At 39.2% G+C, this 144,179-nt stretch overlaps 2 protein-coding genes across 3 annotated transcripts; one reads left to right on the top strand and one right to left on the bottom strand.

Annotated features, from left to right (window-relative positions):
• Nucleotides 1–15,015: 15,015 nt before the first annotated feature.
• On the bottom strand, nt 15,016–50,341 carry gabra6b (gamma-aminobutyric acid type A receptor subunit alpha6b). Its single transcript, XM_042498959.2, has 10 exons — nt 49,927–50,341; nt 49,650–49,774; nt 49,111–49,178; nt 47,809–48,029; nt 47,132–47,214; nt 45,767–45,910; nt 45,385–45,537; nt 38,683–38,957; nt 25,817–26,073; nt 15,016–17,283 (listed from the first exon to the last, which is right to left on the bottom strand). The coding sequence occupies exons 1-10, from the start codon at nt 50,013–50,015 to the stop codon at nt 17,271–17,273; spliced, it is 1,428 nt and encodes a 475-aa protein (XP_042354893.1). The 5' UTR covers nt 50,016–50,341; the 3' UTR covers nt 15,016–17,270.
• Nucleotides 50,342–69,036: 18,695 nt separating this feature from the next.
• Nucleotides 69,037–143,616, top strand: gabrb2b (gamma-aminobutyric acid type A receptor subunit beta2b). Of its 2 annotated transcripts, XM_042499199.2 has the most exons (10): nt 69,037–69,442; nt 69,589–69,686; nt 70,345–70,412; nt 104,294–104,514; nt 117,246–117,328; nt 130,331–130,468; nt 133,455–133,607; nt 136,454–136,698; nt 137,381–137,521; nt 138,512–143,616. In XM_042499199.2, the coding sequence occupies exons 1-10, from the start codon at nt 69,360–69,362 to the stop codon at nt 138,857–138,859; spliced, it is 1,578 nt and encodes a 525-aa protein (XP_042355133.1). In that variant the 5' UTR covers nt 69,037–69,359; the 3' UTR covers nt 138,860–143,616. The 2 variants fall into 2 exon arrangements, with proteins under 2 accessions (XP_042355133.1, XP_087944686.1); XM_088088560.1 differs by lacking the exons at nt 69,037–69,442; nt 69,589–69,686; nt 70,345–70,412 and adding an exon at nt 76,011–76,926.
• Nucleotides 143,617–144,179: the final 563 nt, after the last annotated feature.

Genomic DNA, 144,179 nt, shown 5'->3' with positions numbered 1-144,179 from the left:
TTTTATTTTTACAAATGCATTTTAAACTCTGTCCCCCATTGCACATTGAAAAAATTCATAGGTTTTTGTAGATGCGTATTGCTGGTATGACTTCAGAAGTTGAACTATAACTATATTTATTGTCATGGCTGGTGTGTGTGAGGCAACAAAGGAAGAATCTGTAGACAGTCAGACAGCAGACAGTCCAGAGAGGTCATAGGCTCTGTTACAGGTGGATAGAAAACAGAGGTATAAAACAACAATGCAGCACAGGAACTTTGTCCAGAAACAAAGTACAAGGGGAGATGAACTGGTATATGTGCGACTGGGCTGATTTGGGATGAAGGGAAGCAGGAGAGGAGGAAGGTCAGGCAACTGCAAGGCTAATGGAAAGTGGGAACAGGTGAGGAGATGGCGGGGAAGGTCAGGTGAGTGGGACTGGAGGGAAAGGCGCTACTACAGGACAGGAGAGATTGACTGGAGTCAGTGTCACTGGGCCCAACATGTTCTCATCCCAAGTCGTCACATGGTTCTGCTTTGCAGTGGACATCCGTGTCTACATACTACAGTCTACATCTTCCTCATGTCTGCTCTTTACGTTCTAGAATACCGCTACAAGGATGTCAACAAATGCGCATGGTGGGATGACATGGCACATGTTTATGTTTAGACAACACACTAACATGGCTACCAACACTGGGACATCGACAAACACTCATGCTGCCACAAATGGTTAGGATTAGGCAACGGCATGAACGGTTTCACTTTCAGACAGGAAGCAAACACTGGACTCCCACATGAAAGTCCGGGGTTGTTGGACCCCACCTGCCCTGTAGGCACCCTCACTCTCCCCATGTTATGTTGTTACTGGCAGAGTTTTAATCCGACACCATACTGTGGTGGTGTATCATGCTGGTGTTACATGTGCCTTCTGGCATCATATAATAACGACACCAAAGGTTCTTTCTCAACTAATGCCGTTCATGGGAGCATCAGTAAAGACGCGAAAGGTGCCTTTTTGCATTGGGATCATACACTCTAAGCACTGTCAAAGCGACGGTAATTGACAAATTCAGAGTAAGAATAGTCTTGTGGGTCCGTTCCATTTCAGTGTGCTAATGCACAACTTAACACGTAACAGCGTAGACGGGGAAAACTGTTTAAATGGGTGTCAGCCAGTAATTGGTGACAAAACAAACAACAATATTGGGCTACAAAATAAAGCTGTGATACACAGGATTGGTGACCTTCATGACCTGTGGCACAAAAGACCCTCCCTGCTGTCCTTCAATAAAACTGAAAAATCTAATGCCTCCACTTTGTCTGACCTTTACTAACACAAAAACAGAAGCATTTTTCGTCTGTAAATAATAATCATCAGTGCAATGCATGTTGAGGAGATATGTCTTCTTTTGTGAAAACATCCTTCAGAATTGGGTTCCAGTGAAACTGCAGAGCACAGGATGTTACTGCTTGAGTGCACAGATCCTGTATGACTATAACAACAGCAGCTGGTACGAGGTATGGGAGAACCGGCTCAAAGTTAGCCGAGGAACAGATGGACCAGCTGGTCTCTTCTGGTGGGTTACCATGGTAATGTGGATTTGACCTTATTTGTGTCTAATATTTCTACCCCCCCACCTATCATACCAAATCTTTTCTTTAATTATGAAGGCATACTGTACATGTTAAATATACATGTGTATTCACATGGATATCCTTTTTAAAACACAGTTAACTTAGCCATCAACAAAAAAAAAAAACACTTAAACCCGTTTTGCCCACACACATATGCACACACCTATTTCCAGCAGGATCAGCCAGCACCCGCTGTGCAGAGAGTCACTGTTGCCTCTTCTCGTTCAACATGCTTTCTAAACCCAGGGGAGGTCTCCTGTGTTCCTCATTAGCATAGGTTCTGTCCACAGCATGAGGCCTGTCATCAATCTTCCACTTAAGATATGCAAACTTGGTGCAAAAAGGAAGAGGAGAAAAAAAAGAGGACTGTAGGTCTATTTTACAGTAGAGTCTAATGCTGGTTGGCAGAGTAGATCTGTGTTCTGTGGTACTGAATTCCCATCATTTAGTCATATTTCAGTGTTTATTTTTAACGTCCTCTTTATCGTTCATGTCCATGGAGTTTATGGCTACCTGTAAAGAAATGATTGAGCTGTTTGCAGTGATTGGTTACACTGTCACCTCTTTCCAAGCAGCTACAGTATTTATGGCTAAAAATGCATGCTGATGCTTCATAAAGTCATAAAGAGAGTCATTAAAGGGATGGCTCAGCTCTTTAGAAGTGGGGTTGTATGAGGTACTTAATGATAGTCACTGTATTACATACGGTAGATGTCAATTGGCACGCCCTGAGTTTGGAGAAGCAGACTGGAGTCCGACATGTAAGCTTGGCAATGTACTGCTGTGGAGTAGTCGCACCTGGAAGAAAAAAAGTTTATGTATATGTTATATTTGGAATATTTTCACCGCTTTACCTTGTAATCAGGTAGTGATTTCCCATTGAGAAATTAAGCTGTTATTTTGCTTTCTTTAAAACCAAACTCCATCAAGATAAACAGTGACACCTTGATCAGTTATTTTGTTTGGATATTTGTACGACTTAAGCATTTAAAAGGCTTAGTCCAGATTCAACAAAGTCACACAAAACATGCACTAACTAACTGATAGAGGCTTCGATTGACCAGCAGCTCCTGTGTTTAGCAAGCCAAAATTACTGTTTTTCTCAATGGACTCTGGTGACTTTATCAATAGGGAGATGAAGCTGCTATTGGCATCTGACATAAAAGTTAAGCTGTGGAAAATATCGTCAATATAGTGGACAATTAAACTGTTGTTGATTTTTTTTTTAGTTTTTTTAAGCAGGACTTTTTCAATGACATGGCTTAGCATCTGTGTTGGACTCCTGCCTTCTCCTCCAAACCAGGGGCATGCCAGCAAGCATCTACTGTATGCAATACACTGACTATGAATACCTACCTCACACAACCACACTTCGAAAAGCCTAAACTATCCCTTTAAGAACTATTATTTATGCACACAAATGGTTTCAGTGTCCATTACAGGCTGTGATTTAAACTGATGAAGTAAATGTATTTAAAGAAACTGTTCAACTGTTGTACAAGAAACATTCAGCCATCTTAAATCTGAGCTTCTTAACTTTGTTTACATTCATCCTTTACTGGCTAATGAGCACTCTCTCTCGTTGCTCCTCTCAACATGCCTTTTTTATGGCCTATACCAAAATGCCAAAAACATATTCGATACTAAATGCATTGATTTCAGTAAGGGGCTCTAACAGCAAAGAGGGCAGGTTTTCCTGCCAATAAAACACTTTTTCTCTCCTGAGTGCATGGAGCCAGGAAGCCAGTTGATGTATAGAGATGCTTTAATGCAAAAATCATGGTGCCTAATATACTGTTCAGGGCTATAAATTGCTTATACAGCTGTTTATATACTGTAACTGTTGGCCAGGTTAGAGGATGTGTGTATGTATCAATTTATCTTTGCTATTTATTTTCTTTTTTTTCATGGTGTGCATGTTACTATGCTGGTGTAAAAGCTTGATTCTTGCTTCATGTTTTGTGGATTAATGGCAGAGTGCATCCACGGTGCTATATATCTACATTATAATCTAGATGTTGAGGTCACACCAAGCTGCTTAATAGCACGGGTTCTTCTGTAAGTACAGATTGGCTTTTCCCATCACCCCCCCTCTCTGTCAGTCACTCTCTCTCTCCCCTTCTGTAATCCTCACAATGAATGTCTTTTGCCTAAACTGCAGTGTCAGTAGTTAACACTATACTTCAGACTATGAATGGATGTGATCCTGCTCATGGACAGTGACAGACATAAAACATATGTCACTGACAGCGGAGCAAACAGTAGTACAGTTTAGTTATATAGTAGGTTTCTCAGTAATGTTTGAATGCAGTACAGCCATTAAAAAGAGTTTGACATATAGGCCATAAATACAAGCAGTGCACAAATTAAAAAGGACACCATGCCATCTCGTACAATAGCCTTCAAAACCAGCAGATTATTATGATTAATTTTTACTATACCAGTGTACGCCCAGTGTATATATATCCATATGATTACTGCCCTCCTTTATGAATTTATTTGAAAATATGACTAATATCCAACAAATAGCTTCCACTACAATGTTCTTAACCATAATCAATAAATAACAGTTTATTAGTGCAATTACTTTTTAAAGAAAAAACCACAATTACTATTTTAAATAGATATAACCTACAATTCCTGGTTAAAATATTTTGAATAACACTTAACTTGAGTTAACATGGTAAATAAAATGTAATAAGTGGAAGACAAACATTTAATCATAATAATACAATAATAGTACTCGTGCTACAGATTTTGATGATCGATAGAAGTAAGCAGGGTTAAATGATCCTCAGCACTTCTGTGATTTTCCTATTAAGAGGCAGACAAGGGCACTCGTCAGTCATCAATGCTGTTTTGGGTTGCATTAGACACATCATCAATATGATCCATCAAGCTGCTTGAAATTCTCCCCTTTGTCCTTTTAATCTGACCCTGTTCACACATACCTACCACAGACTGTTTAATAATAGAGCTACCATGACGTCACCCTTTGGCTGGTGGACTGCCGTTTTGAAGCCTTGAGTCGTCATTTCAGCCATCATTCACAAACAGCCTGTCACTCAAGCGGCCCTGTCCATAAATATGTGTAACTTCATAAAATTTTGAAAAGAGTGAGTTATGTAACAATTCACCCCTGTAGAGTTGTCATCTATGTTTAAATTGGCTACAGACACCAAAACCGTTTTTATTACCTGGATGTAACATGTTTATTTCTGCTGTGAAGTTGGGCATTTTAAAGTGGGGGTCTTTGGGGATTGACTCGCTGCTGGAGTCAGCCTCAAGTGGCCAGTTGAGGAACTGCAGTTTTTTGGCACTTATGCATTAGCTTCAGTTTTCAGCCTCAGAGGTAGCCACTTGGTAAGTATTCAAACTACTAACATGTAGCACATTCGAGATATATCTAGCAGGAAAACCTTTGACTGTGGCAATCAACTTCTCCTCAGTTTTGCTTTGCATGGTTTAACTGGAGTAGAAAACAACTGTGTGTCCGTTTCAGTGGGCGAAGCAAAGTTTTCACTGTTGCAAGTTTGAGGATGCTCAACTTCACAAAGTTATGCTACTCTGCTCAGTTCATTCCATTTAACAAACTCTTTTCAATTTAATTTAGTCATGCCTTTTAAATCTCCTATTGCATCCATGTTTTTTTTTTATTCCCGCTTGCACCTGCATTTCATTTAAAATGTAATTTCCAGGCATCACATGTGGATTGTGGACTGAAAAAACAAGCAAGGCATCTCAGTTTTGTTTTTAATCCAGTCTCATATGTGGTGAAGTACAAGCACAACATCTGTAATGCCTTGTTTAAATGAGATGGTTTTGATTACAGTTCAGTTGGCTCGTCGCCCGGGCCACAGAATCGCATTTATTAATTTCTCCTCACTGGTCATACAAACCGCAGCAACTTCATTATTAAAGTGTACCCTTCAACTCAGATAAATTTGTTATACTCTGTAATCAAAATGCTATTTTGTTTCCCTGATGTACACAGGCTATTTGTAATACTTTCGGTTCAATTAATTGACACAGGAACTTGCTAATGATATTCACGAGTGAGATATTCGTGTCTTAGAGTGAAATGTATGAAACATAAAACTGTAGCGCATGGCTTAATCTGTGAAGAGGGTGAGAAACACTGCAAAGAGCCAAAATAACAAGTCTGAATGTGGCACACAGTGAGAGCTATTGAGTGTCTGAGAAATATGGTGAGGACGTGAGCAACACAAATAAAGAAACAGATGTGTACTCATGAGTAATTTGTCGGAAGAGAGTGCAGGCCTGATGCAGAAGCCGACCTTTAACCTGCCAGCGTGGGAGAACTAGCCGTTAGTACCCCGCCATCTTCTCGACAAGCTCCAACTGACCTCTTGCAATAGGAAAAACTTGGTTGCTATGGTATCAAGAGGAACTTTAATGATATGCTGTTGCTATGTAGGGACTTTATGCAATTTGAATTCATGCATGCCTACATTGGCAGTAGGTTATTTTTACTGCCAGAAGTGATTAGATCAATGTTTTGTTTTACATGGTGCCCAGGTCTTGGTACATGTTGCTTTCCATTTTGTATTCATAATGCACAGAATAACATTTAGCCATGAGTATACAATGATTGAGCCAATGAATTTAGAAAAATATATATTCATTGCACACATTTTCATTTAACCTGAAATTTGAAGGTTTTTGCACTCTTACCAGAAGCAGAGAGCATTCAGTTTTACTAGTCTTAAACACACCACTTTTTTTTCTTAGTCATAACAGAGACGAATCAGTGCACGAAGACATCACACACAATGCTAGAAACGGTAAAACGCTCTTTAAAGTAGTCCAGTGAAGATAAACGTCATCATCATCATCATCATCATCATCATCATCATCATAGGCGTTTCTTATACTGTAACTTCAAAACATGTAGTCAGAGGCAGTCTTGAAACTGCATGCAAGATGGACAAGAGAGATGTTGGTGTTTTTTCTTTTTCCTTTGACACTTAAGATCGACTTAAGTTCATTCATCATCTGAGCCTCCTCCCATTAGGCCTCACAAAACCTCAATTTCTTTTAAAGAAAATCATGCATTAAGGCCCAAGCCCTCTATTTTGTATTTCCCTCTGTTAACACATTAAGATTCAGTTTAACTTTTTATAATTTCATTTTGATATTCTAGTTAATGATTTAGGTAGGCAATTATTGTATTATATTATTTTGTGAGCAGTCAAGATGATTTATTATTGGACAATGGGCCCCTAGGCACAGATTTGCAAAAGGCCCCACCACCTCTCATACATAAGTACAAGACATACATATACTTTGTGGTGATTTTGCCTTTTTTTTTTTTGCATTTTTTGGGGTTGTAGCCTGGCACTATGGGTCTTTGACCCCTTTCAGTAATCCATCCTTGCATGTAGCCACTTTCAGTTTTGTCTGAAAACATGCATTTAGGCCAAAACATTTACCTTTGATTCTCTGGGTGTTTGCCTTTAAAGAAGACAGTGGCAACAAGCAAAACTCTAGAGATGCATTAAATCCCAGTGATTGTGTTTTAACTTTCTTGTTTGAGCTTTCTAAGGATTTTAGTCTATCTGAATTTGAATTTTGAAACAAAATTTAACCAGATGATCAAATAAAGCTACAGGGTGTGCCCCAATGGTGTTCAAAGAGAACAACGTAAAACTGTTCTCACTGTAATCCTTTCAGAGACTCTGTTTTTGATCTTACATTAAAATGCCCATTGAAGCTCCTCATCTGCCCAGTGCGGTGTTTCCGTTCTAGGAGCGTGTGGAGCGCTGGAGTATATCGAAGCAGGTCGTTCGTCACTGATTCTGCGGTTATTTTTAACCGTCCCCCGTGTGCAGGTCTAATCAGAACAGGATGTTCCTCATCAAATTAACCAGGAATATATTTTCATGAAATGACACTGGGTCTGCACATATACCCTACCATGATGTAGCAGACTAAGGTCAATTACACAGAAGGGTTAGTGAGGCTAAATACGGAGCAGGGTTGAGTATTGCAATTTCTCCACTAATGTCTCCAAATCAGAGGAGGTTAAGCTTATTAGTTACTTTGTAATGGGGCAAAAACCCACAGACAAAGTCATATTTGAAATTAATGAAAAGTATATGCTCAGGTCTTTTTTTCATGGCTTCTCATTTTAATTGAAACCGAAGAAAATGCTAATTTGATCGCTGCCCTTTTCAATAGTCCAAATAAATTCAATGAAAGAAGGTTTGCTTTAGACTAAAGTCTTAAAGGTAGCTGTTGTTTGTAACTTATATGTCTTTTTTATGACTGTAAAGCTGTAATGTTTTATCATACAGTTAAACTTAATATTTAAAATGATTCATGTGAATGGGAGTACAGTATATCAATTCGGTGGTAGAATCAGGGAAAGCCTGATTTCTTGCTTCAATCTAAGTTTGACTTTTAAACACAGCTTTGCAGACAGATAATGGAAACTTTTTGCCTAGTTGATTTTTTGTGATTCAGTAGTTATTGCTAGACAATATACAACATATATTTAGTACAACATAAGATAATACAATATCAGAGGCACATCGTCAGGAGGGGTAAACCAGTCAAATGTTTGGGGCCTCCCAAAAAAAGCATAAAGCATTTTTTCTAATTTGTGTATTTATGAAGGGACAGCATACATTAATCCACAATTAAACAAATGTAAATGCACCTGAGTTAGCTAAAGAGCTAGTTTTCATCAGTAGTCCCCGGCCTGATGTTCAAAGGCATCCTAAATAATAAAAATTAAAAGTAGAAAAAATACAATTTGATGATACGATACAATGCACAATGATTAGGACAAACAGCACTCACATAAAAATGCAAATAGCATAGCACTATACAGTGCACTGCCGCTGACCCAAATCCCCCCAAGTGGGGCTCCTAAAGAGAGAGTGAGACCATGACGACCGGAACATAGTGTAACGTTACTGTTGAAAGGCAGTGTGTGTACAGTTTAGTGTATTTGTCGATGAATAAATGCTCTTCAGCTCCTCAAGATCCAAGCTAAATTTCCCTGTCTTGCTTATCACCTTGCGGGTAAAGTTGGCCTCCCAGAGGACCCTGACCTGGATGGGCTTCTTTGCCAGGGGCCCCCGGGAGTCTAGGATTGCCACTGTACAAAATTTAGTTTTAATGTCCATCTTCTCTTGAGGCTCCTCCACACTCTGCTCCTCTAATTTTGAGAGTGGAGGCTTAAGTGTGTGATCAAGTCACTTGTGCTCACTTGGATATTTCATTTGTTGCTAACAAAGTTTGCACCTTACCAGGATTGGCATGAATTCTGACATAACTCTGTCACGGCGATAAGCTGTTCTGCTTTTTTTAGCATGAAATGTTCATGAAAGATCAGCTTACCATCATCACTGCGTTTAACATCTGTAGTACAAAGTATATATGACAGTTGCAGGAATGAATTTTGCCAAACCACACACAAAATATGGTGTATGAATAATTTTTGTCATGTTATGTCACTTTTACTTCCTATATTTTACAACACCCAGTGTAATCACATTTAGCAGAAGCCCTCCGTGCTGGTGTGTGAGCAGTGTTTTCCTTTTACAGTACCCTGAGATCAGTCAAATTTCCATGTTTGTGAAGTGAACAGGTAAAAAAAAACCGAAATGACACATCAATTATGTTGTCATCCGCCTAAAGAGCAAACTCTGCCTGTTCAAAATTATTTTGCAACAAGTTGACAGTTAGATAGTCACTCCAGCTGTGATCAGCCTCTTCAGAGCTCATTTACATTTCAAACAGTGACACATTGCACAGTATCACTAAACACTGAGGATTCTCTCCTCAGGTCGATAAAAAATAGACTTAATATGGAGCCTTACAACACCATATTGTTTTATATATTCAGCAGCTGAAATGTGATATGCCTGACTATAAATGCTCCACATCTAGTGAAACCTCCTAAGCATTGTTTCATGCACCGTACTGCCACTAAGCAGCGAATGGAATTGGAGATCCGTGTGCATGACACCACATTACATCCTTCAGAGGAAAAGGAGATGGAACCAAATGAAATGAGATTCAGCCGGCACCTCCACACAAAACACCACCACTAGTGTGTCTTTCACACAGAGAGAGACAGAAAGAGAGAGTCGGAGTATGTTTCCCATCTGTGTGACACTCAGCGTTCCGGGTTATTGCCTGGTTTGCGTCGCTGTGTTTCTCCTCGAGCAGCAGCTTGGCATGTCAGGCACGAGAGAGCTGGAGTTCTGCTTTTGTGCTCCTTTGATTTATTCATCTTTTTTTCTCTTCAATCCCTCGATCCCTATTTCTCTTTCTACTTATTTTATCCCGCTCCTTCTCTCCGCTCTCCACTTCTCCCTTTATTCCTGACTCTCCTCTCACCTCTCCATCTTCCCTCTGTGCCCCCTCCCTCTGTCCCACCTTCTGTCTCTCTATCTTCTTCTCTCCTGGGTTGACAGTGTGGAAAGCTGATGAATCAGACTGCATGTGACAGTCTGGCATTTGAGTGAATCTGATGTGGTTAATACGGTGCCTGCTGACAGCGCTGTGGAAATCGTTCACAGTGGAGGAGCACTGAGACACAGCTACACTTTGGCCCAGCTGCCCCTCGCTCACTCCCAGCTAGTGTGTCTGTGTAGGGGGAGCATGTGTTTTCATGCATGTGTGTGTGTGTGTGTGTGTGTGTGTGTGTGTGTGTGTGTGTGTGTGTGTGTGTGTGTGTGTGTGTGTATGTGAGTGAGTGAGTGTATAAATAATTTTTTTCTCAATGGTCAAAGGTCAGCAAAATAAACAGCCTTCCTCTTCCTCTGCCCACATGTATCATTCTCTCTTGAACAGCTATTCCTTCAAGAGTTCACATCACCATGACAGTGGAAGCCAATGAGCTCCACTGGATGAATTAAAGTGATACTCACATCCACCTGTCGTCATGGTTTTGGGCTTACAGGAAACAAAAGTAGGTGCTCATAAAACTCATTTTACATAATGGCTCACTGTGGAAAAGAGTGTTTCTTAACAATGGCTGAACTCTGGTTAAACTTTGTTTGATACAGGAGATAATGTGCAAAGCTTTGCATGCAAAAAAAAACCTCAAACACTTTCGTCTTCCGTATTGAAGCTCGTCTCTGCACCTTAAATTGATTGACAGACTGAGACTGAGTGACTGAAAAATGAGCATTACATTGATGGTTTGACACTTTTTTTCTGTTCTTGCTTTAGGTGTACAATACAAGAATTTGTCTTTTTTTATTTAATAGCTGGATAATTTTTAATTCCATTATCTAAATTATATGAAAAACAAATAACAATGGCAAAATAGTGATTCTTTAAATATAGTTGTTCAGGAGCTGTCCCCTGAAGACAGGTGTAGATTTCAGATCATGCGTAAAAATTTACCAGAATGCAGGAAATTAAGTGTTTGTACTTAAAATTTTATGCTGGAAAACCGACAAACCCCCATGTTGAAATGAAACTTACACCCTAGCATAAAGCAAGAACCTCAAAAACCCTATAAGACCCTTTGAACTTTACCTTATAAATTCTTATGTAATCAGATAAACACATAGACAGAGGTCCGACATACTGAATAGATTTAAACTTCAATGATCTGTAAATCCTGAGGCCACAGGTAACACAATATAACTTGGATATTTTTTTTCTTTTTTTTAACTATATTTTTGGGGCTTTTTTTATTTGATTGTGGCTAAAAAGGGAGAGAAATGAGAAATAACAAGTAAAAAAGGCTCCCTGCTGGACTTTAGGTCCCCTCTGAGACAAATCTGTATAGTAATCATACAAAAAAAAAAGTTCCTATGAGTTATCAGCTATAGGCTGCGGCCTCAGCAGCGGTCCAGGTCCAATTCCACCCTGTTGCCTTTTGCTGAATGTCCCCCCTCTCTCTCCCACCTTTCCATTCTATGCTGTCCACTTCATAAATGCCAAAAATGCACCTAAAAATAATCTGAAAAAATGTTCTTGATATATTACGCAGCTGTGCAACTTTTTATTAATGTTGCTTTGTTAGTGTTTGTCACTTTCTGCATTATAAATGAATCTTTGTGCTGTGATTCTGCACATATTTGTGCATCCATGAGCATCTGTGTGCACCCTCGCATATGCACACACACCGAGATATTTCCACATGTCAGTCTATGTGTGCGTGCGGTTACTGTGTGCACTCAAACTGTGATTTTCTCTGTGCGTGTGTAAAAAACATATGGTGAGTCAGTGTGTAGGAGTCGAGCGCCACTGTGTCTGTGGGAGGAGGGAGAGTGGATAGGTGGTGAGGGAGAGGAGAGAGGATTCAGGTTGTGCACCAATAGGTGGCACTCTACCCTTTTGTGATTGGCTACGGTGACCCAGACTAAGACAGGTCTAGAAGCACATGCGTTTGCATATGAACAGAACAGGAAGTTGCATGATAAAAACTTGCCTTTTTTTGTCCTTGGGCCTCTGGTTATTTCTGTCTGCCAGCTACTTTTATTGGAGGAATGAAAGCAGAGTGAGAGGAGAGTGTGTCAGGGGGTAGGGGTGGAGGTTACAGTAATTTGGGTGGCTGAATGCAGAGTTAACACTGCTTGGGTTACAGCCTCACTTTCCTATAGGGCTACATGCACTGTACAGTATGTCTGCACATATTTATATATAGCTGCATAAACTTGATTGTGTGCATGTGTTTGCGGTTTCAAAGTATCTCTGAATGCACTCAGTGTCATTAGCTGTATAGTTAACTGTAGTGTAACCCATTCACATAGTAGAACATATTGAAACTGAGTTATATAAATGGGTGAGTCACAGACTAAAACCACATCCCTACAGTTCTCTCACGACATCTCATATAACATCATTACTATGATCATCGGCAGTGGTAAAGGAGTCACGTTTACAATACAGTAGCATTCATGTGTGAAATGAGAATTTTCATCTTCATACTGTGTGATTAACAGTAAAATCTAAGTTGTTAGATTCAATCATTGTGATCTTCTACATGAGGAGGGACTGTAATAAGGATCCTGAAATCTATTTTTTGGCATCTGTTTGGACGAAAACAGTCCCTTTCATGTCATATAGTGGAAAATCATGGCAATAACGATAAGAAAATGCCCCACTAAGAAGGGCTACCTAGATTGCATCTTCACAGTCTTACAACAAAGATTGTATTTGCAAAATCCCACAATAAGCAGAGCCTCAAAGGCTTCTTTAAAAGACTGCATCTCTCACTGGACAGTGGCATTTTTATACAAAATGGAAAAGAGAAATATTTTTATATGTTTATATACATAATCTGGCTTTATTGAACATAGTAATATACAGTCCTGTGGGAAAAGAGAGTAGGGGTTCATTTATTAACAGGGGACAAGAGACCTGAATAGGCAAATACTGTTTTGCAATAAAAACAGGCCGCCCTGATGACAATAATAAAAACTAATGGAGAGCAATGTGTACAAGGAGCAAATGCTGACTGAACTAAATTGCTAAAAATACAAAAGTTGGTGGTCTGTTATTCAAACCAGTACAAATGGTCAATGCAGTGCAGCTGATCATCAAGCAGGGTCAGAATACAAATAGCAACCTACAGAAATACTTAATCATATTCACAAAATATACACATAAAATAACAATGTAGAGCATTCATTGTCTTCTAAATTGTGTCTAGGCAAATGACAGTGTAAAAATGAGAAAAAAAAGCAATAACATTGGCTAAATGAAAGAATCAATTAAGTCCATGCCTGTGGAATGAAACAATATGACTAAAGGGCAGTTCATGGCTGCAGTCACCATAGCGATAGATTTCTATATTCTATGGAGGTCACAACCTTCTACATTCAACAACCCTAACAAGCACATAGAGGGTCGGAGGTCATGCAAGTGTGGTTCTCTCGGTGGTGCGCTGGAGCTGAGCAGCTAGGCTGGGGGTCAGAGGGCAGATCAATCGGGTCACTGATAAAAGCAAACGAGCTCAATCATATATAAAAAAAATAACAGCACACACACTCACACACGTTCATGCACACCCTCTCATTGCAGTTTAAACCCGTTTGAGTATTCGACTAAAGGTTTCTCTGCAGGAACACACACAGCCACCGCTGGAGGTGGGAGGTCGTTGGTGTTCTGAGGCTCCAGTGGGGTTTAGCCAGCAGTTTTGTGGCAGTCCGAGTTCACTGGCAGTCAGGTTTCTCCCACAATGGAGCCTGACACGCAGGGCAATAAGGGCTGAAATGCCCTGTTTCATCAGCCTCTGCCTCAAAGACAGAGGGGAGGAGGGAGATGGATGAAGTGGAGAAAGAGGGAGGATACAAAGACAGTTCATACAGTCTGACACCACTGTTCTTTTAGTCCTTTGGTGTATAAGTGAAAGAAAAAAAAACATGCAACAACAGGCCTTTAAATGAACAGATCCTTTGCACTCCATAACTGATATGAGGCCATAGTTACACATCATTTCAGTGTCAGCTGACCAAAGATTTAAAGTACACTCGAGTCCAGATCACATCAGATTTTCATGCCAGAGAGTGAAGTTTGCGTCCTCTCAGGAGTTTGCCTTTTTTTATGCTTTAGTAGCCTAACTCTAAACATACCATAGTTGCAGATATTATAGAAAGCAACAATTTAAAATCCTTGGCACTGTTGCAGAATTGTCCAATATTGATCCTCTTGTCGTTGTTTGCAAGTTCAAGAAAGCTTTGCAGCTTCACTATATTTTTTGAGCAATGGATCCCATCATTAGGGGTTCAACCAGAGTCTATATTGCATTTTTTATTACATTGCATATTTTTATTCTATAAAAAAACGTTTATGATGCAAAGTTTTAATCATGCATAATTTTAATCTACCAGTATTGTTGCACTGTGCTCTACCATGCTGGTCTGTTCACAAATCAAAGTGCTCATAAGAAATACATGGAATTACAACAAATGAAAAGCTTCTTTCCAAACCAGAATATAAATAAAAATCATAACACAGTATTTAAGAACCAGGAAATCATATTACTTCTTGTTAAATAACTTCTAAAAATAGGGCCCTCAGTATGTGCAAGATTTAATAAGAATTTACAATAACTGTACAACATTTTAAAAATGTTTGAGTGAGAATTTACATCAAAGTTAAATCCAATAAACAGATGGAGGAAGTGTACAGTTTTCAAGACTACTATAATATTTTGGCACTGTGTGCAGGTTTTTTCATAAGGTGCCTGTGTTAATAAGAGACACCTTTAATGAGAACATCCTCGCAGATGATGGATGTCGTGAGGAAGCAAACAAACATCAGCGTATATTTAGACACCACATGGCTTTAACATGTTAAAATCTGTGCTTAATTGGAAACAGTGCATAATCATATGCAAATCCACACAAGTGGATTATTAATGAATACGCTTTGGCATTTTCGTATAATAGATGATGATAGGTTTCGGTGTCTTTTTTTTTTTTTTTTTTTTTTTGCTGCTCTGGTAATGAAAAACCAGAAGCCAGAGCTGTCATCATAAAAAATAACTGGCAATCAATGTAGGAATCCTTTAACTTCAATTAAAATCACTTCAATAAACAGAAACAAAACGGAAAAAGGAAATGATAACAATTAGAGTATAAAGGCTTAAATCTTCTCCAGGGAAAAATCAGTTGTTGCCAGGATACAGGTTACTGTATGAGACACTAGCGGGTATGTGCAGTAGTGGTTTAACTGTATGTTTTCTTTCCTTATTCCCACCCTTTCCATCCACTGTGTTAACATTAGTGTCTTGCATGCCACACATTTAGCAGCTCAAAGGAATTCCTCTGGTTTATAAAGGAACAGTGCAATCTGTAATCCCCCCTAAATTGTACACAACCAGCTTAAACTTCTCCTGGCTACAATTTGTTCAGTGTTTAAGAGGTTTTAACTATGAGCTGAATTATCCACAGAGGTCTCTTCCTCTCTGAAACAAATGGACCAGGTCATTAAAACTAGTAAAAAAGGCTGAATAAAGCAGTTTCACATTTAAGAAGTCGGTGTTTCTCCTATGCTTTTCTGCATGTCATGCTAAAGTGTGCTCACCTTTTTTCTGATAGACTTTAAGGAAGTTTTTACCGTGAGTTGAATTATCCTCAGAAGTCTCTTCCTTTCCTGAGCTCACCAAAAAACACAAAATGAAGCAGTTCCATGTTACAAAATAGTGGCCCTCTGACACTGTTTGGTTGCAGACGGCCTGCTAGCCCAGCACCTGCTAATGTCTGCTCACCGTATTTCTCTGATAACTTCAGATCCAAACATTCAGGCGATTCTTACTCAAAGCCAAATTATCCGCAGACTTTTCATCTTATCCTAATTAAACAGATTTGGTGATAAACCAGAAAAAACTTTGAGTAAAGCAGTTTCACATTTAAAAATCATTGTTCCGACACTCTCAGAATAGAGGGGCTGCTAATTACAGTGGCCAATGCAAAAATGCAAATGGCCCTATCTAGAGCCAGTGTTTGGTTTGTCCATACTGTAGTAACATGGCAGAGTCCATGGAAGAGGACCCACTCCCTATCTAGAAACAGTTCATTCTAAAGTAACAAAAACACATTTCTGAATTTGAGGTGATCATAAAAAATAAAAATAAAATACTTATTTTATTCAATTTCTGCCAATATATCCCCATAAATCCTACACAGTGAACTTGAACATTAGTTTTTAACAACAATTTGGCAATGCACTCCTCTCTTGTTCCTATGGGTAGGTACTGTGTGTTTCTAAAAATGGTACAAGAAGTTGTTTTATATGATAGTCATTTGATCCTGCACTGATGATTCAGAGTTGTTGTCTGTCTGGAGGGTATCCAGGAAATAGAGCCCTGACATTGTGGAAATCATGAAAAGCCTTAAGTGTAAGTGAGTGGCATATGTGTACGTTTTAGTGTCTGTATTTTTGTGTGCATATGTGCACGTTTCTCCATCCGCATGTGCATGTGACAGTAAATATTGAAGCTGGTCAATGTATCTGTGGAACACACCACAAAAACCCTTTGAAGATTTTGCCTCACATTCTCTGTACTCCATCAGTGGAGGGAAATTAGGCCAATGAAGTGAAAAATAGCGGGTGTTTTGGGAGGAGGAAGAGAGAAGAGCTGTGAGTTCAGTCAGTCACACTGGATCCAGTAAGGTCACTGGGTACACGCATTCCCTCAAGTGTGGAGGGAGTGTGTCATTTCAAACACACATGCAAAATAACTATCGTGTGGGACTGCATGCCGACAGAAATAAATACGTACAACAAAGTAGTGGCTCTGCCTCTGGTGCTGCAGCCTAGCTAGCTTAGCTGTTGCGTCATGCCCCATCCACTTGGGTAGGGGATACAGGATGGACACTAAAAAAAGTGTCATAACATGTAACTTTCTTTAAATATCGGGGAACACAAAATAGAAATGAAAGAGACAGAGCGATGTAGTACCTGTTTGAATTTTATCCAGAGCCTGGGGCCCACAGGCTGTGAGCTCCTGGGTCAAGTTGGCAAAAAGAGCTGGTACATCTGCTCTCAAAACACACTTTCCAGGGAAGTACTTAAAAAGAAATACAATGCACTGAGGCGGCATAAAAGAGTGCTTGGCAAGCGTCTGTCATCTATTTATTGTGTATGTGTGTGTGAGCGTGTGTGCAGGTGTATGACAGTGTATGTGATTTCCAGGAAGACGAACTCTTGGCTTAAACGGTGTCCCTGTAAGACAGAAAGAAGAGAAAAGAAAGATAGAATTAGTGAAAAGATGGCAACTGTGCACAGTGTGTGTGAAGGAGAAACATAGGGAGAAAGAAGGGCGCTCTGGTGTGCTGCCTTGAGTAAATAAAGGTTTTTTTCTTCCAATCATGCATTTCATATTTTATCATATTCAAACATACAGATATATGCGTACACCTCCGCACACCCCTACGCCATTTCACATGCGTCCACATCTGCCTGCACAACGCGCAGTAGTATGATGTAACAGCGTGCTGTTGTTCAGTGTTGCTGTGAAGGTTGGCATCCATTTGAGGCTGAATTTAAAATTTAAATTTATTGGGTCCCTCACTGCCAGCGTTGCTCACAAAGACCTTGTGAATCTCGTCTGGGAACCTCTGCCAGGTAGCTCACACCTCCACCTCCTCCGCCTGATGTGTTAAAGCAGGAGACACTTTTGACAGCACTGAGAGCCATTTTCAGTCAGAGAACTTACATGGCTGCTGGCAAAAAAGAGCCAACTTTCTGTGTTGGTTGGTGAGGAGGCATTTTGGGATGGAATAGGCACCATGTCTATGTGCTTTAAAGGGCAAACATGGGGGTAAAATGCTGTTGAATTTACTTGAATATTGCAAATTACAGTCATTTCTGAAATGTTTCCAGTATGCAAATGTGTGTTTGTGTGTGTAGCTACAGTATGAGTGACTGTGGGATGGTGTGAATATTTCAGGTTAACAACAGGTAGCCTGTCCATATGTTAAACAGTGCACATATTGTTTGATTTATGTAGCCATACACTTAGTGTCAAAACATTGTAATATTTGAGCGCTAGATTTGATTTGTAAAAATATGTTTGTTCGATTTAAATTTTGAAAATTGAATTTTGCCAATTTTCAACCAGCCTACTATCTAAACAGTGAGGGTATAATGTGCTGATTAAACTCCATCTAACTAGTGCCTAGATATCCCTTGTTGGGTTGTTACTCGGACTACAGGCTGTATTTGTCGATGCCTCCACGCAGACACAAAGAGTAAAGAAGCTGATCAAGAGACGCATCCTTCCCTCTCTATCACGGAAAAAAATAGGCAGTGCTGATCGAATGTAAATCAAGATTATTTTAATGCACTGCCTGTGTTGTGCCTGAAATGTTTTCAGAAATATTTTTTAAGGCCCAGTTTCACAGTAATAGCTTGTGAAGAGGAAGAGGGTTCCATACAGCTTCCTGCAAAGTGAAAAGGGACGCTGAAAAAACTACGGTAAAACTAAGCAAATATAAACCAAGTTTTTGTCACTGCGATGCATATTTCTTGCCTCACATGTTTACAAAAACATGTTTTAGCTCACCGTTTAACTGTAATACCAGATCCCGCCGGTGGTAATTGTGTTGGACAGACAAGGCTGCAGTACATCACCCACCAGTAGAACCGTATATTGCAGTAAAATTATTAATTTAATTCTTGTAGTTTTCCACCTTTTGACCAAATGCCAATGCCAAAGTACTTTTTCTCTCTTTTCTCTGGTCATTTAGCACCAATTTCAAAAGTATTTGCGACTTCGTATTCTATAGACGGCCTAGTTTTATGTGAGGACCCTCTTTATATCTGTGAAACCTATTTAATACAAATGTCTGTGTCTGAATAAAAATATGGTTAATGTACAGTATAGCATTTCATGGACCCCTACAGACTCTCAAAAACCAGCCAGCGTGAGCAACAAAACACTGAGGGTACAGGTTCATTTGAATTTGCCAAAAAATATTTTACATCTTCGTACTATCTATCTCTTCTGATATTCTTTGAAAAGAAAAACCTCATTTGATATTGATGTATTTGACCATTTTATGGCACACAACAGGAAACTAAATTGAAATAGTCATTTTTCAGATTGATGTTGCTAAACACGCAAGATGAAAATAATACACTACTATATCTGGAGGCAAAGAATGCCTGGCCAGAAAACAAATGATGGTCATTTATCTGAACACAGTTTGAAACAGGAAAAAAATGCTGATATTATTATCTGCACTTTAATTTATCTGACTGTAGAGACTGATTTTAAAGCCCAGGTAAAGCAAAATCTGTGATTTGTTTTGAAACCCATGTCAGAAAATACTTGATGAAAACCTGTGAAACTGACTGAACTCTGAAGTTAGATTATTTAAACTGACACGCAGGGTGGCTTTTCATGAAACTCTTGTGCAATAAAGCACTGACATAGCAGCACTTTTTTAATAAGTTAGGAGTGAGAATGGGCTGGAATTGCTTTACCTTGTTAATTTGAACTTCAAAACTGTTTTGAAATGCAAAATAATTGTAAATGTGATCAAAGAAATGTGATTAATAAACTACTGAAATTCAGTGATTAATTGCTTTTTTAAAAGTTAATTATTAGACAGCCCTCGTAATAACTCACATTTGTATCCAGTGTCATTTAAAATGAGCGAGCAGCGTTCTGGGAACACTGATGGGTCATAAAGCTGCTGACAGACTCATATTGGTTCTTGCAGTAGCTGAACTTGTGACCTTTTGGTGATGGGCCCATTTCTCTGCAGACAAGACTGCCCTGTTTCATTAAATGTATTTGCCAAAGTAACCAGATGGCCAATATGCATCTGTACAGCCAGTGAAGAAGACTGATAGACAAGACACATTTGCACAGTCCTGCAGAAACGAGATTCCTAGATGCTCCGAAATGACTGAATGAATAATGCTGAGTGGATGAGGTAGAGGGACACCACTCTGCTTAGCCTGTTGGGCTGTCCTGTCTTATCAAAGAGGAAGCAGAGCACAGGCAGTTCATCGAGAGAGAGCGATGGGGAGAGGGGGAGTACAGAGACAGGGAGGTGGAAGCAGGGAGAGGGAGAGTGTGGGTCTGAGAGAGTGACACTGAGATAAAGAGAGGAATAGAGAAAGCAATTGAGTGTGAGGGATAGTGGGACAGAGAGAATGAGCATGTACGTATATGTGAAGGGAAAGTCAGGGACAGAGAGCAGTTTTCTTGTGTGATAACAATTTGTCTTATAAGGAATTGTTCACACTTCCACGCTTGACTGTGCACACAGACGTCCATGTAAACACAGGTAGATGTGTGAGAAATGCAAACACACACAAACAGGTCGACAAAGGCGGATGTAGCAATTCCCACGAGGCCGCGCACAGAAATTTGATAGATAGGGGATCGCTGTTTATATCGGTCTTCTTCGCTCCCTGTCTGAGTGGCCTGTAATTGAATGATCATTACACCAAAGTTATGGCTACGGCCCCGCAGTCGAAAATAGGAATTGAGTTGGAAACAGCATTTAGTGGTTTTGATTTATGAGCAACAATGGGGAAGTTGTTTTTCAAGCCTGGCACTCTGATGGGCAATAAAGAGGGGCAAGGCTTATCGCCTGCTGTACCCACTCTGACACACATACACCAGTCAGTCAGCCAGCCCGCAACCAGTCAACCAACCAGCTGGGGCCCTTCATGGAAGGAAGTGTTTTCAGCAAATTTGTTTCCTTCATGTCTCACCCTGAATGCTGCTATTCATTAAAATAGCCTCCAGTCGGTAGGCACTGCTGCCATGGCACATTTATACACTTGTTCGCCTGTATCCTCACAGAAGTAGAGACACACACACACAAATCCACCTGCACACACACAAACAGACACTCTTTTCTTCTGGTCCAGCTCATCTTTGCAGGAGGGCCTTCTATAATAAAAGCGAGGCTACAAAGAGAGAAAGAGGTCTGTTGCATGTGCCACTATCTGCTTTCAGTTGGGGACTCTGGAGCTGTATATTTATTTCTTTGGAGTGAAAAGGACTGCCTGCTTTCATTTAATGGACGTGATATTCAGATTAAGGTGATTCTAACTAAGAATCAAGGGGTCATTAGTGTGGGTGGTGCTGCATAAAAATAGCTGTGAAATGTAAAGTGTTAATTGTGGAAGTGTGAAGCATTGTACGGTGGACTGTGATTCAGCTGTGGCCCAGATCACTGAGCAGGAATGCTTTCATTTTCACCAGAGCTATAAAAGCTCCATAGACTCACAGTTCAGCTTAATTACATGTGCGTTATCATTATCTTAACTCTTTAGTTTACACATTGTCACTAATATTCTCCCACAGGCAGATCTCATTTTACCAGGCTATATGTACATCAGGGCAAGCCATATGTTGGTAATGTACCTCGAGCTGTTTTGCTCATTATTACAGGCTCACGCACCTCCCTCACCCACACAGATCACTGCCCTCTTTCATGCACATGAAATTTTGAAAATGGGATTTTTCCCTCATTCATTCTCAAAAAAACAAAATCTCTGTCTAAATTAAAAACACAACTGAAGCGCTGTCAACAGCACACTAAACCAACAGAAGACTATATAGCCTAAAGCCAAACAAAGAAGACAATTAGCAGCCTGGGAAAAAAAGCAGTTACCAGAAGGCAACCTGAAGCAGCGACCTTCATGGCCCATTCTGACACCGCCGTTCCTCAGTATAGTGGAAGAGTGACTGTACCTTTATGTGCAAACTTGTAAAGAGTCCTGTTCGGATGGTCAGAGCCAGCACTATTTTGGCCACATCCACCACTGCACGAAATGTTGCTTCACTTGTGGCAACTTACAAAGATGAAATCAGCACACACACTGATGTTACAAGCCCAAAACACTGTTTTCCCTTTCTACACTGCAGTACTGAAAACAAAATGCAGAAAATCTTCACCCTGGCTAGAATTTAACAATAGGTTTGTTTTCAGTGACCGAAAATGTAGGGTTGTAAGAAAGTATGGACACACTTGAGTATCGCAATACTTTTTGCGATACTGTGTTGATTTTCAAAAATACTAGGTTGATTTTTAATTGCTTACAAATTTTTCTTATTGTTTCCGTATTGTTATTGTTTCTTTTCTTTTTTTTTTTAAATTGATATAGGAAAATGTTAATTCCTTTGCTCAAATTGCACACAGTAGTAAAAATCCATTGTTTTTAGGTATATGGTGGTGTGTTCTTAATACAGTTATAGTTTCCCAATAATAAGACTTGCCAAGAAATTGCAACATAACACATAATAAATGGCAATATAATGAAAAGTAACCTCTGTATAGTGATATACATGATATTGCCAAATGCTTGCCAATACACAGCCCTACTAAACTGCAGTTTACACATAGGTGAAAAGCTAAATGTATATAAACTTGCCTAAATGATGTCATGTTAGTATGTGACTGTAAAATGGCTAGCTAGTTTCTGTGCAATCTGGTCAGTAAAGATTGACAAAAGTAAAACATTTCTGTAGTGTATAACAATGTTATAGTATTTTTTTAATCTAATTTGTATTCTTGCAATATTTTATCATTTTTGGACACTCAAAATACTTTTTTTTGGGCATTTTTCTCTTGCTTCTGGCTCTTGAGCTGATGTAACGTGAAATCTATTAAACAGCATTAATCAGTATTATAGTCTTCTTATCTTATCTTATCTTATCTTATCTTATCTTATCTTATCTTATCTTATCTTATCTTATCTTATCTTATATTCTTGTTGGTATGCAGCCATTTTGTGAGATAAAATGAACTCAAGCGTAAATTCCCTCCACACTATCTGCAGCTACACTGTGTGACAGCTTTTGTCCATGTTGGCTGCTGTAGTGAGAATGATGTAACCACAATCAATCACAGTGACAACCTGTGGTTGTTCTTGTTCTTCGCACTGGCTGGTGGTCAGCTGCAGGTTCTTACACTGCTGGGATTTACAGTTATCAGCCCTGGGGCACTGTGTTGTATCACCTTCTCTTTCCTTTCATCACTTTACCCCCCACTCATTGCACTTGCTCAGTCATACACTTGAATGTATTGCAGGCAGTACTGTGTTTTGCAGACCAGTTTATACGGAAACACTTGCAAACTATATTGCATGTTATTTCCTTATTTCTAATTCCTGTCTTTTCCCACTGCCTGAAGGCCACCACTCTGCTGCTCTCCTACATGAATACTGTCAGGATCTGCTTTCTCACTTAGAGTCCTTATCAATTAATAGAAACAGTTGAGACAGTGTCACTAAGAGGGTTAGTCACACAGAGCTATCCAGATGCCTGCCAACACTGTCATGTCATCTGACTTGTCTCCGCTCAGGCCTCAGGGCTATTCCCTTTTTAGAGAAAGTGCAAGGCAGCGAATGAAAGGAGCTGAACCCACACAGTTGAAAAGCCCCGGAGTTAGGGGTGGTGAAGCGCATCGATAGCTTGCACATAAATGCACAACCAGGCACATGCATCTGTTTAGAGCATATGGTTGGGACAAATCAAACACACAAACTTGCATACACACATGGATCATAAACTGAGCTTTTTTCCTTCCTCCAGCATAACTCTCAGTACTCTGTCAAAGTGTCAAGCTGTACAGGATACATAGAGGTGATGTATGAGAGCAACATACATCTCTTGGTGCCATCAAAACACTGCAGTGTTAGTTCATCCACTGACAGACATATTGCTTTTGCAATAACAACGGCATGAAGACTGTTGTGTGTATCAGTCTGTGAATCATATAGTATATGTCTCAGTTTATCATGTGCATGAGAGACACTTGAAATGACACTTATGTGCCTCTGAGCCTTCACAATTCAACTTGACAACCACAGTAGCCATCTTGTTCTTTTCTTTGAAACGAATGGTGTTTTAATTAAAAGCGTATGGCAGATATCACAGATATTACCAAAATGGTTCGGCAACACACAATAGCTGGGAATGTGGCTGGTAGGGTTTGCATTTTATTCAGTATGAAACTTTTTTTTCTAACGCTACATGTGTGCAGTTTGTAGTTTAGTGTATATGGAAAGCACAGACACCTGCAGGCTATGAGCACTGCAGTCCGTTGGCACTGTACAGTGCTGGACATATTTGCAAAACAGTGAATGACAAATACCAGCCAGTGTTGCCTGGTGGTCTTGTATTGTTATTATAAATCAACTACTGTATCAAGCTTGTGACCAACACTTAAACTCTGTTGACACATTTGGAAAAGCCATATGGTAAATAATTAGAGCTGAAAGTGGGAGAGCTTTGTGTGGCTGCTGAATAATATATGAACTCTCTGGCTGGTAAATGAAAATATAAAGAAAACATATACTGGAGACAGATGCGTACTTTGCATTCCCCCCACATACACACACACAGAAGAAGAGTTTATAGACGAAGCAAACAACCAGTGCAATTTCCATATTATCTACCTTATTTTCTGAGCATTGGGACATCTATGTGCCCATAGATGTGGTGTGGTTTAAAATATTGCTTGAAATATGGATTATTGAGCACAGAATCTTTGCATACATTATCGACTCAATATGCAATACAATATACAGTATGTGATGCACCTTTTTGCCTAAAACTACAAACTGCAATGATACAGATTACCAACTTCTTCTCATCCTCACTCTGCAAAGACTGCTGCTTTGTCAGTGGACATACAAGTCAGATTATGTTGCGCTAACCTTCCTGCGTCAGTTTTAGACATTCATGGACGGCGTGTCAATTTGCACTTGTCATGTGCATTGTACATACAGTTTCTGCTTGTTACAGGCATACAGTCTCCTAAACAAATATTACAACCTAGGTTTAACACTTTTAGGTTTATTTCCTTAACCTTAGCCAACAAGAGCACGTGGTTAGGTTTAGAAAAAACACCATGGCTTGGCTTAACATGAGCGTAGTTGTTACTAACGTTATGGAATGTCATGTGACATACACTGTGGCATACATCATTATGCTAAGATGCTACACATAATAATACAGTACGGTGTTATTAAAATAGCTCTATTGACTTTTGGTTTCACACAGGAAATGTACAGCTGGCTCCCAGGTGAAAGTGCAGTTTGTTTGACCCATCCACCATCCCTTCCTGCCCAACCTTTGGGACTCTCTCGCTTTTTATACTACCATATTTCACAGTGGCATTATAAACTCCTGCTGGCCAATGCATTTCATATTGCTGCAATGGGTGACGTCTGTGTGTCGCCATTGAGAAAGCAGCAGCATTTGATGATTCAGGTTGTTGCTCACTGCATCAAAAACTGCCATCGTCCAGTGCATATCATACTGCTGTGAAAGCTGCTTCAGTGCATCAGTATCTAACGCAGAGATCACTGACAAATGCAAATTTAAAAAAATATGAGTTGGGAGTGAGAATGGGCTTAAATTATCTACTGCTCCTTGGACATTTCACTATTATTAGCTAAATTATAAGAAACAAATGGAAAGCTCCAACAACTCTGATGAATTCAGGCATCCTACCAACATCAGCACCATCATCATCACATCAAGTTCACAAAGAAAACTATGTCAGCAAATTTTGGAAACTGTAACTTATTTCATCCAAACAATCCATTTAAAATCTCTTTCTGTAGAGTGAAAAGTAGGCCATGCAGTCATTGCGGTCTGTTTTGATTCATTTTTAAACTACCACAGTTACTGCTGCAAATTGTTCAAGATCTAAACAAATAAATCATATTCAGTGAGGATGTGCTGAAAATATTCGTAGCAGCCATGCCATCTGTTCACCTGGACATCTCCATCGTGTCCTTAGTGAGATAGACGATCCAGTAGACCAGGTTGAAGGCGCCAAACGAAAGGGGGAAGAGGATGCGGGAGTATTTGTCGATGATACTGGTGCCAGTCAGAACGTTGTTGGCTGGTACGGCTGAACCCTGCTGCAGGAAGGCTTGGGCATTGACAGGGGGGTTGGGGAATGTTTTAGCAGGGCGGTCAAACAGCGGGGCAGAGTTCATCCTCTTCTTCAGTACACTGCTGGCATCCACCTCGGAGAGGGAAAAAAGGAAATGTGTAAGAGTGAATTGACATTATAGCAGTAACCACATGATGTAATATGAGAGCATTAATTATGAAACTGGTGCTGTGCTGGTTCCAGAGAGTCATAAAACCATTATATGTTATGTGCAAAGAATTTTTATGCTGTAACTGACTGAAAAGGATAACATGTTATAGTGGAATTTATATCAACTCATTCCACACAGAATTAACAAAGAAATCATGATGTTAGTGCACAGCTGTGAGTTGAACAGTGCATGTGGAAAGTGTGGGTACGTGCAAAAAAAGGTCTAGAATACCAATGAGCGACGCAGTAATTAAGCTTGACAAAGGAAATCAATGATGTTTTGTTTCTGATTTGATGTGATTTCAATCAACCCGTTCCATGAAGATTGATACAGTGGTGGGAAGCAAACAAAACATATTAAACAAAAGGGGCTTGCGGTGTATTGACACATGGTTATCGCTATGCCTCATCAACTTTAAGTAAACCAGTGTGATCTCAGCACATGCTCCCTGCTCTAATAGTTGTAAATCAGCTACAGTATGTGTACAGAGAGAGAAAGGGAGAGTACATCTGGGAAATGGGTCAAGGAACACCGTGCTGCCTGTAGGTAGAGTCAGCCAGAGTGAAAGAAAGAGTGAAAAGAAGAGCCATCCTTTTTTATAAACCAAAGAGAAATGTATAAATTACTGTATCATTCTGAACTATTGAAAGAGCACAAACAGTGAGTTCTTAATGGATCAAGGTAGTACAGAGGCTCTATGCAGTTGTTATAGAAATGATGATTATGGACTTTTAAGAAGATCTTTAACTCCCTATTTAGAGGAAAAAAATTTTTTGTCCTTCGCAAACCTTATGATTTCTAAGACTGTATTCTTCATGGGGACATATGTTTACATATTTTGTCCGCTTTTTTTAGCTTTCCTAACTTATTCAGCAAACAGGTCCTGGAATAAACCAAATTTCTGCAGAATCATGTTCACTGCAGTGTAGAGTTTGACTAGTTGTTTGCAAGTGTTAGGAAATAAACTCCCTGAAGTTTACCGGTCGATCCAGTGTTCAGCTGTCAGGCTTTTTCAGCTCACAGTGGATGTTTTTTCCAGACCACAGTCTTGGAGCAAAAACTGAACTTGCAAGATTTAGGCTGGATTTGTTAGGCTACAGGATTACATGCTCCTCTACAGGTTGAGAAACTATCAAACTGTTACAATCCTCTGGCTGAGGGGAGCGCTTCCAAAAGTGCACAGTGGTCAGTCTCAAAATAAAGCTAGATTAGTCCCTGAGTTATTCATTTCCTAAACTTTGACATTTTTGCAGATTCATTTTTCCCCCAACAATACATGTACAACTAAGGAATGCTGAGTGTTTATTAACCCTTTGAACCTCGAGCAAGTTGGTTTGGTTTTTTTGAAATATGGGGGTTAAAGGCAATCGGCAACTAGGCCAAAAAACTGTCCTGCAGTTTGCAAGAAATTAGTAATTTAGAAAATTATTTTTTTCAAAAGCAAGGGACATATTTTTGAATCTAAACTATATTTATAGTTTAGATTTAGAAATTTATGATTTTCATCATTATTGTATATACATTTATTTTAATTATTATTATAATTTTTTAGCACTTTTTTCAAGTTATTCCTATGTGGTGTTTTTTAACTTTCCAATTTTCTTTTTAGTGTGTGTTTTTTGGTTTCTTTGTTCGCTGATTTTCAGGTCAGTTTTTCTATACTTTGTCCTTTCTCCTTTGTTTTTTTTTATTGCCTTCTTCCCATGTTTTTTTTTTTTTGTTTTGTTTTTTTTTTATAAATCAAGCCTACTGGCCCAGGTTTGAGAGGGTTCAGTGTTGTTGTCATATGACTTTGCCCTGATGCTCATCTCCCAAACAGCCTCATAGATGCTGGTATCACAGCTGTCTTTAGATGTACAGTTATTGACTATTAGGCAGTGTGGATTTGATTATGTTGAGCGATCCTGTCATTCCAATTTTGTTTGAATGGTCTGACATCAGGAGCATAACCATGGAGACATGAAACTGAGAAATGAAAGATAAAGGTCTCTGAATAGAGGTTGTTGTATGTTTGTAAATTACATGACTGTGGTTTGGCGCAACTGCATACAGTAAGAAACTCAGTCTCTTCAGTCCAAAATATTTACAGAATAACTTTTCTCCTTTTTGGTAAACCATAAAATTGTAATTCATAGTATCCCTAAAATGCAGGATCATCTCTCACTTTGGAAAAGCACTGATAGTTTCCAAGTGTAAGAATAAAGGATGCTGCCCAATAATAAAAACAAGTCTTAAATTCTCTTCAGGCTTCATTGGTGTGCTGTACATATCTTTAACCCTTTGAAATCTGGAGTGACATCACTTCTCTTGTGCTGCTTTCAGACACCTTTCACAAGTATTTAAACCTTTGAACACTGAGCATTTTCCTTTAAAAACCATGAGCAACTTGGTAAGAAATGATCTACAAATAGCAAAAAAAATGTAGATTTAGAAAATGTATGGGGGGAAAAGATAAAAGCTTGAAAAAAAAACATATTTGAAATATATATTTTTTTTACTAATTTTCAGGTATTTTACTGGTACTTTTCACTAATTTCTTGCAAATATTTGGATCATTTTTTATTTCATTATTCATTGCCTTTTTCCATGTTTTGAAAGCATACAAGCCAATTTGCTCAGGTTTTTAAAGGGTTAAGAGACTACAATCTACAGTAAAATATTTATATCAGCATTTGACTCCACAGAAGTGAGAGGTAAAGTATAATAGGGCGTTTTGAAAGGTCCATGGAGTAGATGAAAGGATACAAAAACAATAGATTAGGATTGGTTAAATCCTATAGAAACATGAGAGCGAGGAAGGGCTTTGCGGGGGAACGGGTCCTGGCAGTCTAACAGCTGGTCATCCTGACGTTAAGCTCACTCATCACTAAATTACAATGCATGCCCCTATCTGTGGGTTAGGTATGCTCCCTGCAGTTGATTTATTATCCCCACCAGGCATAAGCCTGGAGTAGATCACGCATTTGATCTTGTGTTTGTGTGTGTGAGTGAGCGATTGCGTGTATCTGTCCGAAGCTAATCTTGCAAACTACTAGACCAATCAACCTAATATTTTGTTTGCACATTAATGACTGTACGCTCAAGGATCTCTGATGGTTGCACTGATTGGCTTTTGTTGAAGACATCTTTTGAATTGACTGTTTTATTCCATCATTAAGTACTGACTTATTACTCCTCTTAACTGTTGTTCCCCAAATCGTGTCATCTAGAAACAACAAGCCTTACTGAGTCTGTTGCAAGCCACATTTTGGCCTTTGTCGTGGCTAAAAACATCCAAAGACATTTTTTTTCTTCTTTTAAACTGGAGCATCGGAGGATCCATTCCATTTCTGATATGTTATGACAAACTAAAGTTAGGCACATTATGAGACGAATTACTTTCTGTTTTAGTTATCTTTGCCACCATCTTGACTGTGAGGGAGCCGGGAGGGAAAATTTCACTGGCTGCAGCTCTCCCCGGTTTTGTTCCGCCCACCACACAGCCTTATACCACAATAAGAGTATTTCAGACATGGAGTGTTTTGCTGGCCTGATTTTGTAAAATTTAAAAGTTTTGTTGATTTGGTCATTTTTCCTTGATATTTGTGCTTCTATCACAAGTAAGTAAATAGGCCACATAGTTAGATTGTTTCATTTTTTGGTCTATATTAATTGTGTTTATGGTTGGTTTTTTTTCTTATTTGTTGTGTAGTAGCCTAAAGACAGACTGCTCCTTAATTATTTTCAAAGTCTAGTTATGCCACAGCTCCATCAAAAAAAAATGAAAAAAAAAATAAAATAAATAAATAAAAGTTACTGGTAGCTTCTGCAACACGTCAGCTGGAATTAAAACAATTGTTTAGAGTGGCTGCAATCAGCCTGGGTGACCATATGGCTGCCCAGCAGAGATGTGCACTCTGCCAGGCACTTTTTTAGTTGCTTATTTGTAAGATTAATTTGAGGATTTATGCTCAAACTGGTCTTGATAGTCTATTTGTTTTGTGTTGTTGCTGTAAAAAACTGCAACAACACTAGGCTGAAGCTTTAAATGTCAGCTCCCTGTCACTGTAATGCTTCCACTTGAGGTAAGCGATCCTGCAGTGATTACACACTGTGTGCATGACCTGCGCCGTAAAGTAGGTATGCGCAGCTGATCTGATACACAAGCTATTTTTGATAATGACAACCGGCTTGCTCGGATTCTTCCTGGTCGAATCCCAGAGGGATCAGCTTCTCTTTATCCATCCTCTAGATCCTCTAGATTTCAAAAGACCCACTTTGACACAGGGAGGATGGGCATTGACTGATGGATGTATGGATGTTGTTTGGGTGTGGGTAGTCATGTGTGGGTAGGCGGGAGATATATGTAAGTGTGTTTTATAGTGCATGTGTAGGTGTGTGTGTAAAATAAGGTTACTCTAACTGCACTACCAATATGGCACGGGAGTAAGTGCAAGGAAGTTCATCTACGTGGGTGTTGAGTGGGTGTATGTACATTAGTGGATGATTATTAGCTGGTGGAGTTAAATATGTGTATGTAAATGTATTCATGTATTTGAAGCAAGGCAGCATGTATCCTGAGTATATCAGCTTTGATACTTTTTTTCATTGTTTAGCTTTAGAAAGTAAAAGAATAAAATGAATTTGTGCTTGGATTAAACATGAAAAACACACAGATTACACTTAATTCAAGTGAATTAGTTCCATGTGAAAGATGGAATAGAATTGACAAGTGAAAAAAACTATGTTATCATCGGTTACAAATAAAATGTAATTTTACACCTTCACAACATCCTCAGTGACTAAGAAAGGAACACTCTGAAAGACTTTTTTTTTTACCTCCCATCCTGACATATCATCCTTTCCCGTTCCGCAAATCCACACTCTACCTTGAACTCCAGTGTAGTATTAGCTACTAGCTTGCTATGTGACTTCCTCAAGGGGAAACAGTAAAGGAGAGTGATAAGGCTTTAAAAAACACTAGTAATAACCATAGTCCCATTTGAGACCTCAGCAAATGATTTTAGTCTCCGTTACACAAAGCTTGGGAGAAAAGTCAAAACATTTTACAAATGTCTTCTTTCTGTCCAGAATGATAAAATGTTTGCTCAGGGCGAAAATAACTTTTAAGTCCAACATTTCCACAGACCACTCTGCCCCTTTTCTTCACTGGACAAATGTTAAGTCTGCTACTGTAGCTTGTTGTGGCAAAAATGTTGGATTTAAACGCTGGTTTTGCATCATTCTGGTCAGACAGATGACACCGTGAGATTAAAAAAAGATGCAAACCCCTGCTGGTTAAAAAGTGAAAAGAAAAAAATGATGTTTTGATTTTACCCCTAACGGCCAAAATACATGGGACACGGCAGAGCATCCATTATAATCAACAAGGCTGCTCTGCTGTTCTAATTTTTTCTCCTCTGTGTGCAGCTCTACGGCCCCTCAACAAGTAAAAACTTAACAGGACTGTGTAAAAAACAAAAAAGAAGTAAAATGATTTTTAAAAAATAATACCTCATTGTACCAAAGACAATACAAAGCAGCAGAGCACCTTTGTGTGTTTTTACGTTTCTATGTGGCGTGTCGTAGACTGTATTTTACCTAAATTTACTGACATTATCCTCGGATATAATGTGCACAGCTATCTTTAACTCCATTCTACGCAACACAGCAGACACTGCATGGCGCTAATAGTGGTGTAGCATACAATACTAATCTCCTTTTTTTCTTCTAAATGTACATTAAACAAAAAAACAGAACCGATTGTGCCATACATTGTCATGTTTTCTATCTTCTTTCTACTATCATTTAAGCTTGCTTTTCTGCAAACGGGTCTCCACGCTGTGTAGCAAGAGGAGCCTTCTCCAGCCAAAATGCTGCCAAAACTTTCATTCATAATTGCCAACACAGCCTCTTTAATTATCAACCAGGAAGCAGAAATGAGGCATGGAGAAAACAGAAAATCTTAATACGATCCTTTATAACCTAGATTTTAATTCCCACAGGACTAATATTATCATATAAACTATGTGTTTGGCGATATATGTTAAGTAATTTGCAGTGGCAGTTTTACTTGACAAATTACAGGCATGTCCGATTTGCACGGGATTAGGATCTCAAACGACCTCCACAATTATTACAAATTACCAGAGAACCCCGGGTAATGGTAGTCCCATGCGAATAGGGAACAGAGTGCAGAATAATGTAGTGCTGAAGTCACTGACGAGGCTACTGACAACAATATAAATGTAGTGTAATGTCACACTCATAATGCTGTCATACACATAATTAAAATGTCTGAAGATGTGTACAAAAAATAAAGGCACCATGTGGAGTTTTGGATTACCAGTGGTGTTACAGAGCAATTTTTTATGAGCATTTCCATGTTTTATATGCATCTTGTTCCCTACTAGCACACAAATGGGTACAAACGTAGAAGTTCATAAGCAAGTAGCTGACATGATATGCTTTCCTGCTGATTGCAGAGAGAAGAAGAAGAAGATGACAAAAATACTAAGTGCGTAACATGGCATTTATAATGCTCAATTATTGCCATTGCCGGTCACCACAGGGGGTCAATGTCATGACTCTTTGTTAAACTCTATTCCACTGATCTAATGCACATTGGGAAGCCTCAAGGACACATTCAATGCATTGTGAAAAAGACTAAATATAAACAAAATAGAGGAACTTTACAAGCTACTTTAGATGTAGTGAATGGCATCTTTTGTTGTCAAAACTCACACCTGAGCTTGAAAATCACAACACTAAGAACTGATTATAAAGACACCAGGACGCCATGAAAAAAAAAAAAGCTTAAAAATCAAACCTGCACTGATTTAATCAGGACGTCTCCCCACCCAAAGCAGTGATCACCAATCCTGTGATTACCGGCACCTGTGGCTCGGCCTAAAAATAAAGGTCCCTTCTGTCTCTTTCTCTCTCAGTTTTTTCCTCCCACAAATATTTTATGTTCTGTTTATTTCCTGCACCACATACTGCACCACCTACTCACATACGCCACTGACAATGCATGCAGCAGCCTTTATACACACCGATAAACACCCCCTTCCCCTTTGTGTTTACAGTTGTATATCTGACTCATTAAATGAAACAATTATCTTATGTCGCTGTGAGGTTCCCATTCCTGTTATGGCTTCACCTGACAGTCATAACAGGTCATAGTGTTTAAAATCGTGACTGCTGGACGGCTATTTCTATTCCCAACGATACACCATTGTGTTTTTTCCTATTTCTCTGTGTAATGAAGAGTCTTTCCTCCTACATATTTGTTGAAAGCAGTCATTTTCCATGATGCATCCCTCCCACTCTCTCTTTCTCTCAGTGTAACTCTCTTTCACGCGCACACACATACAACACAAAAACAAACCACACAGGCTCCTCACAAGCATCTCTCCATCTTGCTCCACAAAAAATGGACTGGGCCAGCTTTCTCAGCCCCCACTCTGCTTCATTGTGGTGGCTGCCCTCCTTCTTGTGAGCCTGCAGTGATCTGCTGGATATTCCCTTAATCTATGGCTCTTACATAATCTGCAGCAACATCGTTCACAGAGCCACTGGCTGTCTCCTCGTGTCACTCTGTGGTTATCACAGTTACAGGGCAGAATAGAAGACTGCGAGAGAGGGATGGATGGATGATAGACACACTGTAGATTAATGGATGGATAAAACATCGTATAGAGTGATGAGTGAATTGTATGGATGTGTGGCCCGTAATTTGCAGATTACGTGTGTGCATATATGTGCCTGTCGATGGGTTTGAGTGTGCTGCAGATTATGTGTGTTCTTGTGTGGGACTGTGAGGACAAGCGTGGATAAAGTGGAGATTGTGGTGTTCTAGTGTGTATATGCGGACAGCACATTCAAGCAAAAAGAGAGATGGTCAAGTGTTCATGAGAGAGAGACACAGAGAGAGAGAGAGAGAGGGGGAGAGTGTGTGTTGAGAGAGAATAGAGGGTTCACATTGAGAGCACAACAGGGGACTAGAGAAGAGGCAGAAAAAGAGGGTTGATGTTACATGCTGGTACAGTTTTGTGTATGTGTGTTCGAGGAAGAAGAAAAGAAGGATGGATGAATGTATGGATAACATATAAGCTAGGTGATGACGGGTTTTCTCTAGGATGAGGCAACGGATGAAAGAGAGGTTGTATATAGTGTGCATCGTTTATATGAAAAGGGAAGAAGATATTGTAGAGCAAGTAGAAAAGATAAAAAAAAAAAAGATAAAACCACCTAAACCATGAAGAACCAAACACATCCTCATATAATACTTTTCTGTAACCAGTAATATTGGACCAGTGATAGATGTGTTATAGGGAAGTCTGGATACAGCCATGGGGGCGGGGCCTCATTCATTCCTATGAGAGCTGCTCATTGGTGCATGAAGCAGAAAGAGCTCGTTTTCTGGGTTTAAATAGCGGGATCTACTGGCCCATAGAGCATGCGTACTTAGAGACTAACGGCAGCCGAGTGCAGCCAAGTGCGGCCGAGTGTGCCAGAGCAGGTAACTTCTGGACCAACTTCCGGATTAGAGCCTCGCTAGTTTGAATGGCGGTCTAAAATCTCGCAGCTTTTAGACTTTCCAAATGTTATCAAACTGGATGGTTTAAATCCAGATAGTGATAAAAGTCGTTTCGCAGGGGTTTTGACACTCAAAAAAAAATTATTTACTGATTTACAGATGTCTCTTTCCCGATGTTAATCAATGGGGAAAAGTCTTTTTGGGCCAGAGTGCATCACCTGACTGACCCAGATGGCGTAATTCCACTTTTGGCCACTATGTAAATTTTGCATCAGCGCCTGGCGTACTCCCTGGGGGCTTGATACAGAGCCACTGAAACATCCTCACCATGCTATAACCAGTACAACCAGTCAGCCTTAGAGCCTCAGACCAGTCTCATCTATTGACTGTATGAAAAGGATGTCGCATACCCCTGCTATGCTAAAGGGAACCCAAAAAATGCCTTAAATGACAGAAACCATCTTTGGTAAAAATTGCCCCATCCACTAACATGGAGGATGTGGGCCTAATAAGCCTGTCCCGCAGCCAGCAACCAGGGGACGATTAAGATCCCCTCACTTTGGGGGAGCTGTTACGTCATCCATCTTTATATGCAATATTCCGTCTCCATTAAAACTAAGGCTGGGTTTCCATACTCAATAGGTATCCACTAAAATAATCCAGCACCAGGCAGTATCAAAATGTCTCCAGTCACACAACACTTAAAGGTACTAGTACTGGTATGGGTATCATACTATTTAAACAATACCCAGAACTAATTAAAACTTCTAAAAACACCTTAAAGAAAAGTATAGTCCACAATGGAGAGAGGAAAAGAAATCACCTAAAAACTGACCTACAACCAATCCCTAAATAGAACTTCTAATAATAAAAATAAAAAGCTGAATGGAAGGAAAATCTTGACAAAATACAGAGTTTTGTATGTGTCCAAAATATAGATCTTTTTTAAAAACCCCACAAGAGATAAATACAAGTTTTGCAAAAGCTCTGCCAGAAAAACTTTGTTTTCTGTGGGAGGGCTCGGCAGCTCAGTTAGTTACCTGCTGCCACAATGCAAGACATAGAGATAATAAGTAACCTGTCAACATATATCTGTCTTTAACCACCTATAGTACATATACTGTATGTATAATGTACTTAATTACCACATATGGAGCTTGTGACATGAATGTATTTATGCTGTCAGGCTGGATTTATGCCTATGCTCAAGAAATGTTCTTCTGTCACCAGTTTGTATTATAATTACCACTATTTTCTCCACTGTTCATTTTATATGCTTTTGCAACACAGGTGTGTTTACATCTTAATGCCAGTCAAGGTAAATGAAACTGGAAAACTAGGAGAACATTGAAATTGTTATGTAAAGGCAAAGAGCTGCATTAAGGCAGAAGGAGAGACAAACAGAAAAGGACAGACAGGAAGAGGAGAAATAGAGACAAGCTTAGGAAGAGAAAACAACTGAGAGAGTCAAACCAGAAAAATAAAAGGCATGTGAAATAGAACCAGCTATACAAAGAGATGATAGTGACAGGAAGATTAAATGTATACTACATATCTACAATGGTACTAAACCCCAAAACTGCTTGCTCTCTTATTTGGGTTAACCCTTTGCAGCCACTTGGCACACATTGCCACAGAAATCACAGCTAATCTTAAAAGCAAGTCATCCACATTCTCATGAAATCTGTATACCCATGGTTCTGCTTTTAGCTAGTCCAGCATGACATTTCACAAAATTATCAGTCAGATTTGACCAATCCACATGAAAAAAAAAACTGTTTTGCCCCATGGATTTGCTAGGATTAGGGGTGTATCATATGGCCAAAATCTTCTCTCACAGTATTTATCATTTTAAATCACAGTAACTATATATATATATATATATATATATGTGTGTGTGTGTGTGTGTGTGTGTGTGTGTGTGTGTGTATATATATATCACAATACAGTAATTGCTCTTTAAATTCAGTTGAACAATTATTTTTAAAAAAACAGTCTTTCAAAAAGAAAGTGTTAAGGCTCTTGAGAACAATTATGCCTCATGTTACCTTGCAAGGCAGCTGGATTTGTGAGCTCACAAGATCACACCCTGATTTACAATATAGCCTGCCTTAATTAGCTCCTGTGGTAGACACAGTCTCTATTGATGCACACTCTTCTACCATAACATGGTGTATGCCGTCATATCCAGCATGTTCTCATTCCAAGGTTGTTGAAAACCAACAGTTTGTGACATAAACGTAACTCCAATGCAGTAGGAATCCTTTGACATCTCTATGAGACCCACTGGGTGGTAACTAATTTCTATGTCAACCCATCCACAGCAGTATTTAAAGCTCAGAGCAGTTGTTTTGATATAAAGAGTGGGAAAGTCCACTCTTTCAGGGAGGAAGAGAGGGGCGGTGGATGGATCAAACAAACATAGACTTTCAACCAGGACACCACTTTTTGTGTCGCATGTGAAACCAAAAGTCACTGCTGTTTTTACATAACAATATGTAACTTACATTTGTCAATCACAAACTTTGTATTTACTTCTCATGTCACTCACACATTAGGTACTTTTTTTAACCCATTACTGCGCTGTGCACAGTTGTTACATCCTGGCCTCTCTGTTGCCTGCTCGCTACTCATGTTAGCAGTTGTGTCAGTACAGTTGGAGATCTTGCTGTCAGCAGAATCCAGCATGTCTCATAGGGCAAAACGAGGGATGGTTACACAATGCTTCATCTAACTCAACATAAAATAGTAAGTTAAGGAGCATAACAGCCACCATTTCCTGCATTGATGACGTTTGTCGTTGTCAGAGACGCCTTAGCATGGCATTAGCGTTTATAATACAAAAGATATTGGGTGAAATGTGTCCCAGACCACCTTTGCAAGTGGTTGAGTGATAGCATTGAAAATGCGTCTTGGTGGCCATTTATACCTGTATTTAGAGCTATCCAGTTGTGATCAGATCACCCAGATGCATGTTGATGCCAGATTTAAAAAGGCTAATAGAGACGTGAAAGGGTGCTTTCAGTGTATAATGTGCAAGGGCGTGAGAAAGCAGAATGCATTGTCATATCACCCAATTTTAGCTGGCATTATCTGATTTTGATGTGCAAATCTCCTGCTGATACTTAACCACCACTCTGTGTGTGTTCCTCACTGAAGTTCTGTGTAAAGGCAGTGGTACGTCATTGTAAAACCGGAAGTCTTGGGGATTAGCCAGCATTACGGAAATTGCTATTAATATGTCTTTTCTAGACATTCCATGTCAGTAAACATTACACAGACAAAATATAGTACATGTTTGACAAAGTTTGATGAGGGAGAACTGCTCAGAAAATGAGTACTGATGTTATGACAAATTTTTCGGCAAATGGAGTAAAAAGCCCTGCAGAGAGTTATGTTATTTAGCAGCTCAGTTTAGATTTGTGAGAAAAAATACAGAAGTGTGGTGGAGCCAGTGGAGTGGTTTGATGAAGAGGCATGTAATGAGGCCAAGTGAAGCCCTTTCCCTTTCCTGTGAGTGCAGCATTAGCTCTGATCACCATTTATCACAGAAACTCAATGCAATTTGTAAGGTCTGTATCTGTACACAGCACTAATAATGTTACCCCTGCATGTAACCTTCGTGTATAAGACAGGTCAACACTGACACAAAAAGGACTCCTATTCAGTTCTGCACACTGAGGTTTACAGATTTTAGAATAGAGAGAAAAAGGGGGCACTGCTGTTGGATCTTTATTGGCAGAGTTTGGGTATCTGAGATGGTATCAGGGGAAGAAAAGTCAGATCGGTACAGACCTAAATTTTGTATCATGTTTCCATCTCACCTTCTATCCTTTGACTGATAAGCATGGAGCATGTCTATTAGCATTTGCATTTAATTACCAAATTCTACCGAAAACACAGTTCCCTTTCTTAAATGTGAGTTTAAGCAGGTTTGATTTTGTGTCAGAACAGATTTGACTTTGTATACATGTATACACAAAAAGAGTGAATGAGTTAGGCAGACTTACTGAGACCTCTCCGTCGTTCCCTGTGGCTGCGGCCGGAGCTGCAGCTGCAGCGGCTGCCTCCTGAGCTGCCGCCTTCATGGCTGCTGCCTTCCTCAACTCCCGGTTGGCCTGCAGGGTGGAGAAGTAGTTGACGGCTGCAAACTCAATCAGGGCGGAGAAGACAAAGGCAAAGCAAACAGCAATGAACCAATCCATGGCTGTGGCGTAAGAAACTTTGGGGAGGGAGTGGCGAGCGCTGATGCTGAGTGTTGTCATGGTCAGGACAGTGGTGATACCTGGACGCAGAGAGGAGAGAGAAATCATGAGTGGGCTGGTCTTGATTTCAAATTTATCTTACAATGGAACTAGCATTGATTATCTTGCCTCTGTTGTGTTTATTGTGGCAGTATGTTAGTTTAAGTTGAGTTGCCGCAGTTTCTCTGGTTTGTTAAATCTGTATACAAACAAAAAAGACTAGGAAAAGTTAATTTGCTCATCCTCTGTTAGCCAAGAGACTAGATGTTTTCACAAGCAGCAACCTCAGTGGCTCAATAATGAAGCAAACACGGAAATAATCATGTTTACAGCCTGATAAAAAAAAAACAACAACCCAAAAAACAGTTTTGGTCTCTGTAGCTAATTTAACATTCATAACAGCTGTTGGTGGGGGTGAGTGTTTTTATAACTCACCTGTTTACATTATATTTATACTTAAAGTTTTGCATAATTATGAGCGGGCTGCACTGAGTGACTGTCTGTCAGCAGTGTCCTCGGCTTCTCAGTCAGTTCTGGCTCCAAAAAATAAAATGGAGACGACTGAAATGACAAACTCGAGACTTTAAAATGAGAGTCCACAAACCAATGATGTCATGGAAGCTACTTCCATTATTTTGATAGTCTATGTGTTTTCCTTTGCTTAAAGTCTAAATGCCTAAAGCTAACTGCCTCCAGGTTCTAGCTTCATATTCAATGCACAGACAACAGAATGGTATTGATCTTCTCATCTCTCTCATAAGGGAAGCGAATACATATTTTCCCTGTTAAATGGCTCAATAGAGCACTGTGGTACAGTAAAGCTTGTTTTTTGTTTTCTTAAATCTTCTGGTCAGCATAGCGCTAAATTCTTGGCCTTATGCATAATTAGTCTCTGTGGGCACCCGGCCGTTATTCTCTTGATCAGTGCCTCTCTCATGCCCCTTTTGAATTTATTTTAATTTTTTAATTTTTTGGGAACCCCTATTCCTCTTTGTGAGGAAAGACAAACAGTGTAAAGTGGTGCTTCCGCAGCACAAGCCATCACTTACTCACTCACTTACTCTCTAGGGGTCCTCTCACTTGGGGGTGAGAGGACCCCCAGAGAGCTTCCACTGTTTTTTTTATTACAAAGTCCAGTATTTTAACTGGATTGTTAAGCCAATTTTAATCTAGTTGTGCCACTAATAACAAACGAAACTATCAATCAAAATTTTGAAAAGTATTTTCGATGTCTCTCCTCCCAATTGGGGCATGGGAAATCAGTCCAAGTTTTTTCCCCCAACTACAACGCCCTGCTTGGATGGACAGTGGTTATTAACCAAGATTTCAGCTCTCAGTTGTGATTAGTTATGCTCCAGATATGTATGAAGGGAGCTGGAAAATGATGATGGATGTGAAGGCATGTAAGTTTTTATTTTTCTGTTTCTGAGAAACCATCAAATGACTCAACGCCTGGAAATGTTTGTCAATGAATAACAATGTAGAGGCTTGATTATGAGAGACCATTGCAATCAGCTTGATTTGGACACACCCCAGGCGCACAAACACACACACACAAACAAATGTAATCCCACACTATATATTAGAAGACAGTTTAAGGATATTCAGCCTGCCTTTTGACTTCAGAGACTCTTTTCTCCAAATCAATAGATCAAATCTACCAGGTCTTCTCACTAAAGCTATTTTATCATTTAAGTGGTAAAACAAAACTGCAGAATCTCTTTGGAAAATGCCATTTCAACTTTTTTAGCAAATTATACCATCTGGCAAATAACGTCTGTGATCACTTCAGCATTGCGGAGATGATAGCAGTTGAAGCACTCTCTAATGCTGCAGAGATGATTCAAAGCTAGTGAGGTCTTAGCATGTGACACAGTGAATCATTGACACACAGGTCTGACAGCTTTCAACACTATCATTAAATGATTTTCTGAAGACTCAATTTGTGAATAAAAATGCAGAAGATGCACAGTGTGCGAGATTGAAGTCTTGCTCATAGTGTAGACGCCAATTAAAACTCTTCTTAAGGGGCTAAATTTGAGTTTTCATGTCTACTCTTTCATTGGAATACCGTGGCACGCACAACCTAATTACATACAAAGTGTGTTCAGTGTTGATACAGGTAACAATATGATAGTAAAGGTAATGGAGACAAGCAGAAAAGGTCAATTGTGCAGTTAACATCATCTTTGATCCTAGTTCAATTTTAAAACATGTATGCACACTGCAAAACTTGAAACTGAAATTGGAGGTGGTTCATTATTCCCCTGGATGAGAGGTGTCAATAATTATTCTTGTGTTTTGTCCAAAAATATTTTGTTATTTTATATATAAAGTAACACAATGTGTAACAAGATATAGTATAACATGGTAGGTAGGGCTGCATGATATGCCAAAAATCATATTGCATACAGAATTAAGTGGTCAAACTTCACATGACATGTTTTTGACCCTACTCAAGAGTTCATATGCTTAATATGACATAATCTTACAAAAATGTTTCATAGGATAAAACAATGACGTGATGACATTTTATATCCAAAAAGTCAAAGGTCAGCTTTACTTTGACATCATAATTTTCTGCAAAAATTACTTTTCTGGCCATTATTTCATGCCACAAGTCAGGAACAGAAGGGGAGACATTTAGTTGGATACTGAATTGTTGCTAATCTTGGATGCCCATCTTGACACTGTGCTGATTGTACAGATTTTCTGTGTTGCCGGGGGAGATGTGTGGGAGGCATAGCATACATGTTTTTACAGACATGGATGTAAGCTGTAAGTGCAACTTGAGTGGTTTGTGGACGCATACAACCACAAGGCAGTAATTTTTTAGTTTGCATTTCAATTTAGTTTGGAAAAAAATGAAAAAAATCATGTGAATTTTGTTTGGGTCTGTATCAAACAAGCAGGTTCCTTTTCATCTATAATATCATTTGCAGGTCGAGGCATTTCTGTAATACCACAATTCTTCATTCATAATGATATGCTGCAACAGGTTTAACCTTTGCCAAAAAGACTGTAGCTCCTGAGATTTGGATATTGCGTTTAGCCATACTGCAATTTGGATAATATATTGATTAATTGTGCAGCCCTAATGACAGGCATTAAAGTTAATTTCACCAAACAAAATACTGAAATTAAGGAATTGCAGTGTGTGCACAATTGTTTTTCCCGAGGATTATCTTTGACACATGGCAGCAGCTCTGTTTGATGGCATAAAACTAGAATGTCAGACCATGTGGCATTTCAGCCCAGTAAGCTTTGCCAAAAACTCACTTCAGCTGATGCTAATCTGTCCATAAGCAGACTAAACCGTGCCCCTGCACTGGCATGCCAGTAAAAGGGACCAATTATCTGTAAACATTCTCAAGAAAGCTGTCAAGTCAAGATGACCCAAACACAAGCCACAAAGCGCTAATATCTGTTTATCGCATGTATCAATAGATGCACGGAGAGTGAAAACAACATGGTTTCTGATATCTTTCTCAGCAAGTAAGACTGCGTTAGGCTTTTCAAAATCTGTCAAAAGTTCTTCTAAACTTCTGGCCATGGCTCCAGATTGAAGCACAGACGGCAAAGATCCCTTTGAGCGCAGCCTCAAAGTGTATAAAGCCAAGAAAAACACTGTATCTGAGGCCATTCACAAATTCTCTTGGATACATGATGGTTTGAAATTACCACACAAACCTCCATGGCAGCTGCATTTTAGAGGCACTTTTGAAGTGGCGAAATATCAAAACACACCAAAACAAATAGATATGAAGTGCTATTTTGCCTCCAGAAAAATGGCTCCTAATCACTAAAAAGGATTTTCCTCTGTCTTGCCCAGATTCCAATCTTATTAAGTCAGATAAAGATGCTGACAATGAACATCTCTTTTAATGGCCCATTAACAAAGTACATATCTAATTCACTTTCATCAAGCTAAAGCAAGCAGGGAAAAGGGGGCCATTGAACACTGCTGTCCATGCTCTTACCAAGTGTGTGCTGTAGTCGTGCACATTTCATTAGCAGCACTGGAACTTATGGGGGATTTAATGCACCTAATAACGTCTCAAAAGCATTTCTACACACCATTTCAGCAGTGAAAGCTAACAGCTCTCAAATACAAGCTCCTCCGATAGCCAGCCAACGCTGACTGTCTCAAGCTCAAGCACAAGTTAAATGATTGCAAAGGGGAGGAGGAACATGGGAAGAAAGGCTGTCAGGGTAGGAGGGAGAGGCAAGAGAAAGAAAGAAAGAGTGTGGGAGGGAGGGGGATGAAGTATAAAGACAGGATAGAAATGAAATGCTTGGGGCATTTATGTCCTTTTACATGAAAAAAAGCAAGGTACAAATTAGGCCACACTCAATTAAGTCTGTGAGACTTGTGCTCAGGGGACTTTCAGCTTTTAGGTTGTTGACAATCCAGCACACAACATGCGATGACTTAATGTACTGTCAGGGTGGAGCACAACCTTATAGCAATTTGTCTTCTCTTAGCCTCATTTTCAACCTTTTATCTCACATGCACCAACAACGAAACTTACTTAGATAATGAATTTTTGAACATATTGCCAGTTTACACTGTAAAATTTGACAAGATAATCTTACTTTTAAAAAGTTTTGAAAACCAATTGCCTTGACAATTTTAAGTAAATATAACTATTAGTCTTAATTTATGTATACTTTATATCTAGTTATGTTATTCAAAATGTAGTTATATTTGCTACACTTTGTGATGTTGTTGCAACTTGAAAATTACAAGTTTAATTAAATCAATCTTTCTAAGTTTTAGCAACTTAAGTAAACCAAGTATACTGTGCTATATATCTATATTCTGATGGTTTCAAACCGGTCAGTCATATTTGTATATTGTATATTTGTATAAGTATAAAGTTAACACAAATTAAGATTAATAGTTAGTTACTTTCCTTTTCCAAAGCAGTCGGTTTCCAAAATTATCTTGAGTAAGATCAATTTGTCAGATTTTACAGTGGAGAAAATATGCAACAACATATTGTAACTCCTTTAAGAGCTCCGAAGGAGTGCACTTTAATTCAAAACAACAAACTTTATTACAGTTCAAAGATAAAGTTTAGCTTCTTGTCATAAAAAATCCAATATGTGGTATTTAAATTTTTTCTATACAACCTCTTCTAAAATACCCAGCGTGCCTTGGGTTTGCCCAGAGCTCCTTTTCAACAGCAGCCAATTCAGAGAATGAGCTTTTTTTTATCCTATACCCAATACTGAGTAAAATGAAAACAGCAGGACAAGTGGGGTTAATGAGTTGCCACAGATGTGCTTTCCGCATGGGGCCCTAACTTCCACGCTAACACTAATGATTGGGATCTATTCTCCGAAGAAGTGTGCGCAGGCTCGTCAGAGCTCTGGCTCATATCCAAAGACAAGCACAGACAACAGGACCATAATCTACAAGGGCCAGCGGTGTTACACCGCTCAGCTGCAGCTTGTTGAAAATGAACATAAACTGAATTAAAATATAGAGGAAATTCCACACACTTTCCCCATGTTTTTCCTCTTTGCTGTCTTTTTGTCTCCCTCATTCCTCTCAGTCTCACTTTCTCCATCTCTCTTCAATGTCTCTCACCCTCTCTGCTCCTGAGGCTAGAGCTTGGTGGCAACTGTAGCGTAATGTAATGTGAGCAAGCGGAACCTGTGAGTGCTCGGAAGAGAGCCAAGTAAACATCCTCCCTCCCTCGGCCCTTGCATGACCAGTTTCAAAAAGGGACATTCATTCCCAATTAATTCAGCTCTACCACAGTGAAGGAGAAATACGGATAATGAAGAAAGGTTAAATCGTATTGTGATGACTGTGTCTGTCTTTGTTTCATGCAGAAGATTGTATTCTAAAGACCACTCAGTGCAGTTCAAACCAATCAGAGCACAGTAAATAGAGAAAAGTATGCTTGCTTAAAGTTTGCAGAGCTAGGCTCACACTGGGGTCGAGCAGTGGGTGGTGAGTCAATAAATTTTCATTTGAGTCTTGGATACTTGCAGGAAAAACTTTTAAGAGCTGAAAACTTAGAACAAAAACTTGATAAAAAAAAAGAATCTTACAACATATAAAACTTATTAGAACTACTACTAGATTATGCATCAGAGGCACAGCTTTAGAAATTCACTGGCTTTTTCTACTCAGTGAATTGATGTGATTTACATACCACGCATGATAGTCCTCTTTAAATGATTGCAATCATGCAAAATAAAAGCTGAGAAAACTGCTTTTTCTGGAAAAAAAAAATCTTCATCATTTGCAAGCCATTGTGTTGCAATTTTGGCAGCTAAAGTGAGAATAGACTCGAATTTTCCAAATGATTCCATCCCAGCAGGAAAGCAATGTGCAGCATGTGTTCTCCCTCCATTTATTTCAGTTTGCATCAGAATCCCTTTTCGCTCAAATAAGCTTGAAACTTACACAGGAATATATATATAGCATATAAGAAAATTAAAAGATCTTACCAAAGACAGTCCGAGCTGGAACTGATTCCTTATTAATCCAGAAAGAGACTTGAGCCAGGATGACAGTCATGATACAGGGAATGTAAGTCTGAATCAGGAAGAATCCCATTTTCCGTTGCAGGTGGAAGTGGACGGTCATGATGACGTATTCGCCTGGTATTCAGAGAGTTAACACATAAGACATTTGTATTTCTAATGGTGGCAAAACAGTAATTCCTAGACACACACGTAGAAGTTTAAGAACTTATTACTTATTTTCTAACATAACTGATTCTTTTTCAAAATATCTTGATTTTAAAAAACCCAAGCAATGTACTATAAAAGATATTACCTAACCCTATAGAAACACAGAGCTTTGAATCGTAAAGTATCATCCTCTCACCTGTGTTGGACTTGAGTCTCTCGCTCGACACAGTCTGACCGATGAGGTCGTACTGTAGCAAACTGGATGATTCCTGTGGCACCTCCACAGAGGATAGAGGACCTTTCTTCCAAGTGTACACAATCTCGCTGATAGGATAAGCATCTAGACAGGAATGATGAAGAACTATGTAAGAATTTAGTCAACCACTATAGAGTGCTGCAGGAATCCTAAAACCCAGAAATGAGTTAGTATTTCAGCACTCCCGAATTTGTGTTTCCTAGAATACCGAAGGAAAAGTCCATCTTACTCTGCCTTTTTCTGACTCTGGTTGGCAAGACCCTGACATTCTTATTGTAACCCTATCCTATCCTCAAAAACACAAATTCACCTCCTTCTTCCCTTGTCTCGAAGTCAATGGGTTTATTTAATAGGTTTTTGGTTAGATTCCTGAAATAAGGTCTGTGGTTAACACAAGATTTTAAGAGAGAATTTAAGGTTTTGCTCCACAACATTAAGTATGCTGGTAATTTTCTCCATTCATAAATTTTGAAGCCCATACATGTCTTAAAAAATATGTTAACAAGTTGCTAAATGAGTTAAATCAGCGTCAGCGTCACACTCAGAAAAGCTTTACAGTCTTGTTGTGGTAGCGATGTTGAAGTCCATATTGTGACCGTGATGTAGTTCAGTGATAGTCTAACATTTACTTTTTACTTAAGGCATTTGCATGTACTCTTCAAAAATCATTTACAGAAAGCGGTGTTCCTCTGTGAAGCTTATCTTGCTGCAAAAGCGGGGAAATATCATAAACATTTGTTTGCCACAGAGCTTATTTATCTTATCTGCAATAATCACAAATCCAATGGAAAAATTGCCTTTTGACGAGAGATTCAGGGCAATGGTAACTTCCATGTTGGCCTACAAATAAACATCACCCCATCACCACGTAATTCTTTAAGAAGTAAGAAACTTTGACGCTTTGGGAAGAAAATAGACACAGGGACAAAGACTTTTACTGCTCCCCGCTTTCTGGCTTTCAAAAGTAACTGTCTGCATTCTTATAATAAATCAAGTAAATAAATACCAGTTTGCATATTCAACTGTTGAACAACAACCAGAAACATTCTCCCTGACGGTGAGAAATCTTACTTTCATTTCAACATTTTTGCAGGTCTGGTCTAAGTTAAAATTGACAGATATTGTATGAAGAATGACCGGCATGGATTTGTTTTAAAATTTCCCCCAAATGTTTCTGTAGGAGACATTTCAAACTGAAATCTTTGAATATACGCTGTCAGACAGTCAGTTACTCAGTGACAGAGTGATCATTTGAGAGTGACACCATCTGTCAGACCAGCGAGGCTTAACAAAAAATAAACTCACAACTCCCAAACTTGAGCGGGCAGGCATGGCCATCCATCGGGAAGTTCATCAGGCGCATGGGACACTCTGCATTTATAGTTAATCTGTCAGAATAGAGAAGAGTTGAAAAGAGTGTTTGATTTATATTTGATACACTGTTACTTGCTAAGTAATGTTTAAAGCTGGAGAAAGTTATTGTGGTGCCATGCTGTACAACATATGACTAAAGCCAAAACAAAACAAAAAAAAAAACAATGTAAGTTGGGCTCAGCGGAGATTAATAGGTAATGATATCGCATTATGTAACTGTACCTCTCCCAAAGGTAACTAATGACACACGGTAATAATATGGATTAAATAAATCTCTTGAACTTTATCATTCAGGGTTTTAAAGTAAAGTTGATCCACTTAAATAATCTAATTATTTAAAAGATCATCTTTTTGTGCCATCAGCAGCTCCAGGGGGATTTTTTTTCATGCTACATTGGAACAAAGCTGGAGTCATGTTTGTTTGAATTGCTTTCCAGGCCTGTTTTCAGTATCAGATGGCACATATCTTGTTTTTTTGGAATGGCACTCTTCATTTCTTTTCATGTCTGTGCATATTCTTGGATGCTTATTTTGTTTGATTTGCCTTCCAGGTCTGTGCTCTATTCCGGTCTTGGCTGGGTTTGGCGCTCGCTGTCCAGCACTGTTACCTCATGGTGTAGAGGATAGTTCCGTTCTGCATGATGCGAAACAGCTTGTTGGGGGTTGTCATGTTGTGAGAGATCGACCTCTTGCCATTCCGGAAAAAGGTGTCTGGCGTCCAGATCTTGCTGACCATCAGGTTGTTGAGCCGCAGGATCTCGATGGGGCCTTCGAATTTCAGCCGCTCGTCGATCCATGTCTGACGGAAGAACACGTCCATGGTGTATTCCTGGGTGGAGGTTAGAGTGTGGGTTAAGGATTTATTTACTACTACTACCAATCCTACTGCTGGTGCTGCTTCTGCTCCTGCCGCTACTATCTCCACTACCCCCGGAGAGAATGGCAGATGGGTTTGTGAGCCATGGTTTTTGTTGGACCTGCTGGATAGAGTGCTGGCAGTGTAGTCAGTTGTTGTTTTTTTTTCCATTTCTGGACTATTCTTCTATTGCTGCCGGTACTAATAAAACTAAAAACATAGATTTGCAGTTATTTACAGATTTAACAATCAAGACGTGTATCTATTGTTTCTTTTAAGGGAGTTTATATGGGATTTTTAGATACTAACAAGTCCATGTGGCACACAGATGTACTGTAATCTTTTCAAAATAGTACTAAGATTCTGTTGTTTTTTTTTAATATTTTAAAAGACAGCAAGTCAAACACATCCAAAGACACAAAATATATTTTTAGCATAAATGTGATAAGGTTTATCTTATCTTTTATGGTATTTTCTATTTACTGCCCTGTGTGAAAGTGGCATACATTTATGAAGTGCTTTATGACAAAATCTTAAACATGAATACTGTTTATTTCATCTACAGAGTCAGCATAAACTATAGGATGCTTTTAGCTCGAATGGATGGCCTTGCAGCCCTGAAGAGCCTTTTACGTGCCTCTCTATAGAACTGCCACCATCATATCCCATGGCAGTTCAAGTGGGCTTTAGATGCAACGAAAGCCTGAACAGTGTAGAATACAACAGACATAGAGCACTCAGCCTATCCCATGACTGGAGTGGCAAACCTATCCCGTCCCAACATCAGCCACATATCTCTCTCTCTCGCTCTCTGACTGGGGGGATTGTCAACCAGATTAAAATCCTAAGCTGCACTAATGACATTCTGCCCAAATGCTGGAATAATGAAGGCTGGGGGAGCCATGACTACAGTAGATGCTATATGCACCGGACAACTGTACATATTCTCTTTTGTGTTCGTACATTGACTTTGACTTTAACAAGTGATAAAACACATTTATGTGCATGATAGCAAGTGAATTGGCGGTTTCAGCTGTCAGTATGTTTTACATACCATCTCAACATCTGAAACAGGTCCAAAGCTGGTGACAAAGATGTCAGTTTTGACCTCTGTAACTGGACCTACAGCAGAGGGATAAGTAGTTGCTTTGGTACAGACAAAAACAACAACTTTGAATCAGACATTTGAATATTTTCTAAATAAAAAGCATAAAAAAATAGGCTGTATTTAATGTATACCCTATGCATTTAGCAAAATGGCCACTGGGAATTATATATATATATATATATATATATATATATATATATATATATATATATATATATATATATATATATATATATATATATATATATATATAATTTAATCTAAGTTGATTTTCAAACTCAGTTTCCAGTTTGTTTGTTGGTTATTTTCAAAATTGTACAAAGGAAAATAAACTGTAAAATTTAACCATTACAGCACAAGAGCAAAATGAAAATGAGAAACACAACTACTGGAGTGAAACTTTCTCTTCTGAAAAAACAACATTAATCCAATAATTTATGAGGCAATAGCGTATAAAATACAATATGACACGGTCACTAACATACCTCCAAATCCAGGTCGTAGCCTGTTGTCATAGCCATCCAGTAATCTATCCAATATGCGCGTGATGTTATCCAAATAAATACTGGTATCACCGTGCTGGTTTCCCCAAACACTGCTCGCACTGTAACTAAAGTACATACACACTAATGAAAGCCTATTCCAACAGATAATAAAACAGCTGAAAAACACAGAGTTTCTCAAATGCACATCCATCCACAGTCTTTGGTTCCCGTGCGTAAAAGTCGGAGAACATGCAGAGAAAAGAGTTGTCATACTCACCAAGACAGAAATAAGCAAGTTAAAAGGAAAGCCATGCCTCGCAAACACCCCACAACTAGAAATCCCTGGTCAACTTTTAAAATCAACATAGTCCATCATTTAAAAGCATGATTAAACCGCGGGTCAGATCTTCTTTTAGTTGTGAACGGTGCGAGGATATCGCGCCAGTCCAGCACGACTTGACTTCCCTCTCTAGTGCGGTTGCGCCCGCCTCAGCCTGAATCGCTCAGTTGGAAAAACCTGAAGAGTTTTTAAGAGAGTGAAGAGGAGGGACGAGGGGAGCTATAATATTAACAGAACGAGGCATTTTAACAAGAAATACACTGGTCTGAAGTGCAACCTGGATATTGAAAACATCTTTCTGTTTGATGGAGATAATGACGGCGCCTGTTTGATTAAGGAGGATGAAGAGAAAAGAGCGTCAGAGAGAAAGAGAGAGAGAGAGAGAGGGAGGAGGGAGAAGTGGAGGAAGAGAGCCTGCACAAATAACTGTACTATCATATCAATGGACAGTATACCCCGTGACCTTTTGAATGCAGTATAATTTTTATATGATATCACTTTGCTACCGCCTTCTCAGCTTTTGTTACAGTTGTGTGTGTGTGTGTGTGTGTGTGTGTGTGTGTGTGTGCATGTGTGTGTGTGCAGAAAATTGCTAGTAGAGATAAAGCATGATGAACTGTGATTCATATAGTGGTTGGGTGGTTGAGTGGAGTAGGTGGTAGATACATTTAGTACAACTTCAAACTCACACTATCCATAGACAATGAGCAAGGGGGGAGTACCACACAAAGACAGCTATTCCTACAGCTCTGACATCAGAATATTCCTGTTGCAAAAACACAATTCAAGAAATTGCATCATTTTTTTCCTTGTGTACGGTAAAGGTTGAGGTTTCAGTGGCAAACATACTGTGGCAGCGTGCATAACCATCATCTGATGGGGGTTATGGCACAGGGGTTTCTAGCCAAGTGCCAAAGTCTACACTGTAACAAATTACTGTAAAAATGTCACAATATTCTTACAGTAATGTACTGTTTTTCCAAAATACAGAAACTGTTAACATAAACAGTAGGCTGCTGTTTGATTTTACAGCATTATGCAGTATTTTTCATTTTACTAGAATTAGGCTTAACGGAGAGACAGAACCCACTTGCAGGTCAGCTACAGCAGTGCTTCCCAACTGGTCCAGTCACAGGGTTCAGATTTCTCCTTAATCATCAGTTTAAGGTCCACACATTAGAAAAATTACCACATATTCAATTATATTTCACAAAATGTAAATACATTGGCTTGGAACACAAAGAAATAAAACTTACTGCAAGAATAAATGGTAACGGCGCTTCAAAAAAATAAAAGCTTGGTGCCAGAAATGCACTGTACTGAACTGTAGAATACTGTAATACATTTGCTGTTAATATACTGATAAAGTAAATATGGTTGTAACAATAAAACAATGGCAGAATGCTGAAAACCACAGCTGCCAGTAGTTTAATATATTTTTGGGGGGAAATTTGTACAGTGTATGTCTTAAATTATTGAAAAATACATTCAAATTGCAGAAATTACAGTATTCAGCTGTAATTATTTCCTCTAATATGCTGCTCAGTGAATGCCAATTTTCAAGCCCTTGAAGGGTTTTTATGCAGTTCTCAGCCACATAACTTTGCAAATTATGTCTTGTACCTTTTTTATCATTTACATGTTTAAATGAAGAAAGAAACAAACAAAAAATTGATTTTGGCACATTTTTGTATTTTAAAAGTTGAGTGAAAAAAATGCACCTGTGATACATTCAATATGATGATTATTAAGTTCTAAAGCTGGTGAACAAGTACAAGTTAAAGCAAAAACTGTGTGGGAGGGATCTTTTGACTGCACTACCATTTCTGACTTAAATGCTAATTATAACCCTTGCACTGCATGTAATGTACCTTAACCTAACCTGACCCTTAAACTGACACAAAAAAGAGAGAAAAAAAAGATCTAATGTTTTCTGATGTTCCAACTTCAGCGGGTGTCTTCACTACATTGTGTCTCCGCTGATCAATGAGCTAGAATACATTTTTTCAGCACAGCATTACTTTTTCATTATAAGTGGTATCATAGTCATATTATCAATAATTCATGTGAGGGAGAAAAAATATAGGATATTCTTCTGAGTGCATTAAAATCTGACTGATTACACAACATAATCCTTCAACTCCCGGCCTCTTTGTACTCAAAACACAAGTTATATAATGATTTCAAAATATGATTAAAATCATATGCAGAAACAATGGATCACTTTCAGATCAAGCACGTCCAGAGTTATTCCCTTCAGAGATTAGACGTTTCTGATGAATGAAAAGATTCCTCTTGGTTTTTTTTTTACTAAAAACCTCTAGCGAGCACTGGAAGATATAGCTTTATAGTAAAAGTGGAAGGTTCAGGTTTACATGAGGTAACTGGTGTTTTCATGTGATCCACACAAACAGAGAGTGTATGTATTTCCTCAGAGGAGTCACCGTCAAACAGCTTCTTGTGGTGCAACACTATAGAGGAGTTTCTTGGTATGGTGTGCTGTTCAGGGACATATGTAACCTTGCTGGGTGTACTGGGGGATCACATCAAATATCTTCAGATATTTTTCTTTGTATCCATTGCAACCCACAATCTGAAGCTGAAAAACAGTAGCAGGAGTAGAAATAGCAGTATAGGGGGAACGGTGGAAATAACAGTGATGGTAGGCATGTAGGAGAAGCAGCAGCAGCAGTTGTCATATATGCATGGAGAAGAGGCAGTTGTGGCAGTTGAAAACGAGTCTTATATCATTTGTAAACAAGTTGCTGTTTCAGTGTCTCTGCTGGCTTGCTGGTAGAGAACATAATCTGACCCTAATGCTGTGATCAACTTGATCTTATCAACCGTGAGGTCAGCTCAACGGACCAACCGCAACACGCTGACCATGAACGGCTCCTGACCTGATTCACTTTGCTGGCACTAGATGAGGCTGTGGATGAGCCAGGACAAGAGTGAAGTTATTCTTTCCCCTCATTGGTGCAAATGTGCTTTGCATGCTATGCAGTGGCATCACAAACAAGCAGAGGCCCATGAGTATAGCACACACACTCACATGACACAGACAAGAGCCATTACTCTTTAATCCACCTCTATAGCTGGTGGTAAGTATCATGCACTGGACACACCCACGCAGGCATTATTAATTTCTGCTTTTAAGGCATGTCACCTATTACTAAGGTCTCTTCAGTATTCACAAAATATTAACACAGTAAATTCATACTTGATACTGAGAGAGATTTTGACACAGAAACAGGATGAGATTCCCGTTGATGTCAATACAGGTAGATGGTCAGAGCGATGGCTGTTTTTATGTAAACCTTTATCATTGCAACCGTTATAGCAGACTAACTTCTGTACACATTTCCAAAAAAAAAAAAAAAATCAACTTGTTGCAAGTCACAGACTCACTGAGGTGAGGTTTTGCAGTAACAACCAAATGTACAATAGTAACATTGCATTTTCAAATAAACAATCTGTTGCTTTTGAAATATCACCATAACTGTTATTTCCCTGTTTCTTTTGCTGCCATTCATTTCATGTTTGTAAAAACACAATCTGTAGCTGCTTCTGAAGGAGTGAGAGCTGCACAATGGGGATAATTAAAGTGCATGTAGAGCCAGCCCATGAATGAATAAATGATTTTTTTTGTCACTGTATCATGTAAACAGCTATGTCCAACATACACATTAGCAGATAACAATTAAAAGAAAGAAAATGAAGCAAAGGAAGAAAAGCGTCCTACATAATCAAATCAAATCAAGACAGAGTTCATGGATCACTGAAAAATCAAAATAAATACTAATTAGACAATCTATCTTGCCTTCTTTTCCAGGCTTGTGGGACAAAATTGGCAAACTTAGATCAAAATTTAACAAGCAGCCTCACTTTTTGTCATTTGAGCACCAGAAAATGTTTAGACAAGCCATTTCATGAAACATTAAATATCTTATGTCATCATTGTAAGTGCAGTATGAAAGTTTTTTTTAATATATTTAACTCTGTGAATTAAGGGTTTATTTTGCCAAAACCAGAGCTGGTAATTGTTGGAACAGTGGACTAACTAATTGTATTGCCAGCAAGACTATTTAAGTGATTTTGGTGAGTTTTTATCACTGTCAAGTTTGAATAAGGTGTTTTTCATGATGGCATACCAAGGCAATTAAGATTAAGTTAGATTAAGCTAGGTGACATTATAGAGAAGATTATAGAATAAAATACACTAAGATACACTATTCACACATTAAAAGCAGTTTGGAAAAGGTGGGTTTTGATAAGTGTTTGGAAGAGGTTGGTGCAAATGTATTTGGGACGTGTATCATCATTTCTTTAGTCGAATGACCACGTCCAACAGTTCAATGTCCTCTCCACCAGTTTTAGTTCTATGGGTGCAGATTAGAGATGATTGCCATGACCTAAATCAGCATTCTATATGTGCGCTCGCGTGTGTGCTCTTGCATACATCTATATCTTGTCTGCCTGGTTGTCCACCTGATTTCCTGTCAGTATAGTGATCATGATCCTGGATATACAGGCTTGCTGGCAGTTTGATTGTCTGACTGGCGGGCTAAATGGTCCATTGATAGAATGATGCATATCCTGATTGGCTGGGTGACTGACTGACTGACTGACTGACTGACTGACTGACTGACTGACTGACTGACTCATGGACAGCTATTAAAATGTAATGCCTGTCTTCCTGACTGGACTACTGTCTTCCTGGATACCAAAGTCTTGAAACCAGTGTGCTCCGTCAGGCGCCCAGCCAGACATAAGTGCTTTAGAGAGTGGAGAAGCAGATGGTTTCACTGGATAAATAGGAAGCTATGTAAATTCAGATCATTATTCAGTATAAAACAGATATTAATCCTCCTAACTGAAAGTCCATAAAAATAATAGTCAGCTCAGGTGAATCCTTTCACCATTCTTATTGATTATCCTGCCACAGCCAACGTGTTCTCATTTCATTTTCTATTCCATTGAGCCCAATACATACCTCTCTGTAATTGGTCATTAGTTTTGAAAGCACCGTGTCAAGTGAACAATGTTAAATAATAGGCGGCCATTATATCCAATAGACAATATTTCCACAAAATATAATCACTGAACCATTCATTGGGCTTAAGTCTGAATTGAGATGAAAAAGGCACAGTGATTATGATGGATTGCAATAAGGTGTGCTTCATTCCTTGAGAACAATGCACCTCGTATGCCAGGGCGGCTAGCAATTCAATTATGTCAGTTTAGGAACTACAATTACTTGGGAAAGATAAGGGGACATACTTCCAAATCGTACGTGTTTTGAAGAAGAAAAGAAAAAAAACCTTCAGTGGGAGTTTGCTAATTAGTTCATTATTCGAGAAAATAGGATTTAATTAAACATGTCATGATATGTACTCGGCATTTGATTCCCATAACACGCAGCTTGGTGCAGAGCTAGCAGATTATTATGAGAAACTTTCCAAAACTCGCTGACCTTTTGAAGGGAGAGGAGCTCTCAGATGGCAGAGCTAGAAAGGGATTTCTTAAAACTGTTTGCTCAGTGCTAGTCATTCAAAAAAAAAAAAAAATCTGTGGAAAACATATTGACACTGACAAACAGAAAGGCACGCCGTGAGGAAGAGAAAAAAAAGGATGACGAAGAAGGAAAGAAACAGGAGAAAAAAAGACCTCTTTTGCTTGAGATCTAAATGTTCTGAATGCCTCGCTGTACTTTCAGCAACATCCAACTTCTTTGTTATGCCACTACACAATGACAATTCAAAGTCACTGCTAACATACTGAAGCTTGCAGCACACACTACGGCATTTCATCGCTCGTTATTACCCAAAAAGTGCATTGTCTAAACTCATTTCTGGCCACACCACAGTGCTTCTATAAATACACGATAGCTCCCACGTGAGATGGACCCACTGTACTTCATGAGCCTCGCCATGTGGTATCTATGGTAACCACTTACAGTAGGAGAAGCTCAGTATGTGTACTGGAATGTGTGTGTGTGTGTGTGTGTGTGTGTGTGTGTGTGTGTGTGTTTGTGTTTGTGTGTTACCATAATTAAGAACTAAATGTGTTCACAGGAATGGAAAGGCAAAGAATTTCTGGTCGTTGCTTCTGAAAGTGACTTGGATGAGGTGTAGGGTTAGTGTAAAGTTAGAATAACTGAAAGGGATATTTCACCAGTTTTCAAACCGCTTTGAATTGAAACAATGTGGGTAGTATGTGTAGATAAACTGTGGTAACTTTCTTTCCATCTAACCAGCACCTAGATATCCCTTCTTCCCCCACGAAAAATATGTCATCCAGTTGAGTTTCACCAGTTCTCAGGCTGTTACGTGAACTACAGGTTGTACTTAAACATTTTCATATTGCATTTGTATTGCCCACCACCCATGCCGCCACTATGGACACAAAGAGTATAAAGCTGGATCAAGAGACAGACCCGCCCCACTTTCTCTGTCTCAAACTCGGACCGAAATCCAATCAGACAGTAAAACTAGGCCATGCTAATCTTATATAAACCAAGATAATGTTAATGCACTGCACACACTTGCAAAAACATATTTTAATGCCCTGTTTAGCTGTAATAGCATGATTTTGTGAACACAAAGTAGGCACCATGCTGCTTTCTGCTCAGTGAAAATGGAGGTCGAAAAAATGGAGATCAAGCGATAAAACTAAGCAACACTGATCAAATATAAACCACAATTATGTTGTTGCATTGCCTATTTCTCGCCTCAGATGTTTCAGAAACATGTCTTAGTGTACCATTTAACTGTAATATGAGATTGAGATTGTTGTTACCAGCCAGCTCTCTGACAGGGACTAAGTTTGCATTAGTTCACCCACTAGCAGGAGCGTTTTTGTGGTCTGGTACAGTGCACTTCATTCTGGTACTTGTAGGTTTTCTACCTGCCGAGCAAAAGTGAATGCCATGTTTTTTTCCTCTGTTTTCTTTAGTCATGTAGCACCAATTTCAAAAGTATTTCCATCTTTCTTTAGGGATGTAAAATAACTGTTGGTAATGAAGATTCATACACAACTTGGAATTACACAACTACAAATTTTGTAGGTTACATGTTGTGCATTATGTGCATATGTTAGTGACGGTGTGTGTTAGTCAGTGCCTCTCCCTCTCGAACCTCACTTTTTAAGCCTGACATTCATCTTAGTGGTTTGAAAACTTTGGGACTCAGCGTGGGTACAGCCTGCTTCTCTCCCCCATAGCCACATATCCACAACAGCGTACACAGACACTAGTTCTTTAAAATCTCTACTCCTCAGAATTGATGTGCTGCACCACCTCCAGTGGATTCAACGTTGAGAAAAAAAAATCCACTGCAGTTTCCATGGAGACCAAACCATATCATAGTAAGATAAAATAAATGTTGATTTTGAGAAAACAGTTGTCCTCACTGCCTCCGATGACCTTTCGACCGACTGCGGCCAAAAGCTTCACAATGAACTGCACTGGACAGCTGCCAACAGCCTGCAGCACAGACAGAGGGAATAAGGGCAGTATAGAAACAACAGAAAGTCAATTCAGTAAACTTTAATTCTTCAAGGTTTGTATTTGTTATTGAAATGTAAATGTTATGCACATAATAATTGATGTTTTGTGCAAATAGCACAGAACTTTCAGCACAACACTTAGGGCACATCTATCTATCTATCTATCTATCTATCTATCTATCTATCTATCTATCTATCTGTCTATCTGTCTGTCCGTCTTTCCGTCCGTCTGTCCGTCCTGTAAAAGAAGGTAGAATTATTTAACATGAACTAGTTGCTCATTAGCATTTAAATTAGTCGCATATTGGTGCTTTTAAGTCATTATAAAGCATTTATTAGTGCCTTATTCTGCATGACCATATTCTACAACTAGGCCATTAACAATAAGTTCTTCCTCAATAACCTCCTAATAACTTCTCATTGATAAAGTAAGGAAATTGCCAAACAATAATTACTTAATTTACTTTACTTTGTATGAGCCTTTTAAGGGGTTAGGACCACAAGACTAGTCACTCTCCCTTAATAACACTTACTATAGTCTATGTTTTTATTAAATATAATTTATTCTTATGCAGTAAAGTTATGCAGTGTTGCAATCAAGAAGTAGCAATTTTCAGATTATTAAGGGAAAAATCTTAATTAATGGCTTTGTAGTTGTAAAATGATGCCATTCAGAATAAGGCATTAATAAGTGCTTTTTAATGATTAATAAAGAGCCAGTACTAATATGCATGCTTATAAACAGCTATTTCATGGTAAATATTTGTGGGCTATCTTAATATAAAGTGTTACCATAATAGATAAATAATAATAGGGAGGGCTGTGGCTCAGGAGGTTGAGTGGTCATCTACAAATGATAATGTCAGTGGTTGATCTCTGACTCATGCAGTCTACATGCCAAAGTGTCCCTGAACCCCAAGTTGCTCCTGTGAGTGTGGGTGTGAATGTTTATCTGATGAGCAGATGGTATCTTGCATGGTTGCCTCGGCCACTAGTGAATACCAGTGTTTCTTGTGTTTCAAAGCGCTTCTATTGGTCACTAAGACCACAAAGACAATATAAAGAACATATGAACACATGCATATTTCTATGGTACCTGTTCCATTTTAACTGCAAGACAACTGGCTGAGAAAAGTTTATTTTCTTACTGCCTCAGCTGACCTGTAAACTGCTGACAACAGAAAGAAAGAAAAGGAAAAGACAGATAAACTTCAGCAGCACAAAACTCGGCCAACAGCCCCCAGTGAAATACACAAAGAGGACAACATGGAAGTTGGATGAACAATAACTATTCACTTAAGGATTAGGACATTCAATTTGGCAGTGCATACTATAAATGATCTGGTTTAAACTAGGGTCTATTTGTTATGCTGAGGCATGTGTTATCTTTGCTTCTATATGTAATCAACTGTTTTACATGAAAAAATTTCCATTTCAGTTGGGGATGAAAAGTGCATTTAGATTTTTTTTTATTTTCTGAAACACTATTGCACTACAATTACTGCATGAAAGTATACCATACAGCATAAAACTTTGTCCCGAAAAAGGCCACCATCCCCTCACACACACACACACACACACACACACACACACACACACACACACACACACACACACACGCACACACACGCATGCACACACACACATGCAGAAATATGTCTAGGAAACTGGTTCCATGAAAAACTCTGAAGCTGTATCTCTTATTATACATCATGACCTTTACTAAACAAAGCCCCCTGGAATGGTCACAAACACCACTTCACAAAAAATCCTAACTCTGTGGTTAAACATACATACCTAACAACAAATTACCGTGATGTGCAAGAGAGAAGCCACACATCTTCTGAATTAAATCTTGTGTTCTTTCAGCATTTGTTCCATTATCAAAAAAATGCACAAATCACTTTTTTTCTTTTTTTGCTAAATTTGTTTTGTGCATATGATATTCCTCCCTCAGCAGATGCAAGAATAGAGTTAGTATTCAGTTTCTATGGTTACCACTTGTAGTTATGGAAAAAGAATCAATGTCAAGTTAAAGTCAGCGAGCCTGCAGAGGTGGTACTTGGCCAACTCTGCGGAGATGTATCTCCAAACTGAGCTGATACGATTAAGCCTGACCAGGTCAGAACAGATGGTTGTCTGTCACGGTTGCAATTCATTCACCTGAACACATAAAAGCGTTGGTTAACTTTAAAAGGTTCTATTTATGAGATTTTTAACATTAAAAAAGGAGTAGTGGAGTGATGGCAACCTGGGCAGAGATTGAAGGTTCACCCCCTCTCTGTTTGTTGTAATCTGAGCTTCTCTGTTCTTTGATTTGGTAGCCAGACTGGCAGTGTGTGCATATGAGTCCCTCCCTTCATGTCTCACAAATTGTCTTATTACTGGCAATCTGCACTGCGTTAATATGGTTATTGCTGATGATCCCACCATTGTTGGACAGTATTGCACCGGTTAACATTATTAGGTCTGTCAGTACTGTTGCCTATTGTTACCACCTTTTGGGCTGTCGGCACTATTAGCACTGCCATTTTGGCTTTATGTTCGCTTGTGCATCAGAGAGCCATGTGCACACTCCTTTCTTCTTACAGAAAGGAATCAGAATTGAGCTTCAGAGATTGAACACAGCTGCCCAAATGAGGATTTTCCTTTATCACGAGTTCAGATATTGATATTGATTAATTGTTAACATTTTACTCAGATGATACAAATACTCATAAAAAGTACATTATTTGTACTGGATACTTGTTTCAACCAAGCATTTGCCTCAGCCTTTGTTTTTATTCTACATTTATTTCACCTCATAATGCACCGTCTGGCTACTTGTTGACTTTTTACCTGAAAAAAAACAAAAAACAATTTTAAGTAAATCTGTTGTAAATTATTTCAGAAAAGGTCTCAGTTTTGTGCTATCTGCATTGTATAAATTCTTCCTTATTTAAATAGCTGATATGCCACAATGAAATTTAAGTGCCGCTTTGAATGGCATCAAGTATCGGCCTCACTGTGTCACAGTAGCTCTTGATCTTTGTAATCTGCATGTGGCATGGCGAAACGGCGACACAAGAGGCCAACTGCTGTGTTATCATCCTGTGTCATCGTCTAAATCATCACTTCAGACGCCAAGATACCAAAAGAGGGGCTTTTGGCAGAGGCCCTGAAATAATCCTCCTATCCTCCCCTCCTTCCACCTCTCCCTCCGTCTCTCCACCCGTTCCAACTGTGGCTAAAGCTGACACTCACCCTGGACTCCTGTCAGCAGTTCTGGCAGTGAAAACCAACGTCTGTCAGGGCCAGAGTGAATGACTGAGAGAGAGATGAAGAGAGAGAGTGTGTGTGAAGGTAGGCAAGGAATCAGCCAACTATCTCCTATTTTGGTGGTAACTAGGTGGGGAAGGACACCACAACCTTGAGGAGGTAGCAGGTGGCGCCTCCTTTGGTAGAGGGAGGGTAATGAGGCATGAAGGTTGGCTGATGGACTTCGTTTGTCCTGCTTATCTACACTTCAGAGGTCGATACCACCACCGTGACATTTTGCCAGGGACAGGTGGACCTTCTGGCCAGCAGCAGCTCTCTGGTGGTGCCAGGGCTTGCATGGAAACCCTGCAGTTCAGGACACATCCAGGGGCATTTTGAGGATATGTTGATGAGCTATTTTGCCTCCAGTAAAGTTGAATAGTGATGGATGGAGGGCAACCACTGTAGGTAGCATGGTGGACTGTGGATCTGTTAGGTATGGTGACAAACTGGTAAACATAATTGCAGGATTGATTCTCACAGCCTGGAAGATGCAGGGATAGAGCCTTCTTTTGGTATCCTGATTTTTCAGTGGGAGATTTATGGATGTCATTTGGGTTGAACTGAGAAGTCGTGATCATAACTGTCAGTAAAATCTGATCAAAACAACCCACACAGTCCTAATAAAGCAGGTTAGCTGAGCTTTTTACTGTTAATTTTTTTTTTAAAAAGTAATCTGCCAGCTGTCGGGCCAGGCCCTGACATAGTTGATGATCAGTGGAAAACATATGTAATAACATAAACTTCAATATCTATTTGATTTCATAACAATTAAACTTATAAACCAAAGCTGTTTTAAACTGCAGTTATTCTTTAAGTATGATTTTTGAACACTGTACTCTCATTTCGTGCAGCTTTATACCTCTGTTTAATTTCACAGGCAAATAAATTAGCTTATAGACTGCTACATTATTAAAAAAATTTTAGCAATTTGTTAATTTGTAAGTTAGGATTCTACATCCTAGTTTAAACAACACGATGCATTGCTATTCACAATTTAACTTTGCTGCTTAAACTGTTGTGCATGATCCAATAATGGTATATATAGTAATCTATTGCTGACAGACGGCAGAGAGTGTATAATCAGCGCAAAGTCAAACATGCTTTCAGTCGATGTTGGCCTCTGGCTTTATGTACATTCTGGCAGTAATACTTGCTCACCTTAAGCTGAGTACAATTTTGAATACAACACTTTGGCTTGTACTGAAGTACTTTGAAACTGTAGAATTGTAGCTTATTCTGAGACAAATGTTCTTTGTATATCCTCCACCATTGCATGACGGTAAGTATGTGGTAAGCGTTATTTCCTTTCCAGAAAAAAGTGCCAAAAGTAGATGATTAAATTAAATCAGTCATTTAACAGTCAGCTGTAATTATACTATACTTGTCAGATTTTTTTTTCTTTTTTCTTTTTTAGTTTCTGGATTCTTTTTGCATCTTACAGCCTTAAAGCTTCACCTTGTCAATAATTAGAAGGCCATCATTTAAATGTGCTTTCCACAGGCCTCTAATAGAGCTCTCCTGCTGAGTTAAGGAGCTTTAATCAGCAATGTCAATGCTGTAATTGCAGTACACCTAAAAGAGAAATATAGAGAGGTGTTTTAATTACAGAGAAAGGCAGAGTGTAATTTTCATCTCTGTCTGGCAAATTGTGTTTGATTATACTAAATGTTATGTGAGTTATCTGTGGAAGCTTATGTTATTTGGTCATCCAAGCTTAAATGCAAATTTATGAGGTTTGTTTTGAGCGAAAAAGAAACATGCATAAATACACAGATAACTGTACAAATGTTGATTCATATATTTATTGGATTTCTACACTGTTGATGGCCAATTCAAAGACGCAGCCATGACAGTAAGTGGGTGAAATGATGCTACTGTATTTTGGCCATGTGCTTTGGCATGTTGCCGCTGCATCTCCGTGGGGCTGGATGGATATCAGACAGTCGATCCAAGGGAGGTGTTACCTGCTGAGAACAGACCAGGTGCAAACTCCACAGTAAGACGGCAAGCTGTAGAGGTTTATCAAGCACTGCATAGTAATCCACCCTCTTTCCTTACCACCTTCCCTCTGGGTATGCCTGGAATGTGTAAATAAATAAAAGCTGATTGCACTGGCTTTATTAGTTTGCCAATATTTGGTGAGGTTTTACAATAGCTTTAGCAAGATTTAATTGAGAAAACATTCATTTATGACACATATGGTGGGTAGCAATACAATTATAGCCTCACCACTTAACATGGATAAACCTCACATTTTTAAAAAAAAGAAAATATGAACCTGTTCTTATAATGAAATTGTGTTTTTTTTTTTTTAAATAGAAAATGAAAGAACATGAAAAAAGTCTAAAAAATCTCAAAATCTTTGAGCACCAAATGAATAAAAAGAAACTCTATGCTTAATATGAATCCTCATAGGGGCATTATTGGCTTTGAAGGTTTGAGAATTGCATGTGTGTCTGTTTATTCACAATGTGGGGACAAAGGTCTTTCAAGATTTATAATATGAGGATTCAATTCCAATTTGGGTACAAAAAGCCATTCCACCAAAGGTAAACCATGACAAAGTTTGTTTGTGTGTGTATATATATACGATTGTGAAGAGCTTCAGCTTTTGACATCAAATGTTATGCCCAGCTAAACACCTGGTGTGTGAAATTGTGCGCCAATATTTGAGTTTTTTCATCATGTTGGTTATTTATTAGAAAAACAAAAGTCAATGTCATGGCAGACACTGGACTGAGATGTGTTATCTGTGTACTCAGGCACAGAGTCCTCACTCTCTCTCTCTTATACACACACACACAACGAGAGAAAGATCACAAGCTTCTTTGTGACACACGCACATTTTCCATCATCTTGCCAAGATGCCAGCAAACAAACCCACTTACTGACATGAAACAACACAAATGCCTTTTTTCAGACATTGTGGACATCCTTTTTTTTATTCATCAGCACAAGACAACCTGAATATTGCACTAGCGGAAATGCATAAGGGGCTCAAAAAAGCAGTCATTATTTTCTCTTAGTGCAAAGATGCAGAACGACATAGATAGAGAGAAAAGAGGAGAGCTAGAGCCCTTTTGGGAATGTTAAACAATTCAGTAAATCAGGCATTAAGAACAGCATAGCAGGTCAAAATGGTTCTTTGCTTGCCTCAGTGCCAGTTTCAAAGGGATCGGAACATCCACCCACTGACATTGACCAGTTACAATACAACTTTTTTTATACTCACAATATTGTGATTGGTGAAGCGCTTCATGGTTTCACCATCTGTTCGCCCTCTGATGAATATTAGTGTGCTGTGAAGTGCATGCTAAAAGAGGTCATGATATGTAGAGCCTTGATGGATAGTAATCATGTCCTTTATGTGCAACCAAACCAAACTTGTACATTACTTAGATTGACTTGTTTTTCATTGCCGTCACTAACATCTGTGCATACATGAAAAGCAACAACTTGGAGAGTTTTTTTTCAGACAGCAGACCATTTTAGATGATTACATGACTGACATAAAGCATGGTGGCAGGTTCATTAAAGAAGGATGTAAAAAAAAAAATGCCATGAGTGCTGTCCAGGGTGCTGATCTTATTGCATACCCTGCAGCAGACACAGGCCCTTCCTCAGGAACATGCTAGAGTTCTCACTGGTCCTTGCTTTTTTCCTTCCACCAGCAGGTATGCAGGTAGCACCACTGCCAGTCACTAAACTAACTGTGGTTAGCAGCAGTATCCTGCATACATTCATCCATCTGTCCATTTTCATCTGCTTATCCAGAGCCAAGTCGCCAAGTCAGCAGGCTGAGCAAGGTGCTGCCCACATCCCTCTCCCTAGTAACACTTTGCAGCTCCTCCTGGGGATCCTGAGGTGTTCCCAGGCCAGATGAGATATATAATCCCTCCATCGTGTTCTGGGTCTGTCCTCCTACCAGTTGGATGTGCCTTAAAAACTTTAGCACCCAGAACGCTACCTAATCAGATGCCTGTACCTCCTGAACTGGCCACTTTCAACGCAAAGGAGCAGTGGCGCCACTCCAGCTTCCTCCACATGTCTGAGCTCTTCATCCCTGTTTTTAAGGCTGAGCAAAGCCACTCTATGGGGGGAAATGAATAATTTGAATTCTTGTATATGCAATCTTATTTTGTCAGTCATACCTAAAGCTTACACTTATAGGTGAAGGTTTGAAAGTAGATGGACCAGGAAATCAAGAGCTTTGCCTTCTGGATCAGTAAATTCTTTACTACAATGGCTCGGTGCAACACCTGCATCACTGCTGTCACCACACCAAACTGCCTGTTTCTGTTCAGAAAACTATGGCCTCAGATTTGGAGGTGCTGACTCTCATCCTGACTGCTTCAAACTTGGCAGTAAACCGCCCAAGTGCATGCTGGCAGTCACGGCGTGATGAAGCCAACAGGACCACATCATCTGCAAAGCACAGACATGCACACTATGTAAAATCTGGGCAGTCTCCACAGACCTCTTAGTCTTGAAAACCCTTGCTTGCAAGATCATGGTAGTGTAAATAAAAGATAGCTCAATGTTGAGTTCAGAGAATTCAGATTGATTAACTAGTTCTAAGAAATGCCAAATAAATAAATTGTGCTTATTTAGATCTTTAAGTTACGGCATGGTGGTGTCGTGGTTAGCACTGTTGCCTCACAGCAAGGGGGGGCCCTGGTTCAATGGGCGGGGGCCCTTCTGTGCGCAGTTTGCATGTTCTCCCAGTGTCTGGGTGGGTGCCCTCCAGGATCTCCGGCTTCCTCCCACATTCCAAAGATATGCAGGTCAGATTTACTAGGCCAATCAGGTTGATTGGTGACTCTAAATTGCCCTTAGGTGTGACTCTGTGCGTGGAAAGTTGTCTGTCTATAGGTGTCGGCCCTGCGATAGTCTGGCGACCTGTCGAGGGTGTACCCCGCCTTCCACCCGATGACAGCTGGGACTGGCTCCAGCACCCCCGCGACCCTTGCAAGGACAAGTGGTTACGGAAAATGAATGAATGAATAGTTACCAGGATAAACAACAATACAATGGACAGTACTTATCTACAGTGGTTTGTTGTAAGCAAATTATACTAAGGAGACAAAGAAAATGTAAACTGTAGGGCTTGGATGAAATGTTTATCTCACTATTTAATACTATCACTATACTTGATACTTGGTACCAGTTTAATGTGTATTTTGATACTTAAGTACAGCAATTATACAATTATTGTGATCCAATATTACGATTTGTGGTCATTTTTGTTTGCATTTTTAACATTAGACCATAGGAAAAAGGTAAATCATTCACTTCTAGGGTCTGTATATTGTCATATTTCTGAAAACAACACACATCATAGTTTTATTTCAGCAGCATCATTGCTATGCTGCATAAAACAGTGGTACATAAAATACTTTTTGAAGTAAACTGCTACATTTCACTGGTCCTGCTCATCAAGCTATTGCCATAAGAAAATAACAAGATATTAGGCCAAAATTAACAGAGCCCCTTAAAACTGCATACAGCACAAATATGAGCATTTAAATTAACTTTATTAACAAACTGAGTTGACAAATGTCCTGTCAGGGGCCCCAAGCACAAAGGCTCTGTCCTTGCCACAGCAGCTGCAGGTTCGATTGCAGCCTGCAGCCCTTTGCAGCACATTACACCGTCTTTCTCCCCCCTTTTACTCTTGACCTGTCCTATCAATACAGCAAAAAAAATAATAACTTTAAAAATTAAAGAATGTCCTGTCAAAATCTTGGACTTGACTGTATATAAAATTGTTAAGTAAAATGTGCAAAAGAATAAAAAGAAAAGATATACTTTTTGAAGTAAAGTGCTACAATTAGCTGTTCTTGCTTATTAAGCCAGTGCTGTAAGAACAAGAAACAAAATAGAAAATGTACATATATAGGCTAATTTAAATGTGCTGCCCTCTCCTGGCACATGATTTCTCCGCCTAGTGGGTGCTGTATTTTTAAACCCATTGGGAATTTTGATTTGAGTTTTGATCCTTTGGGATTCGTGTAGCTGAAGTACTGAAGAAGAGTAGCAGATTGAATTAGAAATATTAAATCAGAAGCTCATTGTTACTCTCAACAGAACATAGGAAATATAGGCCTGTAAATATGAGCACACATGTCGTTTTATGTTAAGCATGTGAAGAAAATTGGACAGTTTGTTAAGATAGTATTTTTGTCATTGCAGTGCTAATTTCCATCAGCATTTTAAAGGGCAGTTCCTGTTACGTGTTTGCATCAAGCTAACAGACTACACCATAACTTTTACATATATTTATCAAACTGAAATTTAAAAAAAATCAGATATAAGGAAATCAATCCAGGAATCGTAAAAAATTTGAAAGTGAATCAATTTTCCTCCACACACATAATTAAATCGCATAAGAAAAATTGCTGCAGAGATGTGCCATATTAGGTTTAATGCCAGATGAAGGCTGCAAAAGAGGTCTTACATTAAGCACATGTTATTTTGAGTGTCCAGAGCTTTGCAGAGGCCATATAAACTGGGCATACAGTGCATTTAAAAGTACAAATTACTTAATATTTCAAGGAAAACAACCAGAAAACCATGTCACCACACTCTGTAACAGAGACAAACTGTGTTGCCAAAGAATAAATACTTTCTTGTACTTCCTTAGGTTAAATCAGTATACATTGCATAACGGTGTGGGAACAAACTTATTATGACCCATTTTCAATGCCTAAACAATGCACTGCTCCAAATTTTGCTCTTAACTCTGTCACAATGCAACAAAAATATGGGTAATAACATGAAAGATACTGTAGAAAATAATTTACTTACGTTTTAATTGGATTTTTGAACTGCGCGGAGGCTTGTAAAGTGAATTAAAAGCCAAAAATGCAGCTGCCAAACTAATCTTTGTCTGCCAATGATTTCATATTAACCTCCTGCAGATATATTGGCAATTTGTGCAATGGGGCTGGAAATAAAATATTTATAATAATTACCCATCATACTGAATTTTACTGGCATCTAAATACTTCATATTTCAAGGCGCCCCCGTCAGGTCACGTTCGGTGCAGAATTCTATTTTATTTTTTAATAGTAAAATTTACTCAAATATTTAATGTGAACAAATCAATAAAACCTCACATGAGTAGTGTCCTTTTATGGATAGTTATATATTTTCTACTTGTGCTTTCACAGTTCAGTACATTTGGCATCTTCCTGGTAGGATCACTTCTGTCCCCTTCCTCTCTCAGGCAGCAGAACTGCTGTAGGACTCCTACACGGGGCTCACTGCTCGAGCATCCGCCTCTGATCTCACCATATCCATGACGATTCGTGTCCGAGTTTACACAGTGGCGCACATCCTGCTTACCAGTGCGTGGAGCCACAAGCGTGCATGGCTGCGAGAGATGTGCTGAGTGTAGGCTTCAGTGCATACTGCTCTGCCCCATGCATCCCGCTTCCAACCCCGAGGCACTGTATTGGCACCGCGCCGCTCAAAGTATTAAGCCACGCTTCTCGCTTTTCGCGTCAGAGGCCCAAGTGCTTGGAAATCGATGCGTGAGCAAACTGTTGGTGCGGGGATGCATTTACAGCACGGAACCCCCCTCCCCGCTGTGTGGCGAAAAAGCGGTGGTGGGAGAGGGGAGCACATTCAGCACCGTGGACAGAGTCAGAAAGAGGGGCTGACTGAATTCACAAATTTCAGCACCATGGACAGAGTCACCAAGCGATAGTGGGGGCTTTTTTTTTGGCAGGAGTGAACAAACGGTGAATCTGTTCTGTTCCCTCAGTTATCCCGTGGGAGCCTGCCTGACAGTACTCATAAAAATTACAAGCTACAAGAACAGTTTTATCTCCCTTGTTCGGCATCTGCCTCACGTGCAAGTTCACACCCATACACGGAGGGTGATGTCACTGAGCCATATCAGTAATTTTCAATGAACACACGCAAATATAATACAACTAATAATCGACAATGCGGTTTTTATCAGTTTCATGTCTGCATTCCGCTTTAAGAAGTAAAAGTTTGGGTTGGTAGTCAGCTGAAAAATCGTATTGATTCCTAAAAGTTGAACGCTCTCTCTAGTGTTGCTCTGCTTCACGCTCAGTAAGTTACATACATTTACACTAAGAGCTGTCTCGTCCAGACTACATCTGGGATCCCCCGGGTAGCTCTGTCGGAGCACCAGGGTTAAGTGCCTTGCTCAGGGACAACTAGATGAGCTGGTTGACGGGTGTCTAAAGAGCGAAAGAAGAGAGACAACCCCACCCACATTTTCCACCTCGCCCCCGTGGATTCGAACCACCAACTATCCCGTCACGGTCACTGCTTCTGAAATACCCACACTGGGTGTAAAGAAACCAGGGAGACCCCCGTGTGCCCCTGAGTAACTTGTACTCTTGGTTCTCCTTTAAATTTCCTCCGTGGCAGGGGTACTACATCTGCCACTACCATCAGCAGCAGCGCTGCTTCTTGATGTTGTGGTCGGTAATACGCATGCGCCCGGCATTGGAATTACTGCACTGGCAAGAATAAGTTGGACCTCGTCTGTCTTCACTAAAAGAAAAATATATATAACACAAGTATGGCAGTGTTTAGAAAAAGAAGGATGAGGTGTTTTTGCGTCTGGTTGTTTCCTCTCGTAGTGACCGCGGTGTGCGCCCAAAGGTAAGTGAGAGGGTCGGAGGATGCTCCACTCATTTTTTTTCCAAGTGTTACAGACGGCATGGAAAATACTTGGACACTTTATGGTCCAAGAATGTCTCTTATTTAAATCTGCTGTGCACCTTTCTCTCTCTTTTTTTCTTCCATAGTGCCGGTGTCAATGACCCTAGCAATATGTCTTTGGTAAAAGAAACGGTGGATAGACTGTTGAAAGGTTATGATATACGATTGAGGCCAGATTTCGGAGGTAAATGAACTCGTATTATCACCAACTCTGTCCGAGTTTGCGCCTTGTCAGCCCATATAATAGTACAGTGTGTAAATAATCACCGATAACTCAATTTTGTTTCTAATTTCGGAAAGTAAGACACGTTTTTATCGACTCCTGCCACTGTCTGTGACATATTAGGTGATACAATTGAGGTAAAATGTGTCAAAACAACCCAGAGTATAGCGACTTAAAAGGAGAACACATGACTGATGTGATAACGATAAAAGAAAACACTAGCTCATTTATTTGAATGAAAAATCGCTACAGTTAAAAAAAATATGTCTGTCAACTCTCAGTGCACGTTTGCTGGCATTATAAATAATTATGTGCCATTTTTTTTGTTTCTATTCATGATCAAATTCAGGTGTTTCCTGCGACAGAAACACATTTATGGCTATAGGTGATTTCATGTCAACAACTTTTAGGGGAATTACCAGCACTTTGACCGCAGCTCAGCGCATCTAATCCCAAAAATGACCACTGTAAACTGTTATCCGGCTGACAACAGCTAAATTCACAAGTGTTAATCTGTGTTTTCATCACGCACACATTATCAAGCGTAGAATGTGTCAGTGAATCACACAGGCTGCACCTGGTGTACAGTGTTGCTCACCGTTGTTTTGATCTGCCCTAGGTGCTCCGGTTGGAGTGGGGATGAATATAGACATAGCCAGCATAGACATGGTGTCAGAAGTCAATATGGTAAGTAGGCCATTATCACGTCCACTTTGACAATGGGTGACCACTCTACACTAATGATCCCTGCTAAGCGTAAACCTACCAGGGGAAATACCCTCCCAAACTACCGGGGGAACCCCCCTCTTAAAGCAGCTCTATGTAAATGTGTGTTTTCCTCCGATCACTCGCATCGACTTGTGGGTTTGAGGACTCAAAGGCAATGATCGTTTTGTTTGGGGGTTGGTGGCATGACATCAACCTCTCCAGGGTTTTGGAATTGATTGACATTTGTCGATTTGTTTTGGGCCTCTTAAGATGATTGCTGCTTAATTTGCTGAGCAGGCACACAGCCAAGCATCACTAACTTCACTAAATCAATGATTTGGGGGAAATTAAAGTTCAATCCAATCACATCTTTCCTATAGGTGGAAGTTATAGCCCAGTTCTCAAGCTTGGCAACATTTCAGACTGACATATATGTTGCTTTATGAGAAATGTTTTTAGATTGCTTGTTATTGCTGGTTTATTAGGCTTAACTAGAAATAGTGACAGTGGAGGAACTTGCTGTGGATATGAAGTGTGGAGATTTAAGTTTTGCTTCATACAAGTGCACCTCCTAGTGATGAGCTGGTGGAACTGCAGCTCAGTTTGCAGAGAAAACTCAAGGCTGCATTTTATCATCATGGAAGGTCACTCTTGACACTTAAGGCACAATTGACAAGGTGAGCAAAAATTGATATTTATGGTAATATGCATGAGATTCTGATAGGTCCATTGCCAGCTTTCTCTTTTCTAACACACTCTTTCTGTCATTGACCTCCACTGTTTTTATTTACAACTTATTTCCGTTTTGCACAGATGTGTCCTGCTGTTGTGGTTGTGTTTGGTGTTACTAGCTGTGATATGAGTCATGTTGTGATATCATGGGATGATTAAACACTGAAATATTTTTGGCAGCAGCACCCCAAAGGCTGTTGCTCATGTTGTTATCTTTGTGCTCCTGTTGACTATGTTGATGTGTAGGGATGAGATGAGGAAACACATAACACCATGTCTATTTGCATGTATTTACCCAGAAGACCAACCACAGGCAAATACATCTGCACACACAGGCGCTCACATCCACAGTGCAGGTCTACAGAGTCCTCCACGGAGGCCTGGAATTCATAATTAAAGGCATGTTTTACCTGTGTAACCAATGCAAGAGCTTGACAGATGCTGCTATGTTGTGCTTGTGCATGTGTGTGTGAGTACATGCAAGTTTAGAATGTATATTGCAAGGGTAGACATTGGATGTATTTCCAGGAATGAAATACTATAGTATTACGTAAGACAGTATTGTATCTAACCCTAATCAACTAATGCATAGGATCTGTTTCATCCTATTCATATCTAGCATTTTGCAGCGAGATTGAGGGTAATGATTTTTTTAATGTTAATCTCTTAAAAACCCTCTTGGATCTGCTGGAAAATGCATTGTCACAGTCAAAAACGGGGCTGTTTTTCTAACAATATAAAAGCTGACTTTTAAAAGATATCCCAGGTTTCGTAGGACATCAGCGCTACAAATATATGATGCTTTTATAGAATATGATTGTCATGCTGTAAATTAAACTACCCAACAGTATATAAATGAGTTACATGACCACAAAATTGTGCTTGGCAACAAATAAAAGGGGTATTGATTGTTTTAAAATAGCATGGAGCTAGAGCTTCAACTATTAATCGATAAGTTGTCAACTATGAAATGAATCGTCAACTAACTTGATAATCAGTTAACTAATTTGAGTCATTTTTAAGGAAAACAGTCAAAATTCTCTGATTCAGCTTCTCATAAGTGAAAATGTTTGGGTTTCTTTACTCCTCATTGACAGTAAATTGAATATCTTTGTGTTGTGGATAAAACAAGAAATTTGAGGAAACCATTTTAGGCTTTGGTCGACATTTCCAGTCATTTTCTGGCATTTTATAGACCAAACTGCTTAACAATAATCAAGAAAATAATCATGAGAAAGATTGATAGTGAAAATAATCGTTATTTATAGCCCTAGGTAGAGAAAGTGAAATCCAAAAGAGGGTGCGGGAAGAGGGTGCAAGTGAGATTTGCAGCCATGGTGTTGCCAGTACACAGTACACAGTAGTACGTGACACTCCAAAGTTTGTTGTGCTTTGTTTACTATTTTCTCTACTGCTCTCATTTCCTCTGAGCTGCAACTTTCAGAAAAACAAGTAGAGTATATCCCAGCTTCATTACTTTCACCCAGAAGTGCGTCAGGGCCGAGGCTTATATCCACACACACCCACCCACACACATGGCCAAACAAAAAAAAAATCTCACTCTCCATCCAAACACACAAAGCCAGTGCCGCGCAGCGTCTTTGATCATCCCATTCCTTTGTCAGCTTTGGCCCACTAAACACCCTCTAATGTGAAAGGGGAGTCATTACCACCTGACCCATTGGAGTCTCATGAAAAGAAGAGGCCACATGTGTGCGTAATGGTTTCGGCATCTTTGATCTGCTCCCCTTCCTATAAATGTAACCACTTTTCAGGATAGCAGCTGGTGTAGAAGCACTTTCCTTTCTTCCATTTCCTCTCCCCCATCTGGCTCTCTGTCTGCCACTTATTTTGGTGCGGGGATAGAACCACCCTGTGTACTTTCTTTAGAGAGCAGATGAGAAACAGAGTTGAGGATAATGGAGAGATGTCACTGAGGGATGTATCCAGCAGTGTCCTATTAGCCATTACGGCAGAGCGGGACACCCATGCTTTGGCATCTATTAACAATATATCTTTCCATCACCCACCACTGCTCTCTCTGTTAAAGGCCTCGCATTAAAAGCAGAGGCATGAACGAGTGGTAACATAGTGTATATATTTGATATTTCCACGGGGGCCATTAAAATAAGGAACTGCAAAGAGGTTTGTCTTAAACCATCTGTTTTAGCACTTTGTTTCCAATGTCACAGAGCAGAAAACCCATTTAGAAACAACACAGGTCTCTAGCTCACTCTAGATGAGTCACCAAACTAAGTATGCAAGCCTTCAAGCGTGAGTCGCCCAGAGGACATGAAGTCCTCTCCAGTATTTTGTCACGTAAGCAGTTCTGATGTCCAAATGCACAACCTGGACGTAGGCATGTTGCAGGGCTCTTAGTTAAAAGTGCTGTATGTAACTCTGGAGAAAGATAGTTTATTGTTAAGTGTCGTTCGGTCCGACTACCAACCCAAAGCACTGGTATTTGACAACCTGGGAATGAAACTCAACAATTGACCATCTTTCTCCAGAGTTACTTACAATACCCGAAGCAAACCCATATAAAAGGGTAGCAACAGATAATGTGCTTCAATCAGACAAGCTCAAAGTCCGACCCAGGACCAGCTGTGGCCTTGAACCAATATTTAATGGCCCTTGGCTTGACTATTTAGATATATTATATATGGTCTGCCACACAATATTGGTCAATCAAGCAATATCACTTTGCATTTTTCATTTCAACTCACAATAGCAGCACTATCACACAGTTTGTGGACATGTATCAAGTAGGAACTCTGCAGGCGGAACAGATGTGTTTTCATACACAGATGACCACCACGCAAACAAAACAGTTACCCAACAGCAGACATATCCTGCTAGGTAGCAGGCATGGCCACAGCAAAGAGGCGTAAAGTTGATGGTGAGGACAGCTGCTTTCAAAAGCAGTGGAGAGTTGAGTACTTTTCACTAAAGGATGAAACAATTGTGTTTGTGTCATTTGTATTGATTTTTTTTTTTCCAAATAGCCCGTCAGATACGATAAGCAGTCAGCCCCCAGTTTTCTTATCTAATCTGGCCCTGATTGAAAAAGTTTGGACACCCCTGGCTTAGATGTTTTAAGGTTAAAACCAAGCTGCAACCTCCTGAAAACCAGAGCTGAAACATAAATACTCAAGTGGCAAAAACTGCAGTGCTTTGGATGGCTAGTAAATCCCCACAGACCCCCATGCTCTGCCCATTATTTTACAGTCAGTAGATAAAATGTGCACCAGTAGCTGAAGCCCTGTAGTTACAGGGGAGGTCAAAGGTTGACCTTTGAATGAGATCAAGTTTATATTTTCATGATCAATCAATATGTTGTTACCATTACAATGATAACATTTCTGTCCACAACAAAAGTGTGAAGAACCACAAGATATGACAGGCAAGGCTAAATGTGGCTGAACATAGCAAAAGTGAGGAGCTATGCAGACTAGCAAATGAAACCCACTTTACCAGGCTTACTTTATAAAACATAGTAAAGATACTGGTATCAAATTAAGCTAGATGACCTGAGGCATCCATTGGTACCAACAAATGTTAGAGTGAATGCGGATGAGGGGCCCATTTTGGAAAATTTTGTTCCACTGCCTTTCCTTCTTAATGGCTGGCTTGAATAGCTTGTTTTATTGAGTCATATACCATGTAGAAAACTACATTACATGTCACTTAGGCCTGGAGCCAGGCATGGAATGAGGAGGCTGAGGCGTTCATTACATACGCACAAAAGGTCACTTGTTCCTGGGTGCCAGGGCCAGAGTCCCAAGCCTGCTAGGGAGAAAAGGAATAGGATATGATCGTGTAAGACCTAGAAGTCAAATTTTTCACCTCTGTATGTATGTGACAGACAGAGAGAGAGACAGAGATAGATAGGGGAGAGAGCTCTGACATTCACAAGTAACCATGTTGAGTGCCAGAAGCAATGCTGGTGTTGGAGAGAAGGTCATGTACCTACTGCTGCTGAGGGTTCATTGTGCATGACTCAGAGGTGGACATACAGAGAGGGAGACATACACACTGAATACCAATGTCATGTTAGACATTTGACCCAAGGCAAGTGGCATGGCGAGCTTTAATTCATGCCCTGGTCAAAGGAAGAATGGAGAAAATGGAAAGAAGGCATACAGAGAAATGAGTTTCATTCTTGTTCGTTCTTCGCAGCAATTCTCTTTTGTGCACTTTCTTCCACTACCATTTAAGTCTCAATATTTGCTTTTGCTTGAGCTCCTGAGCACTTGAATCCTAAGCCAACAGTTTTCACAAGGGAAGAAATACTCCTGTCTGTGGATGAACTAAAGTTCTTATCCTCCTCCAAAAGGCAGAAATACCATTATTGATGCACATAAAGGTCAAGAGGAGCTTATTGATTGCTGGAGAAGGACTTGTGAAACTCAGAGCCCCCCATTTTTGTATTCAGCTATTTCCACCTCTCAACAGAAGACATATTTGATGGTATATGTCTGCTAGGAATGCATCAAGATTGCACAGAAAACTAGGCACTTACTATCAGTGGTGGGCTGTCAGGGCCATCTAGGCTTTCTCTGCTGTCCCTGTCAAAATCAAAATCATAATTTGTTTTTCATAATTAAATAGAAATGTATATGTATGTAATTACTTCTTCAGTGTGCGACGTATCCACGAAACAAATATGTGTTTTTTTCTCATGGACGAGTACTAGGATTTCCTATGTCACTTAAATGCATCACAGCTCCTCAGACCAGCTCTATGTGGTAGTGCTAGCCTTTTGCTGGAGCCCAGAGCTGCAAATTGATTACAACTTTGAGTGACAGTATTGTCAACCAATCAGATTTTGATATGTAGTGACAAGACGCCTCGGGCTCTGCAATGTATCGCTGCGCGAGCCTTTGGTGCGTCATCAGCTTTGAGCTTCAACTGGCGGGTTTTGACGTTAGCAAACCAGCTATGTAGGTACTGACGGACAAAAACAATGGCCGCTACATTTACAGCTGCTACCGACCTGGTTGCCGACCTACTTCAAGTTCCTTTTTCAAGAGGACCGCTTGCAGACAAGAAAGAAATAACTACAAGCGAAAGACCAACACCTAAACTGGATGGGTTTACAAAGGCAAGCAAAGGTTTTGAACGGCATTTCACTTAGAGCAACCATGACCGCTATGAGTGGCTAACAGCTAGCACTGAGCGGAACAAGCTGTTTTGCTGGTCATGTTTACTGTTAAACACCACTGAGGACGTGGAATAGCTCCGGTTTTAGCACCCTGAACCGCGTTTTGAAGATCACAAGGGGCTGCTGTTTGTTGCATTGCTTTATTCATAACTGTTCCCACAATTCAAGCAGACATTTTCCAAGTCAGAGCTCAGGTGTCTGAATGAGAGCTACAGAGCAAAGTTTGACCTTCCCAGACTCAGAGCTGAAGTCAAAGTGATGTACAACATGACAAACTTTCAGCGGGAGAGCCCAAGTCATCTACTGACTTTTCTGAGGAGCACTGTGCTTGCAGACAGTATGTCGGGACTTGGCTTGATGGTAACAATATCAGTGTCCGTAGCCTCAGTTGAGCGATCTTTTTCGGCTCTCAAACGCATCAAAACATATGCAAGGAATACAACTGGACAAACACAACTATGGGCACTGGCTTTTATCTCCATAGAGAAGGAGCTGCTCATTCATCTAAAGCAGGAGGCGCAACTGCAACTGCAGGAGGAGGTCATAGAAAGTTTCATCAGAGAAGATTGATGGATGGATTTTATTTACAAGTGATGGGTGAGTGCTACTTTTTTTCTCGGATAAAGTTATTGTATTGTTGAGGTTAATATAACATCGTGCATTGCTATGGTTGTATCTGATAAGTATTGTTGGGTGTAACATGCACATGTAATTGTTCTTATTGAACCGAAGGCCATGCAGTGATAATATTATGGTAATTTTTTCTGTCATGTGGTGTTGATGTGCAATCTGATTGCTAAGAGACGTGTATGGTGATCTGATGGTGGTGCTGCAATCGCTGCTACTGGTGTTGCGATTGTTTAAGATCAGTTTTTGTGTTGGTGTTGATGCAGTGGTACAAATAGCAAGATGATGTGTTTTGTATGTGGCAGTGTAGGCAGTCACTGACGTGAAGGGGTGTGTGTGTGTGTGTGTGGGAGGCGGCTCCAGCAGTCGCAGGTCATTACTGATGGCCCTGAATGAAACACTACAATATGCTACTACCTAATATATATCATACAAATGGTCACACTATAATGGATGTTGGCTGAAAGGCAAGAGATCATCTCTTACTATTTGATAATAAATGGAAAGGAAGATCATGGAAGCACTTATGCGGTATTGCGTAATATCTCATCCGGACCCGAGAGCTTTAAAATGATATTAAGTCTGCATGTGTACTTCAGACTAGATCTATTTCACAGCAGCATTCAATAGGCTATTGCTGATGTGGGCAGAACTGTAAATTGATGAGCCAAAGTAGAAGTCCATATGATTTAAATAGATTTTCTGGCACACATTTAAACATTTAATGCCTACTTTGTAATGGCAATGGTGAGGAACAGCTCACCTTAATCAGCTAATTGTAATGTTAATGATACTAATCTAAAGATGGAGTGTGTAATTAATCTTTAAAGATGATGAATGCAGCTTAATTTTAATTTTTTGAAAGGAGACAGAGACATGATTGTCTCTTTGGTCATACGCTTTTGTCTGGCTCGGGTTTCACCAAAATTATGCACAAGGGTTGATCTCTGCAGTCTTTGTCAGCGCTCAAATTATCTCCAAACTCCTGCTCCATGATGGTTGCATAGTAACTAATGAGAGTGTAGAGGCAATGTGTGAAGATTCACAGACTGAAACGCATCCCAATTGTGGGGCGGAATAAATACACTCCAACTTTCTGTCCTATTGTGAAATGAACTGTCAAACTATTAAAAATGATCTCCACACTATATTTAAAACTCATAACGAGCTAATGAGCAAATGGGGATTGACCTTCGTCCCCAGATGTAATCACGGGTGATAAAGCACTTAGTAGAGTTTAAGATATTATTGTAATCCACAGAGCTGTAGATGGTTGGTTTGGGTATTGTGAAGCACAAATAGAAGCTGCAAAACAAAAATGAGTTTGCTTTGGAAATGTGCAATGGTTAATCATACCAATCAAACTCTCGAGTTGGCTGTAAAGGGTAATACAGTACTCATAACTGACATTAAAAGTTTTAGATACTGAAGTCCTTTGGAGTGACTTTTGCAGTGTCTCCTCTCTTATTCACAGTCTATATTAAGCTACCATGTAGAGCAGACGTGGACATACTTGTACACTTAGAAAGTCTCTAGTGAGGATGTACACTCTTTATCACACACATTCCCAAATCCTAATCGCTCGCTTTTCTCCAGTCATGCTTCCTCATAAACTGGTATGTCAACGTAGCCTCCAGGAAAGTAGCTGTTCGAATTACGTAACTGAGAGAGCAGAGACAACTAGGGTTCAGCAAGGATTTGACTTGGTGTTGTAATGGAGAGAGCTGGAGCAGAACGTAATGTATGAAGAAAGCTATGGTTCTAATGATAACAGTATTGATTTAGTCTAGCTGCTTAGTATAGATGATACATCAGTCTTGCTCGAATAGGTTTTGAAATACATTAAAGGATAGCAAATGACTTATGGCGTAGTGCATAAAGAAGGTACCTTATTGCATATTTAATAAGGGAAGAAAATAGTCGACAATTAAAACAGTTAGGGCAAAATTGCCATTTTTAAGATCAGACGACTGGTTAACTATATCCTTCCCTGTTAGCAGTGTCAACTCAGTATAATCACTGTACTGACTCTGCTGTCACGAGGATGTAAAACAGTAGGGATTACCCAATTAAGAGTTACACAAGAACAATCCTACAATCTCAGAGGCAGAGACTGAATTTAAGCATGAATACTGAGCATTTGTACCATATGTTGACAAAACTTTTAAATGTAACATCAGATTTGTTTTTATTTTTGGCCACTCGTGGGCAGCAGAACATCCTGAAACCACGTTATAACCTACCAAAGTTGATATGAAAAGAAAAAAAGAAAAAAAAACAGTTTGCCAAATCACACAACCAGCAGACACAAAGCAACATTAGCATGAGTCATGTTTCTGGCCACCCGATTAATGTTACTTCAATATTTACACTTCTTTTAGCCCAGTTTTGGAATTAATCAAGTCCTGAGGGAAAGATTCCTCTTTTAGGATGCTGAATGTTTCTCTGTATTCACCAGTGAGTCACTAACTGTGTTTGTGTTTAGTTCAGTGCTGGGTAGTTGGTATCCAGTGGGTTTATCAGAGCTCTTTTTTTTTTTGGCTGATATCCTGAAGCAGACTGTTTTGTGACACAACAGGTAGATTTTTTTCCCCCCATTTAATTAGTCCGTTCTGAATGCTTTGGAGATAATAAGATAAGCATTGCGAACAAGTCAAAATATCCTCATACAAAAGTGATCTCTTCATAAAAAGTTATGCATATGATTCATATGATATCTTACAGATTAGCACCCCTACTGGTGAAAAGAATCATAGTTGTGTATCGCGCATCACATTTACTGACATGATATGACAATGCGACATATGCACATAACTTAACATAACTCTACATTGACTTTGGGTCTAACGTGACACAAACCCAGGTCTCCTGGGTTAAAGTCCTGTGTTTGTTTGGCAGGTCCACTATGCCAACCACAGCCCTATAAGTACTTTCTTACTCTCTGTACTGTGTCACCTGACTTCGCTCCCATCATGGTCAGGGGCAACGTGCAGTGCCAGCCCATTCTCATCCTAAAGTTATCAACCACTGCAGCTCTGTCAATGATTTCGACGCAAGATACTGACACCAAAAGCCACAGACAGCATAACTTCATTTCATTTCTCCTTTTTATTATTTACAAGGACAACTCACATTAATTAACATTTCTGTAAATGTGCCAGTGTTAGCCATCAGGCTAATTTTCAACTTTGGTCCTTTGGCAAGATGTTTTGAAACCTGTAAAATGATAAAATTCACATAACAACAGCAGCAGGATGCCATAAAGACAGCAACAGCTACAACAAACAGAAACTCCCAAGACAGAACACAAGCCATGGGAAGTAACAAAAAACAGCAGAACAACAGTACAAAACAATAGCACAGCAACAACATAGTGTTTTAGCACAACATAGCCATGCAGGCAACATGAATCAACAACATATAGCTTTTAAGCACTAATAGTAATGCACGCAGCATGAAGCAACAACACACTAAGCGTAACATGCAGAGCAGTGCATTTAATAATTTCACACCTATCGTTATTGTAATATGACATGCGTCTGTTTACATTATTGCTGTGCCTCTCTCCCCCTCTCCTTCCCTCTCTCTTTCTCTTTCCTTTTTGCCATGATTGTTTTTCATTTGTTATTCAACATGTATTGCCTTCTGTCCGTCCTGGAAGAGGGATCCCTCATCATCCTCTGCTGCTCTCCTTGAGGTTTCTCCCCTTTTTTTTCACCATGTCATACAGCAGTTAATTTGGCAGATTAAGGTCTGAATTTTCTATTTATTGTGAATTATTCAAATGCTCCCAATGTAATTCACTCCCTGCAATATCATGTATGATACCATTTAATTTACTTCAGTGATGGTGGATTATGTTCACACGTATCATTAGTATTCCTAGGAAACTTTTTTTTTGCTATCTATTTTAATCCGTTATGTATTAGGCACCTTGGGTGGCAAAATATTTTCAGCCCACTCACTGTGTAATTTTCAGTTTTCCCTTTACAGCCCTTTCATCAAGTCACCTGGCTTATTCTTTCCCACCTGAAGAGATCTGGAACAACGTGCTACACTTATCAACAGATTCATAAAAAAAAACCAAAAAACCCCCCCCAAAAAACAGGAAACATACACAGAAGCTGTATACATTACTTACAAATATAGAAAAAAACAGCAAGCTTGTGCAGAAGAAAGTCACTAGGGTGTTGAAGGGAGCGAATGAGGAATGGATGAACTGTGTGAGTGTAGTGCTGAAACAAACCATTGCATTATTCATGTGGGTTGGTTTAGATACATGTACCTCCCTATAGAGTTTTAGTAATCCATTTAGATAACGCTGTGTGCCACTTAAATTCAGTAAAAGGGCAGACATTAAATGGGTTGTTTGTACACTGAAAATAGGATTTTTGTGCCACCAATGACAATAACATATGGGTAGGTGTTTACTCATTACCAGAGGCAATTAACTCAAAGTAAATGATGATGAAGGTGGTGGCTGTAATGATAATGGTAATCATGATGATAAAATAAGGAAAGAAAGAAGAGGAAGTTTTTTTCAAATGGAGAATGAGAAACAAGTAAAGACAGACTAGGATAAATACATGTAAAAGCAGTGGCGTTGTATAACTCCCCGCATATGATAGAAACCATATGTTACACATTACATCAGTGCAAGCACCCGTCTCCGCCACTGGAATGCTAAAAAGTTCAGGTAACAACCCTCATTGCTCTGAGCGTGGGCACAGACTCAAGATTTGGCATTTTGTTGTGTCTACTTCACAGCACTTTATTAATTTTCTAGTTACTTGGATGTGAGTTAAACATTTAAAAATGTGACTGAATGATGAAGTGCAAGAATGTAATGTCATAATGATGCTTTAGTCTGTGAGTCACTTTGAAAAGATTTATTATCAATGCAGTTCTCTGCAGGACTGAAAGCTGCCTTATTGTCTGTGGTTTATATCCTGGAGCCATAACATAGGAGCTTTATCAATTTGAGTCTAATTTCTCTGAGCCAAAGACCTCTACTGCTGGTCAAAAACTGTTAAGAAATATACATGAGCCACTCCAGGTGACATGTTTCCTTATTACAATGAACATTTTTAGTGGACCCCACACATGTTGTTCTGCTGCCACAAATTCTCACCAGAACAACACATTTGTATAAAACCGCAACTGAAAATAGTCCTCAACAAATGCACTGTTTACCCTGGTTTGAGAAAAAATTGCCAAAAACCACAGTGCTGCATCTGTAGTAAGAACTTACAATATATAACAATAAACCATTTTTAGTGATTTACTTCTTTAATATAGGGACAAATGAGCTTGTGGCTTGAGTTTCACAGACATAGTCTGATCAGAGTAGATAAAAAAATCTTGAAAAACAGATAGCAAAAAACACCCAAATTTGGTGGCTTGAGCATTGCTCTGAAATGGCATAATGTGTCAATGAAAAACACCCATAGAGACGCAGCGAAGGGTCACCAAGAAAACAGTCAGTGTTGTTGTTTGTTGGTCTCAAACAGTAATTTGCAGCGGTCTGCAGCATGGCAGCCGTCTCACCTTTGTTGCTATCATGCCATCTACCAACTCCTTCACCTCCCAATGACAAAGTCATTTCAAATACTAAGTACTCTAAAAACGTTGATACTACATATGAAACATGCAAATGTAACATATTCATGGTTTGCAAAAATGTCAGATGCAAACATTTTCTTGTGGCCACTGGGCTGCAAATATAATCAGAGTATAGATTACTACATTTCAACACATAATCACAAATCCCAGATCACACATTCTGTAGGTAAATAAGTATTTGTTTTGTCAGTAAGCAGGGTAACAGTTGGAATCAAAGTCAATCAGATGGGGCAAACAAATCCAAAATACTGAGGGTTATCGGCAGTTGATAATAAGGCAGGCAGATGGCCATAAATAAACAGGTACAGACAAGGAAAACAGAAAAGTAAGGCAACAAGACAACATAGAAAATCTGGCAGTGATATCCCCTGTACATACTGCAGCTAAGTACAGATGAGGAGCGACGGGATGAGCAGGTGACTCAGTCAGGTACCTAACAGGACAAGTAAAACTCGAGAGCAACAGTTGGTGGGCAGGGGAGGAATGGTGCATCTGAAAGACGTTAAAATTCATAAAACAGGCAATAGAGAGAAGCTAGAGGCGGAGGAGGGAGCAGAGGTAGATGGAGCAGCTGTCGCTATGACAAGATTACCTCAGGTTTTTGTGCACTCAAAATCTCATAAGCTGTGTGTACAAAGATGTCTGGGAAAATGGTGACTGAAGCGTTAGGCAGCCATTATTTCTGTTCTCACTGCAGATATCTCTTTAAATCTCATCAGTAGTCTGCACAACAGGTTTCTGCAGCTGCCCAAACTTTTGCTTTTATTTGGTGAATACTCTTTCAATGTGCTTTTCCTCCAGATTCCAGCAGAGTATGTAACCTCTACACACTTTCTTTCTTATAGTTATAATTTTTTCCCAGGATTGTGCTCATTGTTTGCTTTGCCTCTCCAATTCTTCATCTATCTATCTACAGGTTTTTATTTACAATCCTCAGACTTGAATTATTGTCTATCCAGCGACTTCGGTTATGAGTGTAGTAACTCCACAGCTATTGGATGCATTGTCAGAAAATATGATGCAGATGTTTCCCACAGGATTAATTTGAATACATTGGGATCCTCTAACTTCTATCTCCATTATGTGCATGCAAAACTTTTGATCAGTCTTAGCTGAACTTGGTGTTAAGTGCTTGTTAGCAGAGATGTGGATTCAAGTAAAATAAAAAAAAAACTTGCAACTCAACTAAGATTTAATACCAGTGACTTGTGACTTGATTTGGACTTGAGCTTTTTGATTTGAAAATATTTGATACCTTCACACAAGCCCAAAGATATTGTTTTATTGTATATTGTTTAAAAAGTTTGCCATTAAACAATTTATTTCCCTTAATTTCCTGCATCAACTAGAACTATTCATCCCCAGCAAGTTAACACCTAATTCCTCAGATGATTGATTTAGTTTGAACCAATTCAACAGCATTAAGTCAAGTCTGAAAAAACCTTGAGGAACTTAAGTACGTTACTGAGCACCATTTGTTTTTTTTGTTTTTTTTAACCAAAGCTATCTTTGTTCATGTGCAAAAAAAAGAAAAAATTGGGGTCGTCAGCCGTTTTGAAGAGTCGAGGTTGGCAATTCGGCCGTCATTATCTTGGCTTTATGGAGCTTGGCCCTTAGATATTTGGGCCTTATTAAGATGTAAACGGGTAATTTATATAAAAATTAACCCCCGTATAGTTAGCATGAATGTAGAGATTAGCTATAGAGACCAAAACCATTTATTTCTGTTGTAGAGTTGGGCATTTGTTTTGGAGCCAGCCTCAAGTGGCCATTTTATGAACTGCAGTTTTTGGGAATTCTGCATCAGCTTCAGTGTCCTGCCTCGGAGGATGCCGAATGCTTCTAACAAACTTGTTTTACAAGTAAATATAAATTTTATAATTTATATTTTATAAATTTTATAAGACATTGTCACTGCTGTTAAATGGCATTGCATTTGGTTTAAGAGCGATAATTATTTTTAGGACTTGGCATTTGACTTGGGCATTGTGACTCTTGACTCAGGACTTGAGTGCAAAGACTTGAGACTTACTTGTGACCAGCAAAACACTGACTTGGTCCCCCCGTTTGCTAATTAGCAAGAGCTAACATACTAACACACTTAACTAACATGGTGAACATGGTTAACATAACCCTATGGCATGTTGTCATTTCACTAAAAGCACCAGTTTGGCCAAATATGCCCCACAGAGCCTCTAGCATGGCTTAATTTAGCGCCCCTGTGGGTTGCTATAGTAAAAGGACTCATATAGATGAAATGAGGAAGAAAAAGAGGACGTGGTGAACAACAATTATATGACTGAAAATTAAGCTTTGATATGGATGTAGGCTTAGTTGTGTAGGAAAATCTTTTTATTTCTCTTTTGCATAACAAGCTTTCTTTAATCTTAACCACTGATTCCATTAAATCATACTAAGAAGCCTGTGGCAGCACTTTGTTGTATGTTATTCTTCATGTGTTTGATCAGGATCATCTAAAGACCTGATTACTGCATTTTAAGCCTTGTTATACAACTCAAATTATATATATGCTGTATATCTGTATCTGTTGAGCACATCTAACATCTGATAAATGACATGACACACACCAATTGCAGTACACACACACATGCTCACACACTGTCACGAAGCAACAAAGATGTACTGCTTAAGTCGTTATTAATGTTACAGACACTGCTTATTGTACAATTAATAACAGGGCTCTAAATGTCAGGCGAAGGGAGGCGTGTAATCAATTTCCCCAGGTTAAACAAGCTCACTAGTTAGGCATCTGATTCACTGTTGCCTGTGACAGTGAATGATGAGGTGGATGTTTGGCCATCAGACGACAGCCCGTTCCCTGCAGCTGTAGGTCTAACTGTTAAACAGCAGCATCTTGTTTTCTTGTCGGTGGGCAGAGTGTGGGGAATTGACAGCATATTGCTATTGTGCCATTCGCTCATTGCAGGGCAGTAATTTCCACACCTGTCCTCTGTTCTGCTACATTCGCTCATCCCTCTGTTTCTCTCTCACTCGCTGGTCTCTCTCGCTCTCTCACTTGTGTGTTCCCTTTGCCTGTTTGATAATGACACAAGGCTGGGGCCCTGCTGCGGGGGGATTAGACAGAGTTACAAATCGAAGCGGGTTAATCGGCTGGCCTTCCATTTCAGGAGACCTCTCTTAGTTCACTATCCCCACTGCTCTGTTTGTTTGTGTGTTATTACTCACATTCACCAGCGCAAAGTTTTGGCTGAGTTGTTGTAGTGAAAACTAATCAGTAAAACTTGCTGAACTTCACTTGAACTTGTACATGATAAACACCAGCATGAATAAGCTACTTACCATGTGTAGATAACTTATAACTTCACATGTGTGAATCTTTATATACTGTGTGTATATACATATATTCATATACCTACCACATCTTCACAAGCATAAGTGATAACACAATCTACTGTAGGCCAGAATGTTTTAAAATCTAAGGTTAAAATCCAATAGCCTGCAGCTGTTCACACATGGAAGACCAAACATATAAAAATATTAAAAAAGGGCAAACTAAAGGGGGAGGCACAGATTGATGCAAATACATGCACCATACCGTAGACTATTTAGAGTAATGGATATAGTAACCATGATGTCACCCACTGGTTTGTGGACTGCAATTTTTAAGCCTTGACTTTGGCATTTTGGCATTTTTGGAGCCATGTCAACATATTTGGATGAGAGGGTAGAGATGTGGATGAGCGAGGGTTGGATGTGACTCACAGGCCATATCAAAGCCTAGCAGACAGCCACTTAAGCAGCTCTGCCCTTAACTATGCAAAGTGTACTTACTGCAAAAACTAAACATCTGACTCCTTAGAGGTTTTTTTAATGAATGACCAAAAAAAACCAAAATGTTTCAGTTAAATGTCATGAACTGAAAAAAAAAAACTGGAATTAGAGGTCTATGGCTTCGCCCCTGTAAATCTGAGAATACTCCATGATTAAGTTTCCCAACCAAAGTTTTTGTGGGTGGTACCGACTTGTCAATGGATGGCACTCACCTTTCACTCAAAGCTGCCAGGTGCTTGACTATTGCAGAACTTTAAGCCTTGATGATAAAATCAACAGGTGAGTCATATAAAAAATGTTGAAATTAGCTTAGAGTCCTAAATTGCTGTTTATTTGTTGCTGTTTATTATGGTTGTAAAGTTGGGCATTTTTACATGGGGGTCAATGGGAATCTACTGGCGTCTGGAGTCAGCCTCAGGTGGCCATTTAAGGAACTGCAGTTTTCCGCACTTATGTGTTGGCTTTATTTTTTAGCCCCAAAAATTGCTGCCAGGTCTGTACCAGCTGAAAATGCTTCAACTTGAGCACTAAATTAACTCATATCCCAGGGCAATATGAATATGCTCTGTTAACGTAAAGAGACAAGAAGGGCTTAACAAAAACACAACGCAAAATTACTAAATGTCTTAAACCAAAGGCTCACTGTCTATGCAAACAGAATAATGTAGTGGTAATCAGTGCTGATATATTCACTGACAGCTATTTGGCGTTGAAGAAATGTTGACTGCAGTATTTTTCAGTCACAGGGCTGATATGGCTCCGGGCCAGGTGCTTATTCATGTATTAAAAGTGGTGCATTATGCCTGACACTCATAGTTTGATGTGCACACTTAGCTCCAAAGATGAGAACCAGAAATTTTAGTATATATAGTTCACAAAGGTCACTTATGAATGTATAAATTGTTTTAAAGAAAGGGTATGTTGTATGGAGAGATCAGTAAGGGTCAAGGATGGATAAATGAGGAAAGAGTCAAGTGTAAGGATGTGAATGAAGGCTCTACTTTTTTTTTCATTTTAGCAGTAATTGAGCAACAGTTGATGAGTTTAACTTAAACCATCCATTTTCCATAAACTCTTAAGGCATGTTATTTTCAACACATCTAAACACTACCACCGCTGCCTCCTGTTTGTAAGCAGCTGCTCTGTGCTAAGTTTGGAGGATAACACTCATCATTGTGTGGGACCTATTTTTAGATTGTTAATCAAGGTAACATGTTCAGACTGACACACTCAGTATGATATCCCATAAAGTGTGAGTGGAGTGAGATTGCTTCATTTCGGCTCATCCACCCGCAGTGACCTGACAGAGGTCGCAATCATGTGTGTGCGCTTCAAGTGTGTAAGTGTGCGGGTGTGTATATTTGGCTTAGTGGTTGTTGCTGTCAGCAAAATAATGTATCAGCTCCAGGGTGTGGCTTAGGGGTGTAATGCAGAGCAACAATCTGTATGTTTATTCTGTTTATGTTTATTTCTGTCCAAATTACAAAATTGGCCCATATTACATCTCTATATTAAAAACGGGAATTGGGATGGAAGGAGGCCCAGTAGAAAATAAAGTTTGTATGAACATTCTGTTCTAATAAATGAGAACGCTATTGACAAAGAAATGTGCCATAATAGCACATATAGTATGATCAAAAATAAAATGAAAATATAAATTCGAGGCTGTGCATGAAATGGTAGAAGTCACGGATGATATGATGTTGGTTTGAGCTTTGTTTGAGAAAAGAAAATGCAAAAAAAGACAACAATCTGTTCAGCTGTTTGTCATTTTTTGGTCCCAGACTTCACTTTTTTGTCTTCCTGTCCACTATCAAGTCATCCAGAATGCTAGGCTTCAGTGTACTGTACAGGTATACAGCATATGTAGGGCCAAACATATAGGTGAAAAAAACACCTGGGCAACATCAGTCACACTTTATCCTGCACTGCACAACAAAGCTTAAAAGTTGTTTAGGACAAAGATCTCTAAATCTCAGGGTAATACACTTAAACCTATCAAACCCTCCTTGTCTTTTTATTTGTGTTTGTTTACTTTTCCTGCAGTATTTATGCTTACATTTTGCATGAACCCCTTATTATGGAAAGTCTTGCTGCTTTGACCACTAACAGTTCATATTTACGCTAAAATCACCAAAAAGAAAACAAGAGATAACAATCTGAGATTATGAGAGGTGCCTTTTTCCTTCTTTCTTTCTTTTTTTTTTTTTTACAATTTCTAAATATACTGTATTTCTGGACATTCATCCTTGATCCATTGTCTAAATCTTAAATTTAGTTTTATTTCTATTGTAGTAAAGACAAACATAGTTAGTTGCTCCATTCAGTCTCTGTGAGAACTCTTCTTGGTTGCCTTCTCTCTCTGTGATGATTATGTTGTGTTTCTAAAAAGCTGATTTCATAACAAAAGTGATTCTGTTTCCTTGTCAGACAACTGTTCGAGTATTAAACTAAATTAATAGGGATTTGACTGATGCTACATGTTCAAACAGGCTAATAATCTCTGGTCGTCTGCACTTTATCAATTCACCTTTTAATACACATGTAGTCATCAACAGCATAACCATTTGCCATTGAAAACACATGTTTGTCTGACAGACTACAGATGCAACTGCATAGAAGTTCATGTCATATGCTATGAAATCATACATGATACACCATTTTGGGCAGTATCATAATGCCAGCCAGTGTGGAGAAAAGGCAAAAACAAAGTGAAAGCGGTGCACTTTCAAAGGTCTTTGTATTTGATTTGTGTAAGATAAATGTGTTTTGGAGTCACATTTATTGATGAATGTGTTTCTTACAAGCGGAATAGATTTACTTACATGGTTCTGCTGTTGTGTCTTCTCATCAAAACCTTATAATTTGTTTAATGGGTCACTGTGGTTTGACTCATGTCTGGAAATATCACACAGATTTCAAAGTGTGTGGTAACTGCTGTCAGTGGAGCACAGGACTAGATCCTGCTTCATCACAGCTTGTCAAAATACAAGAAGTTGATAATGGCCAAACAGCAGAGACGGCGGGTGTGGATTGGTTTTCACAGCAGGTGAACATGACACTAAGAGCTGATAATGGGATGGCGGATAGTGTTGAGAGGGATAATGCAGTTGTTCTTGGTTTGAGTGATACGCTTGCACTTCATGTTCTTTGGTTGTCTGCAGTTTTACTTATACATTATATACTAGTGATTTGGCAATGCGATTAGAGCTCAATTTGAAATGTGCAGTTCCTTAAAGTGCAGCAAGAAAAATACTTACCTTCAGTCTTCCTGCTCAGGGGTCTTAGGCTTCCTTTGTAGTTCCCTCTATCTTTTGATAAAGTACTACAGTTTGAAAAATATAGCCAATCACAAGCAATGCTGTGTCCTGTTGTGCTATTAAAGGGAGTTTAGTATGAGCCTCCATGCTAAAGATGAAGCCTGAAACAGTTTTTTTTAATAATTTAGCCTGAGACTGTCAGCTATGGGAGGGAAGTCAAGGAAAAGAGAGACAAAATAATGGATGAGAGGTTAGCAAGGCATGTAAGTGTTTTGAAATGCTTTCCTTATGGACACTGTAATTTCTCCCACTTGCACATCTCCCACTCACAGAGATTTCATACAAGAAATATATGTCCACCCTTTTGCATTCGTGTATGTGGTCATAGTCTGCACACCAATGCTCTCAGGACTTCCTAAGTGTGTTGTACATGTCTGTGGCATTGAAGTACTAAGTGTTTTATTGCTTGGTAAGTAGTGGGAGAGCTCGCCAGGAACAGGCAGGAGTCAACTCATGTGTTTTATCACCCTCTGTTCTTCTGTGGAGTAGCAGATTTTATAATTATATGTGGAACAATGCAGTGTAACTTCTCTGCAATGAAATGTAGTCAGTCTGGCTTTTATTTGATTAATATCGAACTTTACACAACAATTACAAAGAGGACTTATTGAGAAAATACTGTTAGTTTTTTTAAGCCAATGGCAGGGAAATGAAAAAACAAGTCTATAATCTTGATCCCCCTCACCAGTTAAAGAGGTCAGTTAGGGTGAGACGAGGAGAGGAACATCTCCCTGGAAAAACAAATAACATTGTGAGGATTAGTGTTGACAAGCATGTGTGTGTGGGTTTGTGTGAGATGCACTTTCATTCCAGAGTACTATGGGTATTAAGACTTTTTGATGCTCATATCAAGTTATTATTAACCATTATTTTGTTGTTTGAAACTCAACTTTAAATACTTTAATCAGTGTGTTTAAAATGTCTTATTAGAAAATATTCATGTCATCAGGCAAATTAAAAGACTGATTTTAAACATGTTTTATACATGTTGAGGTGACAGTGCAGTCTGCCAATTAGACAATATAATGGAGGTGAATTCAGTTTCAATTTTAGTGTTTAGTAGCTGAAAAGTTACATTTGGAAAAAACATAGTTAATGTCATATGTCGCTGGTACAAGGTTACATTTGAATGTAATAGGTTCTAGATTACTCACCCTGTTAAAAATCAAGTAAGCTATGTAAATATTTAAATAATTTAAAGTAATATAGATTTTTACTTTACTGGGCAATTAAGCTGAAAAGTCCTAAAAACATAAATTATGTTGATGATGACATTTTCACCACTGGTTAAAAAAAAAGGCTTAACACTGAACTAATGTGAGAGCCCTTTTCTGATCTCAGAAGGAAAATATTTTTCAATTTCCATCAAAGAACGGCATTCTTGTTACACAACATTGCCAACCAAAGTAGTGTGGTCAGCTGATCGCAAGCACATCAACCTCAGGTTGCTTTGAGCAATGTGCTCAATTTTATTTGCACACGAGAGGTACTATAAATTCAACTAAGATGACCTGTCAAAAACCGCATTCAAAATTTGAGCTCATACTGCCAAATGAATGGACTTGGTCTGGATGTAAAGACAACTCTTTCTAAGACATCCTACCCTTGATGGTGTGGCACCCAAATTTGCCCCAACTGCTTTGCTGACCCATGTCTTCGGAAATATGTGGCATAGGCATGGATGCTACCGATAGCCTTACTTTAAGCTATGCTAAATTTAGGCTAAATTTGTACGACATTTGTACTACTATTACGACATTTTTAAAGCAGCAGCTATCAATGAGCAGCCTTTTCTCATTCCAAACTTGTAAAATAGCAATGCTTTGTCAGTGCTTTTGGCGGAAGTGCGTGATGCCAAAGGGCACCATTCACATGCGCGTGAAGTTCACTAGAAAGCAGCAATATGTGACAAGTTGCGGTGAGAATGTGTTGTAATGAGAGAAGACATAAAAAAATGACTAAATATCAGTGCACAAACTACATTATTATTACACTATATTTGGATGTTATCCCTTTGTAATCACCAACATTTTGATCAGTCACTGTAAATTAACTGCATATTTTTTGCAGTAACTGTAATTGATTACAGTTACATTTATGTTAATTAAATTACATATCACAAGTTACTTAGCAACGCTACCTCTCAGCACCATTCCTTAGTTTGCAAAAGCTATATCTAGAGATCCCAGTGGTTTTCCTTCAAGCCAGATTGAATGAAAACCATTGAACTGAGTTTTTAAGTGATCTGTTTCCTACAGTTAAAAAAAGTAAAGAAGAGGAAAAACCTTGTTTGCTTGTACTGAAGAATGGCTCTACAGCCAGTCCTGTTATATCCTCATGTCAATGCTATTTTTTATGTTTGTGCTAGGTACTACTGAGAAGATGGATTGAATTACTCTCCACAATATCATGTCTCTATTGTTATCCGTGTGTCATTGCCACACACACACACACACACACACACACACACACACACACGTACACACATTCTGAAGCTGACACCCTCCTAAAGCACCCCTGCGTCTCTTGTAGGTCAGTCCGACTGTGAGGAGATATTGCTTCTTTAAGGGTGTCCTTGCTGAAGGAGATACTGTATGCAGGCCATCAAATCTGGACTCACACAGCCCTGTACTTGGACAATGAAAAAAACATTCACAAGACACACACACACACACGTGAACTGGATTTGTACAGATATAGGTAGATAACCACTGTATGCGCCATCGATCCACAGATGTCTATATATTGTATTATCTCAGTGTAAACAAAGTGTGTATGTGGTGTGTGCCTCTTGGTACTCTGTTTGAATAGCAATCAGCTTCATGCTCAGTTCCCCAGACCCCTATGCTGCATGAGATGTGGGACTCCACTAGTGGATCAGTGTATTTGTATGTGGATTGTGTATGTGGGGCAGTCAAAGGACAGCAAGCTTTAGCAGCAGCAGAAAGGAAGAAATGTAGTTACATACCAGCTGTACAATGACTCAAACACACACAAACACATATACAATGTAAGTACCTCCATGCCCCCCACATCCACACACAATCAATTCATACAGGAGAAGCAGTAAGTAGGACGAAAGACAGACAAAGACTCTTTTTTTTTTTACAACCCTTATCCTTGGTCAGCTAACCTTCTATCTTGTTTGAATGACAGCTGAGAGTGAAACCTCCATCAACTTCCCCCCCTGTCTTCCAGTTGGATTCAAAAGCCACCCTAATAATTTGCATCCTACTCTGCCCTCTCTTCTCTTCCCCATCACCTCCCCCCAACCATCACCACCAACCGCCCCCCTCTTCGAATTGTCACTCCACTCTCCTCCTCTCCGGGGACACAAAAGGGCCTGCAGATGCTCCAATCGACTCTAATAAATTGTATGTAGTCAGTTAAGCTGCACCACTGCCAACTGGCAAAGCTGCGAACCTCTGCTTCTGTGGGAGAGCTCTGAGAAGAAGAGAAAAAAGGTTCCTTTAAATTTGATTCACCTTCAGCGGCGAGCTCTCTTGAAAGCTGTGTCCGTGCCAGAGTAAATGATGAAAGAGTATTGAAGGAAAATGGGGATACGTACAGAGGAAGAGGGACACAAAGAGAAAGAGAGAGGAGCAGTGTGATGGAAAGGGAGGTTAGACAAAGTACAAGTAAACAAACAAGAGTCTGGGCATTATTGAAATCCGTCATTGTGTTTCTGACATGCCATAAACTAAGAAAATGGTCTTGCAGGAAGAAAAATACAAAAAGTTTACCCAGTCTTTGCCAGAGTAATGTTGTTATGCAAATTCAAGCATATCTATCATGGCATTTTAGTTATAGATATTTTCTTGTTTGCCTAATTTGGTATACTTTTTTTTTTGTCAGTCTCACTGTTGGTATAAAAGATAACAACGTTATTTATTCTAGAGCAAGCGGGCCAATGAAACCCCTGCAGCAACCCCTGAATGCTTTCCTGTTGCAGATTTACTCCATGCAGTGTACAAGCTGTTCCAGATATAGGGCTGAATCCTAAGGACTATACACACAGATCTCCAGAGACAGGAGGATATATGTCACTCAGCTCTGCGGGGATAGGCTTGTTTATTATTAGGGCTCTTTGGAAATGCTGTGCCCTATGCCAGGTTCCTCATACCCTGGCACAAGGACTGTGCCGTCAGACAGTGTGAGACAGGAAATTGAAAGCCACTTGTTGTTGGAGGGCTTTTTGGAGGAACTGAAGTAGGCGGATGATAGAGTGCAGTATGGACATATGGCTGAGTGGTGGAGGGATCACATTTCCTCCACGCTAAAGGTGTTTCAAAGAGAGAAGAAGAGGAGAGGGGAGGACGGACACAGAGAGGATACAGGTAGAGGATTCGGAGGCAGCCTGCTTTAGGATTCAGTGCCACTCTTCAAGGTCAGTGCACTGTAGGAACAATTTAAAGCAGCATATACCACTTTCAGGTTTACTTTTTTTCCCCCAGAAAGGAAAAACAAGCCAATCAGTCTTGGGTGCCCTTTTACTTGAATGCAAAATACACCAATTTTGGAAACTCCCGAGCTTTATGTCAGTGAGATTTGAGGAGGAGATATTCCAATCTAAATCCATACAGGACACTCCTGTAACCATAAAACACCTTGGAGGCTGATCCACCTGTCTTGTTCTTTTGGTGGGTCCCTAGGCTGTGCCTGTTTAGTGGTAATGATGTAAGCCATTCACCCTCACCACCAATGTGTTCCCTCTCCCCCTTTTTCCCACTACATGCAAATAGATGCAACAGGAGCTCCTCTGAGATTGAGATGGATAGATGGAGAGGGAATATATAGGAGAGCTGGGGGAAGCTATTCTGAGAAATAGAAGGAGATTCACGTAAAGGAATGAGGGAGAAAATTGGAGATGAAATAGGAAAAAATGACATGAAAGAGAGGGAAAAGGGAATGGCTGGGGCAGATGAGGAGGGGGATAAAAGAGGAGTGGGGAGAAAGTAGCAGAGGGAGGTCATTGCTGGTGCTGAAATCAGAGACTGGAAGTGAAGAGCTGTGAGAATAAAAGCAATTTGCATCACTGCTCCACTGAGCTTTCCAGTGCCTTTCATTTACCCCCCTCTAAAACCCTCCCACACCCCCCATCCCTTCCAGCAAACTCACCACACCATTCCACAGCTCTGAAATGGAAAACTGGCTTCAAGGGTAGTGGGAAGAAAGAGATATATAACCAGTGCTCACTATTTAGTCATCCTTGTTTTGATCCCGTTCTGTTTTCTCTATCCCTGTGGATTTAAACCTCCATCCTCTGTTCTCCATAGTCATCCTCCTCCCATCGCACCCACAATTTCTCTCAATTTGTTACCCTGCTTTTCTCCTCATTTTCCATTGTCCACCACCCATGAGAATCGACTGCATCAGCTGTTTGTTCATAAGTCCTGTATGAATTTTGTTTATGTTTGAATGAGAAGGACCTCCAGTGGTTATGTGAATTATGACTCTAATGTCTGTCAGGAGTAAAGGTGAAAAATATAACCTTACCTTTACTTTAAACCTGCCGTTATTGATTTTCTGGCCACTCGGGGGCAGCGGAAACAAGCTGTGAACACAACATAGACATGTTATCATGTTTCAGGTTGATATGGTGGAGTTGTGTTTGTGGTCACTTGGTGAGTCCAATATTCATTCTTAAAACCAAAACTAGCTGAGAGATGTAATGAGGCACCAACATATCATCATACGACAGACTCATTCAGTATCTTAGAAATTAGCACTTCACAAATTGCATTTTCATGTGATGTACTTAACATAAAGTTACATAGGCTAGTTTTAGCAGGTGAAACATGGTTGGGTACCATAACGTTTCGTACTTAACATAAACTAATTAATGTAGAGTAAGTTACGTAGGTTTGGTTTAGGCCAGTAAAGTCTGGTAGCCTAGCTGTAGGAAAAGAAAGATGCACTTTAAAATGATTCAGAGTTCACTTGGTTTAACTCAGGACAAAAACAACAGTCTCCTCTGGGAAAGTCCTGTGTTTGACCCATCCACCACCTCAACCTGCCTTCTTTTGCAGAGTTTTGCTCTTCATACTACCTTCTTCTTAACTCCCATCAGTGCTCATTTGACCTTAGCCATCTGATTATGTGAGTTATATACAAATAACTGGCTCATGATTATGAGGTTTATACAAATTCTGGTGCATTAATTTTCATAGTTACATGCACAAACAGTATACGAGAACAGCTTGACGACACTCTGTAGAGCTAAGGGCAACAGCGTAGTTGGGTGACATGCTTTCTTCACGACAAGCTACCCCCTCTCACATACATAGAAATGTGATATGTAGTTGGTGTAAAAATATTATTATAGCCTCTTCACTCAAGTCTTTTTTTTTTTTTTTTGCTTTAACCCAACCAAACACTAATCATAGCATCAGAACATCAGAAAATGCTTGTAATTGTGTTGTTAAAAAAAGACGATGAAAACTTATTTTGTCTTTCAAATTGTTGGACTTGTTGGGACTAAAAGAAGACTAAAAGAAGATACTGTAAAAAAGCCTGTCTGCAGGGACAGTTACAAGACAAAAATAAAGTTGGAACAATTAATACATACACAAAATAGGATTTGTAGAAGGGCTTGAAAAGTCCAATAAAATAAGTATAATATTAGTTCTTCATGCTGTTCTCAGCCCAAGAGAAGCCATGTGGTGCGGGGGTGGGGATGAGATGTGAGGGGTTAGTGGACAGGGCAGCTTGGAGGATGAATGGGGCTGACGAGGTCAGAGTGGGCAGCTGGAGCATCTCTTTTTTTGTTTTGATTTTCAATTGTTTATCTCTGCTGATCTATTTTGGGGAAAAAACAGCAAGAAGAGGTTGGATTTTTTTTGTTTTTCTATAATGCTGAGCAAATAATGGAACACAGAGAGGCTCAGACAGCTATGGATTGTTCATATTCAAGAGCAATTTAGGGCATAGGCGGAAAGCAAAGCATGTGTTATTTTTTTGAGTAATGTGAGATGGTTTCTTACTAACACTTTCGGCATCCATGAGTTGCCCTGGCAGTCAAATCATATCAGACTCAAACTCTAACATCTATTGCATGAAATGCCAATATGGGATTCTGCACAATTTGGCTGCCTGAAGGGCTGACTGACCAAGCATATACTGTAAATACAGCATTTTCTGGACTCTTTGCCTCTGTTTGAGAAATACGCCCTCACAGTGACTCTGACTGTAAAATATGCCCTTTCAGTAATGAAACACAAAGCTGAAGTTTGCAGGAGCACTTTTAGGAAGACGTCATCTGAATAGGACTATAGAGCATGTGAGCTGGAGCCCTGTCACAGATTATGTTTCAATTAAGAAACATTGGGATCCAATGAGGAACATGAGGTCACCTGTCACAGGTTTGACTCCTTGAGTGCCAATTCCTACCCATTCACATAATAGGGCAACCACTTAAAATGTCATACATCTCACCTCCATACAACTGTTATTTATTAACCACTGCTGCATTGCTCAGCTTTTCATATTCTATAAGGTCCAGTGTATTGGATTTAGGGGGATATATTAACAGAAATGGAAAATAAGTATGTTTTCTTTAGTTTATACTTACCTGAAATGTGTTTTTGTTACCATAGAATGAGCTGTATATCTACATAGGGAGTGGCTCCTCGTCCACAGAGACGGCCCTGATGCACTTCCATGTTTCTGCAGTACCCCAGAATGGACAAACCAAACACTGGCTCTGAATAGGGCCAAGCAGCCCCTCCAAAATAAGCCAAACAGCATCTCATTTTTTATGTGAAACTGCTTTTTCAGTGTTTTTCCTGGTGTAAATTAGACCTCTGTGGATAATTTACCTCACTGTAAAAACTAAATAATGTCTGAGAATCAGAGAAAAATGGTGCTGGCTAACAGTCCATTTGCAATGAGCCAAACAGTAGAGGAGCACTGATTTGTAACTTTGAACTTCTTTATTAAGTGTTTTTACTGGTTCCTTAGTTTTAGAGAGGAAGAGACCTCTGTAGGTTATTTGGCTCCAATTAAAAACCCTAGGATTACTCATCCAATGTGTATTTTTCAGTAAAAAAGGCTATATTTAAGACTCAAATATTGGAGTTTAGTTTTCCAACTGAACCAGAACAGCAGTGTACTGCCTAAAGACGCTTTTACCAAGCATCATACTTAAGTTTTTCGCATATGTTCCACAATCTGCATATTAACTATTTTCCAATCAGCCGAAATATCAGTTACAGGCTTACATTTTGTCCCAAACTGCTTTCATATCAGAATGGACCATGGTCATTATGACTAATTGAGGCTTTTCACCCGTTTGTGGCTTGGGGGTAAGATGACTCGAGACGACGAGCAGGTCAGAGTACTTATTTCAATATGTGTACGCTGTTCCATTTGCTATTCACTTGTTCAGATCGCTACAAGCTATGGAAGAGTGGTGATGACAGTGTCTCTCTCAGTGTGCAGTGTATGCCAGCAGTGGGTCAGGTGAGCAAATGGAGATGATCTTGCAGTGCCAGATATTCCCTTGGCATTGGAGTGCATCCCTGCAGACTTTTGATGATAATGTTGTTGTAATGCATGTTGTCATGAGTGCTGAGCAGCAGTATTAACTGTAACTTTATACAGGTGTTTAGCATAAAGGACACAGCTTATTTTAAAGAAGTGTACAGGTTTTAGAGATTTTAGAACACAAAATAACAAGAGTAGTGAATATGAATAAAACTGATGGCTGACAGTTAATTGATTGACTGACTGACAAATTAGCCCTTTGAAACCTGAGCAAACTGATTTAATTTCCTTCAAAAACATGGAAAGATGGCAACAAGCAACGAGAAAAGAAGAGACCGACAAATTATCAAGAGCTTAGTTTTTTTTAAGTACAAGAAAATGACCTGAAAATTAGTAAAAAATGAAAAAAAAATAAACAAACCAACAAATAAATAAAGGAAATGATGTTGAAAATGTGCTTAAAAATTATAATTCTGTGACATAATTTTTGATTTCTAATTATGATAATATTTTTTTTCCGAGCTTTTTCCTTTTTTTCCTTAGACATTTTCCCCTGGTTGTTTAAAAAAAATCCCTTATCTACTAATTTCTTACAATTTATGGATCATTTCTTATAGAGGTGCTAATTGGCTTTCTCCCCATTTTTGGGGGAAGAATTCAAACCAATTTTCCTCAGGGTTCAAATGTTTAAATACTTGAAAGGCATCTCAAAGCAGATCAAGAAAAATTATATTGCTCCAGGTTTCAAAAGGTTAAAAAAGCATGTGTACTTAAAACAATCTGTTAGAAATGTATTTAACAAAAAAAAAAATTAAAACATTAACACAGCAGGAAGCACGCTGTGGAAGTGGATATTAGTTATTAGTTATAATGGATTCTCACGTTCTGTAGTGGCTTGGAGTGCAAGAATGTAATGATCACTTGTCCTTTGCTTGGCAGCTTGGCAGCGCAGCATACTCGTAACTCCAACATCATTCATCCTGCATCACTCTCTGTCTCCTTTCCTTTCTCCTTCCATTTCTCCGCCACTCTCTCTCTCTTTCTTCGACATAGTTTATGTACTGATGCTCATTATGACTGTTGTTATGACAGCCTCCCTTGCACTTACATGCACACAGCCGCTGCAGTTATTCTGGTGATTTACAACCTCCTCCTCCCACAGAGAGAGAAAGAGAGGGGGCACACTAAAGCTGTCTTTGAGGAGAGCTTTATGTTCACGGTAAACTAGCCACAGTGGCACCTCCACAGAGCTGTCCCACAAAGCAAACTACAACATCCTCAAGTAGATAGGCCTGCATTAATAGGCTCTCAGGGATGACAATGGAATCATTCAGTCTTTAATAATTACGCCACATGGCACCTTCTTACTCGGCCATGGCTGTCAGTTTTTGTCTAACTTCTCACAGCTACTTAAGTACTTCACATTCAAAAACTTGACTCTGTGATGGGGAGATTGGTTCATGTGCCAGAATGGCTCATGGCTTTTACAAATGATGCCTATTATGAGTGCAGGGGTTGGCAGGTGTTGTACTACACAGGATCATGACTCTTGTTATCTAATCCCTGCTGTTACATACAGTATTGCAAAGCATATTTCAATATAACAAATTGCATCCACAGTGCCAGGTGAACAATCAAAGCTGCATTGTTTTCTTTTATCCTTGTTGTGCACTGGCTGTGATCCTGAAACACAGCAAAAACACACACATACATATGTAATACCCACATGCAAAAAATACATTGACACGACAGGATTACCATATTGTTAAAACTCACAGCGCATGTACAGATCTATGGAAGTGATGCACTGACACACACAGCAGATGTCAGTTACAATGTCCACATTTCTAACAAGACGAGAAGAGACACCGTGTGCTTGTGTGTGCATTCCCACAAGAAAGCCTGTCTGATGTTTCCTACATCACAGTAAACCCTCCTGTTTGATGTTGTGTACTGATGAGTGCAGGAGAGGTAGTTTAGGAGGACCACATGGCAACAAGCATCTCTTCAGCCACATGTGCAGCCATGCACAGCATTCCAGGAAGAGCAGAGTGTGAGCTGTTACGTAACCATTGACCAGGGATGGAAGTGTTTGGAGGGCAGCACGTGCAGCCCAAGGATCCATTGCTACGAGTGTAAAGCCACCCAGATATTAGAGTTATACAGCTTTTAGACTGTAAGTGAGAACAAGCACAGTATTCCCATGTGGTCATGTAGGAACTGCCTTATTTTTGTGGCAATCATCCAACATCTCATGAAGCCTCCATGTACCCCTTTAGATATTTCTTTTCAAACTAACTTAAATAAGGAATTTTTGGGTGGTTTCACATTAGGGATCCCGGCCCAGATCTGGGTACACTTGACCCCAAATTCCAGTTCATTTGATTAGTGTATAAGTATACCGGACTGTGACACAGTCTGTAAAATATACCTGATCTGTTTGAAAAGGTCATCCCAGACACAGTTCATGTGCACTCAAGTACGGTCCTCAGGAGGTGTGAAAGCAACCGTGTCCATGTATGTGTATGCTGTGGACAACACCATTATAATAACTTCAAGCTTATCCACACTTTTTTTTAATGACGACTGCAAGTTGCAGTAAAGTTGTAAAGGCATAGCTGTATGGTAGATGTTGATGCAGGGAGGCTGGCGAGAGGATCGTTGGTGCGTCTCAAAAAATTATAAAAACAGGCACAGTAACAGGACAAAACTGGATCATTCACTGAACTGCACAGAACATAAACAAATGTGTCTAGTTGATGATGTGAGAGGTTTCCTCATCTTCTTTGTTTGTATTGGCAGATTCTAAACCAGCTACGAACATACTACTTGCCACGTACTATATTGGACTGTCCATACACAAGCAATGGTGGAGTGTAGATAATTTTTTATTTTTTCCTGAATGCACTTGCTTTTATTTACTTAAAATGTTCAATGCCGGACTTTAATTTGAAAGAGAGTATTTTTACTTTGTGGCATTAGTACTTTTACTTAATTAAAGGATTTACTTTATAATAATTTATAATACTTGTAGTCGGGCAAGGAACAACATAACGAACGTGCAGGCTGACGGGGGGGGGCTGCAATCGTGCTTTGGCACGGTACGAAACAATATGAAAACACCCACATTGCTTCTTTCATAAATGAAAAAAAAATGGAAGCCCCATCAATCATGTCTTTTTTTTAACCTGAATTTACTGAAATAAGTCTATCCCCATTCCAAGTCCAATTATAGTGCTGGATGCTAGACGCGCCACTATACTATTTATGTCTTTTGAAAAACTAAATTCTCAAACTGGTGGCTGTCAGCACCCCAAGCCAAATAAGGTACAAACAACAACAACATGACAAAACCTATTTAAGTCAAACAAGGGCCTCACTATGAAAAGCTGCTCCTGTTTTCCTGACTCCATCCAGTCAATATCCAAGCCTCCAGTTCCCAAGGTGCTGTGGGATGTCAGATCTGTAGCCGACGGGCATATTCAAAAATGCATGTTCAGCCTCTTTGCCAGGAAGTGGATGTGCCAGTCATGACAAAAAAGTTCCCTGAGACAGCAAGTTTATTTAACTTAGTTTTTCATGGATGATTGGTAGGCTTCGTACTTCAGTGAGCTACATGAGCATCTGACTGCTTGCTTGACTGTTTCATGGTGCCCTAGATTTAGCATCAGGGAATTTCACTGCAAGTTATCACACTTCCTCTATTTGTTCATAAATTATTAACCTATTGTATGTCTTTTTTCAAGTTTTTGTCTGCATGTGCCATTAAAACAATACAAAATGTAGCCCAACCTTGAATTTTATAAAAGTCAATGTTATGGATGCTTTAAATTTACATTTTAAGATTACAGTGAATTTATCAGCTCTTATATCTAGTTTTTTTTTATCTAGCAAACACTGTAAAAGGGCTGTGGCATTTGTGATTGCTCAAGAGGTAGAAAAACTACAACTACCACAATGCAAGGCACCACTGGTGGATTGATAATTTAATGACAATTTTGGCCGTTTTTTCCACATGAAACAATATGGCAGCCGGCTGGTAAAGTGCAATCGGAAATCATAGTTAAACGATAAGGTAAAATATATTTCTGAAAACGTTTTAGGCGAAAAATAAGTAATGAAGTTACTGAATCATTTTATTTGATTCGCACAGCCCAGTTTTACCATTTGGTCTCTCTTTTATCAGCCTCCGTTTTACAACAAATTGAACAGTATAGAACCTGCTTCTTCTTCACAAAGTCTCAAGTCACAAATTTGTTTCTGAAGACATTTAAGGCAAGTAATAAGCAATACAGTTATGTCATCTTGTTTTATGCGTGACCAGCAATGCTTAGTTTTACACTTTGATCAGTTTGGTGTGTTTTTGAGAAATAGACATAGAGACGGGTTCTTCCTTGGTAAAACAGTGGGAAGTTTCCCCACAATTCATTGTTATTGTACAAAGCTGACTGAAAATCATCATCAAATTATTCCTTTATTTTTACATTCATTTTGTCTTTCACCATAAGGTATTGTATGCTTTCTTGAGGTCTGAAAAATGCATTTCCTTCTTTATAAAACTGTTGCAAAGCTGATTAGTTTTAAGATTTTGAGACCTGAATGGTTTATGTTGACCCTTTGAAACATGAGCAAGTGTGCTTGATTTTTTTTTTTTTACAAGAAAAAGTTACAAGAAGTAGTTACAAGAAAACTACCCACTGACCTCAACTCCTACTATTATTTTGCAGTTCACAGGCCATTTGTGGTTGAGTTGCTGCTGGCCTTTCTTCCATGTTTTTTGAAGTAAATCTGAACTTTTAGAGGTTTAAATCCTATTGAAATGTTGAAAAGTATCTGAAGACAGTACATGGAAACTGTTATCTTTCCAGGTTTCAGAGGGTTAATATTTGCTTAGTAGCTTGTTAGTTTTCTACTTTTTGCTGTCGCAGTCGTGCATTTCTTGCCACAACATTGCCACCAACTGTTGAACAGCAAAGTTGCATGAAACTATAAGTCATTAACTGCATGCCCGTGTGCACATTTTTGCAACCTTGTGCACATGCGTGTAAAGCATGTGGTTCAAATAATAAAGACGAACGTTCACAAGATTGCTCCATAGCATAAATACTGATCAAAAATACTACAAGATATCTATTTGTGCCCATATAAATATGTACAAGCAAGCCTCAGGAACACCGTTGCACAAACAAGCTTCTTCTTCATCCCATCCATGCCTATGATGAAGAAAAAACGTGCATATTGTTAGACTTTGATGTCCGTCTTTACTATGTAAAGCCGACATATACAGTCCCTCAAAGGCGATGTGCTGTCTGTGCACGACCTGATGTGATGCAAGAGGATGCTCTGCCATTCTAGTTATGGGAGGACAAATAGACAGAAATGGGTGAATATGTTATGCAAGTACAACATAGTGAGCTCATTTTGCAAGCAATACTTAATCCTGGAAAGACAGCTACTGTCAAAGCAAATAGAGCGCATAGGAGATATTTTGTAAAACAGATTTTTGAGGTTGCTTGGAGGGTATTTCCATTTGTCTGGAACATGTGGTCTCTCCCTCTCTTTAAGTATGTATGTCACATACACACAAACACACACAATCAAGCAAGCAAGCAAGCCGCATACATATTTTTATCATAAATTACCAGACCTAAATGGACACACACACACACACCAAACCATAACCATCTGTCTCTCTCTGTCTTTTCTCCCCTCCCTGACACATACACACTCTTTCACACCGTCTGTCTAAACCTCATGTTTCTATGAAAAGAAAGAATTCCCCATTGCTTTGTACTGAGAGTTTTTTGGCCTGTACTCCTACTGTTCCCTTTGCTTTTAAGTGAACTTCATCCAATATTGAAGCCTAGTCTGGTCTAATCTGAAAGCTTGTAGTGGAAAAGTATTACAGAGCAGTAAAATGGTTGCTTTTTGAAGTAACTGTGTCTCCTTTCTCTTCTCCCTCCCTATCTCCCCTATTTTATCCAACTCTCTTCCTCCACCTCCTGGGCCAATTCATCTGTTTCCTTCCCCTCTGATTTCCTGGCTTGTCCCTCCCTCTCCTCTTTGTCCTCCTTTGCCCCCTGTCCGTGCACTCTCAGGACTACACATTGACGATGTACTTCCAGCAGGCCTGGCGAGACAAACGGCTGTCCTACTCTGAGATCCCCCTCAACCTGACCTTAGATAACCGGGTGGCTGACCAGCTCTGGGTCCCCGACACCTACTTCCTCAACGACAAGAAATCGTTTGTCCACGGAGTCACAGTGAAAAATAGAATGATCCGGCTGCACCCAGACGGTACCGTACTGTACGGTCTAAGGTGAGATTTTAATCTCTTGAAATAACATTTCTGACTACACAACAAGACCAAGATGTTAGATGTTTACATATGCAAAAAAAAAACCCAAACAAACAGAATACAGATAATCTCCCACATACTCGACGAGTATGGCGCCAGATGCCAGACTACACTGCACAAATTCTAGTAATTTCTGCTTCTTGTTGTTAAACACTTTAAAATGAATCTTTTGTCAGTGTACGTTCTATTTTTAAAATCAAACAAACAACCTGAAAGAAAAAAAACTAACTTCGACCAACTTCAATATAACAATGAGTCAATGATTGCTGCGTCGGACTCAGTCAGTAATTAGCTCATTAGAGCCAGATGAAGAAAACTACTGATGTGAGGTGCAATATTGCCCCCGGGCGAAAATTAGGATGTTGATGAAGTGATGAAGTGACCTACTTGTGTCCTCATTTACAGGACATGTGCACAACACCAACTAAAGGCTTCTGTAACACTGAATTCAATTCCTTTACAAAGTCTCTGAATAATTTTCATCACAAGCAAAAGTGCAAAAAAGGCATATGTAAAGTTCAACTTTCTGTGGGCGTTTTGCTCTGCTACAGCATGCATATTTGCTCTGTAAACTGGATTTCATTCCTTTGGTCAGAGAAAATAATACTTACCCAAAAGAGAGAAAATTAGACTTTGTTATACACCCTGTCTTTGCATTAAACAGTTTGAATACTTCAGTTATCACAGTTCTCCCCAATAGAGAACTTATCTTTATAAAACCAATTAGTTTGTCACATTTAACTGTTTATGTGTGTAAAATGTTCATCATTCTATCATATGCAGATGGTCACAATGACTAACAGCCAAACAGCAGCCTGCTACACAAGAGCCACCAGCTTTGAACATACATTATCTTTTCAGATATTTTTTTCCCGCTTAACTTACAAATTGACATCCTTGTGCCTTGTGCTGCAATGTGGAGTCATTCATGGCTCACCCGATTTGTTTTCCATTGCTCTTTTTAATCAAAATGTTCAACACATCTTCTTTGTAGTTTCCAAGTTGTTTCCACATTACAATTTCGTCTGATGAAAGTCAAAAGCCGGACAAACGTCCATCTGAGAAGCATGTAAATGCATCATTTGCCTTTGCCGGCGGAGGTTTTGACTTGAGATTCAGTTTCTTCTTGTTCACTCACAGTAGCAGGCAGCATGAGCAGTGCCCTAAAATCAGTCAGTGGGAAAAGTCGGAGATTCATAAGATCTCAAATGGTCAACAAATGACCCGTTTCATATCGGACACTAGATGAGACACGAGATGTTCAAAAAAAATTGTTCATTTATTTCCCCCCATTACTAGCGATTTATAATTAAATGTCTTACCTTGGCTTGTAAGGCATACAGCTTTCAGCAGTTTGTTTTTTTTCTCTCTCCGTCCCCCTGTTGTATTTCTGAATCATATGCGCTGATATGCCCCTTCAGAGGCTGACAGGAAAGGAACATTTTTGGTATTTTCTCATAGGCCTCTTTTGTTTCTCTAATAACATAAAAGCTGTTAACAATGAATTGAACACTGACATTTTTTTGACTGCAAAATGGGATCCTATTTGTGATTTTAGTTGGACTTTGAATGAAATCTTGTCAGATGATTGAAACATCCATTCATCTCAGCCATGCTTTCAGAGAACAGTTGAAAAGCACACGATTGTAATTTTTTCAATCTTCTCAAACTTAGTGTGACGGTTGAGTTTCTCAGACAATGAAAGCGAGTTTATTGACACCTTTGAAGCTACAAAGACTGTAATTCTACTTTTACGATACATTAGGTTTGATCTTTTCTTGGTAAACTTGGCAACTTGGATGACATTCAGAATAAATTCCGCAAGCTGAGACTTTTGCATGTGTGATATGTTAATATGACACGTCCCAACTGTGTTTCCAGTTGCCAGAAACAGAACCCCTATTGTACAATATAAATTGATTGACCCATTCCACTGAGTTTCAACCTCTCAAAGTTAACATGATTACAGTGCACTTCTCACACCTCACTGATGTCTCATCAGTTCATTTTGCAAATAGGCCTCTAATGCCCAAACTATAAAAAGTTATTGAAAACCATAACATCTTAATGGCCATCACGGCAGCACATTGGCACTGATGCGGGAGAGAGAAATTAAATAAAGAGAGAGAGAGACAATCAGACAAAGCAGGAGAGAGAGGGGTGTTAAGGACAGGATTAGAAGGAAATCTTGTCTGTATTGCTCTCTTTGGTCTTCTTCATCAATACTGTCTGTCTTCATTACCCACCCAACGCCCTGTTACAGAGTTCAGCATGTTGTAATCTGCTCAGGTTTCTAGCACAAGGTTACATTGTGTCTTTTTTTACAGCCTTTATGTCATCCAAAGAAGCATCTCTGCAAAGATTTGATGGAAATCGTGTATTGGGGTCTAAGTGGTTCTGATTGTGAACACTTGAATGGCAACAAAAGGGTAAAAAGTTGCTGGTTATGGTGAGTGTCGCAGTTACAACAGATGTAGAGAAGAGAGAGCAATCGGATTCGGAAAATCAGTCACATTTCAATTTTCATAGAGCAAGTGCTAAAGCCTTGAGTAAAATAAAGAAATTATATTGACGATACCAAATATGTGTACCTGAATTTACCCACTTGAGAGCTCTGCCAAACAAAGGCACAGTAATTAGATCCCTAAGTGTATTATTGTAATGTGTGTAAGACCTTCACTTGAACGTGGCATTCAATTATGCCAGAGCATTCACGATTGCAAAATGAATTAGTATCAGTTTTTTGGGTTTTTTTGGAATAATTTTCTTTTGCTCTGTTGCATTTTATGTCCTTCAGATAAAATCAGAAATCCCCTGGTGAAAACCAAGTCCTCCTGTCAAACTTACAGTTGGTTTACTGACATAACCATTCTTCCTGGAACATAGCTGGGTTTCAAGTAATTTGCACTTGATTTGATGAAAAAGAGAACAATTATGCATCAGATTTCTACACACAGTAAACACTGCTTCAGACAGAGCGCCTGACGAGTGTGAACTTGTTTGATGATGTCGTTTTTTTAATCCTTTGAGGTTTCTTGCTGTGTGGGAATAAGGAATTTTCAAAATAAAATTGATGGCATCCTGGACATGCAGTACACTAAATACTGTAAGCCCCTGAGGAAATCAATCTAACAACTTCCGCCGGTCGTCTAACGAGAATGATGCTTGATCGTTTTGTTGAAGTGCTTCCCTCTTATGTGAGAGCCAGTGCACTCGTTGCCTCAAACATGAAAAGTAGACAAAAGCACACAAGGAAGACAGCAGATTGTGAGGGTCAGATTATGCTGAAATAGAACTCAAATTGTATAAATCATCCCTGTTTCAGGCCATTTGATTTAAAACGGGATAACCCACAGTATCAACCCAACCACTGAATCCAATATGCAAATGAAAAATCCATAATCACTTGGAATATGGGTTTGCACATTTCCTATGCACTCCAAAAGTTCTGACACAAAGTCAGTGCAAATATTACTTTGGATGAAGTGGGATTAGACTGAAACTGGGAGAAGAAATCCATCACCCTCGACACTCAATATCATGTAAGTAGGATGACCAGATTTTTACAAATCCTAAATTGGGTCATGGGATCTGGCGCATGTCAATGGGTGCACAGAAACCCACGCAGCACATGCAGATACAGCATATTACTGTGCCCTGAAAGCTTTATACAAATTGTGTAGTTATTTAATTTATTATGCCAATAAATTAGATTAGTCTACATGAAACTTTAATGGGCCCTGAGATGAAAATTAAGTTATTGCAGAAGCCAGTAGTAAAACCATACACCAAAGAAAATCAGATATGAATAATAATATGCGTTATGCAAATTTGAATCACATAACACAATAAGGATACAAATTTGAATAGCAATATGTGAAATCATTGATACATATATTCTAATATGTTTCTGTGAACATTAAAGGAATAGTTTGACGTTTGGGGAAATACACTTATATTCCAGTTGAGAATTAGACGAGTATATGCCCATTGAGAATAGAGCTAGAGCCACTAAAACTGAAAGCAGGGGGTATTCACATGGCTCAGTTCAAATTTAAAACAACAAAAACAAAAATATGCCTACCCACACTATTAAAGCTCACTAACAAACAGGCATCTTGATTGTTTATTTTTTATGCAAACAGAAATGTAAAAATGCCAATTTGTCATTTTATCAGTGGTTACGTGCTGGAACTATTTCTAGGCAAACAGCAGCCTGGCGTCGTGATTTCCCAGGGTCACAGCTGTCCCTGTGAGGTTGCCAGGCAACCAGCTGAGACGCTGCACAGAAGTGGTGGGCGGATGGACAAACTGTTTTTCATCAAGAAATAGTTATAGCATGTAACTTACCCTGAAATAAGCGCTGTCTGAGTTCTCTGAGTAAAAAAAACCTAACAAGGATTAAATTGCCAGGTAAAATGCGACCATGAGAAACATTTTCCTACTTCATGTAAGCGTGAAACAAAATCTAAATTATCAGCATCAGCAGAAGAAAATGTTTGCATTATGCATTTTTGCAAACCACAAATGTTATATTTGCATGTTTCATACTTTTTAATGTTTCTATAGTGACATAAAATATAAACTGACTTTTGTCATCAGGAGGTGGAGGGGATGGTGGCATGCATGTAACCTGCCAACCTGTAAACCACTGCAGACTACTGTTCAAAACCAACGACACTGCTGTTGCAGCACGTTGCAGCTGCGTTTGCGGCCACGAACCTAGGTGTGTTTTTTTACCGAACCTGGGTGTTTTTAGTGACACATCGCGGCATTTCCGTGCTATGTTTGAGCTACTAAACCTGGGTCTAGTTTATGAACACATCGGGGGTTTCCCACAGGTGTTTTTTTTTTTTTGCTTACCCGTCCCTACTTTTCCAGTGGCTTTTGTGCTACCAAACCTGGGTGTTTTGAGCCAAAACGTGATGTTTTCCTAACCATGACCAGCCTTAACTTAACCAGATCTTCACCAGGACATTTTTCATGCTTTGCAAAAACGGACAATATTGAATTTTTAACTGGTGACTGGGAAATTACGTCACGTTTTGATCAACAGACTGTAAGAATGTGATTTGTATTTGTCCATCATGACAAAAGTTTGAGATCAGTGTGATATGAAAAAAGTTGCGTCCCTACAACTACTATTTCTGACCAGCTGCCCATCATGGTGCTTTTAGAGGAGTAATCTGTGCATCTCGGGTAATAGCTCATTTGGCACAATTACCACATGCAGACTTTAATAAGTAAATAGAGGCCACATTATCTGTTAAAGCAAACAACAAGATGCAGTTGAAGGGGAGAATCTCCTCAGTGTGGCTCTTTATTTGAAATGTTATTGAATGCAGCAAGTCCATAGATGCTGGTAATAGAGAAAGCCACACACAGAGAATGTACAAATAGCTGATGAATATTCACACACACAGTTACTGTATTTACCTTTAAACTGCCAGTTCATCCCAGGGATTCATTATGGTGGCTAAAAGACAAACAGCACCAGCTCCCTTTGTGGGCTGATATGCATTCATGTACACAAATCTGTTAGCACACAAGCAAGTGTTCTTTTTCCACACAACTTGTGTTCATTGATCTCCAAAACTATATTCATCATTTCAAGGGCATTCTTTTACCTGGGAAGAAACAACAGTGAATAGCCAAAATTGACTTCTGGAAGTATAATAGTGCAAAAGCAAATCATAACAAACAACAAAAGTGCTTCTCAGTATTTTTCCGGTAGGCCAGAGATGGTACTTCTAACGGAGGGTCGCCTTTGTTCCGTATCGGGGTTATTTGCTGCAGGATAGGTCTGTATATTATTTTGTGTGTTTGTTGCTGGGACTAATGAGCAACTATTATTGCAGGAATAAAGAGTTTTTCTGAAAATTAAGAGGAGAAATTGGCATACATAAGTAATATCTGACTTTAATTCTCATAATCAAATACATTACTAAACATTAAATGTAAGACAAGATATGTCAGACATATTTTGTCTTCCAACGTTAGACAGTGATTTTTTGTTGTTGTTGTTGAAAATGTAATGATACAGCGTCCAAGTGATTTGGTTCCGTGGGCTACCTACTCCCTATGTTTTCTTGGTAGGCTGTAGGTGGGAACCAGCTGGCTGTGGAGGATGAGTGCTCTCTGAATGCTGTCATTATCTTAAATATCAAATAATGCAGCTCTGGCACATTTTGTGATTCTGAATGACATTTGTAGAAATGTGCTGGCAATGAAAGAGAGGTATGCAGATCCTTAAAATGTATAAGATACGGCTTTTAAGGTACAAAAGCATAGGGAACTAATGGGAAAAGTGAGCTGGTATTAGATCGGCTTCAGACAGGTTAGTTAAAAAGTTATACTGTATGTAAAATCTGCAAAGAATTAAAAAACTAGAAAATATTGCTGGCTAAAATATACAGTTAAAAAGTAAGAAGAGATGTAACATTAACTTTCAATGTTACTTAAGCACCAGTATGTCCCCCGGGAAGAGCTGGACGAAGTGGCTGGGGAGAGGGAAGTCTGGGTTTCCCTGCTTAGGCTGCTGCCCCCGCGACCCGACCCCGGATAAGCGGAAGAAAATGGATGGATGGATGGATGGATGGACATCTATGTTGCAGGATAATTTGATTTTTGGGCAATTCCCCTTCCTACATTTGTGTTTTTTCATTGGTGTGTCTATGATTTTCGTAGCTTGCTGCGTTCAACTTAGGTCTGGCTCCAGGTCATTACCTTTACATAAAGTCCCGACTTCACCTGCACACGGTTGTTGGCTGAGGGCTGCAAACCGAAAAATGTCATCATTACAGCAAAATAGATAAATAAATACACCAGCACATGCGTCTAGGTGGTCAAAAGTGATGATTGGGATTGATTACTTTTGTTTTAGTTTCTACAATTTTGTTCTAGGACAATCTTGCATAGTATACCTCTTACTCTTCAAGTACGGTACTTGAGTAAATACTGTATACTTTGTTACTTTCCACCAAGCATGTACGGATGTGTCTGTTCAGGATACGTAACCAGCAGTCAACATGTTTACTTGGGCTGATTTCCAATGACTGCTTGAAACCCTTAAGGCTACTTGGCCCTGATTTGACCTCACAAGTTTGATCCCTCCAGGAACAGAGTCTTCTGGTAAATATGGAGGGTCACTGCAGGTGATGCAACATATGGGGCTCAGTCGGCGTGGTTGGCAATGTCCTCAGGCAGTAACCAAGCAACCACGGACTATATTAAGACTAAGCGAGAAATGCGGCTGTGCATCATTTAATGGATGGGACAAGCGGGGAAGTATGTGAAGGTAAATGGAGAGCCAGACAGTTGCAAACACAAACAGGCACCTACACACAAACACAAAGTGACAGCAACATCACAAACATGCACAGGAACGCACACATAACCCCACACAAACATGCGCAACCTTTACCTTTCCCACACTGTCTTTTTAAAGACTCCGCCAGGGGCTCTTGCTCTCAGTTCTACACCGCTGACTCCATCTTGACACAGAGATCAAAAAGTTGCCAGAAAGTAACCGGCAATTTACTCCTTGGTTAAACACTTGGAAGCCACGGGGCCTCATCACCAGCAGCAAATCCATCAGAGAGAGAAATAAACGCTGACAAAGACAGGGGACAAGAAAGAAAGAAAAGGAGAATCCATCTAAACCTCTTAGGCTCAAACCACCTTCCCGGCTCACTCTGGGGGGTGGAAACCCCTGAGGTGTGTAATATGAAACAGCATGTTAATGCTAGAACTCTTCCCTTTGAACTTCTTTATTGCTATTAAAAGGCACTGTTATGATAGTTCCCCTCACTGTCTCACCTGACATCCACTGTCCTCAAATTTTCTCTCATCTCTTCTCTTTTCATCATTTCACACTTTTTTGTGCTGCCCTCGCTTCATGGGGATATTTACAGAACCACGAGTCATCATACCCAGACAACAAAACAGACTGTTTGGCAGTAAAAATGCCAAAACTGTAAAAACTACTTGTGATTGTAAGAGAAACTATTGTGATTGTTTGCAGGGAGAAATTGTCAAAGTTGCTGAAGTTGTCACTTTGTACTCCATGTAAACACAAACTCTTTGAACAGCCAGCGGACATTCGTTATTCGACTGCAAGAGGTTGCTTGCTATGAAAACATGTTTGAAAGCCTTTAGTAGCATCACTGGCCAACCACTGTATAAACTGTATGTTTCCAACATTTAATTTGAAACCTCCTGTAGCTTTTGCACTCTTCCAAAGTAACATGATGTTCAAATATTAAAATAAAATTCTTCCAACCATCTTTCGTCTTTGGTATAATAATAGATCTCAATCTAAAAAAAATCTAATTGTTGAAAGATAGGCAAACATACTTAAAGACAAAGAAACTATACAGAGAATAAGTTGTTGATGTTTCTACTGATATTTGGTGAAATATTCTTTGAAATTGAGTGTTTTTCTTGTGATCTTAGACCACATTCTTCAACCGATAATGTCCACAAAAATGTTATTTCAGTTATCTCTGAGCTGGCTCTCAATTCATCAGTCCTTCAAACATTTTGCAATGAACAGTCAACTGGTTTTCATTGTGTCTGACAGCGATGAAAAGATCATGTTACGACTTGGTTAAGTGGGTAAAATATCAAGTGTCAAACATTTCAGTGTTTTTTGTGGAGGCTGGTAAGGGTGAGGGAAAGAAGATCAGTATTTTTGTGGAATTACAGTACTTTAAACAGAAAATATCAAGTACTGTGAAATAACCAGAGATTGGGATCAAGAACCAGTTCAAGTTGAGAACTGGTTCCATATTGTGTGATTCACTAGGATCGTACATGTCTGAGCTTATGAGTTCCTTTTATTTTTTATTCTCTCCTGATGGTTGCACATTAAAAACAATGTCAAACTCATGCATCTATGCTGTTAGAAACGTACAACAAGAAGAAGTCATGGCAGCAAGAAAGAAACAGTCTAAAAGCTGCTTCATTTTTCAAAGAAGGATGACAACAGTGCTACTTGTAATGTATGTAAAATTGCATTTCAAGTTAAGGTGGAAACATTAGTAATATACTACAACATCTTCCTACATAACATAGTTTTAGATTCCAGGAATGTCATGTATTTGACAAGAGTGCCGCTGCCTCCCAGCCAAATACCACATCCCCTTCTGAGGGGTAATATCCTATGGTATAATAAGTATAGCAGGCAGATTTTAGCAATTTTTTTGTTGAACAATGGAGCTTTCTTTTCCACACAAAGAAAAGATTAGAAATCAATAAGGGAATCCATAAAGAATCAGACCATAAGCAGAATCAATAATGGCATTGCTATCAATAAAATCTTATCCCATTGTTAGAAATAACATATATTTCCATTTGTTTTTGGCTTATTTTAGTATGACCTCAAATTGACAAAGTATACCAAAAAGACTGTTTTGAATTTTGAAGGTGCGGTCCCACCTGTTCACCATATGGTGCCTGTGGTGAGCTTGGTTGAACATGATTTAAAGTCGGACGCCTCTGTAGGATAGAAAACTGACCACAGCAGCTTTGTGAAAGTATTGTTGTGTTGCTGCATCATAATCTCAAAAGATGTCCAATATGCAATTGGATGGATGGCTTGGAGTTTAGAAATACTTTGATTACGAAATGCAAAAAGATTGGCATTGCAGTGGCTGTTTGGTCTGAATAATGGAAATGTGAGAGTGACAGAGCAAAGAGAGTGGAGAGCAAAAGAGACAGAGGCACAAAGACACACAAGGGTGATTATCTCTGCTTTGTAACACAGAGGATTGGACTCAAGATGAGCCTCTCCTCTGGCACAAATTTATCTATGTTGTCAGGTGTGCCTAGACGATTACCCACCATGCTGTGCTGCTCTGTGGCAACTCCCTCAGTGGGAGTCAAGTTCTCACACAAGACCAGAGCCAGGGAAAGAATGGCAGCCTATTACTCACAGCCTCGTCCTTATGTTCCCTTCACAAAGTCTGATGGACAACATAACCTTATCTATTGACTCATGGTTGGCTGCTGTTATTATCCTGTATTATCCATCCCTGTCTGTTTGTTTTGATAGAGATTGGGAAGCTAAATGCTATTATGCTGACATATATACACAAAATATGATAGAGGCTGTAAAGCAGATGGCTATAGCTATTTGGCCACTGCTGTTTGCAGCTATCATAAAAGCACTTACATTACTAAAATTATTCATTTTGAATAGTACATTAGTTTTATAAGCAAGGATTCCATAAATAATCTAGATTTAAACTGCTTGTTAAATTTGCAGTTCATTTCTTAGCATGTGTCTAGTTTAAAAATGCATAAGTTAGCGCAGGACTTCAAGCAGAATTACAGAGAATGTGGTACTGACTTTGGTTCTCTTTGTAAAAAAAATAAATAAATAAATAAATAAATAAATAAATATATATATATATATATATAAATATATATATATATATATATATATATATATATATCACAGTGATGTGTTTAAAGCAGCTCTTTAAAGGCTCAGTGTCAAATAATTCAAGCAAAATTATTTCTTACAATGTGTTTGGCATTTTGATGAGTTGGCTTATTTTGCCGTTGCTTATGTAGACATAAAAAAAATAAATAAATATGAAATAATATACATTCTCAGTGGAGAAAAATAAAATAAAGTAACATTGAGTTTCCAGTTCAGCTTCCATACTACAGAAACATCACTGACTGCACTGAAATAGAGTTTACCATCGCTCAGGTGATTCTGCAGGCACCTACTGTATTATACTCTTCCCTTTTAAGTGACTATTCAGGGGTCTAGAACTTTAAACATGAAAAGCACTTTGATACTAAGTGGAGACAAACATAAAAGATCCTCCCACGATCTCTTTTATTCTTGTTTATTCATACAGCTATTCACACTCAACAACACTGTTCACAAAGCAAAGTGCTGTCAGTCAAATTCATACAGGCAGGGATGGACAACTATGCCAAAACTTTACACTCACACCTAAAGGTCGAGTTTGTTTTTAGAGGGATATGTAGAAAGCAAAGGAGTATAGCATAACATGTATGATTTATTTAGTGTAAAATCACCTGAAAATAAGAATTGTTGGGTTTTTGTTTCCTTAGAACAGCCCAAACTTTTTCAAATGGGGGCCGTATTAGATAATGTGAAAAAAAAACTTGCTGGCCAGTTGCTTCTTGTATTATATGGGTTACTAAAAGAAAAAAAATCACATACAGATTAGAAAAACACAAATGTTTCATATTCATCTCCTGAAAGCGGTGGCCCTTGCTGTCAACTCTGTAAAGCTTCTTTCTTTTTTCTGTCTTTCTTTGCTTGTTTATTGTCTCTTAATGAAAACACACAAGCTCTGCCTTTGTGATTCCTACTTGGTGCATGTCGACAACTGTTTGATAGTCCTGCCATGAGTGGAAAAAAAACAAAATAGAAAAAGTCCTGAGTGATTTTGTTTGAAAAATAAATTATGCGTGGTGGGCCACAGATAGTAAATTTTGAAAGACAAGCCTCAGGCCATTTAAATTCTGTCTGAGGGCCACGATTGGCCCCCAGGCTGGACTTTAGACATGCCTGCATTAGAATGAGCCATTTATATCTATGTAGGAAGCAGGTCCTCCATGGAGGTCGCCATGTTGTACCGCCATGTTTCTATGTTAGCCCGTAAAACGAACACTGGCTCTAAAAAGAGCTAAATGTACATTCGCCAGAGCCATCCATGGTTAGCAGCCCCTCTGTGACAAGCAGTGTTAGAAAAACAAGGATTTTTTTTATTTTTATGTGAAGCTGCTTTATTAAATGAGTTTTTTCCGATTCAAGTCGGTCTGTTTTGGGGAGGAAGAGACCTCTGCAGCTGCCGGTAAAAACCTCCTGAACAATGAGCAGTAAAGAAATTCTAACCAAGAGAAGTTTCAGCTAATTACATTCTGCAATCCCCACCACTTGATGCCCTTTAAGTCCCCCTTGGTCCTACATACTGAACCTTTAAACAAGGCTTTTTGCTGTATATGTTTTGTTTGTATTTGAATTGCCCCAAAGATTTGTTGTAACAGCTATTTTAAGGAATAATACATATTAAAAAATGGAAACAATCCTAACTCCTCCGCACTCTTGTACTCATATTTCTACTAAAATCATTTAATGCAAGCAATAATCTTGCCTTGCAAAGTCTTTGGGAAGTCAACGGGTTGTAAAACACTACCGTTTATCCCTTATATTTCATGATGACATGCACTACAAACATTGCCACTCTTATCTCCTGGCCTATTGCCGTCACTGCTGTCCCACAGAGATTGATCCCTTGCTGTGACTCGCATCTCAGGTTGGGCCTAACAGAGGACCCACAGGATTATCCAAACAATGCTAAAACTGGGACATAAGGATTAGCTTCGGCCCTGTAATCCCCACTAGAGTTCCCACCATCGTTGCCGCCACCCCCAAACCCTCGAAGGCTCCTGCATTTACCTGTAGGGGTTTATGAAGATTTGAAGTCTTTAGTTACTCATGGTTAAGTGGATGATAAATACTCCTCCAACTTCTGTGACATCCTTTTGTGAATCAAGTTAAACTTTACTAACATTTTTCCATAAATATTTATAAACTTTTCATGACATGAAGACAATAACCTAACCTCTGCTCCAGTTTGCTGTCTATCAAAGTCTACCACAGTGCTGTGAATTGACCATATCATTGTGTCATGTGTTTTTAGGATCACTACCACTGCTGCTTGTATGATGGACCTGAGAAGGTATCCACTGGATGAGCAGAACTGCACACTCGAGATAGAAAGTTGTGAGTAATTCTTCCATTTATTCATGAATTAATTCTTGTCCTGTTTCTTGTCAGCGCAATAAATCTCTTGACGTAGGTTTTTGTACCCTTAAACACCGTCATGACCTCAGACTTTGTCCATCAGCTATCAGGAGCTATGTGTGAATGGTTCCACACTGGGTCCCAACAATGTGTGCTCTACTGTAGTACGAGGATTTACTCAGAATTTTAATATTTTCAACATAATCCTTCCCATCCAATTTACTGTATTTCCCTTGGTAAAAGTAGAGGCATTCTTTCCTTCCTAAATATACTCTCAGCTGAGTTTGCTCTTCTAGGAAGAAAATATTGCATCGGTTCAGATAAATCCTATAGAGCTGTTTTTATTGCACATAAATTGGTTCCGAGAAGAAAGATACTCTGATGTTGCGCACATACTTTGGGGGGAAGTGTGGGACTCGAGTTGACATAATTTTAATCAGCCATCTTGCTAATGGTCGTAGCTACTGATAAAGGGAGCTATTGCTAATGCTGGCCTTTGCAGCAGCCCAGTTTCAAATGACATCATAAGGGGTGGCCTAGAGGTGCTGTGGCATCTCCTCAGCCCTTACCATTAAACCCCAGGTGGTAAATGTTAAAGCTACCGTTGGTAATGTTTATGAAAATAACACTTTGTCTTATTTGCTGAAACTGTCACTAAATTGTTAAGGTAGTAAATGAGACAGAAAATCTGTGGAAAAAAGCATGTCCCTCTTACTGCCTCTAATGGCATTTTCTAGACTATCACTGCTCACCCAAAAAAAAACCCAATTAGAGGCGAGGAGTCGCTAACACAGCTCACAATCATGTCAGTCACTGCTTGTGAACTGTGATCTAACTGTCAAACTGGGCAGCCCTGATCAAATATGAATCAAGACTGTGTCCCCATCGTTCATCTACCATCAAGGGGAAGATTAAAGTTGCTGGCAAACCAAGATAAACTTGATCAAGTTTAGTCACAACTCAACTGAAAGTGCATGTGAATGTAGTTTCCATGTAGAGATGGGTAAAGGGTGTTACGCTCAGTTGTGCAAGTGAGCTGGAAGGCCTACAGCTGGTGCTGGTGTACAAAAGGAAATAGAGCATGAGGAGCAAAAGGAGGCAATTGGAGAGTTTTTTTAATTTAAGATTACATAATGCAGTTAACCAGTAAAGTTTATCAGAGGCCTGATACTACCAGAAATGTGCCTGCAGTAACAGTATACTCGCAAAAATAAGAGCTGTAACTTTCTATATGGAAGGCTAAGGATGCACACAGTCCCAGAGCCACTTTTCAAAATATGCTGTACCTGGATACAGGCTATTTGTCAAGCAGCAGCCTGCTGAGTTCTGTAAGTTACAGGAAAGCGTGAAGGCTCCACTGGACGGTAGCCAGCTAATGGACGGGAATGAGTTTTGCTTGGTCCATGATGTGCACATAAGCCATAACTACCCCAGTGTACTGCTTATTGCATCAAATTCTAAACTTCCAGTGAAAACAGTTTGTTGATTCCAAATGCTGAAATAAAACAAATTTTGTACCAATCGTCATTAGGAACAAGTGAGGACATCTGGAATTAGGATAGGTGCAGTTGGGCTGGCAGGAGTCAGGCCCAAACAAACTGAAGAGGAAAATTTAGGAAGGAGAGAACGCCAGCAGGGACTGAATTGAAATCAAGCTGTGGCAGATTAGTGTGAGAGAGATGTGGAACAGGATGAGAAATGTTCTTGTGTGTGAGCTGTTACAGCAAATGGTTGAAGGGTAGCAGAAGGGGACAAACCGATTAAACCCGTTTTTCAGTAGGTACGACAAGATGACCTCTGGTCACACAGGCCTCCCTCTCTCATTTACTGACAGCTGTATAGTTGGCATTACAGCTTTTTATCAAATCTAAACCATCAACAATACAGCACCACTGAACCTCTGCCAGTGACCTCACTCACTTGTCTTAATGACAAGATTGAACCTAAAATAAACCACCATTGTCCCTTATGACCTGCTCCCATCAGGGGACTGAGGATGTCGCTCAGGTCTCTAGAGTAAGATTGTCAACGTAAATTAACAAATAATAGACATACTCCAATTCCTGAACATTTTGTTTTCCTACATGGAAAGGCCTCTGGTGATGATTAAGCAGAAATCTCTGAAGCTGAAATCCCACTCTCTCATCCAAATATGGTCACTTGGTGGTGACAACCAATATGCCAAACTGGAGCCTTCAGAATTGGAGTCCACAAAGCAATGGTTGACATCACAGTGTCTGCGTCCATTATTTTATAAAGTTTATGGCGATTTTTTTTTTGTACTTTCTCCAGAGTTTCACAACATCCCTTTCTGTTTGATTTGGGATGCAGGCATAATGGATAGTGTTGGGAATTCCTTGATAATGGATAATCTCACAGACACAGACAAAGGATCTTACCAAATCCCCCAAAAATATATATGGTAGAGCATCAATAGTTTGTCTAATGGAAATATTTGAAATATTATTTCTATGGAATATTTTAGAAAATAACTGACATTTTTCTACACTGATCTGGAATGAAAAGACATCTGCCTCATTTTCCAATTATCACAAGGCCGCACATTAGGTCACAGACTTGTTAGAAATTAGGAAAGTACTGAAGCAGCAGTGTGCTCGTGCTACTGTTGAGAGGATGACCTTCATGTTGACACTACTATTCACATGACTGCTTGCTTGTCATCTATAGTTTTAGTTGCCAAGGGGCACGATGAGCAAAAATGCCTTAATCAAACTTAATTGGCGACCGGGTATGCCTCTGGTAAGATGGTGCTGAGCTTGTAGCTGCAAATGTTACTTCATACTGTTGAGTATCCATTTAAAATACTTGTTTGAACATGGTTTAGGGAATGATGGTAGGAGAGTGAGGGGGGAGACAGAAGAGGGGCATGGGCTATTTAAAAATGAGTGTGCCTCCACGCTCACTGCTTGTCATCAGCACTCCGAGCACACATCCTTCTCTTTTAATTTGATGACAAGCTTAAAGTTTAAAGCACACAGGCTGGGGAGTAGTAACCGCAGCCTGTGTGTGTGGCTATGTGTGTGCGTGCATAGATGGGGTGTTTATGTGTGTGTACGGTATATATGTATGCATTGCAGGCACTTGAAACTGTGATGTGCCCAGCAGATAAAAATTGGAGAACAAAACACACACTCCTTGTTTTGTTTCATCCGAGCCCCAGGAGTTGAGGGTCTCATGGAGAAGCAGTAGGAGAGCTCTGCTGATCTCGAATGTCTTAGATCTAGTGCTGCATTCATTCATTGACTCCACTCATGGGGTTGGATGCTTGTCTTTTATTCAGCTGTGCTCTTTTAAAGCTGTTTCCTTCAAAGGCTTTCAGTATAGTACCTTTGGAACCAAAAGTAACACCTACAAAGAGGTAAACCCTGGATCTGTTCAGCGTTTATTATCCGGTCACAATTAATAGGCAGATACGTTTTTTAAATGCCTGAAGATCTACTCAATACTTAAATTGTATATCATCCAGGAGAGACAATAAAAACAGATTGAGTGACCAGAGTTGTCATACTGAAATTTAAGGTGTGTTGATGGATTCACGTTGTCATCTCATGCATTGAGTAGCATTACAAGTAAACGTTCCACCTTAAAAGTTGCCAGCAGTTGGCCCACTAATAAATTTTTTACTTTTTATGTTTTTTGAAGCCATCAGCTGCTGCCAGAGTCTGCAAAACATAATGTCATTTTACAGTTATAGTTTAGTACTGTATGAAAAACTTGTCACAGTGTCAGTAGTGGTTAAACCAGCCCTGAGCTATGGCTGAGTGTTGATTCTCTATTAACCAGTCAATGGACAGCAGCGTTTCTAGCTACATCCACAACTTTTCGCAGTTGAAATGCTAAAAAAAAGTGTTTTAAACTGAACTGAACTTAACCGACCTGCTGGTGATAACGTACCACAATTCTCCAAATCCATGAGTGCATCTTTTCTGTCTGTCCTGGTCTCCAATTGTGCTTCTGCCCCTTTTACCTCCGTCTCTTGTTGTTTCTGTCCGTTGGCTTGTTTCCAGTGAGTTTGATTGGTCCAGTGTTTTCTAATATCCCCTGTATTGAGCCATGGTTTTGAAGCCAGTGATTAATATGCTTTGACAGGTTCAATATAACATCCAAGAACATTCATTTATGGATCAGGTTTTCATCCTGTCATGCTGATCTTTACTAATTATTTTTGGTACTTCTTACTTTTAATCATGTAATAACTGGCTGGTTCAGTGTTGCAGTTGCTGTATCAGCATGGTTATTTTGTGCTTAGAGGCACCGTATTGTTTTCAATACTACAAGAATATCCATTAATTTGTTATCATTTTCAACTTGCCACGCACAAAAAAATCTCAATAGAGCTTTCATCATTTTTAAATTCCTCTCGTTTCCCAACAGTTCTGTGACTTGTTGAGTAAAGGGAAATATTCAGAACATTTTTGAGGCCACACTGGGTCCTAAAGCTGCACTGAGCCTGGAGAAAGCAGCATCAGGTGTATTTGTCTCCATTGTAAACTGTGCAGTTCAATACACAAGTCTTTACTGTTATGCCAGCCAATTCCCCCTGGTAACTGTACCATTTTATTCTTATTTACGGGTTTCTGTCACATCAAGACTTGATGCATGGACATTGACCATGTCCTGTATGTCTATCATTGATAGCATGAATGAGAGGTCCACACAGAGGAAATGGAGGGAAAAATAGAAAATCTCATGCTTACAGCGGATGGAGGGATGTTAATGATTCATTCTGAATGGCCCAGGGACTTTTCCCACCCTGCCTGTGACTAATGGTTTTGTGGATTCACAAATTGCTCACCCATATTTTGGTTTGCAAATTTTGCAAGAATAAATAAGTAAAGAATAGGACAATGAACAAATAAACACATAAACATTGCACAACAGTGATGGAGAACACTTAAATGTTTAACTTTACTTTACTTTACGTTAGTTTAGAAAAACTTCACTGAGTACAAGTTAAGGGAAAAATAAGGTCAGTTGAAATATAGCTAGTGAACATTTAAGAGATGGGGGATGTTATAGGATAGACCTATTAAATTTCAAAAAAAAACATTTATACCACAAAATTAAGTGCATTAATATTTCAAAGTACTCACGTCACAGAGCCCTAATCCTCGCCTTTATACAGCCTGTGCTTATAAATGAAAAAAATGAATGAAAAAAAATTAGAGAATTGAGAATTAGCCTGGTGAGACCATCCTTTCCCTGTCTCAATCTGGACTTTCTGCCAGTCCAAACTATTTTAATGGGCAGGAGTTACTCGCTTTGACAGAAAAACTCCTTCAGCCAATCCTTACGTTTGCATTAGCGTCTGCTCCTCTATTACACAAATACATTGCCAGTTAGACAGCAATGGTCTAAAATGAAATTTATTTGTTTTTACCATTTATATGTGACATGTATCTCGTCGACAACAATCCCCATGAGGCTTTTGCGATACACTGGTGTTACCAGCATAATATTATTACTCCATTTCTATCCAGCAGCTGAATCTGGACTGTTGAATACAAGCTGGCAGCATCCTTGTTGTCTGTCCGAAAATATTGTTAACACTGCTCTGCATGGCTGTGATCCCCAGCATTGCAGCCTCTCATATTGATAAATCAAGAAAAATAGCACAAGTCTTTTCCTCCGAGAAACTCTGCGAGTGCATCCTTGTTGTTGTATAATTGTTGTTATTGACTCTATAAGTGAACAGGCTTCACTTATCACTTTGTTTAGTCTGATAATACTAAAGTTAGCACTTGTTTTTGTGCGAGCTACATCACTGTTTTGAAAGCAGCAGCTGCATGCTACTTCATCCCCCTATAACGCAGTCCATGATTGGTTGCCAATGTTTTCAGCTACAGAGCGGATCCGTGATTAGCCAGTCTAGACTTCGGTGGATTGAAATCATTTGGGTCGGCAGAAAGTCCAGACTGGCTTTTTCACTAAAAAAGCTTTTTAGTGAAAGTTTTCAACATATGTCCTGAACTTTCACACAGCAAAGGTAACACTGTATAATAAAGTCTGTGGCCATCTCTGAGAGAGAAGCTCTACATCTGTTTTAAGCAGAACTTATCATGTAATAAGGTCTCATACCTTCACTCCATGTTTATTATCCAGATAGAGTATTGAGACAGTATGTTAACTTTTGCTCATAACTCATGTGGCGCTTTCGGCTGTTTCTAAACATAGGCCATAACTACAATAAGATACACATAATAACAAATACTAAACCCTGGATGTGAATACATATTATAGAAAGTACAGAGACTTATTTCCTTATTCCTAAGATTCTGCCGTTGTTTTTCATGCTGCCCTAAGGACTTCATAACAAAAATACACTGCAGGTGCTGTCTTATTTTTGGTATGAGGCAAGGTAAATCTGGCTTTAATATCACACTACCTCAACCTCACATTCAGCAGCATTGGAAAGGGGTTGGGTTTATAAACTCTCAAGCCCTGTCACCCTGCATTTGTTTTGTTACTACTTGCTCAGCATCTCAATGATGCATGTGTAATCCAGGACTCCAGCTTGCGTAGTAGGCCACACAAGGTTTTACCTTATTGCGAGGAAATGCCATTTCTTGCATAATTTAAAAGGGTTAAACCTCCTGATGTTCTGGGTCACTGTTACAGTAATGCAGTTTACAATGTACAGTATATACGCTGCTGTGCAGTAGCCCTACCTTCACAGGAAGCTGATTCTGGTCAAAGATGTAACATTGACTTCACAAGTACAGCAGCTGTGCACCTTTTCAATAAATCATTACAAGAGTAGGGTCACTCAGATGTTAAATACTACACAGAGGCATTTTTGCCCTGATCAGCTGCTTTAGCATTCGCATATGTGTGACTGCAGATGGTTCTTCAGCGGAAATTGTGAATTAAAGCACTTTGGAAACGGAGAGAACACAAATTAAGACAAACTTGCAGTCACCAATACAATCACATCCTCACACATGCCTCCTCAATCAGACAAAGACATCGCTGTTTATTTCTGCACGCACTGAGAGGGGAGCGAGAGGCACATTACGACTGTTATTTCAGCCGGTTGCTGTGCGCTCACAATGAAACTATCATTTCATTACAGCATCTCTACCAAGTAATAGTTATATTTTCTGCACCAGCGATCCACATCATATGGACAGAGCCACTTCCTCAGTCTATCTCTCTCTCTCTCACTATCTGTGCCCATCAGAGCCCATTTTTAGAAACTGCACACATCCTCTGGGGTGTGAATGGTTTTTCTACACTTGGGCTTGCACGGCTTATTTATTTATCTTATCTTCAGATGTTCTGTCCCTGTCCAGGCAGGCAGTTAGCTGCAGCTTGCTGTGCACTGAGAAAGTTTCGAAGACATTTTTTTAATTGGACACTGGGAATAACATTAAAGTCTCTTTGAACTGCGTGGAATCAAAAATTCATCTGAGACATATTTAAGAGAAGAGTAGCCTTCTCAGCTCGTGGGAAGAGCGAGAGGCAGGCAGATGTTCAGGGGGTTTTATTTGACGTACCCATGTGAGTGTTTGTGGATGTTTCCTTTGTCCATGAAAGCATTTGCCTCTGTATGTGTTCATGTGTGTTTGCTTGTGTGTGTGATGCTACAAATTGCTGTCTATCAATTTGCATAAAGTTGGCATGTATTTTCTCCTGTGAACTGTAGAAAAAGCCAGGTTTCCCAAACCATGCATTGTAAATGCTTCAGGTCTGATCGGGATGAACTGTGTGGTCAATGGACACCAATACGTATCATGAATTTCATCATTTACACACATTCCCACAGATTTCTTGTGTGCTTCCTGGGCTAATCTAAAGGCTTGTTAGGTGGTGCAGCATCCAAAATTCTCAATATTATTCATGGCGAATAAATTAGGTTTGACATCTGTTGTGACATCTTTTGATTTTTGCAGGCTGTTCTCCAGCGAGGTTTGTAAACACTGTAATCATAAAAAGCCATCTGTTCTCACTAAAGATGGGAAGAAAATCAGATAAAAAGAATTGTTGTGATTGTTATAAGTGCATCTGTGTGGCCTTTAAAATGTATGTCACATTCACAATGATTTTTATTAGATATTAAAAACTGCGCTATTTTCTAAGTTTTATTACCAATATATGATGTTTCATAGCACCATTTAGAACTTAAAAACACAAACTTTGTTATCCCTGATTATGTTTTGCCCAGAGCAATATCAAAGCCACTGTTTTATCTCCCGCCAAAATCCTTCTTTGCCCATTAAAACAAATCAACTGAGACATTATTTCATAGGCTTGATAAAAAGGCCTGGAGTCAGATTTGGTCAGGGAGATATGCCAGAGTCCCAGTTAAATAGCTTTAGTATTGTATTGCTATCTCCTCTGATGATATCGTGAACAATTTCATTTATTTTTGGCCTGCCAACGCTCCCAGACTTTGGAATCCATGAGAGGGGCCTTTGTGCTAGCGTAAAATACATATTGTCACACCCAAGTCTTTTTTTTCTACTGAAGCGACAAGTTTGCATCTTACGCCACTTGAGAAATCAATGAGCTCATTTCCTCTATTGTCATTTCATTGTTACATACTTAATAGATATACTGTAGGCTAAGGCTCTCTTGTCTTTCATGTACTGCAGATTACGTCTTTTGTCCTCTTTCATTTTTTTTTCTCACTGTTTTTCGCTCCTTTCAGTGGATTTCATGCAAAGGGAATCAGGGCAATCTATCTGCGGCAACACTGTGATGTAACAACTTTAACATGAAGGCAAGGATTCCATAGTCAGCAACAAAAACGTAGAGACAAAGGAGTTGAGTGGATATAGATCACCAATCAAAATACGAGGAGCGGATCACATTGTTGATTCTGCTGTGTGTACGATTTGCACAAAGGCATTCACTTCTCTTTACCACAGAGATTTGAGTGTAGATGTTGTGTGTTGGCAGTTGCTTATGACATAAATAATCTATTTCTGTAAACTCATGTTAGCCACCCTTAGAGAGGCTGCAGTATTCAGTAAAGTGTTGGACATCTTAGATAGATATGCAGTTTCTCGGGTACAAACATATTGTTTTTGAGCCTTAAGCTTTTAGAAAGCAAAAAAAATATCATTAGTATCATTATAGTTAATGATAGCTGTAAATGCACTGTGCTAACTAAGCTAGCAGCTATCATTATCATTATCTCCACTCTCTCTACTAAGATGGTGATGGCTAAAAGGCTGAAATCAAGGCTTTAAACAAGAGTCCACCAACCAATGCGGGACATCACTGTGGAAAATTTTGTATCTCAAGCAGAGGGGGTTGTTCAGTCACAGTTTTATCACTTAAGAAATGTATCTGAAATTAAGTTATTTCTCTCTGCCCCTGACCTGAGCTGCCTTTATTTCATTCCATCTTGACGAATATAATTTCCGTATACTCCACACTTGGTCGGGAAGCACTTAATTGTCTGCAAGTTGTTTCAAAATGCAGCTGCCAGGCTTTTTTTTACAGGAACTTAGAGATGAGAACACATTTATCTCGGGGAGTTTATTTGAAAGCGGTGAGCACCCAGATCCACTTGTCTAGAGGACTGAGCGATGTCAGAGTGTGAGCAGCCACTGAAGAGTCTGCGTTAATAATTCAGAGCAACTAAATAGGTCACACGAGTATTAATTAAGCAGAGTAAGGTATGAGGGAGGGAGAAGAAGGGGGAAGATAGAGTGAAAGATGGATACCTAATAGTAGTTATGACAGAGAAACAGGAGAGAAGGAGAAAAGTGTAATCAAATGGAAAAAGTGGTGGGAGAAAACGAGGTAAAAATGGAACAAGTTAGAGGAGAGGAAGAGTGGGGGAGAAAAGGAGACAAGACCAGAGGAGGGAAAATGAGAGAAAAGAGGAGGGGTGGTGTAATGGTCTATGTTGTATGCACTGATCAATGAAACAGCGTGGGAGTTCCCTCTAAATTGTTCTGTCAAACGTGCTTTCATTCGTCATCCAGCCCGGCCCCGTCATCACTGCCATCCCACACACACATACACTGTACATAGCATGCAAATCAGTCATTTTAATTCACTTTATAGCAGCTAAATCTCCACATCATCAGCATTTTACAAAGTAAGGATCACACACACAAGTGCAAAAAAAAAAAAGAGAATCAACTTCCACGCATGCAATCAAATGATATAACAATAATCACTCAGGCAAATTCTGCCAACATGCATGCAAATCCCTGTCGCAGCAAACATGCAGTTGTAACAACTGTTGCAACCAGTACAAATAATTATGTTGCATTTTCTGATAACATTGTTCTTTATTCTATCTCCTGCTGTTATCTCAAATGCAATGCTACACATGCACATTGGAAGCGACTGAATGGTGTTATAAGTTTTTATGATGTAAGACTACAATATTCGGTTGTTTGTCTTGAGGCTGCAAAGTGTATTGCAAGCCTTGGCCTCCTGCCTCTCCGTTGAGCAAGTTCACACTTCAATACACTCGTCGTGATGAGCTGTCAGAACTCTGAGATAATCTAGCGCTGCTACTGTAGTTTGCTATTTACAGAATATAGCAATGTAACCTTGTTGCACTATAGAAATGAGCTCTGTGTCACTTCTTAACCCACCGTAGCCCAAGAGGATGCCAAAATGGGAAAGCAATAACGTTTAAAAACATCCTTGTCTGTTATACATATGGCTTTTTTGTTGTTTATCCAGAAGTCTGCCATTGTTTATTACTTTTATGACTTCTGCTGGTTCAGGGAGGCCTCGAAACAACTTTATTACGTTTGAAAGAGGCATTCAAACACTGTGCAAATTGCTGTTTTAATTGAGTTTCTCATAGTTTTAGCTTGGCTTTAATGGTGAGGCAGCCCTTTAAAGAAGCGCTCTAACCCCAGCTGTTTCCTGTCCATTCTCATCTCCTCAGTCTTCTCTCTCTCAGACCAATACTCTTATGCCCCGAAGTCAGCAGACATGTCAGCTGCACCAGAGCAGACAGTAGGCAGTGGATTATGCAAGAGCCAACTTTCATGGTCTAATGAAAATTTTCTACTTTTCTTCTTGGCTTTTTTTTTTTTTTTTTTTTAACAGTGCTTGTCTTCAGCTCTAACTACAGAGTGCCATGTTACTCAATCATTTATTGCTCCTGCCCACTAGCCGCCTTGCTGTCCATGTCTCCACTGATTGGGCCAAAATGAGAGCAAAAGAGCGAGTAGCTTTGGTTCAGATTAATATTAATGGACTTGCTTCTTGTCCCTTTACAGATTTTATTGAGTTTTAGAGATGAAAATGGATTCTAAGCTTGGTTATTTAATCATTCTTGCTCTTGGTATTTAATAATTTAGTTGCTTGTGGGACAAAACATAATAAAGTTGACTCATATATATTTAGTCACATATGTAAGGGTTTCTGTCAGCTGCTATATGGAATGTTGTATTTTCAACTTCGTTTCATAATTTATAGTTTCAACGGGATTTTTCATAATTCAGTTATTGTCAAGAGTACAGTACCTTGCTTATGGTGGGTACTTCCGATGATGTCGAGGTACACTTTAATAAGGCATGAAACTGTTGTGGAGGTGCTCACTGCCCCACTCTACACTGGTTGTACTGGGTAGTTGAATGTGTGTAACTCTGTGCTTACTTCTGAATCTAGGTTTGAAAAAAAATCATTTAACAAATTTCACCACCCAACAGTTGTTTCAAATGTTACATTATTCTGAACTATCACAAAAAAATGGTTTAGTAGAGTCAAGAGCACACAAGTGGATACTTGAATATGAATATAAAATGTTAATAATAATAGGCGAACAAATTCATGCTGGCACTTGGAAAGTGTCAAAGCACGAAAAAAAAAAAAGATTTTTGTTTCACCCTCATTGACCGAATTATAACAGTAACACACAGTTACTACTAGTGGCATGTCATTTAGAAGCCAGGTTCAATTACACCAGTCTAGTTCAATTTAGCTAGGGCCTTTTGCTCTTTATATTAAGTAGAACAAATCACAGGCTATCACTTACTGGTTGGAAACTGGCAATTGTTTCGAATTGCAGTGATATGCAAAACCAATAAACCTCTTTGTTTCTGTTGCCATTTTCAGCCATAACTTAAACATTCAAAAAGTTGTATAGTTTACCACTGTGGTCCAACATATCAGACATTTCTGTTGTTACTATTTTGTGTTCTGTGTTGCTTTGCTAGCTTCAGTAAACTAAAGATGCTGGGGGGTTGGAGTTGTTTTTATCCCTAAGCTGCAGTTTGAGTCACGGCGTGGATAATTGATCAGTTGATCTGTTCATAGCTAATCAGATGATATTTATGGATGAGAGGAGAAGCTGCTGCAGAGTTAGTGAAAATAAACTTTTAGAACCAGCACAATTAAAGAAGTATTACGACAATACAAAGAAGGAGCTCACATAAAACAGGCACTGGTTAGATGGAGGAAAGTCCACCACAGTTTATCTCCACACACTACCCAAATTGTTTTGATCCAAAGCTGTTTGATTGTTGAAGTCTGTGACAACAGTATGCTCGGCTCTTTGAGAGTGTGGTGCAATGCATAATCAAATGGTATACATTTTCCAGTCGCACTTCTTATGAACAGTTCAGCTCCGAAACTGTTTTGATCATGGCGGCCCGGCACAAATTAATTAATGTGTGGGAAACCCTGAAGCTCCTAAGTCAGTAAAGGAAGATGTAGTAATAGTTGTAATAGTAGTAATAGTAGTAATATTAGTCGTAGTAGTAGGAACCAAGCAAATATCTTCCCACTGTCAATACACAAATTACAATATAAGAGAAATCCTGTCCTTGTGAATAACCTTTTGTATTTGAAGTATGTGAACCAAAGACCAATGTGTCTGCTGTCAGCTTAGTGTAAAATGGTGACAAATGCAAACCTAATCATCCAAAGTGATTAATTAACATGACTGTATGGAATCCAGATGGGACATAATTATGAACATATATGCTGTACAGTCCATTTACAATCCTCAGTAATTCCTGTGCTGTGTTATCTCAGATGGCTACACCACAGATGACATTGAGTTCTACTGGCGAGGAGGAGACAATGCTGTGACGGGGGTGGACAAGATCGAACTGCCCCAGTTCTCCATTGTGGATCATAAGCTCATCTCCAAAAATGTCGTCTTCTCCACAGGTAATGGTAACAAACAGGTTGAATTGCACGAGTCATAGTTGAATGTACAGGGCTGAACACAAAAACAACAACATGGTAAAACATAATGAAATCCAATAATATTAGCCCTGAAATAAATATGATCTTGAAGCATATATGCACATGCACACTTTGCCTGTCTTTCCTTAAAACAGCCCTTTAATTATCTTCTGTCTCTTTGGGTTTCATTTCATTATCATTATGCTGCTGCAAAGAGGCCAATATGGCAAGTCATAAATATTGACTCATTTTACAGCTGGCACTTATTGATATGAAAAACAGCATCCACTAATTTCCAGAAATGCAGAATGTTATGTATTAGTGCGAACGCACATACAAACCTTCAAATGAAGAGCTGTCCTGGGAGACGGAAGACACCATGACTTATTTAACAGCAATAAACAAAAAGAATGCTGTCTGATACAATGAAATATTCATCTCCTCTGCATTTTCATATTCATGAATTTGTCATGCAAGCAAGCAATTGTAAGCGGGACAGCCGTTCAGCTGAATGCAGTTTCTGGGTACTGTACAGAATGAGAGCAGAGCACTAATGTAATAGGAAGATAGAGACTCCACCAATGAGAGGGCTTGTTTTGTCTGCAGGGGTCACGCATTCCTTCCAACCCTATTAATAACATAATGCTTTCCGATGAATGCACAATGTGAGTGTGTGTGTGTGTGTGTGTGTTTTCTCCCCTGTGCCCCTGTAGGAGTTTTCTTGATTTTTATTGCCTTATACAGAGATTCAGTAGATGGGGGATTCCCTTTTAACGCACCGTCTATTGCGATATGGAGTGAATGACCTCAGGGGCTGCCTGAAATGCAAACCTCAGCACAAGTGCCTGAGCGTTTACCCAATAGAAGTGTCATCTCCTACTCCAAGGATAGCCAATGTCATCGTTGACCCTATGAGTAATAAATATTCACCGTTGTACCTCTGTTCTGTCATTTTCTGCCCATGCTGTTTCCTCACTTCATACAGAAATAATTCAGAGATTCTCTCAACACATGTCTGACACTAACATTAGCTAAATAAAATAGGAGATCTAAGTGGTGACATCCCAAGAGGAGTTGAGGATGGTGGGTTGTTTGTGCTTTGATTAAAAAGACTAATCTTCCTCCCTCGTCCCTCCTCTGTTTCTGCATGACTCTCCAATAAACTGCATACTGCAGTGTATTTTAGGTCTTCATGTGAAGCCTTTTCCCATGTTGTAATGCAATTCAAACCAAAAAACAGCCAATTCCCCAAGGGGAGAACTATGTGTGCAGATACAATTTGCCTTGAGCAAAACCCCTGCTGTGGGCTTATTTCAAATAGAGCAGGATAAGCAAAAAAGAAGAAGACCCTCAACAGAGAAGCCATCAAACCTCTTGCAATATTGTGTATAAACACAGGCAGTGCAGAGCAGATAATTCTGGAGAGCGCTGATGCTTCAGTTCAGTGGACACAACAAACGTGGCTTTTTACTCTTTGCTTCTGCTATGGACAAGCCAGGAATGAGAGACTATTGTTGATGAAAGAGCATGGAAGAAGAACTGTTAAAGAAGCACAGTCTACATTTTAGGATATTTTCACAAATTGTTATAGACTGTAAAGATGGACATCATGACACCTCCCCATAGTGAAGCCAAAACATTTGGATCGCCCCCTGGTGGGTAGATGTAGTATAGGTCATAAACCCCACACCCTCCAAGTTAGTGGATAGGACATGGACTAAACTAAAAAATCAAAATACATGTTAAAAAAATCCTAACGATATTTTATGTTGTTTAAGGGAGTTCTTATCATGCTGCTGTGTGTTCATGTGTTTCTTTTACTGATAACTCTGGTTTTAATCAATTTTTTGATGTTATGTAAAGAAATACTTCACCCATAAAATGAGCATTAGTAAATCAATTCGTCATACTGTGTTACCTTCAATTCATGAAGAAAACAGTGTATTTGTATCCACAAAACCTGCAGACATATTGATTTATTGGGGACCATGTTTAACAGTTTGCTAGTGGTTATCTCAATATTTCCCAAACACGTGCACTTTTACTAAAAAAACCTTTATTATTGGAGTCTGGCTTTGAAGTTAGCATAGATAAGTTTCAAAAGAAAATACATGTATTTGGGAAGAACTGAGCATTAAGGCTAAGTAGATGAGACTTGGATTTTACCCCATGAGTTGGTAAAGTTTGTTAATGGATGTTTTCATCTAGTTTTCCTGTTGTTAAATGTGGTCAATCAATTAATAAATCAGTGTGGTCACTGTTTTCTGTGGAAGCATGTGAGGAAAAGTTTTCTTCGTGAATTCAAGGAACTTGGCATGACTGATTGATTTCCAGATTGTCATTTTGCAGGTGAAGTATTCCTTTAAAGGGGGGTGACAATGTTATTGACAGCTGTGATTGACTCGTGTTAGCAATGTCAATAATCCATCGGTTGTTAAGGTCATTTATTGAACTAAAGTGCCAAACATTAACTGGTTCCCTCTTTTAATTTGTATGAGTTCATTGCTTTTCATAGAGTATCTATCCATTTGGTTGTTAGGTCAAAACAAGTCATTTCAAAAGTTAATTTGAGGCCTGGAGAAATTCTGACTGAGTGTTTTTGCATTTCTAAGTAAGGACAAATATATCAGCCCCCAAAATAATTGACAAATAATACTACAAGTTTAAAAACAAGACAATTAAAGTAGTTGACCCAACCTCGACCAAGTAATCAGAGCTTTACCATAGATGTGGCTGATCAGAGACCATTACTGTTTTCTGGTAAATGACCAGTTTTGTTGTTTTCAGAACATGTATGGAGTTATACTGAGGACATCTAAAAACAGAGAGGGTTATCTCTAAAATGAAACAGTCAAAAAACATAGTCACGGAGACCCGACGGCTGGGAAAATATTGCGGAAATGTGACACCTAACGCTGCTTCTGCTTGCCCTTTTTTTCCGTGTTCTTCCCCCATCCCCTCTCTGCAGGTGCTTACCCTCGTCTGTCCCTGAGTTTTAAGCTGAAGAGAAACATCGGGTACTTCATCCTGCAGACATACATGCCTTCTATACTTATCACCATCCTGTCCTGGGTCTCCTTCTGGATCAACTACGATGCCTCTGCTGCCAGAGTGGCTCTGGGTGAGGCCTGGGATACAAATATAGACAGAATGACAGGACATTGGGGTGGACACTTAAAAGGAGACTGCTCTGGGCCTGAAAAAGACTGACCAGGGAAAACGACATCAGTTTATTTTATTTTTTCCCCTAAATTTACCTCATAACATTCACATCATTCACTGGAAGGGCAGATGGAGACAAGACACTTTGGGAGTGACAACTTGAGGGGCAAAAAATCTGAATATTTGACATTAAATCAGGCAAGAAAATCTGTAGCAAACCTAAACTTTAATTAAACTCACAAAGGAAATACGCATTAGTTTGTCAAAGACCTGTGTGACCCATGTCTTGTATAAAATACAATGTCTTAGCTGCAAGAATTTCTGGCAAATAGGTAAAACTTTTCCTTCCGTATTCATAATGACAGATTAACTGTGCAGTGCTGTGAGGGGCATGACTTTTGTATTATTTTAAAAATCCATTTCATACAGGTCTTTGAATTTTATCATAAATGTTGACCTTTGTAAAATAATTGCTTTAATATTATGCTTTGTACCTTTATGAATTCTAGGCAAGATCCTTGTACAGTTATTAAGTAATACCACTGCACTGTTTTACTTCTTTAACAATCACTGCGGGTGATAACAGGGTCAAATATCTAACCCCATACAACACATGTTGCCGTGTCCCACAGACATATAATGATGGATGACCAGATTGATTTGTTTCCACTCTGATTTCAGAGCTTCTTTGCTTTTCTGGAAGTCACAATTTCCCCCCGTCATCCTTGATTATGTAAACCCTGTGTAGCCTGTGAGGTTTGTATCGAGCTGCTAGCTTACTCTGTGTTTATTGAAAGCTCCCTGTCTTCTTTTCACCCAACTCCATCCACCCAGCTTCATCCATCCTTCTACCCATCCCTCGCTTTAGTCGACAAGGCAATTTCACTGATTGACGACTGAGCTGCATTTAGTGATCCGGGGGGAAGGCGTGCATGGGATTTAGTAGGGGGAAAAAAAGGTAATGCTCCATAATGGAGGTGGGTCAGCAGAGTTGGGAAATGTTCGGTCACCCCTCAATCTACACTAGATTCAGGAACCACTTTACTCTGACCTGGTTTCAGGCATTAAAATGGACCTGTAAAGGCTGAATCACATGGCCACTGTGCTGCAGGAATCCTTTTGTTGTTATTGTTAAGCTCTTGCAGCAACAGCTTGGCAAAATTGCCTGAATCCTATTTTGAGCAGTGGTCACCTGACAGCTTTGTGACAGCTGTGAAATAATTTAGTAATTGTTTACTGAGACCCTCAATAGAAATTGCCTTAAATAATCATGCTTTGTGTGCTTTCACAGTAGAATATACAGGTGTGTGTGGGAGGATTTATGAGTGCTATAGGAGCTGAGAACACAATTATTTAATCATGCACAGGAAATCATATTTAAGCTTTAGAATCGGGCCTCTCATGCCGTTTATAATTCCTGCATATAGATAATACCAAAGACACACTCTATTGCAAGCGCACCATATCTGAGAGCCAGTGCTTTGCTAAAATGACAGGAATATGAAATGAAATTATTACCAGGAAGAGTTAGCGCGTTACTCATAATAAGCACAAACTCAACACATTGATATGCACAGTCAATCTGACAGTAGCTATCCCCACAGCCTGCTGGGCGAGGTTTTTTGAAAACTGTACAACTTTTCTCAGTAGGGTTTCTCCGCTAATGAACAAGACCAAAGTTGACATTTGAATTTCAAATTGCTGCGGCGCTTCAGGTGCACGTCTTTTAGCTTGTCTCCCGATGCGTGGTTTGAAGTCATGGGGGTAAGCCCCTCGGGTTCATTGATCCTGGCTGGCATAATCAAGCACAGACATGGTATCAAGTAGATCACAAAGATGTCTTACAGTTGGAGGAATTAAAACTGTCACACAGTCAGTCAGAGAAGCACAGTAAGTAAGAGTTCCAGGTGTTGATTTAGTGAAAAGAAAAAAATGAAAGGAGTCCATTTATGAGTGCATTACTTAAAAGGAGCATAATTTCAGCTGCTGGCATGGAGTTTATAAAGCAGTACTGTATTTGAACACTCTTGATTCATTCCATTTCTATTAGTCTACGGTCAATTATGAGCAAAATTGATGGTAAATGGACCTGTACCTCTATAGTGCCTTCTGAGGTTAAATTCACTCAAAGCACTGTTTAACGGTACAAGTCACATGCACACATACACACACTTGTGGCAGAGGATACAATGTTTTATTAGACATTCACACATTGACGAAAGAGTCATCGGCAGCATTTTGGGGTTTAGTATCTTGCCCAAAGATACTTTGAAGCCAGGGATTGACCTGCTGGTCTCTGGATTAGTGGATGGCTCACTCTGTCTTCTGAGGTATTTATGTTTGCCTCCCGTTCACTTTCATTCAGTGTGAGCAGAGTTACGAATAAAACATTCGCTTGTGGTGGCAAAGCAAATTTGCATCTTCACATCGCTTGGAGTTTAACTTTGAGGACTTTGACCAACAAAGTTGCAGCCTCACCCAGTAGCAAAGTGTCGGGGAGACGGTGATTTTCTTCTGTTTTTAACCAGCTGATATTGTTTGATTTTGGCCATGGAAGATACAAACTGCCCCATATGACAGATGTTGCCTGTCTGCCATTGAGTTAGGAGACAGGCTTGGAAAGTAAGAAAATGGAAATTGTACCAATATATAATATCATATTTTTCTGTATTTATTGGCAAGCTAGCTAACATTCACAAGACAGCTAGCTTTCCTTGGCCGTCACGTCAGGCACTGCCCACAATTATTGCCTTGGCAGGTGGTAGTCACTCAGCTAATGTAATAAATATGGTCTCTCCCCTCCAGGTATCACCACGGTGCTCACCATGACTACCATTAACACCCACCTGAGAGAAACCCTCCCCAAAATCCCCTACGTCAAGGCCATAGACATGTACCTCATGGGCTGCTTCGTTTTTGTCTTCCTGGCTCTGCTGGAGTACGCGCTAGTAAACTACATCTTCTTTGGACGGGGCCCTCAGCGTCAGAAAAGGGCAGCTGAGAAGCTAATGACAGCCAACAATGAAAAGATGAGGATGGATCCAAACAAGGTGAGAATCTCATAGCTTACCTTTGTAGTTTTGTAGTTTTTTAAAAAGACTTGAATACAAAACAGAAAGCACACACTCTGCATATGCTCCCACATTCTCACATTTTCAACTGAAAGCAGTTTCTTTGCTCTACATTCACAGAATCGCATACTTTCTTTACTTTGCAGTGGAGTTTTAATTCAATTATTCATTAAGCTGTCTAAGGAGCTCAGAATAATTACTAGCAAAGAGAAGAAATGTCACCACTTCAAATGGAGGGTTGACCTAGTGTTTCTTGCCTTCACTGTGCCAAGTAAAGCCAGCCTAATAAGCCTGAACTAACCCTGTTTGAAATCCACATGAGACATGTTGCCAGCTGAAACAGAGGGAAAGAAGGTCTCAGAGCCACTTGGCTCTTTGTCTTGAGAGAGGGAGTTCACGTTCCCAGTTTGTGCTCCCATCTGACACAAGCTAAATATTTAGTTGCAGAGATGCAAAATGGCCACCATACCATTGCGGCATTTTGACATGCTGAACTACAATTCATGCCCGCATGTATTTGCATTTACTTATTTACAAGAGGATTTTATTATTTTATAAAATGTTGCCATTGTTGCCAACTTAGACCTGCCTACACAAATGCAACCGCCTTCCACTACTTTTTAGTTGCTTAAGTAACCATGGCAACTCTGTTTGATTGCAGTGGCTGGTGGGGAATGTAGTTGGCAGAGATGATACCCTGTATGCAAGAATGAAACAGAGGGATCTTGACGGTCATGACTCGATGTGGGAGCCGATCTTTGTTGATGATGCAGCAATTGGACTTGGCGATCAGAAAAATAAGGTAAAAAACTACTATTAAAAAATGCTACTATGCATTTACATTTAAACTTTTTGGGGGGTGGGTGGGAGGGGCTATTGTGGCACGAGAGCAAGATGTGGGAAAAAAAATTAACATTTATCACATTATCAAGTTGGAACTCTAAGTGGGTAGCCAGGTATCAGTGTATTTACACATTAAGTAGATGCAGGTAATACGAGCATCTATTTGGAGTTGTGTTTTTGGATACCTGGGGAATATAGGACCAATGTTCCTAAAAGTTTATCTTCGTAAACTCCTGAGGGAAAAACCTTGTGCTCATCAGCCAGTCGTAGTAACTTCATCTGTCTGCTGTTCGGTGCTGCTAGGTAAAACCAAAATGATGAGCTAAAAGATGCTAAAGTGCTCCGTAGATAATGAGTTCTCTGAGGGTTTGTCACCAGGAGTGACCCCTTTAGCATTAAACGTGGTCATTTCACCTATAGTGGGAGGGGGACCAAAAGAAACCAAGAGTGGTGTCATTATTTGGCTCTCTAATGGCCTGCAGTCCTAGTGTTGATCAACGTGCTCTTTCTGCTCGGAGCGGCACTAACGTTAGACTGCTGCTCCCAGCCTGCATTTACTACTGTGGACTGTGTGTCATCTTCTGACTCCGTTCTTGTTCTCTTGTTCCGCCAACAGAGAAGCACAGGCAGGCGAGAAAAGGACAGGTGACTGTTAGTAGTAGATAGTGCCCACTGGGAAGCCTGTGTGGTACCCCAGTGCCTCCTGGGTAAAGGCAGTTAATTTAGGGGCACTATGAATTTCCCAGAGAAAAAAGTACCAGCAGCTTGTGAAAAGTGGCGCTGCACAAGAAAGTCACAATACCCTAAAGAGTAAAATATAGAAGTGTCGGTACTGCGTGCTGGTGAGTACCAGCCCACTATGAGCACAGATTTTAGTAAAATATAATTTTTTAAGAGAAACGTGGTGTCATGCAAGAAAATACACTAGGCAAACCTGACTCTTTTCCAGATGGACCCACATGAAAACATCCTTTTGGGCACTCTGGACATCAAGAACGACATGGGCGTTTCAGAGCTCGCTCTGGGCCTCAATGACCCACGAAATACCATGCTGACGTACGACAGCTCAACTCTGCAGTACCGGAAAGCAGGTCTGGCCAGGCACAACTTTGGCCGAAACACACTGGAGTGCCACATGACTCAAAAGAAGAGTCGACTACGGAGGCGCGCCTCGCAGCTAAAAATCAACATTCCAGACTTGACTGATGTAAACTCTATTGACAAATGGTCGAGGATGATCTTCCCAACCGTGTTCTCCTTCTTCAACATTGTTTACTGGCTTTACTATGTCAATTAAAAAACAAAACAAAGGACATCAGTAAGGGAAAGAACAAACAGCAAAATATGTTGCTCATTTGTTGTTTGTCTCTGGTTTGTTTCATTTTTATGTGATATTGTAAAACTGGACTGAATTACTATATTCAGGACTGGATCCATCATATCTTGGAATACCACATTTGCTGGCTAACACATGAAAACCTTATAAAAGAGAGATTACAAACATATAAGGTGCCTGTTCCCAAATAACTGTTTATATTTTACATATTTTGTGATTTGTGTATCTTGCCGTTTTTTTAATGTTTGTTTGCGTACTTTTTTAAAAATGTTTTTATTATGTTGGATTTAAAGCATACAAATCTCATTGCCAAAATATCATATTAGTCGGATACAAATTAACTAGTTGACATTTTTAAATGACCATTTACTTTCACTGACACTTAAAAAGTGCTGAAGCAACTTTAAATTCAGCAGTGTTTTCTAAGATGAATTATGTCAAAGACACAAAATGTATTACTAGAATTAATTCAATGCTATTATTATAAGGGCCTGAAGTTCACACTTTACAATATAATGTAATGTGTAAGAAATTTCAGATCAACCTTTTTCTACTTTAATATACCTGGAGCACTATATTATTTATTTCTAAGCATTTTCTGAGTTCATAAACCATTTTAATAGGGTGGCATTAAATAGTATCAACTAAGACCATTCCAAAACTTCTAGGTTTGAACTCAGATTTCACTTAAGAAGCGCGTTAAAGGTAAAAAAATGGCTTAACGTAAAGATGGATAAAACTAATGTAGCCATTTTGGATTTTCATCATTGTGTTCTGTCCACTGTGTCTGGTGAAAGACAGCAAAGAACAAAAAGAGAGCCCAAAATATGGAAGAAAAAAACATCCATAGCCAAATTGGCTTAACTTATATGTTAATAATATTATTAATACTGAACTTTACTCCAAAGTGTATATACACAGTATGAATGCTTTTGGTAAGGACTGTGTCTGAAGAACGTAGACTAGTCTTTAAGCACCTGTCTATGTAAATATCACCTGTTTACATTTTATAATTATTGCCTAACAACATTCCCTTTTCAGCTCTCTATTCTCACTTTCTTGGATACATATTTAAAACACTGATAAAAAAAATAGTGTTCACAACAGCTGAAGAGGCACTTTATTAGCTTTGATCATGGTTCAACAAGAACACAGATGGTAAAGCTAAAAGAACCCGGTCTGCAGTAAGGCCAGATTACATAAAAAGCACAAAAACTTCAAATATCAGCTTTTGACACCATTACTTTAATATAATTTTCTATGCAGATGATTTTGTCCTTTTGTTGCCAATAGGTTTTTATCTTGTACCTGCCTCCCAAACCAGATTATTGTAATTATTATAGATTTAAAACCTCTTAGTCAATCGTTTTTAGATTGAAAAACAGGTTGAGTATCATAAAGAACATAGCCGTTAATCCAAAATTTACTAATGATGCTGTGCTTTTGACTGTATGTACAAAAGGTCAATTTTATAAAAGATTTTGCACACAAGTTCTTAAAAGCCATAGAGGCTGTACCGTAGATCTTTTAATACCTGGTGCTTATGGGGGCTGTCTTAAGAGGAACTTTATTAATACAACTATGATCACACTTTTTATTTCAGTTACAGGATTGAAATGTACAAACTATAACTAGGGCTGAAATACACAAAAGTGTCATGTCCCTCGCTCCATAGAACTGCCACACTGTGTTTGAATGACCTCTGGTGTTAATGGCCTCTTTTCCACATTCACAAAGAACCAAATCATTCATCGAAGACAGGAAAGCAATGACTTAAGTTTGAGTTTGAGTCGTTGTCAGTGACAACCTGTCATTTTGGAAACTTTACCTACATGGACATCAGGAAAAAAGATCAATCACACGAGGATGAAAACTAAAAACTGAAGTCGTTGTTCATGGGTGGATTACTGAACAGCACTACTGGGCCCAGGGCCCAGGGCCCAGAGTGTAAGCCCCTCCCCCCCCAGCCTTCATCTGCAAAATGTCACTCAAAAAGAAAGAGATATAAAAAGACCACAAAGAGATGCAAAGGAACTGAAAAGAGACAAAGGAAAATAACCATAAAGAGACACAAAATTACCCAAAAAGACAGAAGAAGCAACCCCAAAAAAGGCGAAAAGATGTGTAACACCTACAAATACACACAAAACAACAACAAAAAAGGCAAAACCTCCACACAGTGTGTGTCTTGCCTCTGTGTCGGAGAGGTGTGAGGCCTTTTGCATATCTGAGCCCAGGGGCCCATTGTCTGATAATCCACCCATGCTGTTGTGTCACATGGTTCTTTTAGGATCAACAACAACAAAGATCTAACTCAAGGGTTAATTTTCCCCTGGTGTGCTATTCATTTAGATTGTGACGGTGTGAGTGAACACTTAAACATTAATATTCTAATTGTTTACTTAAAATGTAGCCACATACACTTATGTCTCACTGCATGCTCTGTATAGTAGTAACTCCTTGATATTTCTGTTTTTGCTCACATTCTCCTTTTTCACTAAATTGTTTCATTTCATTTGTGCGTTGTGTATAATTCAAATGAGTACACATAAGTTTGTAACTACGATTTATTAAAAAAAAAAGGGATGTCTGATTGGTATTGCAAGTATTGATGATGTTATAAGAATATTTACATTCTTTCTAAAAAGCATTGATATAACAGTTACACTTGTTAAAGGATGACAAAGTAATGCATTTTCACAAGCACTGCCCAGCAACTGAAATGTAAACTTTGACTGAACATTGTGCATATTTCTGAGAACTTACAATAACCTCATCTGTGTTTACATGCTACTCATCAAATTTACCATTTTCACAATGTGTTGATCTCGGTATTGAAAACTGCACATAGTAAGTAAGTTATGTTTCTTGGGTGTTTTTTGATAGTTCTGGTGATTATGTCAAACAAAATTCTTTTCATCATTCTTGTTTTAAATGTTTGTTTATTTTGTAAGTTGTTTTTTTAAAAAAAAAAAAATACATACGCAAAGGGACCCAGATAGATTCTGGAGATCTACTAAAAAAAACCTGATCATTGGCATTGAAAAACTTTCTATAGATGATAATGAGTTGAGCTCAAATTTGGGATCATGTCCCAAAAAACACATATCTAAATACATATGTATATATGAGATAGTATATTATTAATCAGAAATTGGACCATATTATTCCTGTAAATAATCACCTATGAGCTTTCAACGGAAAAAGATGAAAAGAACATTTTCAATATAATTTATACTGTAGTATTAAGAGAATACAAAGGCTGACATGAAACTATGTAAATAGTCTATTTTCGAGTGTCACTTGATCACTTTCTTGTTTATTTTTGCTCTATTTGTCAAAGCACATTTCTTTGGTTTTGCCAAAATGTAACATATATTCATGAATGTAGTTGATATTCTTTTGCAGCATGGATTTGCTGTAATGTGTCAGCAGAAGTATTACAGTTTCTTGTACCAATGATCAGCTAAACACAGCTTAATGTACACCACCTTTTCAAACACACACACGTACACACACACACACACACACACACACAAAGGGTCAAGTGATAAAGAGGCTAGCGATGCCTTGGTATCTACCCGAAAGTCAACCATCTCAGGTCAGCACAATTCACACTGCTAACAACACTTAAAACCACTAACTACAACTTCAAACCCAAGAATTGTACTTAGGGAAAAGTACCTTAGTGAGCTTGTTTCAGCTGTTTTCTCTTTACTGTGTTTGCTTTCTCTGTTTAACACAAGTCCCATAATACTGAACACGGTACACGTTTACAGTACGGCACACTTTTTCAACAATGGCAGAATCTAAACACCCGGAATACTTTAAAAGTCATTAAGGTATGAAATCCACCTGAGCCATATAATGTCTCAACCTACCCAATATAAATATATTTCTTAATCTTCAGAATAATTCTGTATGTAGTATGTTATGGTGTATATGAGTGTGAGAGTGTGTCGTGGATGTATGTTAGCCAGACAGTTATGTGTTTCCAAAGCACACCGTCAACTGGCAAGAAAGGTCTGCTTCATAAGTTCCACACTTTGAATATGTGTTTGTACTTCACAGCGCTTTTTTGTTTCATATATTTTTATACTTCTATACTCCTGTGTAAAAAAAAAACAGCAAACACTGTTGTTTGGCAAAACCTTGTAAATCCAATTTTGACGATTTTCACATTTATACTATACAGAATGATTACATTGTCCTCTAGGGATACTGAGAACTCAATGACATGTATACTGACAAAATCCTGTCATGATCCCTTGTATAAAAATGGTTGTAAATGGTTTGAAAATGGCTTTTTTTTCTCTCTTCATTCCTGGAAAGTTGAGGGTTTTTTTTTGGTTTTTTTTAAATGCGTGGTTTTCATCAGACAGCAGAGTTTTCTCTGGAGAGCAAGGATAGAGTGACTTCCCTAAAAGCCTAAATGACACATCTTGGTGACAGTGTATGTTTGCACACACTCACAGAAGAAGCCTTAGCCTCCTGCTGCCCTGGACTTCATTCCAAGGAGCATCAATCCTTCTTACCCCCTCAGCACCCTCCACCTTGAAAAATCCTTGTATGTGCCACTCACGAGAACATTCCCAAAAAACCCAGAGCTGTACCCTTCTCAAAGATAAGCCCTGTACCAGTCAGTGTCTGTCTTTACTATAAAAAAAAAACCTATGGAAAATAATACATTGTCAATAAATATTGTATACAGTTCTAAATCTGCCGGTGTTTATTTTTGCATTAAATCGAAGGAAGAGAAAACAAAGAAAAATGTTACTTTTTGATGGATATGACAAACATGTTTGCCACTTTATCCAAGTTCCCTTCCTAAAAATTGTTTTATGTGGGCATGTGAGAATATTTCTTCAACATTTGTTGCTCACCAAAAAATCCCAGAGAGACCAAACCGATGTTAACAACTAATATTTTATCATGCTTGAAAGACCTCAAATAACACAATTAATTGGGATCATTTCGAAGTCTTATCTGACATTTAGTCATTATTTATTTATATAACATAATGAAACTTCCACAACCAAAGTCAGAAAATGAATAAGTATTCCAAATCTTAGTCGTTACAAGGTCATCTTAACACCTGCTGACAGATATTGGCTAAATTTTCCAAACGGCTGCTCGTGCATTTGCATTTCAATTTCTGGGCTTCCCATCACACAGATCAGTAATACACATTAAAATGTCGTGGGAAATAATGCTTATCGGGTGCTGAGAGATGCTTCAGTTGTGTGATATCAGCACATTCCTAACGCTGCATGGGAACAGT

The sequence above is a fragment of the Plectropomus leopardus genome, chromosome 15, assembly GCF_026936395.1.
Source record: "Plectropomus leopardus strain MGB_pleo_1.0 chromosome 15, ASM2693639v1, whole genome shotgun sequence".
Lineage (NCBI taxonomy): Eukaryota > Metazoa > Chordata > Actinopteri > Perciformes > Serranidae > Plectropomus > Plectropomus leopardus.
This window is presented reverse-complemented; position numbering and strand designations above follow the sequence as displayed.

Excerpts from the sequence above, each read along its gene's own strand:
- gabra6b (XM_042498959.2), bottom strand. The coding sequence starts at position 50,015 with ATGTTGATTTTAAAAGTTGACCAGGGATTTCTAGTTGTGGGGTGTTTG. Across the intron at positions 49,775-49,926 it reads ACTTGCTTATTTCTGTCTTG|TTACAGTGCGAGCAGTGTTT; the intron begins GTGAGTATGACA and ends TATGTACTTTAG. Across the intron at positions 47,215-47,808 it reads ACTATCCTCTACACCATGAG|ATTAACTATAAATGCAGAGT; the intron begins GTAACAGTGCTG and ends CTATTCTGACAG.
- gabrb2b (XM_042499199.2), top strand. The coding sequence starts at position 69,360 with ATGGCAGTGTTTAGAAAAAGAAGGATGAGGTGTTTTTGCGTCTGGTTG. Across the intron at positions 117,329-130,330 it reads CACACTCGAGATAGAAAGTT|ATGGCTACACCACAGATGAC; the intron begins GTGAGTAATTCT and ends GTGTTATCTCAG. Across the intron at positions 130,469-133,454 it reads AAATGTCGTCTTCTCCACAG|GTGCTTACCCTCGTCTGTCC; the intron begins GTAATGGTAACA and ends CCCTCTCTGCAG.